General features: G+C 39.8%; 1 protein-coding gene and 2 long non-coding RNA genes across 4 annotated transcripts; 2 read left to right on the forward strand and 1 right to left on the reverse strand.

Annotated features, from left to right (window-relative positions):
* The first annotated feature begins 18,039 nt into the window (after window positions 1–18,039).
* On the forward strand, window positions 18,040–70,182 carry LOC120439386. Its single transcript, XR_005612616.1, has 4 exons — window positions 18,040–18,309; window positions 23,856–23,943; window positions 26,734–26,797; window positions 70,017–70,182. It is a non-coding gene; the product is annotated as an uncharacterized LOC120439386 (long non-coding RNA).
* A 13,412-nt stretch (window positions 70,183–83,594) lies between these two features.
* On the forward strand, window positions 83,595–89,857 carry LOC116327709. The gene is made up of 7 exons (XM_039608352.1): window positions 83,595–83,661; window positions 86,747–86,950; window positions 87,251–88,293; window positions 88,411–88,480; window positions 88,885–89,059; window positions 89,203–89,368; window positions 89,521–89,857. Exons 2-6 carry the CDS (start codon window positions 86,749–86,751, stop codon window positions 89,366–89,368), a joined length of 1,656 nt encoding a protein of 551 aa, XP_039464286.1. The 5' UTR covers window positions 83,595–83,661; window positions 86,747–86,748; the 3' UTR covers window positions 89,521–89,857.
* Window positions 89,858–125,810: 35,953 nt separating this feature from the next.
* LOC120439456 lies at window positions 125,811–141,677 on the reverse strand. Of its 2 annotated transcripts, none has more exons than XR_005612652.1 (5): window positions 141,520–141,677; window positions 127,416–127,550; window positions 127,150–127,281; window positions 126,514–126,706; window positions 125,811–126,259 (listed from the first exon to the last, which is right to left on the reverse strand). It is a non-coding gene; the product is annotated as an uncharacterized LOC120439456 (long non-coding RNA). The 2 variants fall into 2 exon arrangements; XR_005612653.1 differs by lacking the exon at window positions 141,520–141,677 and adding an exon at window positions 129,726–129,829.
* Window positions 141,678–144,179: the final 2,502 nt, after the last annotated feature.

Below are 144,179 nucleotides of genomic sequence, written 5' to 3' on the forward strand. Positions count from 1 at the left end.
CCTAACTTTTAGCGCTATCAACAAGTCCTTATCAAAATCCTGTATCACTATGTGTTCTGGCCACCAGACAACTGATGCCCTGAGTCAACTGATGTGCATCTGTAATTAGAAAAGCTGAAATGGTGTTTACAAGAAAAACACATTTAGTTTATCCTGCACACAAGATAACATGGCAGAGCCAATACTGTATGAACGCAAATAAGCAAAGCTGTCCGTGCATGCAGACACAGACGCACACAGGCAAAGACTGAAAACACATAGATCACCCCATCAATCACCTGCCCAGCAAACAGAGAAGCCAAACACAGACTGTGTTTGCAGCGCTCACCTTTACCACGCAATAAGTGCGGTGAGAGATTTACCATAGTGGGCCGTGGTGGTGCCCTTGACTGCCCCTGCCCTTTCTCCTCCGTAACACAAAGGCAATTATCACCTTGTCTGTTATCAGACAGGGTCCCCCCTCATTCCACCCTGGCCCGCCTTCTCTCCATTACAACCCAGGGTAGATTAATTGCCATAACAACAGGCACAGGGGGTGCCAAGCACCTCCGGCTGGACATAAGCTAAGTAGATGACATCATGCCGCGTTATTAATGCTGACATTAGGGGAAGATGGAGCCCGGACCCTTGCACTACAGGCAGAGATGGGAAATGTCACTTTAACATGTAGAATGCTAATTATGCCACTTAATTAACGTTTTTTTCGTTGTTTAACCGTTTTTGGATGCTGGCCAATGGGAGATGTAGAAGGATGCTCATGCAGGGTTTTGGAATGCCATCCCCAGTGCTTTAATCCGTTGAACAATGCACCTGGGTATGTTTGTGGATGTGCGTTTGTTTGTCGGAGTATGTGTGTGTTAATGGGCTTTAATACCTGCACAGGTGGGCAGCAGAGGTTAGCAGCTGAATGCATCGGCAACCGCACACCGTTCAAGCACACACACAGTTTGGCATCTAAGATGCTAGCGCATGACTCATATGGTGAGCAGGCTTCTTGTAATGCAGTAGGTGACTGGGTGGCAGGAGACGGGATATACTTCATTTTTACCAACACAAGGGGCAAGGTGCAAACTACATTTTTCTCATGTTTGTGCTCATGTACCTGAATTAGAAAGAAGATTAAAAAACATATCTGCTGGGAGAACGAGCGGGCCTGAGTCATGCTTTGCTGAAACCCAGGCTTCTTCATTGAAAACTTTCTATTGTATAAACATAACAACTTTACATGGTTAGACTTCCTCAGATCTCAGGAAAGAAAAAATGAAAATGTGGTAAAAGATTGACACAAGCAGCTGGGGCAAAGATGGGCGCTGTGGATGCTTATGTAACACGTCCTTTCTGTCTGTTTTATTTTTAAATGGGATGTAGTGAAACTTTATGATATTGTGAAATTCATAAAGTACTGTGTAAGAGTCTTGAGCAGCCTCTTGTTTCTTTATATTTTCCTATGAAAATGTGAAATAGGTGCAAATATACAGGCAAATACAGTATGCCAGGATAATAATCTTGAGGTCTGAGCCCTGGGGAGGCCAATCCATGACTGATCATGTTCCATTGTGTGTTCAATGGTGCTGTCTATCTATCTATCTATCTATCTATCTATCTATCTATCTATCTATCTATCTATCTATCTATCTATCTATCTATCTATCTATCTATCTATCTGTCTCTAGAGAGAGAAAGTCCAAAGAAAGACAAACATAATAATTTTGAGTAGCAATGCAAAACCATAAATATAATGTAGATACTCAAATATAAGCTACTATTCTACAAAATTCTGCCATATGCATTAATAAATATTCAGCTGTTTTTCCAAAAGTATTCATCAATTTGTTAACAAGCCCATAATTACAGGTATAGCAGGTTTAATGTTTATGCTCATTAAACATTTACCAAACCTCAGTTTAATGAATGCACAAACTTTTCTATCCGGCTGGTTTCTGTTACATGATGGCAGTCTGAGGCAAGACTCTCATCTCCACAAATCAAACATAATGAAATGCAAGTGTCAGGCCCACAGTCAGCTCCATGAATCACAAATAAAGTATTAATAATAGAGTAATTAACTTACTAATTGGAGCTCTCGCTGGCTTCGAGAGTGTCCTGTGCGACATCTATTCCTTTGTGGAGCCTTATCGTTGCGTCGGATATACATACTCTTCCTGGCCCTGATGTTTTTTGCTTCGTTTCTGAAGGAACAACTGTTTTCTTCTTTAGAAGATTTGATCTTCATGAACCACATCAAATGTTGTTTATTTGAACAAACGCTTTGCAAATGCAAATCTGAGTGCTTACGGTCAACCGCAAGACAAGTGTCAACCTCTGCCAAGATTCTTCAAAATAACATCACAGTACAGTGCCAGCAAAGACCTGCCACAACTGTTTGACATTTTCTGGAAGGGATGCAGTTTTCTGTGCCTCACAGACTCGTGTTTGACAGAATGTAAACCAGCCAACTGAATCGGGCCACATGGGCTCCATCTGAAAGGTCAGGAACTCCTCAAAGCGACCGCCCAATCAGAACTGAGATACAGCTGTCATGATTGGAAGAAATGGAGGCGCGGAATGGTATCGCCATGGGGCAACACTTTCTAGAGCAGTGCAATTACAGCACCAACTCAGTGAGACTGTTTAAAGCTAATTCAGCCCCCTGGCATACACTGGGCTAACCTTTTATGGTTGTACATAAAGAAAACTTGTTGTCTGTGACGAGTAAACTTTGACCACTTGTCTTGATGTGTTTAGTTTCTAAATATAATATATATGGAGAGCTGTTTTTCCACGACAGACAGAACTACTTGTACCGTTGTGACAGTAAACAATCCCACCTGTGGAAATGGAGTTTTCACTTTTTGATAGCCCCGAGTTTACAGGCGTCCAGCGGCAGATTTATTTAGTTATTTTTGATTGGCTTTGTGAATAAGCAGGGAAGCGCCTCCTTCGTTCCGTCTGTCTTCGCTTACCGTGTGCCACCATAACAGAACAACACAATTAAGGGTCTCTTCTCATTAGTCTGTGTCTAAGAGGGGGCATGGAGGCTCACACAGTTTTGTTATTAGAGTCTGCCGTGAACAAACTGCCACTGCGCTATCACTAATAATCCTTGGTCATAATCAAAGGTTGGTTCCTTTAAGTCACAGTTGCTTGTCTGCCGGTGTCACAATAACAAGTAGCATTACACATATTCGGATAGGGATGAAACAAACTGAGTGCAATTTTATGTCTCGAAAAACAATTCACTATGAGAGGGAGCTGGGGTTTTTTTTGTTAAGTTACTGATCAGGATGTTAGAGTACTGAAATTACTTTTTCATTGTAATACAGTGCTTTTGTTTAGCAAGTCAGGTAATTTAGTAACTTCTTTTTTAGTTAGTTACAAATAACCAATATGTTACTATTAAATATGGTACTGTATTTCTTTCGTCACTTGCTATTTCAAAAGAAGAAAAATGTAAGTAAAGCTATTGGATAGCAACGAAAACAACATAGAAAACAACAATTATAATGTCAATATAAGGTAGCTCAGAAATTGCAATGGCTAGCTTTGATTAAAGCTAACCCTTCAGCTTCAGCAACTGGGTGTTGTAGTCCAATTTCATTTGAAAAGGTAAACTTGTATAATGATTTTGCTAGGCCTTCAGCTCATCTGTATGTTCGTCTCTGGTTTTTCTCCTCTTCCCCTTGATACAGTTAAGTAAGCTGGTTGGTCAGTCAAGTACAACATAACATAATCATCAAAATATCTGGTCGTAGTTTTAGCATTTAGCTATCTCCATAGAGCCTGCTAGCAAATAAATCTAGTAAATGCTGTGCTGGCTTAGAACACAGTTGCCTAACCACCACCAACACCAGCAGATGACAGGGCACCCCAAATCATCATAGAGTGCAGAAGGTTGACAGTGGAGTTGTACACGTCCTCTCAGTTCTCCCTCCAGACTTCAGGATCCTGATTTTTAAATAAAGTGCAACATTTACTTTCATCGGTAAAGACAACTTTGGCCCAATGAGCAACTGTCCAGTTCTTTTTCTCTTTAGCCCAGTTAAAATGTATCTGACATGGTCTCTGGTTTAGGATTGGCTTGACATTAGAAATGCAGCAGTTGTAGCCCCATTCCTGAAGACGTCTGTATGGTGACACAAGCCTATGAACAGCTAATCTTTTCATAAGTGATTGTCTGTGACTTGCCCTTATTGTGGAGGGTATCAATGATACGGATGTGATATGGTGTGTACTACATATAATACTGGTATATATCTTGATATATGCAGATATTTCTGGAGTGGAGACTGCATCAACAGTTTACATAATCTAGTTTATTTAAGGAGTAGCCCCCAACTGGGCACGCTGCATTTATTAAGCCTTATTCATAATCCAAAACATGACACAATGATAAATTTAGCACTCTAATGTCACTGCAGAGTCTGAATAGCAATATCCACTCTGCAAAAGCTTAAGTTTCCTGGCTTCCTCTTCCTTCTCCCTGGGGCCAAATTTGCAAAAGCGGGTCACCCCAGACTTCATCTCCTCCCCCTGGTAGAGTAGTCTTATTCATCTATCATAAAGCTTCCCAGAGGATTTCCCTAGGAATGTAAATTGAGGTTCTGAAACAGCCACAGTTTAGGAAAAAATGCATCTGATGGCAAGCGAGCGAGAGCAACTCCTCTTTGCTCTCGTCTCTCCTGCTCATTCCCCAACCCCTTCTTCCTTATCTGTCTGCTATTTTATCTGCTCGCCAAGGTCAGACAGGCTTGAGGCGATCAGTCCTGATAAAGACGGGAGGTTTTGGGGAGGTGGGGGTAAGAGGCAACGGTGGCAGGGTTGAGGCAGGCCTTGGTCAAACGGGTCATGTACAGCTGTTGACGGTCATATCTAAACAGTCCTCCAGACAGCAAAGTAGTTTTGTATTTGAGTCACATTTAGGCAACCTGCCTGATGCTCTGAATATCCCCACAAGAGATTATCGTGTTGTCTAGCTGAGTCACAATGCATCCATTTATCAGGAATTGGTACGATTTGCTGACTTGCTGTGGTTTATCAAATTTCATTTCAACTCTTTCAGAATCTTTAATGCAGTCAGTCGGGGTGAGACAAAAAAAACAGTAAAGGCAGGGAGAAGGTGAGCTGAAGAATGTTGATGTGTAGGAGAGCAGGAGATCTCGTAACACCTGCACATTTCCCACACAAGGCTCTGGGGAGATACTACACCACAGAGACTAACTCATCTCTTTTCATTCTCTCTCTCGCTCTCTTGCAGGAGATAGATCGGGTTTGTGAAAGCCCAAGGCCCACATTCCTTCAATATCCTCCCTGTGCTCTTCATTGTGATTTTGGATTGACTGACTAACCCCTGTATACCTGTTGGGAGAAGGATGAACGCATTCAACGTTTGAGTCATTGCTCATTTAAATTTAAACATCAGAAATATTGCAAGGAATTTTTTTTTAGGTGCTTTGCGGAATCAGTGCCTTGTTTTACTGACTTTTTAGTTACTTTTCTTCAGAAAAAAACTGACATTTGAGTTGTTTGCTAAAACAATAGCCTCACTTGACTTAAGTTGAGCCTGAGAGAATGCCAAAGCAAAGACAATAAAGAGCAAGGCACCGTAGAAACACCCAATAACACAAACACACACACACACACACACACACACACACACACACACGCACAAACACAAACATATTTCTTTTTCTCACTCCACTAAGGGAATGGGAGCTCTATTAAATAATTCAAATGGCTGTCCTAGGATGCCAATCAGAAATACTACAGCCATAAAAGCCACGTCTATACTTGGTGCAGAGTGGAGGCCCTGCAGCAAATGAAGGCATTATTCTTGTTATCCTCCGGAGGATGCAGCAGCGCCTAGTATTTCTTCTTTTTCTGCTTGTCGTCGATTTATTTCTTTATTTATTCTCCGGGTGCAAGGAGGGAGAGATGTTTCAGTTTTGAAGCAGGACATATCTGCAGGGGAAAGCGACTGTCAGCCTACTTTATCCCCATTTGAATAGTGCCTCTTTGCTTGCTCCAAGGTGAAACACACTCTGTTTGAAACTGGGTTAGGAGAAAAACTGCCAAGGCGGACTTCTAACACTGCTGAAGGTATAAGCACCCCAAGCTCTTACCCTCACCCCCTCACCCACTATGGTTTAGGTTATCTATGTGTAAACCAGTGCATGTTTATTACTTATCACTGCTCTGGTCTGTGCTTTGGTATGGTTTGTGTTTTAAACAGCTTTAGATGCTCTTAGATGCTCATATATTGAATTAAAGATAACAGTACGACTATCGTCCCAACTTGCTTGGTAACAGTAATGATTCAATTCAACAATGCCAACAGCCCCCTCAAGGCAAAGACAAGAAAGTGTCATCAGCAAGTTAGAATTCAGGGCTTTCTGGAAAATGTTTTGATTGTCAAGTTTTTACTTGGAAAAATATATAACTTTATGGTTGCTCTAGCCAAAATGAAGCAGCTAGATGGCTCTAACACCTCCAACCATTCTGTTGAACGCTGTAAATAAAATGTAAATTGTAGTTACTCACAAATACCAGTCAAATATTAATGAAAATCAATGGTAGATAAATATCGAGAGCTAAAAGTAACAAAATTAGATAAATAATTGCATCAATAAATAATTACTTACATGTGTCAGTACTTTAATTCACAGGTGTCGAACTCCAGGCCTCGAGGGCCGGTGTCCTGCAGGTTTTAGATGTGTCCTTGATCCAACACAGCTGATTTAAATGGATAAATTACCTCCTCAACATGTCTTGAAGTTTTCCCGAAGCCTGGTAATGAACTACTGTAATGTAATGAACTTGATTCAGGTGTGTTGACCCAGGGTAATATCTAAAACCTACAGGACACCGGCCTTTGAGGCCTGGAGTTCGACACCCCTGCTTTAATTTAATATAAAACATACATATTATCATGTATATAATTAATTAAATAATATTTTAAGAAAACAACCTATGTGATTATTTCATCAGTGCATTACGAATTCATTCGTAAAAATTCATTGGGGGGGGGGGGGTCTGTTTTAGTCACATATGCTTCCGGGTAACAAGAAAGTGACCTCATTCACGTAGATTATTGATTGGCAGAGCTAACTCGAAATTTCGAGTTATTAACTTGAAATTTTGAGAAAAGTAACTCGAAATTTCGAGTTATGGATACTTGTTTTGTCTTTTTTTTTTTAGTGGCGGAAACGGGCGTCCATAAGGGTGAGCATATCTTAAACTTTGTGTATATTTTTTAGCTTGTCTGGCAAGTACACTCAAGAGTGCAGACTTCCAAAGATGTAAGGGGCACTTTTGAAAAAAAGCTCTATCAAACCCATGATGTTTTAAGTTTATGCTACAAAAAAAAATTGTTGGTAGGATGGAGAGTGACTTTATTAATTTCATTTTCTCTCTCTACTTGATATCTGCGAGGATTTTGTCTTTTACATCATTTTTTAATTGTTTATGTAAATCAGCCTACGTTTAAGTATTATGTCTTATGTGTAACTGTCTTATAGTCAGAGGCACAAGTCTCAATTCAGTGTAACATTTTTGAATTAAAAATTAAATAACATTTAAAAAGAAGTATTTCCGGGTCATGCAAAGAAACCCCAAATAATCATGCAGTGATTTTCATCAATATTTTTCCAACTGCATGACAAAAAGACTCTTCCAGATAAAATCATGCTAATTTTATTATACAAATTTAGTATTTTAAAGTTCAAAAACAGTTCTATGTTGAGAATATCACACATTAGTGAAAGCAGGAGTAAACAGCAGATCTGCAGCACTGTGCATTGTCTGTTGTTTGTTGAGGTTTCTAACACAGTTGCTGCACTATAATTACACACAAACTAGAGAAAACCAAACTGATGGTGTAAATTGTCCCCACCATTATTTGCTTCAGTGCTGAACATTATGCCGAGGGCTTTTTTTTATGGTTCTCCAAATTCATCTATTAATTATTTATCTCAAAATTATATTTCCAGTAATAGGGGTATTTTGTTTGTGACCCTCTTTTCAGAGGGACCGAGAAAAAAAATCCAATAGGCTTTTAGGAAAAATATTTTCCCCCACTTTAACAGAGCAAGCAATCTCACTTTCTATACTGAAGCAAGGTTCTCAAAGCCCAGGAGTCCATCTTCAAACTGTGCTAATGGACAATTTAACCACCACTCTCCTTAGGCTCCCACTGCACCTTAAAAATGGAACCAATCCCCTTACCGCTAAACCCACTCCCACTTATCTATTTGGTTACCTAGAGATGATGTCACTCTATATCCGGGGAGCTTGTGCACAGCCATGTTCCTCTGTGTATGTGCATGTGCAAAGGAAGGCAGCCAAGGTCATTACTCATTGATAAGGCACCGATGAAGCACTCATGTTATCTTCTCTGCCTGGGGACTCCCCAGAGCAAGCTCTACAATTAGCCACCTTTCCCTTACTATTTATCCCAGTAACAACCACCCCAGCCCAAATACTGTAGCTGAGATGGCCAGAGAGTGAACGGATGATAGGCAACCCCCCCAGCACTGTTTAAGATGGGTGCTTATGAAATCCTTGGACATATCACTGCTCCCATATCACCTCAGAACACAGCAAATATGAACTGAAAATTGACGCATCCCATTTATGTTAACTGTTTGATAAACGCCGCAAATTGCAGGAACTGAATAAAACATAGGTACATCTGAATGAGTGCATCTTGACAAAATAATTGAAAATTCTGTCTGTTTTAAACACATGGGATGCATTACCTAATACACAAGAGATGTGTATTTCTTTGCATATTGGTTGCTGGCAGTGAGAGAAGCTGGGCCGTCTGTGAGCAAGGAAGTTATTACTTAACTAAATAATCTGTTCAATTTTACTTGTAATTTTAAAACCCCATTACCATTCATTTACCCCCCTGGCCACAGTTTGCTTAAAATTACATTTTCTTCCTCTTTTCAATCAAAAGAATACACCAGAATATCTCCCATGCTCACATCCTAAATGGCAATATTCACGAGTAGGCTAACCCGTGGAAAGAGAACAAGTAATTAGCGTGACTGCAAGATAAACTCACTATAATATAAACCTATAAACAAAATCATCCTTTTGGTCATTCTATCTGTTAACGCCAAGCAAAATTATTACAATTCACTATATTTTTTAAATCAGATTTGTATGAATAATTACTCACATCATAATAAAAACAGGATGGCAAACTTCTTGCAAAAGACTTTTTGTTTTGGTTTTTTTGTTTTTTGTTTTTTTGTTTTCAGCAACCAATTGCAAGTAACAAAACCTTTGGATACCAAACATGTAACACCCTCAACCTCTTTCAATCATGAAGTGATTCAAGCTTGTCACCAAAAATCTGACTTGGATTTACTGCAGTCACTCTCAGACTGGTTGGAGAGGGTTTGTAAATGATTGCCGTCTACTATATTAACAAACACAGGTTGTCAACATGTTGCAGTCTGCGTATTGTTTGATTCAAACATCATAGTATTGATACCAATGCTAGTATTGGTATCAGATTGATATTATCAAAGTAGGTTAGATACTTTATTTCTATCCTCTAAGTTCAGTATGTAGTCCACTGAATTGTGTCAAATGGAAATAAGAAATATACTTCAAACACGGAATATGAAAAATCTCTGAACATTTTTGTGTTGACTGTCATTTCTGCTAAAGCGCATTTAAACAACAGAAGTTTAGATTCCAGGTCTTCAAACAGCCCAGTTTCAAAAAGGTGAGTTTTGTTGTTAACGAATTATTGCGGAAATTATAACTCAGAGTGATTTAGTGGTCTTTAAAATGTCTTCGGAATTAGCAAACTGATGATGATTCTTTAAAGGTTAAAAAAATCGGTATTGGTATCTTCTCAATACTGGGCTTGTATTTACTTTACTGGAATGATACCAAAATTGGAAGTAGTGTACAGTCTACTGTGTAACTCATCTGCAACTCACCTTTTTGTAACAGGAGATAACTCATTTGGTTGGCATAGAGTTTTAAGCTGACTTTACTATACAGAAACAGGCTGCAGAGAGACTGTGTCACATCACTGTCGTGCAGCAACTCTTTGCTGATGAATTTCTGAAGTTCTGCTTCAGATCTATGTTATTAGGTTATTGCTGGACTGACTGCGAGTAGATAATGGGGATTTCTCTGTGTGCTGACAGCAACAAATGGCAACAGACTGTGATTTTCACTTATTTATCACACTCAAATTGCATGTAATTGCCAACTTGACTGACGCCATCTTATTGCCGTTTATCGAGTGGTCGCAGATCCGCTTCACGTCTTTGAAGCAACTATTCGAAACGCAATGAGGTCACAAGTTCATTGCACACGCTTGCAGTAATTGCAGCTACGGTTTCCCCCAGTGTGACTGTAGCATAACATTAAATCACCGATGAATTTGATTGTTGAAGTTTAATTTTGGTGAACTTTGATGAATCTGTGAAGTTGATAGCTGCAGACCAACATGTACTGACCCCGAGGCAATAACAAAAATTAGAAAGAGTCTAAAATCTAATAAGGTCATATTAGCTGTGTAAGAGCACAAGTAACAATGCCGGTAAAACATCCAGCACTACCTATAGTATTTTCATTACTGGGCAAAGGAGTTTTCTTGTGTAGCCACCTTCTGTACTTATTGGGATAGTTTTAAAGGGCAATGCTGGTGTAAAGCACATCATACAAAGAATACAATAAGAGTGGATATTTAAATTTTAATATAGCATTAAGTTAAATAAGAAATCTGTGTTACAGAGAAAGAATATGTGCATGTCATTGAACTACATAAATCAAAGGACAACCCTGAGAGTGTAAAAGCTTTGTCCAAATTAAATATGTTATGTATTATGTAAAGCAAACATCAGCTGTTTGGCAGCAGTAACCATTTTCCTTCTCAGTGCAAAATGTGTGCGTTCTTTTAAGTTCTCTGAAATGTAGAGTTTTACTCGTATCAGTCACCCAGTGGGAGCGATCTCATCCCGACATGCTACAAATTGCTAACATATTGTCAAGGAAATGTAGTAAAATGTCCTGCTTTCTGAGGAGCAAGGCCTCGCGTTGGAAATCTGTGTGCGAATGCATAGCAGGGTAGCTGTGTGTCTGCCTTGACACAGTCTTCAGGTATTCGTTTCCTTCCTGCAGTGCAAAGTATATGCCTCAAAAGTGGAAACAATTCTGGTGCAGGCAGGGAAAGAACTGATATATAATGAAGTGTTTCACTGCATGCTCTGTATGCAGTGAAACTTTAGAGGAAAACAGCAGCAAACACCACCAGTAATTGGCTTTGAAAATTCAGTCTGCAATTTAGAGGCCATGCTTGTGAAAAAGATTCATATGATTTATGTAAATCTGTCTCATAAATGCAAGAATATCATCAAGGATATAACCAGTCTAGACGCATTGGAGGGACATCATTCAGGGTGAAAATGCAGTCTACCCAGTTTTAACAGACCTAATGCTCTTTGACTGAGATCATGCTAATACCAATACAATGGCATACAGCCTCCAGACCACTTTTTTTTCGCTGATGCCTTTTGAGGTTCTTGCAATAACAGTTTTTACATTTGGCTTTTTCAGCCTGATGATTTTCCATCTTTCCATCCATCTTTTTCTGCCTATCCAATTCAGGGTTGTGCGGGGGCTGGAGCATTTCCAGCAGCCATAGGGCGAGAGTGGGGGTACACCCTGGACAGATTGTCAGTCTGTCTTAGCACTAATACAGAGAGACAGACAACCATTCACGCTCACATTCACACCTATGGGCAATTTGGAATCACCAATCAGCCAAACCCCACTAACTGCATGTCTTTGGATTGTGGGAGGAAGCCGAAGTAGCGGGAAAGACTCCGCAAATACACCGGGAGAACATGCAAACTCCACACAGACCGACCTTCTTGCTGTGAGGCAACAATGCTAACCACTGTTAGCATTGTTGCCTCGCTAAGCAGCTGGTTTAATTTCTCTTTGTGATATTTGATTTTTTTTCGTTATGTATAAAGTTTCTGTCTCAAGCTCACTTTCCTTCCTCCTGAAGCCATTCAGCATCCCTGATAGCTATTTAATGATACATCTATTGCTTCCAAATCACTGACTTAAACTTCACAGTGAATTTTTATTATATTTAAATTTTTATAGACTCTGACTTTACACCAGCAAATGTGTTTTGCAGGTCTTGGTGGCCTCGCTCTCTCTCACTTGATCCGCTTTCTTTCCTTAATCAGAGTAAAACGTCTCCTTTCTTTATTATTTCAAGACACGCACTGAGCCAATTACCTAATCATTATGGCAAGGCAGGTGGTGCACTAATACAAGATAATAACACACCTTGGGCATTCAGAGCCATCGTGCAGCTCAGGGCTTTTCGGAAACATTGCACAGTTCTGCGCAGCCCTAATTGGGTTGTGGAACATGGGGAGGAATAGGGAACACAGAAAATGATCATGGAAAGGAAAAGCTGTTAAAACTTTTTCACCTTCATTTTATTGGGGGAATTAAATGGCCATTAGTCGTTAAAAAAAAGGAAAAAGAAAAAATACAGTTGTTGATGAAAGCTTATAATCCCCTGTTTGCAGACACTGTGATAAAAGGGGAGGTGTGAGCGTAATGTTAGATTTACACCTCTTTATTTGTTTTCCTAGATAAAAAAAAACGTAACAATTAACCACCTCTAATCATTTCTAATTGATCTCTGATGGCAAAAAAAGCTATTTCTATCATTTTCTTCAGCGCACACATGTTAAGGCTGATGTTTCACATGGAAGTGGAAGACGCCACAAAGAGCAGAAGACGGAGGTTTTGCAATCTGCATGAGCAAAAATGTGAAGTATATAAACGCATGGGTTTATGGCATATGCAGTAGGATTTATTTCCATTTCTAATCCAAAGGGAGATAGAATGGGGGAAAAGATTGCTACCAAATCAATCAAATGCATTTATTAAATAGTTCCATACATGCAAATTGTAACCTCGGGTCCATCAAGATAGACGGGACTCTTCCACGATAGCTGTGGCGATGAACACAACCCTGGAAATGCGTGTATCTTTCCAGAAACCCCAATGTACCGGCTGCACATGTTTTCCTGTGTCCTATTTTCTGACTGTCAGTCGATAAATACATCCCCTGAATGCAGGATGAGGGAAGAGCGAACGCTGTCTCACACTGCATGCACCTGGAAACCGAATGGAAAAACAGATTTAGAATGGAGAATTTGGCCTGAAAATGGACATTTTCGATCTCCGGAATGAAACGTACGCAGCTTCCCCCGCTGAGCTGGACCAACACCGAGGGCAGCTTCTTTCTTTCTGTAAAAAAAAAATTCATATTCACGAGCAGCTTTGGGATGCTCAGTCCTTGCTATTGTTACTGGAAGGACTTTAAGTTCTGATGATCAGCGCAAGGTGACATTTGAGACTCCGCTATCAAAACACGAATCATGCGTGCTTATCTCAAAAATAACATTTGACAAGTGAGGGATCCAGGGGCGAGCATTCGCTGGCTGCCGGTGGGAGTGCTCGTGTCACGGTGAATGTGCTTTACCATGAAAGCAAACTGCCAGTCAAGAGTGTCAGAAGTAGTTTACTTCCATTAAAGCCTCCCTCTGCCCGAGTCACATATCTGATATTCATAGAAACAACATTTAACACACCCTTTCACCAAGATGTGGCGTCTTTCTTCCCTTCATCGTGATAGCACCTCCGTAGGGCAAGATGCTGTGTTTCTGCCCCTGTTTTTGACTGACATGGTGGTTATGAGCAATGATAGCTGCCAGGGCTCCGGGGGAGCGTCTAAATGAACTGACACTGGCAGCGTGAAGACACCTTGCGCCAAATCCACTGACAACATTATTATACTAAAGGACTTAATACAGGATGATGAGGCCGGAAGAATCAATGTGATTGATGCGCAGCACTCGTAATTTCTCACGTTTTATTTACGACGCTTGCTCAGAGGGCTTGTTGTGAACGTTGCCACTTGGAAGAGGTGGTGTCGCTGAATTATGCTGGCCGCTTATGCACTTTCAGCTTCGCCGTACACAGAGGAAATTAGAGCTATACAGGAAGTAAAGCACAATGCCCGGCACCAGTTTGTAGTCATTTAGGGAAATGTCACTCCTGAGCAGCCTAAAGCCAGCAGCACAAGCAAACATGGCAGTTGGGCTGGTTGTCTGTGCCAGGACAAGCCGGTGTACTCCTAGTGCCAGTCTCAAGCCTGGATAAATGGGAAAGGTTGTCTCAGAAAGGGCATTTGATGCAAAAACCAATTCAGGAGGAGATTTCCATGCAGGGAACGGTGCAAATCTGCTCTTGCATGAAGACAAAGGAGGAGGAAAGAGGGGAAGGTGTGTTCAAGGCCACAGAGAAGATTCATGGATGTAGTGTAGGAGGACATGCAGAGGGTTGGTGTGACAGAAGAAGATGCAAGGGATAGGGTGAGATGGAGGCAGATGATCCTCCGCGCTGACCCCTGAAGGGAGCAGCCGAAAGAAGGAGATTCCAATCCATCCACTGGCTGAAGCCTATGCCTGCTGACACTGGATGACAGGCGGGGGACACCCTGTAAAGGTCGCCAGTTCATCACAGGGCTATAACACAGACAGACAACCACACACCCTCGCATTTACAAGGCCAATTAAGAAACACCAGTTTAGATAACAAGCATGTCTTTAGGCTGTGGGGGGAAACTGGGGGACGCGCAGGAAGTCCTGAGCCGACCAGGAGGTTTGAACCAAGGAGAGACACCACCTTCCAAAAAAACCCCAAAATATTGGATTGGCAGCTTTTCAGCACAGTCTTGCTAACATCAGACAAACAGCAGTGATCACATATCTTAACTTTAGCTTTCACGCTGGGAAACACAAAACTGTTATAAAATGCTTTATTTAAAAAACAAACCTACAAATGCTATAGTGGAATGATGAAACAGTTGTACAACATTTCCCGTTGATGTCAATCTAGGAAGCTGGAAATTTTAATTAATACCAAATTCCTTTTCTGTTATGTTTTCCCCTACTCTAGCCAAACATCTGTGTACAATGAAGCAGGGCCACACAACAGTGCCCACGTTTTTGTCTGCCATATGTGCCGGCCAACTGTTGCTTTGTGTAAAATCTACAGCGAGAGGTAATGAAACATGCTGTTTTTGTAAAACAAAGCTGCGCGCCTCGCCGGTAGTACCCTTGTTGTTTTAAGCGTTATTTTATCAGCGTTATTTTGTTTATCATTCAGCTGCTTTAAGCAAACAAAAGAGTGTAGTCTTGTCTCATTAAAGCAGAAGCAACACATTTAAGAAGTTGCCAAAAACACATGAGCGCAGAATCTTATTTTAAGGGTATTTTAATCTTTGAGGAAGGAAGTAGGAAGTTAAAAAAAAAGGGAAAAAAGGAGGAGAGAATTCTAGCGGGTAATCACAAGATATTTGCTCATTTAAAAGGGTGCTCCAGGGCTACAGCCCATCATCATCCCTGTGGCTACTCATAGGAGATAAAGAAAGAAAGAGCTGAAGGATAGCTGCTTGTAAGGTAAGTGGAAGGGTTGCTGTTTATGGGGTAGAGTGAACACCCCATAAGCAGCTTCATGAGGAAACATTACACCAATGCCTCAGAGAGAAGTCTCCATTCAATGGAACAATCCTGTAAATGCGTGGTAACGAGTTTACTTATTAGCAAACCATGACCTCCCTCTACTCGGTGCACAGAAACGTGCCATGAAATCCATCAACAAAAGTCAGTAATTCGGACTGAGAATTAAGAAATGATCGAGTTGTTCAGGTGCGTCGATTAGACGGTGCCAAGAATAGTTTTGTGCAGGCTTTAATGAGAGAAAACACGATTGATTTATTGACTCGTAATGAATGAGTATACAGGATCATGAAAAGATTCTCTGAAATTCCCAAAGTGTTCTCATACAGGATGAAAAGGGTTCCCCGTACCCATCAGAACACATACATGATGGGTACACATGGAGTCAGATCCGTGAATATTTGTCCAATAGCTGAGCTTTTGTAGTTTTGCCTCTGTACACCATCCCAGTGGATTCTAACTGAAACAAGATGGGACTGAAGTGCACACTTCAAGGGATTTAACAGAGCTGTTTCTCTCCTTCTCCATACTTCTCTCTTCACATCATTTTAGTAAAAGTACACCTTGGTTACATCTGTCCAAAGATTGTTTTTCAGAGCTAAGAGCTCTGTTAGATGTTTTCTGGCAAAGCCTAATCTCGCCTTGTTAGTCTTCGAGTATAACCAGTGGTTTGCATCTTGCAGACCCACTATATTTACTTGAGAGTGTTCTTGACTTGGTTAGATGATGTGAAGGGAGTTTTCTTATCCAAGGAAAGAATTCATGATCATCCATTTTAATGAAGCTTATGCGTAAGTTCAATAAGGAAGATCTGTAATCATTCATCTGCCTGCTTTCATGGGTGTTTGGCTGCTAGTCTGCTCTTTACTTCGCTACCACTTTCCTTACGCTGTTAAAGTGAATATTATAATAATTAAACTAGTTCAGTTATCTTCTTGCCCGCCTTCTTTCAGTCTCCACTCTGCGTGGTTTAAATCTCAGTGCTCCGGCATTCTCCCTTTCAGACTCTCATTCGTGCAGCCCACCTCGTCCCCATCTCCAGTTTTTTTCAGTCTAACGATGGTCTCCTTCACTTGCACCGACATCTCTTTGGACCTCAGATTCAGAGTTCTGCAAAATGCAACGTTCAACTCTTGGAGTCAAGTCCGGATCTTTTATCTGCTTACTCTGTCATGAAATAACAAGGGAACAGGTCTCACCTGGCCATGAAACTGCTTGTCAGTCAATTGTGCGATTCCTTTTGAGGCCCTTGAATTAAAGCTGAAAGTTCACTTCAATCACATAGTTTGATCATTTGATTTAAAATCCACTGTGGTGCTATAACAAGGCAAAAAGTTACTTATACTTATGAACCTAACTTTAATTATAACTAACTGTAACTCTAATAGTGATCACTGTTTGATCAGTTAAGTTCTGTTTACGGGTCCATTTGTTTCTGTCTTTATTTAGTAGTTCAAAAAAATCATCCAGTCTCCCTCTAGATTATTTTTCTCTCACTTTTCTATTTCCCCCTTTTTTCATATACAGAAACCGTCCTGTAAAAAACTGACCACCTGTTCCTCTCAGCCGCCTCAATTTACCACACCATATGTTTAGCTGGAGCTACTGAAGAAAATAAACATATAGCTCATAAATAACGCAGTGAATTAATACTGTCTTTTCCAACCCAAACGCTTTAGTCGTTTGCTCTGCATCCATATCTAATCTGAGACATTAGTCATGGTTAAAGTGATCAAACGGGAAAACAGGCTCCACTTCCTGTGATGGTTTTGGGTGATTTCTGGTTGGGCTTCTTCAGAGCTTCGCTATGCCCCACGACATTATTGGTGTCTTTTTTTTTCTTTTAATCTTGCCACGTTTGTTGGTCATGCCAAATTTACATGAAGACTAGAATCTCCATTAATAATCAGAACATTTTTTTAATGTGGGGAACTTTGAACAGACACTAATACTGATGTAAGTATGCGCAGTCTTTGTGAATAAATGGAGAGTTTCTCTTCTGATGGCTAGAAATTAATCAAATTAAATGGGGGGAAAAGTGCTTTAATATTACTGAACATTCTGGAAAAAAAACTGGCGTCATGGTAAAGACTGGAGTGCGCTCCCCTCTGATAGACACAAGCTGTGCTGTTGTCTTGACTAAAATTAAAAAAATACCACAAGTTTCCAAAGTTTGATAAATTATGCAAGTATCAGTAGGACGTTAATAGTATGCTGATGAGATGCTTTACTTCATTAAGATGTGCATGGTGTTGTAAAAAAAAACCAACATAGATGGTGCCTGTCACGGTCCGTGTGAGCAGCTGGGTGTGGCCTGTGTGAATCCCTGCCTCCTGTACCCACCTTGGGGCGGGCCTACCATCCTCTCACCTGGGCAGCACACCTGGAGTTAATTCTGGGCAATCAATGGAGAGCATTAATGGCCAGCTTCACTGCTGCCTTGCCGCTAGTTTGTCAGCTCCCCTAAGTTGGTAACAGACTCAAACTCTAGCTCAAGAGCCAAGTTCGTTCTATGCTTACCTTGTCATCTTCTCCCGTAGCTCTATTGGCCCGCTACACCATGACATCATCACTAAGGTTCACCTTCTGGACTCTGGACACAAACCCTCTCAGGATTCTCAGCAACACTCCTAGGAGCATCATCAACCTGTTGATGTCGATCTAGGAGGCTGGTTTACTTGGATCTCTGCCTCTCACCTCCGAGTCTCAGCCCCCTCCTACCCAAGTAAGCCACTCCATTCCAGTAATCACTCTAACCCGTGGCCCAACCAGCGCACCCACTAATTCCTTTTCTCTCTCTATCCCTCTAGTGTGCTCTGCGAGTACCACACCACCGGTCTCTGTTTAAGAGAATGTGCCTCCAACTACCATGCTAGGATTCTTTGCCTTGTAGTGTATTGTGTATTAAGCCAAGTTTCTAGGTTTCGTTTTGCCCCCACACTAGCGTTCCCCCCACCCAACACTATGTTGTATATCACGCCATGCTAAGTTCCTAGGTTTTGTGTCTCCTTGTTTTCCCTGAGCCATTGTAAATAAAAGCTATTTTAGCTCAGTTATTCTGCCTCTGCACTTCATCCCGCACTTGAGTCCAGTTCTGGTACAGGCTCCTGGCCCCCTTCAAACACAGGTGCCCATTCAATCTATGCCTGACACTAGCCAGACTTCTGAGCTTAGTTGTTTTTATTTTTTTATATATAAAGAATAAATATATGTAAACTATAAACATATAAGGAAATTTTCCTTAGTATTTACTTTTTGCAAGTTAGATGGTCAGACAAGAAAAGATGAAATTAGGTTGTGAAGAAGCCACGCTGGTGCACAACACCCAGACGCTACAGAGCATATAATATGGTACAGGCTAAGGTTGCTTCACAAATGACCAGAAACTGTACTAAACAAATGGACACTGTGACCTGTAATGTCCCCAAATGAATTTAGACATAAAATAGGTCTCAGAGTAGAAGAAATACACCCTGTGGCAAACGTCCTTTTATATAAACGGTTCATTCAAAGGCTAATATCACCTTGTACTTTTACTGTATTTTGTTGCTTTGTGGCGTCCCGGGGAAATTTTGACCTATAAAGGGGAAAAAAGATGATTAGGATGTGATGTAGGGTAGAAATTGCGAGATCACTACGGATTTCTATCCCAGCCACAGTGTGTTTGACACACGCATTCATTTAAGGATAATGATTAAATGTGAATTTGCATAAAAGCAAAGCGTTTAGAAATCAACACATCAGGACGGTTCCACCAGAAAAAAGTAAAAAGTATTACTAGTCAGATTTAAATTTTTTATACGCATCTCCAGAAAAATAACCCGACTGTGTGAAGAATAAAAACATTTTTAAACTGTATTTAAAAATAAAAACTGCGACTGTATTGTAGCTTTAAACCTACATTCTATCTGATGGCCAGCAGGGGGAGACTCTTCTGGCTGCAAAACAAAAGTCCATCATGGATAACTGTAAAGTCTATGAGAAACCCGCCCTGCTTCTTACTTGACTGAGGACATGATTAAACATTATTTTGATGCGTTTATGGTCTCAGTCGTCAGTCTCAAGTCATGGCGAAATCGACATGAAGGTATTTTTCTAAATTCCACCTACAAAACATGCACATGAGTTGGTGGACCAATTACCTTGTTAGAGATCTGTCTCTGTAGGATCATATTTTGTCTTCATAACATCACAGTTAAAGCCTCTAAATACAACTTAAATTAGAAAAATAACACTTTAATGGAACATTTATAAAAGCAATACTTTTAATAATGCAGATTTTCTAATGTAGGTGTAGCATAAATTATCAACAAAATAACTGCTGTTATTTCCACATAAAGACACTTTTGTTTGTACCCGTATATGCAACACTTTAAGGTTAAAGACTTTCTTCCATAGGGAGTGGTAGTGCACAGGACCACTAAAGGCACAACAATGCACATGGAAACAGTCTTGCCCACGAGAATTTGAATAATGCTCTTGCGTGCATGGCTTTAAAAATTTGTCCATCTGTGAAGAAATAACAAGGTCATCTCGCTCAAGAATATTTGCCCTCCTCGTTGAGACAATCATGACTGCGAGGCACTGTAAAAAGAAAATGTGAATTGCTTACTAGAGCAACTACAGAGAAGAAAAAGGGCTTGACAGCATCAGCACATTTTTTGCACCGTGCTGCTATCTCATATCAGGCGCCCATCAGATGATTTTGATATTGTAGATTTCTTTATTAAATAAACATGGTGTGGAAAAGGCGAGCGGGCCAGGATTTCAGGAACAGGCACAGATTTGATCACACACTCAAGGAAAAGCTAAAAAGGCAAACCAGATTGGAAAACCAAGACAAAATAATTGGACTTGTGTCGGTAACCTGAGCGGACACGGACCCATTTATCTCCCTGTCTGAAGCAAGGGAGCAAAATTTCAAGCTCAGAAAGGTCACGGTAAAGAAGTGACTTTAAAAAAAAAGAAAAGAAGTCCTTTACCAGAACATTTTCTTGTTTTTCTGTGCCTTTTGCTAGAACTGCTATGTTTTTGTTTTATTTATGCTTTCTCTTATAAATTACAGGACGTCCTTCATTTTGATCCCCGCTGTAAGACGTCACACTCTTTAGCTGCAAACTCTATTTGTATATATTCTACATAAAGCACTGCATGAACAGTACTAACATACTCATTACAATACTAACACCACCTCCACTGCCATCTTGCTCAGAATTTGTTTCTGGCCTTTCCTGCTGTATTTAAAAGGCCAAACTTCTCTGCTGCTTTTTGATGTTCCATTAAAACAAATGGCAACACTTCACAGGTGACAATCTGAAAACACTTTATTATTACAAGCATGTTTGATTTGACAGACCATAACAAGTAATCCTTCTTATAAGCTGACTTTAGTCTGTGATCAGTGCAGCTATAGGTGGATTAACCAGAGGACAAAGGGGACACATGTGCCCTGCAGCCAGTGGATCCCTTCGCTTCTTTTAAATTAATGTTTGCAGTACTTGGTTAAATGACCTGAAAATGTAGTTGTTAAAAGTATAGCATGACTATAAAACTGAATGTTTCATGTTAGGTCATTAAATCATGACCCCACCCCACTCTCTGTTATTTTACCATTTATAGAAGTTTCATTTTGTATTGACTAATCGATAATTAACACTTACTCGGTTGTATTTAGCTGCATGTGTGAGTATAATTAAGTAGTAGTTTCACTGCAGATATTTACATGCACAAAATGAACACTGCAAACAGCGGTCATAGGTTAGCGAGATATTCACCATCTATTCATCTCTCCCCATGTTTGGTGTTATGTTGCTATGACAGCCAAGAGGGATTTGATTCTGTTTCAAATGAAGAAGAGAACAAAGAGAATTTGTGTATATCAGGCAAATACAACTGAGTTTGTAACTTGTGTTTATTACACAATTCATGTACGTGAAACTTCAAATCTTGCACTTGGATGTATGTGAGAGAGAGAAAGCTGTATGTTGTTAAATGCAACTTTTCAATTACAGAGCCCTTCTTGCACACACATTAGAGTTATTCTCTCACTTTGCTGCTTCTAAAATCTATCCCAGGCGATGTGAGGAGTCTGCACCCTCTGAAATCTCCTGTGGAAGAAGAAGAACATTTTTACCCATCATATACAGATAAGACTATTTAATGTCTTCTGTTAACCACTGAAAGGCGAACAGTCCACTTTGCAAATGTTTAGGATGGTTGAAATAAGCTGAGGGTAACACAGAGACATCTGAACTTGAAGGTTATTGGATCAGAACAACCGAGTGAGACTTTAGCAAACCGATCAGTGAGTTGAAAGAAGTTTTCTTCAGAACCACGTAAATATTGCACCGTACATGGCAGATAATCCAACTCAAGCAGTAATTTCCAATGTAAAGTGCCTTGTATTATTGAATGGACAAAACCCTTATTGTGTTAGGGGAGTGCTTACTTGTGAATGTTGCATTTGTGTGTGTGTGTACGGTGTAGTAGCATAGCGGTCCCCAACCTTTTATGTCCGACAATATTTTTACGGACCGGGCTTTAAGGTGTCGCGGATAAATACAACAAAATAAAACCAGTACCGGTACCAAAAAAAGAAGATTTATTCATAACACACAGGAAAACACCAAGGGCATAAAATAAATAAAAACGATTAAAAAAATAATGCTAAAAACCAATAAAAACCCTGAAAACCCTAAATTTCACAGCCGAGCCTCAACTCTCGCGGCCCGGCACCAAACGACTCACAGACCGGTACCAGTCTGTGGCCCTGGGGTTGGGGACCGCTGTAGTAGCATACACTAAACAAGAAACGCTCAGGATTCATCAGGATTTAGACATTTCAGACGAAACCACCAATACTAAGAATTCTTCACTCACCCAGTGTTGCCAACTTAGCGACTTTGTCGCTATATTTAGCGAGTTTTCAGACCCCCTAGCGACTTTTTTTCTATAAAAAGTCGCTAAAAAAAGACGTGAAAGCGCGTATCGCTTTTACTCTCAACAAGCAGCGGGTGCTGTAACGCAGTCAGTTCTTCTTTTAATCTTTTACTCTTATGCTGTTTTGTGGATCACAAGGTTTAAAACTACTTATAAACACACACAAACACAAAGTAACTCCACCAGAGTGCCTATTTCGGGTCACTTTTGCCGGTCCAAGCCCGGGTAAAGGAGCAGGGTTGGAATTGTGACATTAAAAAAACAATAATTGCTAAAAGAAATTTAATTTGTAGTTCTAAATAAATTCTAAATGCATGTAGGACGTTTTTACTCACTTTAGGTCTCTTCCACGATGTTATTTCTCTCTCAACAACATAGGTTACAATTACATTAGCGTGACCAATTATGCAAATTAGGTGATGACGTCATTTAGCGACTTCTAGCGACTTTTAGGACAGCCAATAGCGATTTTCCTTACTGAGGAGTTGGCAACACTGCACTCACCCAAACTGTCACGTTCACGGTGCATGACCTGTGTTTCTTTAGCCTGCGCCTCTTGTCGGACATGGAACTATTCATTATTATCATGGCTATGTAATATTCTCTTTCTAATATTGTAGAGTCTTTACTTTAGAATACAAAGTGTCTTGAGATGACTGTTGTTGAGTGGAACTATAAATAAAATTGAGCTGAATTAAATTGTTGGTGGGTTTTCCGCTAAATGCTGTTAAAACGAAAACATCAAGAAACAAATGGAGTGGAGGAGAAAAAACAGTCATTTTTCCTGTTAGTAATCAGGCTATTAGGAGCTAATGTTGACGTTTTGCTTCTGGGATGATATGGAAATATTTTTCTCCCTTTATGGTTATTTTTATTTTTTTGTTGTGCAATGATTAAAACCTGCTCATTTTGTCAACCTTATGTTAGCATTAAGAAAAATTCAGGGCCTTACCAAAATCAATAATCCTCTTCCACTGGGGATTATGAACCAAACGTTAGCCGTGCCCAGTTTTTAAAACCAAGCAACACTTGAAATGAAGAATATAAATGAAGACGAACCTGAAGTGTATAAAGATTATCTTAACATTGTAGGAACATCCTATAAATATGTGGACGGCATTTTAAAAGACTTTCATCAAAAATAAAATGGTTAATAGTGTCCGTTTTAGCATTAGTAGTATAAGATAACAGACCCAAAGACACTGTTTTTCCAGGGGTTTTTTTTTACTGACCTCTTGTTTGCCCACAAGAGGTGGCATTAGAGCTCAGACATCCCTTGGAGCTGGTGTTTTGATGTGGCTCATTCTTTTTTTGTTGCTGTTGTTGTTTCAGAGACCTTGGCGAAATGTTGATTGAGCTTTTGTGGACCAGATAGCCTTGGAGTGGCGGGGAAAAAAAGAAGAAGTGAAGGACTTGTCTGGTAAGTAATGTGATCTACACTCGTCCGCGCACACATTACGTCCTGTACAGCAAGATTACCCCAAACAGCAAGTTACAAGCATCAAAAGAGAGACAGCTTGGAGGGAAAAGGGCTGGGAGGAAAACAGAGACGAGGAAAGAGAGGAGGGACAGAGGGAGACGAGAGGCAGAAAGGGAGAGAGAGTAAGTGGAAGCTGCACACCAAGCTTTGTAAAGCATCGGGGATGAAACATCGCTTCCCTCATAAGATGATTATGTTGTTAAATGAGATATGGCAATACTCTTGTAAGCGCTTAATCCAAGGATCTCCAGCTGCCATGCAAATGTAGCAGATGTCAGCAGGATGACACAAAGCCGAGGAATGAGCAACCAAAATTCAGCTCATCCCCACCACCTCACCCCCTCCCCATCCCCGTCTTCCTCCTCCTCCTCCCCCTCACCCTGCCACTGTATTATTTTACAGGAAGACTTGTGGCTGCTGGAGCGCACCGTAGACTCGTAATTCTGTTCGCATATGCAGGGCGAGCCGTGGCAAAGCACGCAGCTGGTCGTAAAAGCCACCGCATGCAAAACAGTTTTCTGTTCTGCAAGAAAAAAACAAAAGGAAACTCCAAGCAGTAGCCAAGTTTTGGAGGCCTTTTCTGAAGTTGCCTTAACTTGGTAGCTCTCGGATGTTTGGACCAGCTTCTGAGAAGCTCTTTCCTTCTGAAGATTTGAGGCTTTGCTCTACTTTCATGCGGCTCTCTCGGCATTCCCAGGTGGGATGTGAGGGTCGGGTGGTGGACCAAATAAGAATGGAGGATTTCCTCAGGGAACATTAAAGTAAAAATGTTTGACTTGCACTCTTGGGATTCCTGGTGATGACATCATGGCTATGGGAGTGTAAGCTAGCACCAATTCGGGCCCATTAAATCAGACAGCGTGATCATTTAGTCTAATTTGCCATCATTCCCTCTAATTGCATCTGACTGCCGACTCCAGAGAGTATTCTAATTCCCTTGAACTGGTTAAAGTGACTGTGAAGGGCTATGCTTGAACTTGTTAAATGGCAGGAGATATATGATTTGTTTAGCCTATCCTTTATTGTTAACTTTCCCAATATCACCAGCACATATTCCCCTGAATAACTGCACCGTGTAACCATCTAGCTCCTGCTTTAGATTGAGCCGTCCGCTTTAAGAAACCGCAAGCACTCAGTGTATCGTTTAAACCAGGACCACTCCACACAGGATACAACACAAAACGTGAGATCTAAAAAAAAACCGATATGACCACACTGTACATTGAGATCAAGCTTGTCAAATCACAGTCGTCGAAAACATTTACTGTTCAGCCTACCGGGAGGTGCTTTATCTGCGCAGAAATGATGTCTCTAACTGCCCCTTTCTCTTTTCCTTCCCCTTTTCTTTTATCATTCTTTTTTTTCCCTGCTCCCTTCTGCGGCTCTCGGAGCTTTGTGCTCATGTTTGAGTTCTCACTGGCTGACAGGTTGTCACAGATAATAAGTTTTAATTCCCCATATGGGACCAAAACTCACTTGCCTTGTAATTTCCTCATAATTTTATTCCCTTTTGAAGCCCTTGAATGTAGATTGGTGAGATGTCAGTTATGAGCGTGCTAAGCTGAGATAGTAATGTATTCTGCTGCACCGAGACTGGACTCAAATAAAAGGGAGTAAAGAGCATTCTCTTATGTTTTAATTTGGATTTGATATTATGTCACAGCGGCGCCGTCGGCAGTCGTCTTTATTTATTAAGCACGTTCAAACGAGCACTTTGTTTTTGTTTATGATTTTGAGTTTGGCTGATCAGGACAGGAAAGAGGGAAAAACGCGAGCTGGTCCACAGGGCGTCAATTATATGACTTACACCGTCTGTACAGGGAAACACCGTGGTGTTGAATTGGGTGAGTCATATGATCTCAGTCCAACCCCTGATCCCCATTTGTCCCAGCGGTGATGTGTCTAAACGCACCACAGCAGCTCTGACGGACACTTTGCCTTGAGCTCCTGTTCACCCCTTCCATCCCTCAATGCCACTTTCTCTCCAATCCAGAATAATGAGCCTTTCAGAAATTCAACTCAGGGATCTCGGCCCAGTGGTGTGCTCGGCAGCCCAGATTTCTCGCCTCTTCCCCTTGCTAAAGCCTCCACTAGCCCCGGAGCTTCCAGGCCGCTGAAAAATCACAGCTCTGTCGGCCAAGTGTGGCCGCTGTTTCAGCAGGATAAGTTGGCAAAGGGAATAGCGTCTAAGTCGCCCTGAATGTAAACGAAGCACCCTTTTGCTGTCACCGCGGATGCCTGGCCTGTCTTCTGCCGTGGATGGCTGGTTAGGCATTCTCTACCTCATAAAGGATGCAGCTGTGCTGTAAAAAAAAAATGGCTTTTGTAAATTTATGCTCAGGCCTTCTCCATTCCTGCACTGAATTGTCACAGTAAGGTTGAGACTTTCTCCTAACCCTTGGTTGGAAAGTCTGCCTTGTTTTACAACCAGGCAAAGCTAGAAAAATAAGAACTCGTGACATCTTCCAACTGTACCCAGAATAACCTTTTGTGGAAATTCTTGTCAGACAGGTGGATTATTTCATTGAAGACTGATGTGGAAATATTCAGCATTAGTGCTTTTTTTTCCCTATGAGCTCTTTACTTATGTGTCATGGGTGTTCCGTGGTGATTCCCTATGGATCCCATGTGATGGATGCTCTTAATGAAGGGTGTTAATTTAAAGTCACCTGCAGGCTATAGCCGTTCCATCCATAAGGCTGCTTCATCGCCTATCCAATGTTCTCTCAGCACTGACAGAGGAAGGCCCAGGGAGAAGTGAGGAGATGGAATTGGATTTGAAGCTCTGAGGCAGGTAATAAAAAGCAACACTCCCACACACCAAGGAATGTGATTTCCCCAAGTACCCCTGGCAGACATGTTGAATTTCTTGCTGTAATGTATAGGCGACCAAGCTATTCATAACATGGAGGGCCCTGGCGAGTACACCAGCTCAAGCTTGTTTTCTCATTAAAAGAGTCAAGGTGTGCTTTGAACTTCCATCAAACCCGACGTAATATGCTTTCATTTCATGCCGTAACCCCTGCTTAAAAAGGTAATGGCTTACTGCATTGAGCATCCATTTAATTTGTTGACTAACAGAGAAACTGGTTACGCAGGAACTTGAATAAATGATAAGGCAGGGCAGACCTGAAAGGAAAAAAATCTCTGTTTTAGTACAGATTTAATTTCATTTTGCTCCGTGAGAACGTGTGTGCACGCTGAGGGATAGTACACAGTGAGGTAAAAGGTGGTAGAGCACAGAACATTTTTCAGAGATGTTGTTGTAGAGGTCTGAAATATTTCCTGTACATCCGTAGGTGTAATAAGCTACAGTCACTCATTTCCTGCAGAAAATAGATACCAATCAGACTTTGCTATCAATAGGGGTTAACTATAAAATAAACTGCAATGACAGCAGGCTCCTTACACAACAGAGTAGTAAGACGGGGCTTACACAGGCTCTGGATGCCAGGTTAAACATAGCCAGCAGCAGGTGTCAGTCCTGCCTAAGCCTGACCTTGCGGAAAGGCAGCATATTTCAGTTTCCCCTTCAGTAGTTCCAGAGTGGTGTCCAGAGAGGTTTGTGGGGGGAAAAGGGTGTCCATGCAAAAGGGCCCTGAGATGCTTTCTATGCAGGCCACCAGAGCAGTGGGGATAGCCCGAGGCTGGAACTAAGCTTCATATTCGCCTCGCTGACACTGATCCTCTATCCTTGCATCGCTACACAGCCTAAATAAAGCAACCATGGGAACAGAGGTTAAGGAAAATGGAGGTTTTCCCTTTGTGTCATCTCAATGATTCTGTGTTACTTCTGAGAGTCGCATCGCTGCCAAAAATAATCTCGCTGCGAGAATTTTGCATGTAACATAACTGTAACCGCATTACATTTCTGACACAGCACGGAGTTTCTTTTGTACTACTTTTTATGGGGAAAGTGCAGTAAGTACAGAGCAGCCACTCTCTTGACTAATACTCCATAAGACATTTGGTGAAGAAACATCATTAGTTTATTTTAATGTGCCACGGTGGAGGCTGAGTGACACTAATGGGGGGCTGCGTAAAAAATGGTGTCAATCTTGGCACTGTGACGGTTCACTGAACAGCACATTAGTGCTAAAAGTATTTCAGGTCTCTAAGTATGCCTTCCTCTCTTGAGCCTATATGAGAGGGCGGTAGGGGCCACCAAGGCAATTCAAAAATGCAGTTTCAGTATTCATAATAGGTGAAAACTGAGAGCGCACACTGTGAAAAAGACAACCTGAAGTACCGGCAAGCAATGTCTCAATCCGTCTGTTGAGCCTCGATGCTAAAGATGCATTAGCAGGAGTGCTGAATGGATTTTATTTTCTCTATCCAAATATCCACAGTCAGCAAGGACGTTTTGAATCGAAAACAGATGACCGTCTCTCCGTCGATCAAAGGAAATACTTGTAGGATGCCAGCACAGCAGAATGTTGTTGTAGTGTAGAGATGCTGAGCGTTGCACTGATAAATGCACAAATTACGGTGTGATTATTAACAGTTCTAATCATTAAATTAATTGTGATTTAATGGTGGACAGGACTATTAGTACACTGTCTTCAGGAGGTACTGGCTAAAGATTGAGTATTAAAAAGAGAGATTAGGCTTCAGTGGCATCTTTTTTAGCAACAAGAATCAAAACAACAAGTTATTTCACTGTTCACTTCTTGTCCACAAAGTCAACTGTGAGCATACACCTAAGCAGCAACCGTGCACATGTGAGGAGTTCTGTACTTGCTAACTGACTTGGCTTTTGCCAGTGTGGGGGTGTCACAGTCTGGAGATCCCTGAAGCAACTTCCACCATGGACGGCTGTCCGTACAGCAAAAAAGACTCCCTGTCACCCTCCTCGGACATCCAGCTAGCCAACAAATTTAGCATCTGGAATGAGCAGGATTTTCTTCCAAGGGGACGCCTCCAGCTTCCCTCAGCATGGTAATCAGTTGGGTGGACTCTCAGAAGGAAGCCTTTCTTCCCCTAGGCAGTGACTCAGACTGTGTGAAAGTATTCCAGGGTGTCGGTTACTGTGCCGCTTCCGCTCCATATTGCATTTCCTCAGCCCTGCTGTCCTGTGACATAGAAACCAGTTCCAGCTCAGCTCCTAAGCCATACGACTTTATACGAGATTTCATAGAAATGTCAGGAAGAAGTCAGAGAAAATGTTGTGTTTTCCGAGGCCAAGAGTCCAGTAAATTGCCAGCAAAATCCCGAAGATTATACCATCCAAAGTTGGAGCACATTGCATTCTGCTTGGGAACAAATGGCACAAATCAACAGTTTGAACTGCTTAAACGTGACCTTATCCAATTATTAAAGGACCTTGAAGACTCAGAGCTGCTAGGCTTTCAGCGCTGAATCAATCCCCACTGTTGGAAGACATGAGGGTTTGGTTTCATACTGCAGAAAGCTTTCACGTACATACCTTGCTGTTTAAAATGCTGACATGCTCTACTGCTCTCTAGCTCATCAGATACACCCTTTCACTTCATTCAAGCTTGGCTGTCTCAGGTGATTTGGTCCACAGGGTGATCAAGTCCGACTTCCTGTCTGACTGAATGCCCGTAAGTAACAGGCATGAACCGTCCAACACAGCTCCCCCTTCTGGTATGGATTTTAATTGGTTATCTCCCAAGAGTTTTATGCTTTTTCCAAAAAAATTACCCTAGTTATGTATGTGAAACACTGAGGACACAAACTCTACCATTTATTTTTAAACTTTTTAGCATCTAACAAATACAGAATTCAACCTCAAAATTTCAAAAACCCCACAGTCACACCAGATGTCACAGAAATAAGGTACTCATTCACGCTGAGATATTTTCAGAACCATATATTTTTTCTAATCTCACAATGTCTTACGTAAGCATCCCGAGAGTGGACAGTGGACTTACCTCAGGCCAAAAAGCCAGAGAGCTCAGACCTGAACTTCGAGGGTTATGTGTGGGTTTGTCTCAAAATTTGACTTTTATTACCTCAGAAATATTACAAGAGCAGCACCATTTCTCTCCCTTAGTGACAAAGAGAAACTGATATGTTCTTTCATACCAAAAAGGCTACTGAAACGATCTGCTATCTGGTCTGCCTAAACATGTTATAAACCAACTACAGCTGATCCAGAACTCCAAGGCCCGACGTCTGTTTTTAAGTCCTCATGTTGGTTTCCTGCCAGTTTCCATGCTGATTCTAAAAATTCAAGCCTCTAGTGCATGACTAAGACGCTCATCTTTTTTAATATGCTGCAGTGCTGTGTCCATTGTTTTTAAATTGACTCGACTCTGTTGCCATTCTATTCCTCTTCAGCTTTTTAGTTGCACAGTTCTTGAAGCTATTTTTTGATAACTGACAGTGTGTACACTTCAGCCCCCAGGCTCATGGTGTCCTGTGTGTGACACTAATAATAATGCTTGAGAAAAGAATCACTGTCAGGAAAATTAATTTTTCGCTATATAAAATACAACTTTTTGGTAGCACAGTAAGTTCAGCCGTGCTGCAACTAATGTTAGTTATCCTGCCATCCGATGGCACTTGTCTCTCCCCATCAGGGAGCTCACCCTTACCTTGTGCTTTTATTGAAAACAAGTATTATCATTAATTCTTTAAAAGTAACTGCTATCTCTAGACAGCTAGAAACACACCGGATAAACAACGACAAACAGTTTGATTACATTTTCAGTTCACATGAGAGTTTATTCGCTAAGTATCCAAGTCCACTTCGAGGAAAGCTTCACTAACGCTAGCTAACAGCAGCACTGAAAGACAGAAAAGTTAAGGATTTTCCTCAACAGCTCACTTTAGTATCGCTGTCATCTGGCAAAAGTGAGCTTCACTGTTTCTTGGATTTGTATCGGGCTTCTTTCAGAAAGTTTTACAACTTCCTTCAGAGTAAATAGACGTGGACACCCAGCATATTGACAGCTGAGGTAAACAGCAGCTTGAAAACCTACACTCACTAGAGATGAAGGGCGACCAGAGTTGTTTGTCTTACAGCGGCCACCCTAGCTAGGATTACACACTTGGGTAATAAAACATGATTCAGATTACTCCAATCAACTGACATCTAGTGGTGAAAGTTTTCCCACGGTATCTTTTAAATATTATAAAGCTGCTTTTTCTGTGGACAATACACTTGATCGTAACACTTAAAGGAACAGCTACACTCATCACTTTATTGAAGCTGAAAAACATGACAATTTTAACTCTCAATGGTGCCTCGGTGATTATTTGAAAAAATATTTGGATCTGGCTAATTATGTTGGACTTTGAAAGAAAAAAATTTTTTTCCTGTGCATTTTTAAAATAATTTTACATCCCCTTGGAAATAGGTGTCTAAAAATTAGATTTATTTTTCAATTCAAAATACGACTTCAGTATATAGCACTTGCCGAAGCTTTTGAATTTCTAGCAAGGTGAAATGTGGATATTGAATTTAAAAAAATGTGCTCAGAAGAATGAGAGATTCCACATATAATTTCATAAAAGTGACAAGCCATACAAATCGAATGCAGAGAGAGAATTAATAATTCAAACCTGCAGAATCCTCCCTGAGACAGAAAGGAAGAAAACAGACGAATAAGAAATACGATCCCCTGTGTCTGCTCAGCTGCCTTTTCTTTACAGGATTCGTGAAATCTGGGGCATTATATGTTTAAAATTCCTGTATGTGTATCTAAGCGCCCACGTAAAGTCAGTAGGGATAAAACTTGAACGTCTTTCCAGTTCAGATAGGAACGTGAGTCCGCGGAGCCATTATTGGTTACAAATGCTGCGTCAAACGCACCGGGTTCAAATCAAGGTCAAGCAGACGCTGCTCTTCGCTCGTCCGACGTGTTTTCAAGAACAAACAAAAAAACGAGACGCTGTTTGATTTTGCATTGCTGTGATGATCCCGTTGACGCTGTGCTTGTCACTATGCCCACAGGGGTTAATACCCCGATCTCCTGTAATGCTCTCCTCCTAAGTGATTCAGCAGAGGTGGAGTGACATTAACTATCTCCACCTGGAATATGACAGAGTTGACTTGTTTATTGTGTTTCTCCTTCTTCCTGCGTTCTCGCTCTTCGTGTTTGTGTTTGATTTGCTTGGCCTCTAGTATGTTGTACAGAGATGCCCTTTCCATGTATCGCCCTGGGTGCTGGTGCTGGTGTGGGACTTCTTCGGTGCCTGCATCCCGGGTCAGAAAACCCCGTGGCTGTTATTGTCCCCGAACTTGTGATGCCAAATCATCCAGAGGATTAGTTTGTATTTTCCTCTTCCCCTCCCGCTGTCTCCCTCTCTCTCTCTCGCTCTCATTTATTCACCACTCACTGTATGCCAAAGCTCATGCGTACACGTTGTACCCATAAACCCTCAGGACTTGCTGTTGGGGAGGCCCATGTTCCACACTCAGACGCACGCACAAACACGCGCACGCACAACTGTTTTCCCGCCAAGTAGGATTTGTAGTATTTTCCCCCAAGAATCTGGTGGCACACGCCCGATAAGCCTCATCCTGCCAGTTTCTAGCTGCCTGGCACTAAAAATGTGTGTGTGAAGCCTCTGAGACCTCCTCTATCATTATTCATGAACATCATTATTTTTGCAACTGTCTGCGTTCTTTCAATGAATTTTCCCGGCACCAAACTGTAGGCGGCCGCTAGTATCAGCATGTGACATTCAGATTCATTTGGTCTTCGCTCCCAAAAAAAATAAAAAATTAATACATGTGAACCACCGTAAAACGTGCAGCCGTGACGGGATTTGGCTAAATCTTTCTAACATTTAATCGCACCCCCCTTTCCTCCCTCCCCACCCCTTTAATTGGTTTAATGTACAGTGAAATAAGGTTGGCTGTTTTCTTTTAAACTTAAACTGTGGACACGTCCTCCCGCTCTTGCCGAATGGCTGTCAGGTTCAGTTAGGAGCTTAGGTAGATTGAACGAAAAGGATCCCTTAAGCTGAAAATCCAATCTGAAGTGGGCCGGTTGTAAAGTATTCTTTAATAACTAAATGATGCATGAACTTCAACCGTGGCATAAGACAATGGCAGAGGTTAAAGCAAGGACGATGTACTTCTCTTACAGAGTTAGTCTCACATATAATGTTTAATCTGCGCTGAGAGTACACCTCCGGCATACATTTGTTCTTCCTGAATTCTTTTCAAGCAAGACTGGGACGGCATTTTTTCCAGCTTTCTTAATCTTAAAGTTATATTCTGGAAAAAAAAAAAAGCATGGAAAATGGTTTCTAAAATAAAGTCGACCTTGCACATCAGTTAGAGAATCTCAGTAATGAATCACGGTCTTTGTCAAAGAAGTGGGCAGGCTGTGTGTCAGCATGAGGTATCTGTGATCTTATATACAACATGCCAAGGCTGTGCCTGCTAGTACCGCCATGATTTTCCGAAAAGCATAAATCCACCGAGCGAGCATTCAACTTTTTAAGTGTTTGAAACACAAACTGATCATGAACTCTTTCTTTGTTTTTTCAACTGCATGCAAGTTTTTAAAAGTGCGACAAATAGCTTTAATACTCACATCTTTTGAATATAAAAACATATACTGACAGCTACTGAATGCATTATTGTCAGGCTTTAGACATTCTGTGCAACCTTGAGATAAAATGTGTTAATTGCTCAACTTTTAATGTAACACAGTCGGTTTTCTTTTGTGCTTATTTGGTGATCCAGGCATTTCATTTTAAACAGGCAGCCTAGACGAGTTCACTTTTGTCCTGGTTGATGACATCTAGGAGGAAGGAGGATAGTGGAGCTCAAAAACTAAAGTTGTAATCTGGGAACTGCATATACTGGAGAGGAGTATGGGAGCTAAAGACTGGCTTTCCCATTATTGTTTTTTTTACTACAAACCAAATGTAAGGCTGCACTCTGAAAGCAAAATACTCTATTGGAATTTTGGGGTAAAGTTTTTAAGATATGATGGAGCTTGTAAAAAGAACCGAATATATGAGAAATAGTGTATGATATCTCTTTCTACATCCTGTCTGTACTTACTGACTACCTTTGTATTTTAGATGAAATAGCTGAGAACAAACAAATACAGCAAGTTGGCTTCTTTTTGAGGAATATCTCCACAAATAAAAAATGCAGCTATGAGCTACATGTTATCGTTGGTGTCAGTTAAAAAAATGAAACTTGCCAGCATGCTGAAATTAAACACAAATAAAAAAAAATCTCTCTATAAATAGTGCTGTAAGAAATGTTTGTCCCCTTCCTTATTTTGGAATATCACACTTACACGTTAACCTGAGTAAATACAGTTTTTAAATGATGATCATTTCTCGGGTTGGAGGTTTTCTAACTTTACTTTTAAGCCCCTGTGTCGTTGGTGGCAAATAGCATTAAATATTTGCCATATGTAAACCATGAGTGTGTGTTCATATTCACACTATAGTTGTCTTTTGATGACTTACAGATGCGTATTACTCCGGCATCATGCATTCATAACAATGTCAGACACACTGTTCAGTTCTCTTTAGTACATTTTCATTTGGTTTGTAGGTTGCTAACAAAAACTAGCTGTTGCTTGCACATCATCCCTGTTTCTGCTGAATAAGTTTTACTTTCAGACTGTTGTAATTAAGTCTGAGACTATATACTATGTCTATTACAAGTTCCAGCCCTTCCTTTTAAGCTTTATTTTAGAACCATGTTCAAGCATGCATTTGATCAATTGTGACATAATAAGAAAAACACCAATTACTGTTAACCACTCAGGGCTCTGGGCTGAAGGCTGTTGTTTTTCATCAGAGGATAATTTCCTGTCTTGGGGGCAAAGTGCAATCATACAGGATACCGAATTGTAAATAAGGCAGCGTCTAATTCTCCTACAGTACACATTACGAGCGGTCCACTCCTCAGTCGTCGGTAAAGGCCGAGTCAGACTATAAGACGTGCCTCGGGCTATGTTTTTCATCCACACAGCTGAGGGTCAGACTAATTCCTGTCCTGTCCCCTCTGATCGGGAGGGGAGCAAGAGGGACTGAGCGATGCGCTGCCCTACATAACCATAATGAGCCGTTCGCGTAGATAGTGAGTTAACGTGCCGAGACATGTGGCTAACTTAATAAGGAAGCCAGTGTAACCCTGCCGCAAACCTATATATGTGGGAGCGGCATGTGATGCCGTACTGATGGGCATCTTCCTCATCTGCTTTGAGAGCTCTGACAGTGAGTGAACGGGGAGCGATTCGGTGCCCCTGAGGCACATTCAAGGGGTATAATGAGGCTCCACATGGCCTCGTGATTTTGTCTTCCTGTAAAGGTAAGAACATGTAGAAGACGGGAAATAGATGAGTTAAGTAACCATATATGGATATTCTCATTCAAATGAAACCAAACACCGATTTTCCATTATATGTATATGCACAGTACATGTATATACCTTTACAACTAAAGGGGCACAATCTAAAGCTGAATTGAATGTGTGTACAGTCACAGAGAAGCAATAAGCAGTGCCAGTGTTAATCTGGGAAAATGCATGGACCATTAGCTGTTTTGCGGCAGTAATAAAATTCTTGTGCATAATTTATGGCTCTCTGCTCTCAGCGACTGTCTCGGTGTAAAGGTAGAGCAGCTTGAAGTTAACTGCGTATCAAATATAACATAAGTCATTAAAACAACCTTAAAAAAACGACAGAACCTTTGAGCCTGTAGGTTAAATTCTTACAGCTAACTGAACGGCATCGACAAAACAAATGGGTTGCTAATGCTTGCTTCCTCCTAGGAAAGGGTTCCTTGAGTAATTAAATATAATTTTGGCTATCCAATTAACACCATTACACCGCTGAATGGGTTTCTTTTTTCATATTTCCACTCTAATTGTTTGGTTTTGAAGCCCATTGCGCGATTCCCCACCTCCCTTTCCTCCTCTCTCAATCTGTTCGTGTTTAAGGTTGTGCAATTTTATGTAAATTGTACAATGATGAAGACAGAATCTTTCCCTCTGAAATGACAGAAGTACCATGATTGCACCCTTTTGTCTAAGGTTTGGCTTTATTCTCGCGGATGCTGTGCAATCCTCTAAAGGTGGCGTAACACCGCGCGTTAACCAAATTGAACCTGACAACTGCCTCATTCATTTGCAGCCAGTGTTTGTTGCAGAAGTTAGAAATAACAGCCCTTCTTGTATTCTTGCATCTCTGGCAAGAACTGTAAATGCTTGCAAAAAAATAAAGTAACGTGTCTCCCCGAGGCTTCTCTCTCTCTCTCCCTCTCCCCGTCTGATGTACACCACAGACAACACCATACATAAAGAACCCTTCTTATCTTATTTGAGCAGTTGCTTTAGGTATTTCTGCAAACTCCAGAGGCCTAGAATTATAAATCACCGTGAAGCGAGATGGCAATCAGCGAGTATTGTTGCAAAGAAGACTAATGAAACCACCCACCCTGGTAAATGACCTGGAGATCTGGTGTGATACTGACTCCCCACAGTCACCGAGATGTGATACACTGGATCTCTCTCACGCATAGTCTCCCATGACGTGCCGTGAGCTGGCCTTGGTCAGATAAGGCCACAAAGGCAAACCAGCGGGGCTCTTTATGTGTTTGTTCCATTATGTGAACACAAGCTTATTTCAGATTTTCGGAGTTTTGTTTAACTGCCACAGAGGACATTATAATTTTATCTGAGCGAGGGATGGAATTGTGCGTTAGCGAAAGGTGGTATTCCCTGTGGTAATTCACATTTAATTGTAAATACATGCTACAACCTTTTCTTTGGAATAAATTAGCATGTTTACTGTTGTTGCTCTGTACATCCAAGGACCTCGACATGATCAAAGGAGTGGGTTTGTTTGAAGAATGAAGCATTCAGCATATTTTAGGTTAACAAGAGCTGAGTTTCTCTCTACAGCAGTTGGCTAGTGTCATCTCCCCAGCCATCCTCCCCTCATCACATTCGAGACATTGTCTATTTTTGTCCTTTTCATTACTATGTTCGTTTACCATACATAGATATGAACGCAGTGCTTCCCAAATGACATCATTATTATATCTGACTGCCACGCTAAATCACCTCATTTATCTCTCATTGGCATGTCTGCTCTGTTGAACACCCTGAAAACAAGAAGCAAACTTAAAGGAGTTTTAAAATGGAAGATGCATTTCTGTAATTTGCAGAATTGCACTTGTAGCATCCCAGAATCAATGCTAACCAGGGGTTGTGCATCCCGTTTGCTGCACCCACTCTCCGTTTAGCATACATATCCAGCAATTTGCGTTTTTTTTCTTTGTATGCAGATTTGAACAGGCTGTTTGACATAACATTTCTATTCATTTTATATAGAACTGTATCAGCACAGTGTATGAAAGAGATTAAAACCAGATAAGTGGGTTTCAAGACTTTCACAAAAGGGTTTTGTTAGTGGAGGAGCTCGGTGCTGGTTAGCCGGGTCCCTGGGAGGTGGACTATAGCAGAAGTGGGTAAAGAAAGGAAGTAAACCCTAACCTATTCCAGGGATACACTGTCTTTGCACTCATTTTATTCTAGTATTCATCATGGGTTGAGAAATTAAATAAGTCACTGCCTTGTGTGTACTTTCAACTAATCTTAGAGTGATTACAGCATTTAGACTATCAACCCTGAAGGCAGTTTCTCCTTCACTATAATCATACCAAATAAGCAGACAGTGTTTTTGTTTCTCTGCTGTACTTTGTTTTTGTCTTGGAAAAAAAGAATTATCTCGCACTTCCTTGTCTGTGTCTGGTCTATGCATACATTCGGTGTCTCTGTTATAGTTATTTCCTGTTTTTCTTGAGCTACTCCCTTCTTTTATGTATTTTTATTGGTTTTCCTTTCTGGCTTTTTTCCAGGCCCAGTGGTTTTACCTGTGTCTTGTTTCTGAAACAGTTCTCTGTGATTGTGGAGGCTGGCTTATTCTCTAGTTAGAAATGTGTAAAAGCCACGGTGGTGCAGCCAATTAACCTCCTAGGACCTGGTGTCCACATATGTGGACATCACATTTTGGGTTGTCTAGACCAAAATACTAAATTTTGCTCTACAAGGGCCTGATATCCACTTACGAGGACATTATACTGCCACTGTCCTATCGAAATTTAAAGCGAATGTCCTCATATGTGGATCTCATTTTTCTCAGAAAAAAAAAAATCACGTAATTCTTTGTTTTTACAATCATCAGGTCCCAATCAGCCCAAATAGCAAAGAGAAACTAAAAATGCATGCATGGTCTTAGGAGGTTAAAAAGTGCAAGAGGATGTACACTCCAGTGGTGAGTTTATTGAAGAAGGTCGATGTGAACAAACATATGGACGACAAACCGACTTAAACAATGTTTAGTATACACACTAACACAAACATCCACAAACAGATACTTAATACTGGATACTGGTTCTGACGTAGGTCTCTTCCTGTTAAAAGGGAGTTCTTCCTTTCCACTGTCGCCAAATGCTCTTATAGGAGATTGTTTGATTGATGGAGTTTTCTTTCTGTTGTTTACTATAAAAGTGCGCTGAGGTGACTGTTGGGATTTGGCGCTGGATTTACTGCATGCTTTTAGTAGTTCTCATGTGTTACATATTTGTTGTTAGGATGAAGGTTAATAAGGTTAATAAAACCTACATTTTGAAAGCATAAGTATTTATTTTTCTTAGAGGAGTGAGATCAGGAGGTGGATGATAAATACTATTGGCCCAGCAGTGAAAGAGTTTCAGCTCTATAAAACACTTTTTCATTTTTTTTTTTTTTCATTTCTCTGTGACACAGAAGACACACACCGTGATAATTTCGGAATTTTAGTGGTGCTGAGAGGCATAGTTTTGAAAATTGGGCTAAGATGGCTAGTGGTTTATTCTTTTTTTCTTTTGGCATCAATCTTCTCCCGTAGCTCTGAGCAAAAAACAAATAAATCTATTTCCAAAAATGTCTAAATGTTTAACAGAACGCAGCTACAGAAATAAAAGTTCACCTCTGTACCCAAACAGCAATAACTTTTCTCTGTTTTTGCTGAAAACTTGTTTGAATCCAACTGTGACCACAGCTTGACTGTAAAGTTGGTTTACCTATCTGCCAAAATTCACTGCAGCACAGGCTCACTGTCCTGGATACATAACAAGTAACTGGTAAAATACAATAGACAACATTAATTATTAGAATTTCTTGCAGTATGCAAATACTATGCTCTGAGAATATTTTGCCATTCTAGCTGATGAGAAATTTATGCATCACAAATGCAAAGCCAAAGCGTAGGTGTCTTAAACTTGCAACATCTTTATGACCACTAGAGGGCCTCCCAAAAAGACTTCCAGTTTTACAGAAGTCAATGTGAAACAGCCCTAAACTCTCATTTATCTATGACCTTGGTTTGTTTGTTGACGTAGGACCACTATACTGATGCTTTTTGTGGGTGTATCAAATAGAACATATAGACCCTTTTGTAAATTAGGGTCATTCTATGAGAGAAAGAGGGACCATCCAAGTTAAACTCATTGGTTCTTGACTTTTCAGTGATGAATTATTAATGAATGTGCACTTTCATGTAGATTGCAACATCCAGTTTCAAAACACTTAATAAAACACACAACCCAAGGCTTCATAATAGAAATTCACAAACAAATGGATGACCTAACACCAACTGTATTCATCTTTTACAGTGTCGATTAGATGAGAAAGATAATGTTGACCTAACTATAATCATTAGTTAGGTCAGAGGTTCCCAAAGTGTGGGGCCCGCCCCCTAGGGGGGGCGCAGAGCCATTGCAGGGGGGGCGCGGTATGAAAAGAAAAAAAAAAAAAGAGCGCTTGGACACTGCTAGCATAATGGACAGGTTTTTGACGCGGCTCCCACACAAACGCAAAGCAGGAGATGAAGCATCGCCAAATATGTTTCCAAACCAACTTCCTTCCAAGCCAAAGACTAGAAAATATGGTGAAGCATATCTTCCCTTTGGCTTCACCTGCACAAGTGCCAAGGTAGGTCTCCCCTGCAAAATTAGTTTCCCTGCGTCGGGAGCAGCGCTGGGCTCTCCAAATCACGGACAAACAGTATCCAACAATGTTGATTTTTAGTTGACAAACACTTCTTGTAATGACTAACTACTCCTGACATTTTGGACATGTTAGCTCTTTATGCAGTAAAGTTACAGTGGGATACAAATAATATCAGGCTGATCCTTCCGTAATTTGTTCCCCCGGTTCAAATCACGGACAAACAGTATCACACAGCTGTTTATGTGTTTAAACCCATTTTGCACAGAGAGGCATTTTTTGAAAAATGTATTGATAGCAATGTTGAATATTATTACACAGGAAAAAAAAACAACTACACGTAAAATAATTACACCGTGACGCCTCTGCCTTTCTAAATGGAGGGACAGTAACTGCGTGTGTATATGTAAGTGTGTAAAACTTGAAGACAGTCAGATTAACAGTAACAGTATTTTGTCTCTATCTGCCATTCTGCAATTTATCTCATGTAAACATTAACGTGGCGCACAGCGTGACGTGAAAAGAGGCACATACCTTTGTCGTTGCGTGACGAACTCTGTAATCCTCGTCCACACGTAAACGCAAAAGAGGAGTTTTAAATAATCTCCGTTTTCGGTGAATCGCAACACCGTTTACGTGTTGACGAAAAGCCCAAACGCACAGAAACAGCTACGTTTTCAAAAATACCCGTGTAGGTGTGGACGCAGCGTAAAAGAGTTAGTAGTATATTTTATTACTGCCTGTAATTTATTGCCATTTACTTGTATTTGCTTAACCACTGAGTTAGGTCAACTAATGATTATAGGTTAGATATTCCTACTTTCTCACACTAAGTTACCTCACACGAACTGAATGTAGTTTTGGGTCTTTCTGCATGGAGCTTGTATGTTCTTCCCATGTCTGTGTGGGTTCTCTGTGGGTACTCTAGCTTCCCCCCCACAATCCAAGGACACCCATGTTAGTGAATCAAAATTGACCGTAGGCTGGAATATGAGTATGAATGGTTGCCTAGGTGTTACCACTGTGACAGAGTGGCAAGTCAACAAGGGTGTATCATCCTCCACCCTCCAGAAAATGGCCGGATGGAAATACATTTTTGACATAGAGTAAGGTCATAAAGTCAAACTTAGCCCATGGTGGTACTACATCATTTGATTAAAGCTGATCTCAATGCCAGCCCTCTGCAAGCTGCTTTGGAACCCACCTCCACCCTAGCTCATTTTCATTCCATTTCTGACTTCATCAATGTCAATGTTGTTTCTGATGTCTGATCTGTTGTGTACTGGGGCTTTTGGTGCAGGTCTGCCTCCCTATTAATAACTTCAGATGGAACAATAATCTCTTTTTGCCTGCAGTGGCGCTGACTCAACTGTGTGCTGTCTGTGTGCAAACATATCTTCTTTGTTTTGAAGACACAGCTGAAAGAATGAATTTTTTTCAACAGTATATTTTGTGTCATTGTACTTGATGTCTTTACTACACTGTTGTGTAGTTAAACCACATACACATCTGTTAACTCTGGTTTGGTTTGCTGCCAGGCTGTGGTCCCACCTTGGTCCAAGAGCGAATTAACTGTAAAGACTGGCTGTGTAGCAAGCAGGAGTAGGGTCCAAACACAGAACTCAGAAACATGAGAGAAACTAAAAAGGGGTCTTTTATTAAATTCTAACAAAGTACAAAATAACGTGAGTAACAAAACCAGGAAAACCAAACCTTCAAAATAAATGGGAAAACATACTGCAAGGGAGGGTACAACAATGAGGGACAACATGACAAAGAACAAAGGGATCGAACAATACATACACAACAGGTATTTAGGTAGAAGGGAAACACCTGGGAAAACAGCGGAACCGAATCTGACCAACAATCAGATTGCACGTCAGGGAACACAGCCTACATGAGACAGGAGACTATCAAAATAAAACAGGGAGCAACAGACAGACCAAGACTGAGTTGAACTTGGCACAGGGGCTGGAGAATAAACATGGATACATGACTGACTGGGAAGACAACCGGATGAAACACAGAAGATTACGGGAACAGAAAGGGATAAGCGCAGGGGTAGAACTACAAGCGTATTAACTTGATAAGAAAAGGAAACCAGACAGAGCACACTGGTCAGACACAGGAACATGACCAGGGAGAAAGAAAGGATAACAAAACACGCAGACTAGAGAGGCTAGAAGAGACTGGACACGAAAGGGAACTAGCATAATAAAACAAGAACCAGGAAAAAGAAATAACGAGCACTAAAGGATACAAGACTAACTAATATACTTATTAGTTATATAAAATTTAATAACCAAAACTTCAGAATAAATTAAAAATGCTGGGTCGACGACCTAGGACAATGGCTACAACAGGATCATTCTTATAGGAGAGTTTTAAAAATATTTCCTGTGCCTATAATGAGCCTGTAACTGCCCCTTTGAGTTGATGTTTCTGATGTGGCTGAGTGTGCACATGTGTGTAGCCAGAACAATGTCTTAAGACAGAAACGGAGAGGGTGTGATAGAAAAAAAGGCGAGACGATGACTGGGAGAAGGAAAAGGAGAGGGAGAGAGCAACCGACAGACCTGGCGCCCTGCACTCAGCACTTTCACTGACTTAGCAAAAGAGTGTGGATGTCACTGACTCCTAAATCACTCCCAGCCTTCTTCAAGCTCCATTTACATTTCAGGGAACTCCTCATGCCTTGAGCCAGAGAGGTTGTTTTACTTAACTGTCTCAGGATACAAATATCAATTACTGTAATGCAGCTCCTGCTGAAGTGTGTGCGCCTGCTGAATGATAAAGGAGCTATACTGTCAGAACAGGCTGAAAAACACCCACATTTGTTTGAAATAAAAAGAAAAAATCAAGAAGTTGTTCGCCGTTGCCAGAGGACACACAAATGGTGCGCAATTGGGGTTAGGTCAACTTAAAATATGTATCCATTAATTAAAAGTGAAGGCAAAGTTAAAGTGAGAATGCACATGTCGTTCAAGGTAATGGGGGGAGCGCACACAAACACACACTCGGACTCAGAAACAGAGGAAATCCTCTTTATTTGTTTTACTTGAATTGTAAACTGGTATTTTGAAATGTAAAGAAGGAAACAATGTAACAATATATCAGACATATAGACACAGCATGGACCCATCTATGGACAGAGCGAGTTACTTTGAGTGATTCATGACGCATGCACTTTACAAGTCACTAGGGATTATTAGATCGCTCGTTAGCATGATCACGGGGAGAGGATAGATGGTAGGTTAATTACTGATGAAGAGTTTAATAAGGGTGCCTCTTCAGTGCCTCTATAGTGTACTTGTAAATGTACTTAGAAGTGGTTAGGGAGTAGGCCAAAGACAGCTTGCAGTACAAATGTTTGCTCTCGGTACACTAAATAGGCTTAAACGAAAGCTGTCCGCTCCTGAAGAAGACAGAGATGCATGACAGCTTTGCCCTCTGCTTGTCTCAAATAAAACTGTATGTAAACTTTTGGTGAAAGTTTGCTGCTTCTCAGTTTCTCTAAATCCTCTGAGTTGGACCCGAAACCATGGAGGGGAAAGCTGCATAGCCATGGATACAAGTTGCATACAGAGTGTGCCCCAATCCCTTAGTCGGTCCATTGCAACTGTTGGGCTCCTTCTTTTTTATTTTTGAGATTTACATGGCTGTGTCTCTTCATGTACACAGAAATTCCCACTAGAAATTAAACATTTATATGTTTACCTATTTACTTATGAAGATGCGCGTGTCCAACCTTTTAAATTATACTAATTAGAGTACACGGGACGGTCTAAAAGTCTTCCATTAGAACAGTGATTTTAATGATATACTTATATTTTCACCATCCATCCACTTATCCAATTCAGGCTCACGAGTGGGTTGGAGCTGATCCCAGCTGTCACTGGACGAGAGGGAGGTACACGTCCAGCAACTAATCTCCAGAGAGACAAGCAACCATTCACGCTCACATTCACACCTACAGTTTAAGTATTAATTTTAAATTAAGAGTCACCAATTAGCCTAACATGCAGGTCTTTGAACTGAGGGGGCAAGCCAGAGTCAGACACAGGGGAGAACGTGCAAACTCTACACAGGAAGGCCCCGGCCAACAAAGGGATTTGAACCCAGGACCAACATGACTATAAGGCGAACGTGGCTTTGTACTGTTATATTTTCACATCATCTAAAATCCATCTTTTCCCCAAAACAGCCATATTCCTTGTTTTTTTTTTTGTTTTTTGTTTTTTTTTCTGGAATCTTATAGAGCCCCCCCCACCACCACCACCCATCCACCCCCCCCCTTTCATTTTTGTTATTTGCTTATTACAAGTTCCCGAATAAGATTCTGTTTAAGGCCACTGGTGGAAGTTTCTTTTTTACCGTATGCTCTGCCACAAAACTAAAAAGAAAATACATTTTCTACACATTTTCAAGATCTCTAAACCAAAATGCATGAGTAAAAATATGCAGACAATTTGTGTTGCATTCACCACTATTCCTTTGGCACTGGGAATTTATGTTTTCTATTATGATTGCAAGTTAGTTCTGGGGTCAAGAAGTATCTGGTGTTTATTTAAAACAAACACAACCCCCCCCATCGCAGTTCTAAGACACGTAATAGCATATTAAACGTATATATCCGGTGCACTTTGTTCATCGAGACAACCCATTTAAGTTTCCACTCCACTTCCCAGCCTTTTTTTTCCTGATTTTCAGACTGCAGTAAATATATGTAAAACAGCTGCAAACACTTGCCGGTTTGTGTGCTTAGGCAATATCAGAAAACTATGAGGCTGCTGAGGCTGCTGGCTGTGTTATTGCTCTGCATGTGGGCAACATCGTGACATTTTCTGGATGCTAATTTCTGCTGCTGTACAGCTTTCATCCTTCTTCGTGCAGTATTTGTATTGGTACTAATTGTGAACTGTCGTTAATCAATGCTAAAATATTGCACAGGAACAATCTGCTCAAAGTCATGAATTTTTGAGTGTTATGTGCTTAAGTTAATAATTATGCATTGTGGATGATAGAGGTTAGCCTGCTGTTGCATACTGGATGTACTGAGAGCTATTTATTTAACTGAAATGAACTTGTTTTGTTTGTTTTGAATGGCCACAGCTGACATTTTTCTGTGCAAACTGAATGCTATAATACTCTACTATGATCTCTTAATTCATACAGAAATTGTGTTTGGTGACTTTACTATCTAAAAAAAAAAAAAACCTTAGCAGCCTGACAAAAAGTTAAAGATCCCTACATGTTCATAAAATGCGCTCTTCCTATTTATTTTGTGCAGTTTCCTTGCATGCATACTGATGTCCTGAGTAATGCATCCATGCAGGATTTCTCCACTCCTTCTTCTTTACATGCCTACTTAGCACATTTCCAACTTTTCATGCACAGCTTGTTTTCTAGCACATTCTCTGAATAACCCACGGTTCAAATCCCTATATTTTTCATCTCCTGTTCATTTGAAACACAATGCCAAATTCCCCTGTTGATATCGTACATAAATAACCACTCTCCACCTCTCATCTCCCAGAGATGCATCGCCCCCATTAATGCGGTGTGTGCTGCTAAATTATTTAACATGGAAGATGAGTGAAGTGTGTTGGGTTATGAATACAAGCAAAAGGAAGCCCAGATGGAACCTAGTAAGATAATGGCAACAAAGCCGCCTCTTCTCATCTGGGATCAGCGGCGCTGTAGAAAGCAATAGTCTATTACATCAGAAACTCCCCTCAGAGACAGATTTTTTTTTTCTAACTTAATGAAGTTATGTCTTTAAAAAAAGTCTGTGTGGTATGCTCGATATATGCGCCAGCCCGTCCTTGTCGTCTCATTCAAAAGTGAAACTATCAAATTGGAACATCCCAGCATGCTCCCGCGAACACAGAAAGGATGCATCAAAGTTTCTGATGTCTGTGAGCTTCTGAACTCTTGATAACCTTCAGGATTAGTGTTTGGGTGGTGGGGTGGTATTCCAAATTCATGTGGGTTGCGAACAGTGATCTTCAACCCAGCTGTTTTTAACACTACCAGTGTCCTCTAGATGCCAATACTCAGAGGGCAATTTCAAAGATTGTTTAGAATTTTAAAATACCTGCATGAGTTTAATGAATGAGCTTTGTGTTTTGGTGAAGAACACCTTTGATAACCAAAGTAAAACCAAGGTGCCCTGGCTGGATTCATGTTAGAGCACACTGAAAGCTTTTGATAAAGTAGAGAAGGTTATTCCTGTTTTTTTATTATATATAACTCAGTTTTGGGTAGTTTTGATTTAACTTTACTTGAAGCATTGCATACCTTTAGTATGCTTTGTTAAAATTCATAAATCCCAAGTTGTACTGACTGTGAGATGATGTGAATTTCCAGCTGTACAACTGAACTCATTTTTGCAAATAATCTGTAGCTTGTAAGTAACATGTAGGAGGCAAAATATCAGAAATGCAATTAAAAGCAGAATCCCATTAAATGTGCAAACGATGACTGATTTTTAAAGTTTGATGCTTTTGTTTATTTTTTTCTGAAACTATGCTAATAGTGGGTGGATATCTTGTCCTGAGAGACATACAGCACTTGCATTAGGAGGAGTGGGCTCCACATATGGTGACATACTGCTGCATTCATCGGTAGTCAACACTGTATTTCTATGCTAGATATACGAAATGTTGCTTGGAGCTAAAAGGTAACATCAGTGTGATAAGATGCTCATTGTGACACATACTCACTTGGCAGTGTAGCCTATAGCATTCATCATAGTTATCTGGCTATCATTTGCTAATTAGGTGTAATTACAAAGAGCAATTGAGGCTGATTGGAATGCCATTAATGTTGCAGGTAACTAATCATAAGTCAAAGTATTGGACAAATGAAAATTCTGGCATGATGACTGGATCATAAACATATTCATGAGGGAGACGTGACTATCAGTTTCTTCATTAGAAATGTCAACTTAATAGTTTTGCAGAGGAATGATTAAGGGGGTCAAAGTGAGTAGAATTCATTCTCCTGGGATCATAAATGACCATACAAACTGTAGCATGAATCTTTTAAATCAATCATTGGATAATTTTTTTCAGTCTACTCAAACGTGGCTGACAAACTGGACGAAGTTCTGCACCTCTATGTGCCCATAAGTAGTTCATGAAAATGAATGTTAGCCACCGTTAAGACCGTCAAGATCGGGCAATGACCCCGTGGCAACCACCAGTCAAAATATGTATTCCCCAACTGGTTGTTGAATGGTTGCTGGCTGTCACCAGGGGAAATTGGTCACAAAGAGGGTGTCACGCCCAAAACTGCCTTGTGATTGCTTTTGTCACAAGCTGATTGGAATGGTCGTCTGTAGTTTGCATGAAAGATGCCAACTTATCTGCAAACACTTCACAACTGCCACAAGTGCCATGCAAACTGGAGACAGAGAACATTTGCCTAAATGTTGTTTACATCGAATAAAGGGGTGTCTGTTTCACACTCTGTGAGCAGTTGGCAAGTGTTTGCAGACAAGTTGACATCTTCCGTGCAAACTACAGATGACCACAATAACTGGCGAATAATTGTAATGAGGTTTTGCAGCAAAAACCCCCCAAAATGTACCTGCTTAGTCATAGTTGCCAGGAGGTCACTAAGCATTCTCTAGGGCAACTGATTAAAGCAACTTCCAGCAACATTTTTTTATTTAACATTTAAAAGTTAATTCAGATAATTCAGCAGGTCTCTAGACCTGTGTTACTTGGGTCTTCCCGGCCTAGCTTAGACACAAAAGACCAAGAAAGGCTAAAAGTTGCAGTAGACAGTAGTTTTACTTAACTAGCAGTTTTAGACCATTCTGCTGGTTGTTGCACCTCTTAACATAAAGCAACCATATATAGCAATGTAATGTACTTTGCATTAAAGTTTCAATTTGCTGAATATGGAATAAACTGACCATTTGGCTTGGTCAAGCAAGACATCGTGCATGACACTGTGAGTGGCTTTGAAACTGATGAAATCACAACCGGTGGACACTGTTTAAGACCGCAGCACTTAGGAAAAGTTTTCATTAGGGAATCTCATTTTAAAGAATGTAATGACTCTTTGATATTGGTAATTTGTCTAAAACCTGGTCAATTACCCAAGCTTGTAGGACAGCTGACAAGCAGCATTTTACATTGCCAACAACAGTGCTGTGCTGGTTTTATCACACTACCCATGAGCATGCGGTGACCTCACCTTCTCAAACGCAGCTCATCTTAATTGCCTGGAAAATTATCATCTGTGCTGGGAAATGCAAGGCTCAAAGTTTGTCTTAATTCCTTCTGTCCCAGCTATGTGATGACTCTGTACAAGGCATAAACTGCCAAGCAAGAGGAAATGTGTGGTAATTAGCGCCCTGATCTGCAGGGTCCTTAGACTTGCCTGTGGCAGCATTTCCTGTCCTTTAGTTGCTGAAAACAGCTGTCACTATGATCTTTAACTGCACCATTTTTTAAAACAAATCAAACAAATCAGTTTTGAGTAATATCAGGTATGAATATAAATGTGGTTTAAAGGTTCTCACTGAAGTGAGTGACACATAAACCAAACCATCGCACTGGTTGCTTATTCGAAAACATTTTAAGGCAAATGCAATAAATCTCACTGATGTTTGATCAGTCAAATCACATACAGCAGCAGTATGTGCAGAATATTGTACCACACATAATGCTGGGCAGCCTTAGAAAACACCAATCTATTGTTTCTATTGTTCCTTCTATGGTTATTAATGTAATCATTTGGCAAGAACCAGCGAAGCACTATTATGTCCATGACAAATTGGCGTTGACTACATCAATAATATAATCACTCCTGTGACCAGATGTAAAATTATTCATAATATGGAGACATCAAATCATTGGTCACAGATCTCACATGGTTGTATTTTATTAGGCGGAGCTCCTGACATAGTGTATCTTTGTGATTTCAGTGGTTTGTACCACGTGTAATTACAGATCATTGTATCAGTGTATCAGGCCTCTTGTCTTTTCAAGATTGTAGCAACTCCTTTTAGGATCTTTATAAATTTGAAATGAAAAACCTCAGGTTTCATATACATAGACTGGATGGGTACATGGTTCATGGGATTCACCAGTTCAGCTTTCCATCTTCTCAGGCTGACAAAAAAAAGGGAACTTTGAAAAAAATAAAAGTGGCAGAGTTACCAGTTTTCTTTTCCAGTTGACAGTTTTTCACTTGTAACTAGTTTAGTTTTATAGACATCATCTAACAGAGGGAGTAAAAAGTTATAAGCCTGTCTTTAACCTATCAGCTCCTTAGTATGAAGTCAGTATGTGGTTGGATTGTGCAGTTGCGCGAATTTTGGAGCTGCTAGTCCACTGCATTCACCTCCTACACGACTTCCAATAGGGTCGATATGTGTGCAATGGCTCGTGTCGTCCTGTGCGCTGTCGGAAATATCCCTGCCTGATTTTCCCAAAGTTGTCCTATGTGTGAAAATAACTATATGCACTGTATCGTGTTAAAAAAATAAATAAAAATACAAAACTGAAGCATACTAATGTAGGTGCATGACCCAGGCAGCACAGCCAGCCTCCGAGCAGATGGTTATCCATAAAGATGACTGGGAAAGGAAAGGCAAAGGTTAGACTTATAAACTGTACCGGACTAACCAATGTTTTTAGCAGATTAGCAGACAGTCACACTATTTACAGCAGCGAACTGTGCAAAACTTTAATTTAAATGGCTGGAGCTCATGGCAGAGGAGATAAACACACATTTTAAATTAATTCAGTTTTCATACATTTGTCTATTTTTTCTTTATTTTATTTTTTTAAAACCACATCCTACTTACTTAGTGAGGTCCCTCTTGTTAAAAGCCCAATGCATGTACAGTAGTACTGTGCAAAAGTCTTGAACCAACTGTTTTGCCAGCACACCCTAATGTGTCCACATAATTTGTTTTGAGATTAATAAAGCATTTCTGATAATGATTTTTCTTGAGGATTTTTAATCCCCCTGTAGATATCGACAGTTAACCAGATCACACACTTCTCAAGCCATTTGCTGAGCTCATTAACAGCTGTAGGCTTATAGAGATATGTGGTCCTCATAGGACAGCCAGTCCAAAGATATGACTTTATAGAATAGGATGCATTACTGGAGATTAAACAGAATATAAAGTATTTAAAATGAAATCACCCTTAAACATCTTCAGCAGTAACGTCAATCCATATAACACCAATGGGGAACATTCGTCTGCAGAATAATTACTTTTCCTTTTGATGATTTCATCGTCTGTGCTTGCCTTTCTGTAAAAGTCACTGCACACCACTGGTTTGGTCAAATCTAACAAACTTGAAAGTCAGTACTTGGTATGACCAATTTTATTCTTCAACACAGCCTGAAGTCTCTTTGGCAGCTTTCTTGTCATTTCTTTAAGTAGTCTTCAGGAACAGTTCTCGGGGCTTCTTGAAGAACATTCAAAGCTCTTCTCTGGATGTTTCTGCCTTTTGTTCTGTTCTCTGTCAAAATGATCCCACACTGCTTCAATAATGTTGAGGTCCGAGCTCTGAGGAGGCCAATCCATGACTGATAGAGTTCCATTGTGCATAGTGCATTGATGGCAGTATCACATGGTGGATAACAATCTGATGGTAGTTTTCTGTGTTTATAATTTAATAAATTTTGAACATCATATCCATAAGACCTTCAGTTTTGATAACACCATAGACACACTGGTCTTGTCCACATTTTTATTCTTTAATACGAACAATGAACATCTTATTCTTATTTCCAGTGATCTTCAGTCAAATTCTTGTATAATTTAGCATCCCTCAGCATTTACTTCCTGTTTACCGTCCTTAAGAATGGCTTCTTAACAGCCACCCATCCACTGAAGGTCCAGATCTGTCCCAGATATCTCTCAGGTCCTGACTCAGGTCTTTGCTGGATTTTTTCTATTTCTCAATCACATGACATTTGGATACTGTAGACAGTTTTTTGGTGGCCCAATTCTTGTCTAGTTTCCTCAGTTTTTTTAGGGACAACATGTTGAGATATTCCAGGTTTTCTGCTCCCTTGGTTTTCTGTTAACTTCAAATTTTGTAATCTTTTTCATAGACAACAAAAAAATTGAAGAAATATGTGTTTTTGTGAGAGGCTGCAGTAACAAAGTGCCTAAAGACACAATTTAAAATTGGTTCTCTGCTAAGTTGTTTGTTATGTGTAGACACAACAGTGGTTCATCCATGAAGTTAGGAGCCTTTCTATGCTTGAATGATTCATAGGTTTGTGTTAAGTGTCTTAAAAAACAGACAAACACATTCTTCTGAAAATAGTCAGATAAAGTCAGTCAATGTAAAAAGAAACACACTGAAATCCCTTCAGGAATCCTGGAGAACTATTGCTCAAGACTAATTTGAAAAATTACAAAAAAAAAATCAAAAGTCTGGCTGCTTGGAATCAAGATATAAAGAAATGAGGAGTGGCTGCACAGTACTGTATGACTTCAACAGCTTCAAAAACCCAAAGCGTGAGAGGCTGCTGTGTTGAGAGGATCAGCAAATGGTCAGTTGTCATCACTGTTTTCTATCTCTTTAAACTTATGCTGCTTTTGTTTCATGTGCTGCAGCTCATCTGCGTTGGAGAAACTCTTGATCATTTATCAGTGCCTGGACAGAAGAATGAACAGTGTCATTGAATGATTGTGGTGCCTTGCCTGGGGCGAGCATTCATCTGCAACAAGGCTCGACTAATGAAGAGAGAGCTTAAATCTAAACAACCCCTGTTCAGCACGTCTTCACCCACATTCCTTTCAAACGCAAATGCAAATGCGCACAGAGCAGTCATCCAGCGTTCCACTAATCTCTAATTTGTTACTTGAATAGCTGTGTGGTGTAGCCGAGTACTTGCTGTAGAGACGTGTGGTTTACAGTCCACTATTTCATATTTTGTTTGTTTTAATATCTAGTTTGGTGCGATATTAAAGCATGACTGGTCATGTTTGTTTGATGTCTACTGTACAGGGAAATAAACATTGAGTGAAGAGATATGTGTGTGCTGATAGAGGCCAAGGCAGCCAAAAGTAGAAGCTGGTGTATGTTGGGAATCTGACGCCAACCTGAGCAAGATTCACAGAATTCCCACTGGACTGAGATTTCATTTCGTCCTTGGGAACATGAGAAGAAGGAAGATCCACGGCATTAGATGGGATAGGAACAATTTGTATTGTACTGCTGATACATTATCTCCTGAAAATATCACTTCACATAATATACAGGGTAACTATGTGTATAACGTGGATGATTTATTGATGCAGCAATATAGTACGTCAGATTAACAGCAAGAAGAAGGTCTGGTCTTGGGTTCTTTCCATAATTTGTTTTAAGGTGGCAGCCAAGTTGTTTGTACGATTAATTCTTGTGTCATATTTTGTGCTGCCTGATCTGTAATGTTTGTCTGCCATCGTTATGGCCAGGACACTTTGGAAAAAATCTAAAGGCAGCCTTCATAGCTAAACAGTACTGTAGTAAATATATATTTAAAAAGAAGTCCCAAGCCGAATTATCAATATCATCATTTTCAGTCAGATACATTATGTTTTACATTTGAGTCCTTTACAAGTCAGCAAGTCAATGTGAAGGTAAAAAAGTTGGTGACAGATACTGAAATCATCAGATTTAAAAAAAGAAAAGAAAAAAAAAAAGCTCTTTTTTCCGTGTCTCACATACCACATACCCCCATCGCCCGACTGAGGCCGGGGAGCTATCCAGCCGAACCTCACCCACCCCCCACCCCCCCACCTGTTGGTGGGAGAGGGAATCAGCCCTGACCATTGGCTTCACCGGCCCTTGGCCCAGGAATAGGGAGATGTTAGTTCAGTGGGCCACCTGTGTATTCAGCGGCAGCGGTGACGAGGTGGGTGTCCAGGGGCCATCTGCGCGTCCAGCGGTGGCCTCCTCAACCCCTGTCTCCGGCTGTGCAGGTGAGTATGCCAGTGGTGGACACGGCGGCTACACCGCAGCCCTCCTCCGGAGAACTGGAATGGGTGCAGGCGCCTGCCAGGGACAAGCCGCTCCCACCCGAGGAGTGGGTACGCAGCTGTGCCACAGACCACGCCCCGCCACAAGTTCATAGCAGATGCCTGCTCCTCCTTGAGCCTGGTCTTGCTGGAGGTTTCTTCCCTTTAAAAAGGGGATTTTTTTCCCTCCCACTGTCACCAACTGCTTGCTCTAAGGACATTTGACTGTTGAGCTTTTTGTTCTAATACTGTAGCGTCTTTGCTGTTCGAAATAAAGCAGCCAACTATCGAGGATTTAGTGCTTTATTAATATAATATAACTGAATTTAATTGAACTGAACTGAAAACAAGTCCGAAACACAGAGGTCGGAAAAAGATGAACTGTAGTCATGAAACTGTTCAGTCTGTACTGTAATATAATGCATTGTGAACCATACCATATTTCCACCATATTATCTTGATTTGGCAAGTTTGACCAATTAAATCCAAGCACCTGATAGGATGCGGGTAAATGCAAAGCAGGAGTCCCATTTAACTTGGGATAATCTGGCAGCTCTTCCCATTGTTTGTGTTGGTATCTAATTTGGAGATTAATAAATGTTGATTGTCTGCGTTTTATGCGTTTGTGTGTTATCACAATGGTCCCAACTTTAAACTCACTTCCATTTGCCTTTTGTGGAGCCCAGCGCAATAAAGCTTGTAATTTCCCAACTGCCTACTGTCAGAGGTCCCCCTCCCCCATCCAGTCAATGACAATAACAATCCACCAGGGGAGTGATGTTGGGGGACTGATTGCAGGTCTGCTCAATAGGTCTGCCAGCAAATTGCTTTTTAATGTTTCGTACAACAGTCCAAAACAAAGCGGATTGTTGTCCATAAGCCATGTGAGGCCATTTAAGTGAGTGTGATACATGACTCACGGAGGACTCCAGGTGTCAGCGACACTGTGGGAAGAAAGCACAGACAGTTGGGGCAAGGGAAGGTGAGCATGAATTAAGTTTATAGGTTTTGGGATCTTCAGGTTGAATTGGCTTACTGTGGGATAAATGCTCAGGGAGCAGCTGCACTGATAAAAATGTTCTCAGGCACAAGCTTTACTGAGACCTTTACAAAATGTTTAAAGTCAAATGAGACCTTAATCAGTCTCATCAGTGTAGCCGGTGCTACGTGTCTGAGCGTGTGAGTTACTTTATCTGAGACGCAGGTCTTTCCCACAGGTGGTAGATGCGACACCATTTAAAAACAATAATGACAGCATTTCCAAGGAAGATTCAGCCACACACTAACAGATTTTGAAAACAGGGCTAGAAATAGCAGTTCCTCTTAACTAGTCATGGTATGAAGTGGGCGTAGATGCTGGATAGTCGGTTTAATCATTTTAGAAATAATGTATGGCATTAGCTATCAGACTTACAAATAGCGAGAACGTTTTTAAAGCTTTCCAATATGCAGTTTGGATAGAAAAATAAATCCAGCTTAGCCTTGGTGCCTCCAGCAGGTACAAGATTTCACATGATCAACGTCGAATACTTTGCAGTGTCCAAACTGCTCAACAATGATGATTGAGTATTATTGATATTAAGTGATTATAAAACTAATTGTTGCTGTGTTTTGTATGGTTCTAGATAATAACTGTTAGTATTTGTGCCCTTTCACCTCACTCTCTCACAGGGAATGAAAACTACAATAAAATGACAATAAGACAGAGTCTGCTATGAGTTTGTGATTGAATCAGTTCAGCAATTACATAACAAGGGGTCACCACAGCAGGTAACACCACATGTTTAATTAGGTATATTTCATTTTTTTTGCACAGGATACACTTCCTGTTAGGAATCTAAGGGGTCTAAGGGTCAGACCAAACTATCTCCTCCCAGGATTTAACCAGGGATCGTTTGCATGTTGGGCAAATGCGTAAGCCACAACACTTCGAAGCCACTATGACAAAAACCGGTAGCAAATAGGCAAAAATTGCAACTGTGTTGCTTTATGTATTATTGTAGGGTCTACCTTACAATATTAAGCGCCTTGAGGCGACTGTTGTTGCGATTTGGTGCTGTATGAATAAAACTGAGTTGAATTGTCAGCTACAGACAGTTTACATTAAATAGAAGTTCTCACATTTAAAGTCCAGCCAGAACCTCACAGATTTGAACAGACATTCCTCTACAAGCAGTGACGAGGTTGCTGCAGGATGGGAAATTAACTGCGGAAATTCACAGCTGCTCAGCAATCTTTCTTTTGTATAAGAATATGACCAAAATGCAAGCAGTTGACATGAGTCCCCTATTGCAAAGAGAGACATTGCAGGTGAGATGCGCTGTGGATTTTAACTAGGTGCAAGGAGGTTGCCTTTGTATTTTTACTCTGCAGAGAGCCATTAGCTGAAGAGTATGTACTTTAGTGAAATAAAGAGTTTATTAAAGCTTTACTTCACTTCTGGAAAGGAACTAGAGACCTAAAAGAAAATTCAGATTTAGTGCACTGATTATTCTGTGACTTCTTCGGGTTGCAGGTTTCAGATTGCTTTTGATGTCCTTCAGCAATTTAAGGACAGCATCAGTATGTTCTGTTAATGCCGTCCTCTGGGCTCGGTATCCACAGCGATGTCTCCACTCAGCTGCAGCTATTCAAGCCATGCAAAATGCAAAATGCATTAAGACATGCTTTATTGGTGTTAATTAAAGGTGCAAAGTTTGCCACCCAAAAAAAGTTAGCTCATTGCTAACTTGGTGCTGTGCATCTTTCTTAAAACTGCAGTGTTTTTAAAAAAATATATGAAAAGGTCTTTAATAAATGCAGCCCAGGTTTTTTGATTATATACGCTGTGATTCCTGGGGGATTTTATTTTTTTTTTCCACTGAAAAACGGACCCCTGTTGCACATGTCAACCGCTCGCCTAAAGCCCCGCATCTACTGCATCTGTACAGCGGAGAGGAAACGCGCTGCAGGACGCATCTAAACCGAGGACCTTGCCTGAATAATATTAATTAAACCTCCCTAACTAATTGTGTGTTACTTTTTGCTGTCAACCAATTATGTTTTACACTCTTGGGGAGAAGCTGGATCCCCCCGCTCACTGTGAAATTCCAGCTGTCATTGAATTTCAATAAGCACATATTTAATTAACATACTAGGCCACTGGAGCATATCAATATTTATTCCTCTTAGAGACAAGACAGCGTTTGTTCTGCCCGCAGTCGGCTGAAGATGCCTGGTGAGTTGACACAACATGCAAGTGAAAACATTTGATTGAGGACCTGTAATAATGTTTGCCTTGTGGGTGCTGCTGTGAACAGTGTGCTTAATGTATTGGCTGGTTTTAAAGCATCTGACACTGTGACATTATAAATAAGCTGCCCCTTATAAGTGGAAGCGATGCCGTATACTGTAGGCGCCGATTCAATTAGCTTCAGTGCTATGAATTGGGTAAGAGCAGATATTGATGGGAGTTTTACTTTCCCTCTGCCATCCGTTTGTCTTGTGCGTCTGTCCTGTGTTGTTCTTTTATCAAGCACTGGCTTTGACAGCACAACAGAAATCATCCATCATCTAGATTTACCCTCACAACCCTAATATCTAGCAGACAGTCTAATGCTATAACTCCACAGGCGAGGAATGCATTTTAGAGGAAGGGTATGGCTCATATGTGTGTGTGTGTGTGGGGGTGTATATGCACAAATGCACAAATTTTCAAGTGTGAGGTTTTTTTGGTAGCAAGAATCCCAGATTTGAGGGGAGGTAATAGTGACAGAGTGAGCTAAACTCAACTTTAGCTACCATGCCACAGGCAACTGGCCGAATACGTTCCCCCCAATTCCGCTGGGTCAGCAGGAAAAAGTGCACAAAGCAGCATCAATTGATTCGTCCATGATATCAGGAGAAGGAGACGGCCTATCTCCGTACAGCAAGCCTCCTCCCTCCCTTCCTTTCATTCCTGCCTCCACCTGCTTTTTCAGAGCACTGTCACACATAATGAGGCCCAGGCTGGAGATGGAGTGAACCAAGAAACCAAGACAGTCACTGCAGCACAAACAACAGCCGCCTAAGCCCAGCGGACCATGATGGAAATGGTACATATTTTAGCATAATGCTCTGCCACTTCCCCCCTTGCCATCCCCTGTGCTTCACTTAGAAATAGAGGCGGGTATTATTCAATGATGTGTCTCCCGATCCAGGGTTTCCACGCGGCTTGCGGGGTCACGCTTTCAAATGATGTCACCTGTGTCCCAACTAATGATTTCCCCCCGCAGAGAGAAGCTTTAAGAATTGCTTGGGAATTCTTTTTCAGCACAGGCCACTGCAGGACTCAAAATTCAGTGAGTTCTTATATGGAGTTAGGCATATAGCATATCCTCTGTAATGAGAACAAGTGTTATCTTTCTAGAAATATCCTCCAGAGTAAGTGTTTCTCATACGTGGTAAGCACACATGCTTCTACTCGGAGGAGGAAAAAAAGGAAGTAATTTCTTCTACGTTTTGATAACTTGCCTTAATTGGACTTAAAATGTGCATTCCTTTTTTTTGTATCGCTGATCTTGTCTTTTTTCTCCCCTCTTTATAAAACCCACTCTACCTGCAACTATGAAGACTCTCAGAAATATGCGGAAAAGGTCCTTGAATCAATTTTACTGGATAAGATGGGATGAAAACGATTCCTTCTCCCGGCCCTGTGTCCAGGAACCGTGTTTAGCGTCAGCCAGCTGTTTAATAATTTCCCTCTTTAATTTCACATATAACCAGCTCAGTTGGTAGAAGTTCAGGAAGGCAGGCCGATCAACCAAAGCTACCTAAAAGGTGTGCAAACAGATAAGTACAGGCTTGCCAGTGTCAAGACTGTGTAAGTCCACGTAAATACACCAAAACCTCTCAATTTTACGCACTAAAGATGATAAAATGAGAAGACTTTTTTCACATCAGGTTGCCTCGGGGCTTGACGGTGGAGGATTGAAGCAGGTATTTCTTTCCATTTTTACATTCCCTCCATTCCCTGCTTCAGCCAGTAATCTCCAAATACAAGAGGTTCATTTCGGTGACAAGTGTTAACGTGTCAACCTAAGATGAGAGGCGAGATTGTAAAAGCGAAGTAATTACCAGAATCACGTGATTACAATGTCATTTGGCTGACAAGGGCTAATTAGAGACGTCCCTTCTCGTCATCCTTGCTCCAGTGACAGTCCGTAATGGCAGGGGACCAAAACCCTGTTGTGAACTATGCCTACATGGGAACGCGCAGATTAGATGGCCCTCTTACTAATTTGTGTCACTTCAGTCATATTAAGTTTTTAACAGACTTTATATTATGTTCCATTCCCACATCAGCTCGCCTTTCTTTCGACCTCTACTGCTTTTGTCAGATTTGCTTCAGCGAGCAATGAATCTGCGGCTGAGCAACGCCAGTGACAAAGTCACTTTACGTGTCTGCCAAAAAGTGCTTCAGCTTGTGCTCAAAGTTCAGACAAACCACACAGTGCAGTGATGGGTTCTGAAGTGCACTCCAAGAGAGAATAGCACAGAATCGTTTATGTAACGTGAAAAAAACAACAATCTTACATTTTCACCTCAGCTACAAAGTAACTAAATATCAAGTCAGAGTTTCGAAAATGTTTGGTCCCCTTTGTGATGTTATTCAGCCTTAATAGAGCTTATCTTATTTCTCATATATCCCTACTGAGCAAACTGAACTCATATATAGGTGTATTTTAACCTCTTTTTCTAAACCTAAACAGGTGAAGGACAGTCTACCGTTTTGATTTGTGAATTGTATGTCTTTATTAGAAGCAGTTTAGTAACAACTGTAAAAAAAAAAAAAAAAAAACCCTCTAAATTAAAAAAAAAAATAATAAGCTAAAATCGTATTTAATCCATCAAAATCAAAATGAAGCCACAGACTGTGAATATCTTCTGTGAAAAATATTTAGAAACACTAAAACTGTGATGGTTTTTTTATGCTTTATTTTGCAATTACAGTCTATTTTTCCCCTGTTGTCACTTTTACTTCCTGTCTCTATTAAGCTTAGCCCCGTTGTAATTATCAGCCCCGCCTTTATCGGTTTCACCTGGGGTGAATTAGTTTTCAATTAGCCCGTCATCCTGCTGTGGGTTTATACAGTACACACAAACTGCGCAGCTCTTCCAGCTCCTCAGATGGTTCTTACCAAGTCTGATGGGATCCACATTTTGATCTTCTAACCCGCAACAATGTGCAGACTGATTTGTCTTGTAAGGTTGCGATGTTACCACTCAATGATATTTTCAAAATGCCTTTAATAGATTCCTGTTTAAAAACCTTAACCTCTTACTCAGAAACCCGGGTCGCTCGTGCTTTTTTACTATTATGGTTTCATTTGGTGAGTATAACCCTTTCAAAAACTGGGTTGGCAGTTGTTTAGAAGTTATCGCGTGGCTGAAAAGATTTGAAGGCTGTCATTCATTCTCTCTTTTTTCTCCAGACATGAACTTGCGCGGAGTCAAGTGACAAGAATTTGAGTTTTGAAATTAAACAGTCATTTATTTTTTTCTTCAGACATGTATTTTTACTATGTTTGTGAGGAATTAACTAAGAGCCATACAGACATTGTAAATGGACTGGTACTTGTATAGTGCTTTTCTGCTCTACTTGAGTACTCAAACTACTTTCAATTCAAGTCGGTTTTATCACAAAAATTGCACCAAATGATAAAAACAATGGTGCTACATGACAGTTTTGACAGTTTGAGGATCACAGTTTTCTCTTCTCACCGCGGTGTTTTGGACTCTTTTAATTCATTGGAACCAAATCAACAGTCACTTCAAGGCTGCTTTTTATATTAAAGTCAATACAACCCACTATTAGCAAGTGCTTGGCAACAGTGGGAAGGAAAAACTCCCTTTCAACAGGAAGAAACCTTCGGAAGAAGCGGGCTCAGGGCAGCCATCTGATCTGACCGGCTGGGAGTGATGGGAGGGAGGTGGGACAAAACGAATTTCTTGACTTCCAGTGGCAAATAGGGTGGTAAACATATGCCACAAGTCCATCAGTAGGCCACGTCACACCTTGCTGTACCCATTTTTATATGGAGTCTATGGTAAAGACTTGACAATGTGAGATACGTGTCTATTGGCGGGAGTATGAAAAAAAAAACCCCACACAGTTTACCTGGTGTTTTATGTTTTCATGTACTTGAATATAATTGATTGTGTTGATTATTTCCTTTTATAAACATATTTAATTACGAAATTCTTTTACTCGATCAAAGCATATTGTTATCTTGTTCTAAGGATGAAAGTATGCCACCCACACGTGAACACAACAGGTAGCTGAAACTTTTTAGTTTGCTGCTTTCAAAATACAAAACACATCACCCATAACTAAAGGACATGCAATGCGCAGGAAAAGGATTTTGCTGGTAACAGTCCCATTGATTCTAGCACAGATGCAACAAGGACAGGAAGGCTTATGGGGCCTGCTATTGAGCATCCTTCAGCCGATTCCATTAAGAAAACGAATGGTTGTCGGGAATGTTTATCAGCAGGGGGAAATGTATTTCTCTGGCAAAGCAGTGCCAGTCTATAAACTGGCACTGCTTTACTAGGTTTAAGAGGAAGAGACTGGACTAAAGAGGGTTGCAGAGTATGAAGGGCAATGGACTAAGATTCATTATAGCTACAAATTGTGATGTGCTGCCTGCTCCTAGATACTGCAGTCAAGGTGAAGACTCTACCTGCTGACTTAAGCATAGCTTGAAACAAACAGCTTCCACTGCTTCAAATAATTCTGCATCTATGCTATGCATTAGCATGTGGTGTATGCGTAATATTGTATTAAAGAGGTGACAAATGATAAATGAAATTCAGTTACTCGTGAAAACTGCTTTGTAAAATCTAAGTCTGGAGAGCCAATACAAATGTGCTGTGGAAAATGGTAAATCTGGTCATAGCAAATATAAATATAATACATTAACCATCAATACTAATGCCTTAAATATAAGGTTTTTATATTGATGCTTCCTGTTAATCACATGAGTAGCCCTTTCATGACCTGCTACATAACTCAAGCTATGCACATGTGGACATTCTTGCCTCTACTGGCAAAGGCGATGTGGGCTCACCAGATCAATATGTGCATAGCCCGTAGGTAATGCAGAGTATAACAACACCCCTTCAGTATTTGAGTCGACTGATATGAATCTCATATCGTCCAAACAACCAGTAAATATATAACCAGGGGTGCACATAAGTGGTCCCCAGGTGCGCATGCGCTGTCAAAATAAAAGACGTGCACCAGATAAGAAGTTGCAACGCGCGTTTGCGTACATATAAAAGGCACTGTTTTTGTCCGCTAGAGTGGGATTTTCACGGCATATTCTGCACCACATCTCTGTGCGTTCATCATCTGTTTGAAGCCAGCTCACCTCCTGCAACCACTTCTCCGAGAATACGCGCTTCTTTTGCGGTTCGGACTCCTTCTGACATTTCTTTGGAGGTGGAGGAACACCAAAGTAATTGCTTAAAGGAGCTTGCTTCTTCGACATCTTTTGGAGTTCTAAACAAATGTCTGTCCTCCTCCAGAAAATCTTATGTACGCAAACGCGCGTTACAACTTCTTATCTGGTGCACATCTTTTATTTTGACAGGGCATTTGCACTTGCAGACCACTTATGTGCACCCCTGTGCATCATTTCCTCATATAAACTGCACCGGTTTGGAGGATTGTGTGCACGTGTTCTCAGAATTTGCAAGCTTCAATATTCACATGTTTAGTTTAAGTTTATAGACCAAGCTGACAATTACCCACGTGTCCTCAGTGTGTCATTGCTACTCAATCACTGCACAGTGATAAATATGCCTGTCAAATAGCCGGTGAGAGTCACAAACATTTTAGAAGTTGACATGAAAATCTGAAAAGTAAATGCAATCGAGTTTAAGGCTGTGATGTTCGTGCACGGCATAAAGTGATGGAAAAAATGGGGAAGTGAGGAGGGTACAGATGGTGTGCTTTGAGCAACGACTGGTTCACTTTGACTAGTTTTGTGCGAAATAATATGCTATGTTCATTACTTAACATAGAGCAGGGAAGTATATATTCATGTTCATATTATGTGATGATATTAAAGTAAAATAAAAGCAGATTTAGGACTAAAATTCATGTATTTAAAACCAGCGTTTAATGCAATACCGTTTTGTAGCTCACATATCTACCACTGAAGTGATGTTTGCCAAAAACTCGTAGGGTTAAAACATAATATCCACCACCAGGTCAAATGTAATCAGGGAAAATAGTAATTCACTAAGAAGCTTATTGTCAAAAAAGAATGAAATAAATTACAAGAAGCTTTCCGTTGATTAAATCCAGGAATTTGTTGTTTTGCAGTCATCATTGTGGACATGTTCGCTGACGGCAACATCTGTTACCAGTTTTCACCACATATCACGGAACAGTAACGAGCCTGAAGTCACACAAAGGAGTCAGTGAACTATTGTACTCCAACCTGCGGAACAATTAATTACTGCCAGTGTGGTATGATGTGTAAATGAAATAAATTTCCCATCAAATTATCTTGGGAGATATCAAGCAACTGAACTGCAGAGAGGAGTGCTGAGCATCAGCAGGCAAGGGGAAAGAGTTGATGCTTTGAATAATTGCAGCGATGTTGTCGGCGGTAACAAAGAAATATACATAAAAATGGGAGGAGTAACACCTTTTTCGTTAATCTGCTTTCCTATCCTCCTTAACAACATTAACAGCATCACAGCAGCTGTGAGCAGCATTTCAATATGATGAAATGAATATGTGTGGGCTCAAATAGCATTGCCAGCCAAGTCTGCACTTTGGAGCTTTATAGCTTTCTAGACATTGCTTTCATTTGAAGGCCCACTTTACTTTGGTTCACACTTGACTACTTTCACATTTATTGCCGTTTTCAGCCACAATGGGTAGAAATCACTTAAAAGAGCACTATTTGTTCAGTACCAAAAACTAGAGGGGAAAAAATTCTGAATATTTTGTAAAGGTAATGTAGCGTCTAGCTGCTAAAACGTAACATACAAAAGTATTTCCCTCCAGTTTAGGTAGAAACCAAAAGGGGAGTGAGTAATGCTAAAGTAACTTAAGGCCCAAACACTTGGACCTATGTGTAGTTAGGCCTTAGTCACACAGGCTTAGAGACTGGTGGTTTCATAAGAAAAAACTGCATTCCCCAACAGGTTGGTAAGTGATTGCTGACCTGTCAGTTGATGAAATCTGACCCAAAGAGGGTGCTGCAACAAAAACCAAAAACCTCCTTGCAAATGCTGTGGTTGCTTTGATTCTAACAAATTCCTTTAGTAAAACTGACACTTTTCAAAAGACACACCTTTTGCTTTGAAGATAAAGAGTCTCCATCGCACTTTCCACAGTTTCACTACTTACTTAGCAAGTATTAAAGGTTGATTCTGTTCATCTGGACATAGAGTTTTCAATGGGAGAAACATTTCGTCACTCATCCAAGTGACTTCTTTGGTCGGACTTCTTCAATCCAGTGACTGAAGAAGTCACCTGGATGAGTGACGAAATGTTTCTTCCATTGAAAACTCTACGTCCAGATGAACAGAATCAACCTTTGGGATTTACCTACCTGGATGATTGAGCGTGCATCAAGACTACTTAGCAAGTAGTTGCTGAACAAGTTGATGTCTTCCAAGCAAACTAAAGTTAACAGTGACAAGCTGTTAGCAACGAAATCAAACACAAGGAGGTTTAAGTGATTGCGACCAATTTACTCTTGTGACAGCAAGCAACATCCAGCAAGGACTCCCCGACCGGTCGGGGAATATACTTTTTTCCCCAGACACTGAGGCCATGTCCACACTAATACGTTTTCGTTTGAAAACACATCTTTTTCTCTCCGTTTTGGCCTTCCGTCCACACTGAGACGGCGTTTTTGGTCAAGGAAAACTGAGCTTTTTGAAAACGCCGTCCAAAGTGGATAAATTTGAAAACACCATTTTCGCGTCGCAGTGTGGACTTCGAAATCGATGACGCATTTTAGTCATATGACGCAGTCATGTGACCAGTTCAACTAAGGTGGCGGACGGCATGGTACAGCAGATGTTTTTTTTGCTCTCAATTTTGACAGCAACAAAGTTTGTTGTCACACACAAGTTTATACCATTAATAAGTAGCTCAGGAGCTTTTTAGATTAGCATGAAGATGGAAAACACACACACTCACATAAACTTGCCACTAAAAAAAAGATACAATGTGACAATTTGAGCATTAACATACTATAATTGTGTTTGCAGCTTTGAGCACCATTCATCTACCAAAGCGCTGATAGTGTTTATTAAATGGTACAAAACATTACCAAATTAACTTATTTGGTAAAATAAAATTACTTATTTTTCTATTTTCTTTCCACTGATCTTTCAAGCAATGCCATAAACACTCATTTAACACTCCTTCCTAATTATTCTGCCTTCATATAACAAGTGGGAAAAGTATGCCGATACGTTTCAGCTGTGCCTTTAATTCATTTCAGCTCGTTCCTGTTTTCATCTTGGTATTTTATAGTAGCCTCACAGGGCACACGTATCTGTTATCACGTTAGTGATCAGCTTCAGTGGGCCAGCCCGGCAGATGCTGGTCGATGACAGAAAAGGTGAAACTCCACACACTTACAATTTGGACAACTGTTTAATAGAAAAAGCAGAGCATGACCACGTCAAGACAGTATTTGTTCTAAAAGAATGTCATTTCACTATTTATGTTGAATTTAAATGTTTCTATCTCCACAGTTTCCCACTTGGTAGCCAAAGAAATATAGGATAGTCAGTCGAGATAGGAATTTACATGATTGTTATCTTTCAAAATAGGCTAAAAATGAGGTATCCTACAAGAACAATAGCTTGTTGTTTCTCTTCCGTCAAATGCAACCAGGCAAAAAGAAAAGTGGGTGTTTTCTCCTGCAGACAGGGCCCCTTAGCAGCTCATGTCCCAGAGGGCCAGTCTAAGTAGTGTTTTGAGACAAGATGCTCTAGGATTTATCCCCAGGGAGAAGGTAGCTGGCAGCCCAGTGGGCCAACCATATAGCTCTCTCACTGCAGCTGTGGAAAAAAAATGGCTTAGCTTTGCAGGAGATATAAATTGATTTTACTTACAGTATATGTAGAGTATATTTACAGCAAGCTGCTAAAACAGAAAAGATAGCTTCTCATGTATAACTTGGTCATGGCACAACTGATTGGAGCTTACGTGTGTGTATGGATCTATGAAAGTAACTGATTGTTTTTTTGTGGGATATTCACAAATTCACTATACAGCTTGTTTATTAGCACGTGTGTGTATTCAGTCAACACGCTGAAGACTAATTTGGTTATTATTATTGGTCGTGTTATAGTAAGTTTTACTTTTCATCGGGAAAATGTACTCACTCATAGACTGAAAACGGAAATAAGAAGCCAAATGTGTTTTTGTTTTTTTTGCTTTTTTGTTAATACTTCCTTCATAACTTCCTGTTTTATTTTGTGTTTTTAACATACTGTATTTTAATGCATCCTTGTTTTGTGCCTTTGTTGGTTTTTTTCCTGACAGTTTTTTGTTCAGTCATCCAAATAGCAATTTTAGTAGGCCACTTACCGATCAGCCAGATCAATGACAGCATTTCAGTGGTTTTTATTATGGCTGTTTATGGTTCACCCACAGCAGTTCACCTCCCATTTTCCACATTTTCTTTGTACTTCCTGCATTCAGGCTTTCGAGCCATTCCTAATTGTCTTTATCTCGTTTTTCAGTTGTAGATTCGTTGTGTATCACCACTGTTTCCTCAGCCTTATTTTCTCGCCTTGTACAGTTCTTGGTAAAAGTTTGTATTTTCCATGTTTCTTTTTTTTTTTTTGTCATATGTTATTTATTTGTCTCACTGACTGAGCATGAGTCATGGCTATGTTGAAAATGATTTAGATTCAGGTCATGTACTCTATCCAAATCTTTAAAATGCATTATTGCATTGTATTAATTCAGAAGACTGTTTAATTCCAGAAAGCATTTGGCAGATCTGTTGAACAGTTTGGCTTCTTCACTTGCCAAAAATTTAAGGTCACTTTTCATTAGACATCTAAAAGACAAAAGCTAAAACTGATTTGGTGATTTTAAATGTGGTCCCCATTGTTAATTTTTAAATCTAAAAATTTTAGTCTGCAACTCAGATGTGTCATTCTTTTCAAGCCAAAGTTTTAGCTTTTGGGCCTCAGGGTAAACACTAATTGAAAATAGTTTATTACCACATTAAAGAACAGGAATTACTTTCATGTTAAGCTTTTGTAATCTTTGACCTTATCAGCAGCGACAGAAAAGTAAAAACTCTGTGACGAGCTGCTTTTCATCTTTGAAACCACCTTTTTCTGTTGAGATCAAGGACACTAATGTGGCTAAGTAAGCTAAGCAACAACTTCCCTGCAGTGTACTGTGATACAGGAGCATAAAACTCTTGATTAAATGTTAAAGTTCATTCTAACTCATGTCCACATGCAAATACTCTTGACACCACTGTGTAGAATTTTTGAGTTGCCCCTCATTTATTTATATGTTGCCTCCAAGGATTCAGACTTTCTTGTAATCTTTGTTGTCAAGTGGCTCTAGTGGTCTCGACCAATGGCTCTACAGGTTTTCTGAAGGTCTTTAAAGTCTTTCTTTGGATAGTTGTTATAACTGACCAACAAACATCTTTGTTTTAATTAAATAACTAATTAATTTCTGTTATGCCATTTAACATTTCACATGTTGATGAATCATTCAAGCATAAAAAGCCACCCAGTTCATGGCATGAACTAGGTTGGTGTCAACAACTTAGCAATGAAACCTTTTTAAATATTTTTTTTGACAAGGCATGACATAAAAGCAATTTTCCTTTTCTTTTATTTAATCTATGAAAATGTCAAAAATAACACAGTTTGAGGTACATAAAATAGCATTTTTCCAGCAACAAGGTGATCCTAAAACAGCTACTTGCCAAAAACTCGTCTGTGCAATTTGTCCTTAAACAATTGAAGAAAACTAATTGAGTGGAGGACAAAAGAAGAAGGTGCAGGACTGAAAAACTATCTGTAGCAGATGAACAGTATCTTAAAGTCATGACCTTAAGAAATAGGGGGGTGGGGGTCAATGAACTTATGGTTTGGGGCTGCATTTCAGACAGTGGAGTTGGCGATTTTGTGAAAATTGAAACATAGGATACCATCTGGAAGAGTTTGATTGTTAACAGGTTCATTTTTTTTTTTTTTTTTACAAATGATCCCAAACACACTGCCAATGCAGTAAAAACACACCTGGATATAAAAGCACAGAATGGGAAACTATCAGTCATGGACAGGCCTCCCCAGAGCCGCAACCTCAACATTGTTTAAACAGTGTGGGATCATCTCAACACAGAACAGAAGGAAAGACCGAAACATCCAAAGACAAGCTTTGGATGTCCTTCAGGAAGTTTCGAGAAGTATTCCTGAAGACTACTTAAACAAATGACCAGAAAGCTGCCTGAGAGAGTTCAGGCTGTGTTGATGAATAAAGGTGGTCATAACAAACTTAGACTTTAAAGCTCATTAGAATTGTCTTGACCTTAAACACTCAAGCTAAATATAAAGAAATAAAGAGCAACTCGAGACTTTTGCACAGCTCTGCATATTTCTTTCTTTATTTGAACTTTTCTCATCCACTTCATTTCGTTCCTCCAGCATACGTGTTTATTTACATTCAATGACAGTTACATGATTGTCAGTCCCTGTGAGTTTTCCTGGTTGGCATACAGATTTCCTGATTGTCCAAGGGAAGTGATGAGCTGCTTATTCTCTGAGCTCGACAGCACAACGCCCGGAGCTATTCAGTATGCAAACAAACAATTGACATGGCCGCTCGACAAGGTGCCACTGGGGATTCCCCTTCAGCTAGCGCAGCAGGAGCAGGTATAATGTCATGCCTTGCCTGGGCCTTTAAAAATACACTCAGATAGACACGTCCTGCTTCTAAAAAAATGACTTCCCTGCAGGCCTGTCAGAGGGCAACAACACTGAATTAAAAAAAAATAAGGCCAAAAACACATGAAAAAGAAATCAGGAGACCTGTTGTTTGTTTGTTTTGCATAGATATAGAGCGAAGGAGTACATAATACCAAATGATGCTTGCTTGACATACTGTTGTCTGTCTGTCATTGATAAAAGTTGGGAGCACAGATATTTAAATGTGACGCTGGGATGTTTTTCTCCTATCAGGATAACTGTCTGATCGGGATTTGCTGGTTGGAATCACATGAAAACAAATCTGAAGGCTTGGGTTGCTCACAAATTACAGCGGCACATTTCTGCTTTGCCTTTTCTGAGACGCTGCAGATCATACCCTAATCCCTCTGTGCTGTCTATGCAAATCACATGTCGCCGGGTTGATATCCATTATCCTGCTAGGCTCTGGCTGGACATGAAGCTCTCTTGTTGTTTACATCAACTCTGACTCAGAGGACTATCGGGTTTATGCAGCAACGTTGTGTGGGAGTGAAGGAGATACAGTAACAAAGCCATCTGAGTAAACTGGCCTGAATTAAATATACTGTATCTTTGTCCTTCATTGCTCATTGATACTGACATTTCTATTACCCCATGCTCTTTGTGTTGAACTCCAGCCACAATCAAAGCCAGAGAAATTACTCGAGCAATCATCTGCTAAAGGCATAAATACCGACACTCATTTACCTTGTTCTGCACACGAAGGATCTTTATATTTGGAAATTCTCACCATGTTTTCAATTTAGATAACCCAGTCTAACGGCTCAAATGTGTATGTATATGTAAGCTGTGAAGATTTAAAGGATGAAATGAAGGAAGTGATCGAGAAATCATATTTGACAGGTTTTGTTCTTTGGGCAGAGGGAAATGGAAAGGATAAAACAGACATGTTCATTTTCTCTGAAGAACTGAGGTGCCGAACTTTCTTCTTTCAAGTCAAACACAATTTACTTCAACTTTGATTTAATTCACTCCAGTCGCAGAAATTCAGGGTGTAAACCAACCGTCTGCCAGTGTTATTGTATTACTCCAGCGTGTTCTTACTGAATATGAAATGTTGTGAAAGGGAATACTGAGGCAGTAATATGTATATACCTACATTTTCCTCTTGTTTTGCATCCAAATGTCCTTTAGCGTCTGCTGCCAGCGGTAGATTTCCTCCCTTTTTCTACGAGAGGTCTTTCGCTTAGAGAGACAAACACGAATGCCGGTGCCGCAGCAGATGTTTGATCTACAGTTACTGTAAATATGACTCGCACTTTCTGGATGCAGTAATAAATATTATCAGCGTTATTTGCTTGCTGTAATATGACCTCTTGCAAATAGATAAACACAAATAGTTTGCCTCTTCCTCATCGCCGAGCGTCAGCTCTGTAATACCGCTGTCACATACAGTCACTTTGAAAATAAATACAGGCTGATATTGGTTCGTCATAAAGATGTGGCGTTTGCAGAATTACCGAGAGGGATCGGAGGACGTAAATGGGATTTAAAGGCTGCAGTTTGCACATTAATTTTTCAATTAAATTTTAATTACAGTTTCAAGGAAAAGTCTTTGGAATTACGAGGCTTTCGGAATTGATTGCTCATAAGATGTGATCTGATTGTCATCTAAGTCGCAAATCTAGACAAACTCAATTTGACTAAACTAATAATGCACAAACACTCATACTTTTTATGTCTTTACTGAAGACAGCAGCAACCTCTATCAGAAGTTTCCCAAAGCTTCTTGGAGTCTTGCATGGGAAGGTGTTGTTTTGGACTACTCCTCCCACAAAACCCATAAGTTTGTTCAGCAGTATGTGTGGGGTATATCAATGGAACAATCCTATAACACAACTTGAGTTAAGTTTGCTTATTTACTTGTATGCTCGGGCTTATTGTCTTCTAAGCTTCAGGTCATGGACTGCTGCCCTGACACTCCTGTTCTTTATACAATTGTGAATTGATTGCAAGGTGTCCATGCTCCCTCAGCCGTCACAGCTGAGTTGAGATTTTGGTGCAATGCAGTACTCTTTTTCCTCCAAACACAGCCCTTAACTTGTTTTTTTTTTCTTTTCTCCACAGGATATTATCCAGGAAGTGTTGACGAACATACAGGTGTTTTTCTGCAAGTGTGCTGCAGTGTTTCAATGCTTCCTTCTTTGTGTCTGTCCAGTAACACCATTTTTTATTAGTGCTTTTTTATAGTAAACATCAAATAAAGTTACAGATATTTCTCTGGCTGTTTTGTTGAAACACTTGGGTTCTTTTTAACCTCTTTGAGGACCTTGTGCTCATCTCTATAATGTCTGCGGTGAAAATTATTCCGATCGAGGTATGCTTCACGCCGAGCAGAGTCCATCAGTACAGATTTTGTACCTCAGTTTATAAAAACAGAGGGTTGAGGCGCTCCCCTATAGCCTGCACTTCCAATCCAATCTCATTAATTTGTGGACCAGACTACAAGTAGATTTTGTTGTTGTTAGCACAAAGATTCACATAGTGAGTTTTTTTCCCCCTACACTGACTCTGAATCATCGATGTGTTGGTAGCTTGGCCAGATTGTTTGGATGAAGATCAGACCGCATTTTGTGAATAATCAGTTCAGGAAACCTTGTAAATCCAAAAGGTTTGCAAACATTTTTTTCATGCACCTGTGTGCTTGAAGAATTTCTGCCTTTATTTAGTTTTTTATATCAATAAAACATATTTTTCATATCCAGTCTCAGAACATATTTTAATATGCATCACTTTAAAAACTAAGTAGATTTTTTTGAAAGTAGCTCTTAAAATAGTCAGCTGAAACAACAGCGTCTTGTTTTTCCCCAGCCTGAGATGTGGCAGCTCCCTGCAGTGTTTTACAAGTGCTAATGCTTGTGGGTACACTGTGGCCTCACTGTTTCCCTGTACAAGGCCAAGGTATGTGATCGCGCTTTGTAGACATACTGCAGCAATCCAGTCGAAATGTTTACCTGAATAAAGTTATATTTCTTCAATTAATAACAAACAGCAGTTTGTCCAAACAGCAACTAGAACTTTTCTTCCTTATTGTGCAAAACCTTTGATAGCGCAGCAGAGGTTAGCAGATGGCAAAACATTCCTTGCTACCTGTATGATTGCATAATCCTCTTTTACAGTGCAGTGTCAAGACTCTACCCAAGCATAAACAAAACTGTTGTTGTGTGAGAAAGGGTTTCTCAGAGCCACATGGCAACTGTTGATACTGGGCAGACACTGAGCTGCTTCACTGAGCACATTCCGATTCTCACATAGCTGCAAGAAAAAACAACCCCGAAATCAGTCAGATCACCAGAGGGAGAAAGAGGGAGCTATAGGGAGGAATGTAACAGGAACACACAGAAAAGTAGGGACAACAACTTCAAAAGTTTTGACTTACATGTGTTGTGGTCACTTTAAATTTGAAAATGTATGAGGTAAGCTAAAGCTCCAGATAGCAGAAATCTCAAAAAAGCCAAGCGGTTTTCTAGTTCCTTCTTTAATCAAAATATGTACGTGTTAAAATGTCAGGTGACCTCTCCTCCCCTAAACAATATCTATCCTTTATCTTAATCCTAGAAACCCAGTTGGAGTATTTATAACTGCATGAGAATACTGTTGCCGCTCTCATTCTGGGGTAAATATTAATCCACAGTAAACACCTACCTCACCACGAGGACTGCAGACGACAGCTTGAAAACAAAACTGTTTTATTGTTTCCCTAAGTGCCTACTGCCAAGACATAATTTGGCACAAAGCATTTTGTGAACTTCAGGTGCTGCTTCCAGAATATTTCATCATATTTTCAGACAACTAGTAAATAAGTGTGTTTGTTAAAATATTAAACTCTCCTCTTTTAGAAGAGAAATGCTTATTTTTTGCTTCCTGCTAGTTACAGCTTTGAGTTTATTGTGCGAATACGAAAATGTAGAACTTTCTTATTTTAGGTGAAATTCAGGATTTCATTATCTGTGTGTGAGTTGAAGTGACATCAGATTGCTTCACGCAGACAGATAAAATTGATAAAGCTGATAAAACGTTATTAATTACTGTTTAAAATTCAATGCTAATATTTTTTCATGGCATGCTAATAAGTTGTCATTGTCTTCTTATAAAGTTGTTACTCTGTTATAAAAACTTTGTATACAGTTAATAAATAATTTGTAATGCTGCAGTAAAGTTTAATTGGATAGCAATTAGAGAGCTTTAAATGTTTATAATACTTAATATTATTAATAATAATAATAATAGCTTTGCTCAGTTTAGGCACAAAACTACCTGGTTAGGGTTCGGAAAAGACAACCGCTTTGATTAAAGAAAAAAAAAGAACTGCAATAATAAAGTTATATTTTGCAAAAATGACACTTGGGCACCTGCTTTATTAAAATGAACCACACCTGAGTACCGATATGTCCAGTAGCAGTCTAAATTTCACCACTAAAGTTATGTTACAGCACTGAAACCATTATTGACATCATGGGAATGATCAGTAATAAAAAGGCCATGATGCAGATTTGGCCAATATTCAAGTAATAAAATATATCAAATGCTACCTCTGTTAAATGTTGTTCAGACGTAATTGTTTCTCATCAACTATAAAACACCAAATAATGGGACAATGGTTGGAAATTAGCAATAGCTATCAACATATGTGCACTACATCAGTTTCATGTTTTATACTTGGACTATGTTAAACTGCACTGTCCCTTTAAATAAAAAATATTATTATTATCAACTATAAAACACCAAATAATGCAATATGTAATTTATAAACCTTAGATATACTGAAGGCATTATAAATATTATACTACCATAATCATTTAACATGAATAATAAACAATAATAATAAGTCAATAACAATTTGTGAATGATTGGTTTATTTGATTATTATTATTTAGCCAGTCATTAAATCTTGCAGCATAGTTTAGCCTCTCATCCTGGGGAAATGTGGTCCAGGTATTTACACATTAATGCACAAATATACAAAGATAGATTGAGAAATAGATACCTGCAGCAGATTTGCTTGAATATGAATACACATTACAAACCCCAAGGGTCTTTTTTATTGTCACATTCTGAACCTGTCAAGTATACATCACTCATGTAACACCTACCTTATTAATCTTTCATGCGTCACATTATACAGGATTCATATGCTGCTTGTAAATCATTTACATAACAGGGGGAAAACGATGTATTTGTCACTTACAATTTATGATTGTGATCCACTTGAAAACATATGCTTATCTCATGCTCAGAAATAGTGATTTTTATGACTTGATTGCCTTGTGCAACGTCTGAGCTGTTAGGCAATTTGTAGGGAAAAAAGGTTCTTTTTTTCCCCCTTCTGAAGTGAATCTCTGATTTGCTGTAAATGCAATTGATGTTTATTTCTTTAGAAATGAGTTATTGGCATATTCTCAAATCCGAGCTTTCCCAATCCCCCTTCTACAGCTCAGCTCAACAGCTCAGCGATCAATCACTGGCAGCTCTCCTCCTTCCTTTCCTGCTGTATCCCCTATGGTGTGTGAGTCAGCCTAGATTTTCAAGAATTAGAAACTCATATTATCTAGGCTGTGGACACAGAAATGTTTGCTTTGCTTTACTTTTTAAACACCTAGAAAAAAGTGGGCAAAAAAAAGAAGTTGAAGCGTTTCTAAGAAGCTGTGTTTGCAGTTTGAAATATGTGTCTTTAAAGTCGTGAGGGTAGATCTACATGCTGATAGATTAATTTACATTTTGACTGTTTATTATCTCATATGCTTGCCTAGGAAAAAAAATAGCAGCACATGCCTTCTCATAGCAGTAGAAGGTGATGAAAAATGGTGCAAGGGTTGAAATTATTTTCTTTGATTCTCCAGACCATTGGGGGATTTCTCTCAGCAGGCTGATGAAAAGTTAGACTAAAATCTAATAGAAAAGTCTCCAGTCTGATACCCGTATGGTCTGAAGCTGCTGGAAATCATTTGTAAGACTATGTCTCTCTCACCCACTTCCAACTTTTACAACTTCAAAACGCTCAGCATTTTTCTTCAAGTGTGTCAAATTTGAATGAGGACATTATTCGGCTTTCTGAGCCCGTTCGTACTTTTCCAAAGGCAACGGAATCAGCTTTAATGCCTTATTAGGCTTCGCGAGAATTTCCCAAAGGATAACAATCATATCAGCCAGCTGAAATGGGAGGACAGTGCAGATGAGATTTATATCTGCCCACATGGGTTCATTCACCAGCAATGGAGTCGATAATGAAACGTTGCCTTGTCGTTAAGGAAGCCAGAATAAAGTTACGGGGTTTTTTTAGAAACGCTTGTTAAGATACATGGATATACTCATGAAAACGTCCATGTAATCTACTACTATGTACTTGCAAATATTTGTTGAACTATTTTACCAGTTTAAAAAAACCCAAAACATATAAACAAAGTAACAAACAAATCCAACATTGTTTCATGAGCTAATGCTTACTGAAAGTTGAAGAAAATCCCATTCCTTATATTCTTCAATTCAATTTTATTTATATAGCGCCAAATCACAACAACAGTCGCCTCAAGGTGCTTTATATTGTAAGGTAGACCCTACAATAATACATACAGAGAAAAATACCCAACAATCATATGAGCCCCTATGAGCAAGCACTTTGGCGACAGTGGGAAGGAAAAACTCCCTTTTAACAGGAAGAAACCTCCAACAGAACCAGGCTCAGGGAGGGGCGGGGCCATCTGCTGCGACCGGTTGGGGTGAGAGAAGTAAAACAGGATAAAGACATGCTGTGGAAGAGAGCCAGAGATTAATAACAAGTACGATTCAATGCAGAGAGGTCTATTAACACATAGTGAGTGAGAAAGGTTACTGAAAAGGAAAAACTCAATGCATCATGGGAATCCCCCAGCAGCCTACACCTATTGCAGCATAACTAGGGGAGGATTCAGGGTCACCTGATCCAGCCCTAACTATATGCTTTAGCAAAAAGGAACGTTTTAAGTCTAATCTTAAAACTAGAGATAGTGTCTGTCTCCCGAATCCAAACTGGAAGCTGGTTCCACGGAAGAGGGGCCTTGCAGTGTTGAGGATAAACAAATTAGATTTTCAGGTGAGGGGCAGTGTAGGCTTGGGAGAAAAGTTTTTTTAAAGGTAATCCTGAGTGAAGATCTGCCAGTAACATCTTTGAAGGGTATGGCAAGGACAGAGAGGCGGGTGCCAGCAGTCAGGACCATCCTCAAACAAACGCCTTTACCAGAGAGGGGATTAAGCCTTGGGCTTTGAGTGTAGGAGTTGGATTGAACTGTGCAGGAATGTTGAAAATACAGCAGAAGTACCTTTTCCCCCCTGAATGTTACAGATGCCTTAGATTGAATGAGGTGTATGATAGGGGAGGAGAAAAAACAGCCCAGTTTTGCTGAATTTCCTGCATATATTCAAGTGCAAATGTTTCTATCAAGTAGATTACTCTGTAGAATCTCCCTGACCTTTCTCACGGCGTAGTAGGCACAACCTGGAGATTTCCATCAATCTCACAATGGCTGCAGCTCAACAAATAAATCAAGAGTGTCATGCATGCAAAGCTGCAGAAATCATAGCTGTGAGAGTAAAGAGAAAACATTCTATAGCTTTCGCCCAGATTGTCTCTAAAGACGGTAGATATTGGATCACCTTGTTTGCAAGAAATACCTCTCAACGCAGAGACTAGATTAACACAAGCTGTGCTTCTGCACCATCTTATTTTTCACTTTTTGTTCACTTCACACTGAAGGACCTTGCTACAGTGCAATGCTGTGGGGAAAACTGAATGAACAACCTTCCCTGGGAGACTAATAATATCATGGATCCTGAGTGCTTGCTCTCTGTGATGAGCCCTAACAGAAGGCTTGACAGGAGAAAATGATGTGTTGTTCTCTGCTGGGATAACGGTCCAGGTCCCCCTCAGACGATTGCTGCTGAGATATGAAGTGTACATAAACTACAGGTTTTTTAGATCCTCGAGGGTCCACGAGGGAAGAGAAACTTGTAGAGCAGGGGAAATGAGTGACACCGAGGAGTAAATGGGGCTGCTGAGAGACCCTCAAGTACCGTGCGCGCATGTGTGCGCTCTGTCAGTCTCTCAACACATACAAACAGAGACAGCACACACACTTCAAAGCATCTACAAATTCAAGACACACTTGAAGTGAAGTACAGCAAATGACTTGCCGAGTTGAATCCTCAACATTTCTGCGAATCTTTCATCACTGAGACAAACATCTCCTGCATAAAGCACAGGGGCGCACCGCTCAGATGGCCATAATGGTCCGAGGCTCTGACTTATACTTTAAAGGTATGAGTAGTAAATTGAAGCCTTAATGAAAATATGCAGATATGCAGTAACAAATAATCACTGCAACATCAAATGACTAGAATTAATGGTGTTCTTAAGTGTCATTTAATAGCATAGAACATAATAAATTACATTTACTTCTTGGGTTTATGGCATTTCTCACTTATTTAACAGTTTGTACAAATAAGACAATTCATTGATTGATTGAGGAAATAATCAGCAGATTAATCGATACTGAAAATGATTATTATATTCAGCCATTTAAAATGAAATTTCATTTTTAACATTAACACCAGCTGGACAACAAATGTAGCATATGCTGTATTGGTAGTATACACTTACCAGACACTTTATTAGGTACACCCCTTCAGCTGCTCTTTAACAAACATATATAATCAGCCAATCACATGGCAGCAACTCAGTAGACATGGTCAGGGCGACCTGCCAAAGTTTAAACTGAGCATCAGAATGAGGAAGAAAGGTGGTTTAAATGACTTTGAATGCTGGTTGTTGGTGCCAGATGGTTTGGTCCAAGTAACAAGGTTAGTAAAATTAACTAAAACTAGAACTGGCTAAAACTAGATGTGAGGGGAAAAAAAACATTTTCGTAAACTAAAATAAAAATAAAAGCTGAACTACTGAAAAGAAATGTGCTTAACTTAAACAGTTGTGTGAATTTTGAAAACTATGTAAAATAAAATCAAAGGTTTAATATTTGTTACTTTGGTTAAATAAATTAAAAAAAACAAATTATTAAAAGTTGCCTGATAAGTCATTGAAAGACATGACTGCTTTTAAAAACTTGTGCGTTTTTATTGAAATACCTGTATCAAATATTGTAAATCTTGTCTCTTACAGAGGCGGATCTGCTGGGGTGGCATGTGCCACACTAACATCATCTCTTGCCACCCTAGTTGTTTATTAAAATAAAATAGCGTTAACACAAAATTAACATTGAATATGAAATCTGAAATTCTGATGTTTTGCATAACGTCCCCCCACCCCCCTGAAGGTGGCCCTTAAAACTGCTTTATTTCGGGTTGTCAGTAGCAACCAATGCCTATGATTGGTGCCAGAGCACATTTTTTAAACTAACACCACAGGGATTTCAGATTTCAGCACAGCTTGACGATTGTGACACTCTGGAAATGGCATAGAGGTGCTATTAGCCCCATAAATCATGAAAAATTAGGTTTGAATTTTTGGTGAAAAATATATGATTTTGTGACTGCAGATTTCTGAATTTTTTTCTTTAAATTTAAGCATGTAACACATTTTTAAATATATTCATAACAAACATATATGGCACATAACAGAATGATAACTTCTGCAAATAAGTAAAGAAATGCCTTTGATTTTGCCATAAATGACCATATAACTGGTTCCTTGAATACAACAGTGAGTGGACTGTACTCAAATTGCACATTTGTGGTGAACCAGGAGATCCACATCACTGATCTGCAGCAACCGCGTGATGCTAGCATGGAAATATGGATCAAAATCTCTGAGGGACGTTGAATCTATGTTGCAAAGATTGATGCAAACTCTGAACGCAAAAGAGGGTCCAACTTGTTACTAGCAAGGTGTATCTAATAAAATTACCAGTGAGTTTAAAATCTTTTACGAGGCACATAAGAACCGAGGACTCAGTATTACCTTCTCACTGTGCAGTTATTATCATTCTCATTACCATTCTCCTCTACCTCTCGTATTCTACCTGTGCACACTTTAATAACTGTGCAACATGATCAGCTTTGACAGTGCACAGGTGAAGATGAGTGGCACCATCCCTATATGACTGACCTATTTTTTTCCCCTCTCTTGATAAAAAGGAGAGCTCCCTTTCCAAATCCGCCCGAATTACACAGAGAAAGCCTCCCGAGAGGTCTGTTTGACTCCACTCCACCTAGATTCACAAGTAAAAATAAAAAAAAATGAGTTCTGGATATGCAGATGTACAGTTTGTAACTGTGTAGCAGTAATAATAACAATTTCTATATATATATATAGCACGTTTCGAAAAAAAACAGGTTACAAAAAGTATCACGGTTACATAAACAGATGAACCTAACGAGTTTCCCTTCAGCCAGCACTTGGCAACAGTCGGGTGGAAGAAATATTTTAACGGTGAGAAACCTCAGACGGAACCAGGCTCGTTGTGGGCGACCGTCTGGCTCAACTGGATGGATGGATGTACAACAGAGGAGATGAGAGAAAAAAGATGTAGGTGGTTGTAGTTTCAAATTTTACTGTAAATACTGTGAATCTATCATTATATAAGACAATAATGCATCACAGATCAGCGATCCTCAAACAAAACCATATGTTTATTTGCTGCTAATGATGTTTCAAAGCTCTATTTGCTGTTGAAGTTCTATTAGGGCACATTTCAGGACGAGCAAGGGCAAGAAAATCTAAAGTTTGAGCTCTGAGTTATTGGCGTATACAAATCTCCCAACTTGTAAATTGGGCGACATGGGAAAACCCTTGGCAATACATTAGAAGGATGTTCAAAGCCAAAGCATCCCATCGATTTGACCTGTGTGGGCCTCGCAAGCATGAGCTATTAGTATATTCTCAGATGCTGTTTTCAGATTTGTTTGTGTAAACGAGGTCCCACGACATTTCTGTGGTAAACAGCTCCAGCTATCAATCTGCTAGATAGCAGGGACACAATAACCTGTCCTTGGGCATTCACTCTAGTCTTTTTTTATCCTGCGTGCTACTGTAATAGCCCTCATTTTCCTTCAGTTTCTGTTTTTTTTCCCTTCCGAGTAAAATGTTCCAAACATTCACTGGGCTTGTCTTCTACAATTAAATTCTGAACAGACTTGCGGTGAGTGTTTCAAAGGGCCTTTTGTTACACACATAAGAGCTGCTTTACTAACAAGAACCATTACGATGGAGGAGAGCTACATATTTATTTTACAATAGGCCAGTGATGAGTGGAAGGCAGGCAGTTTTTCTTCGAGGATCCATGTGAGGTTTGATGTGTGGATTTATTGGTTAAAAATATCAGCTTTTATATCCATCTCGAGGAGAAAGTAAACATTCCTGGGGGTCTCATTAATAGATTGCTTGATAACTTTATATTTGTTGTACCGTTCACTCCGGGAACATCGCTGCTTACCAATAAATAACGAAGACCGATTCTACACAGATTTTTTTTGGGCCTTGCTTTCTTTTGATTGATAATATTGCTGAGCAACGTGGCTGTGTGTGCAAATCACTGCAATTGCATCAGGACTTTCAGTGCATCTCTAAAAGTGAATTAAAGAGCAAAATCAACCGTCACTGGCAGCAGGCTTGACCTGTCATATTTTAATACTCCAGAGAGGAATCCTATATCCCTGTCCACAGGATATCAGTGTTCCAGACTTTCAGAAGTGGAATAGTAAAGCTTTAGGTATTTATACATAGGTTGAATATTTCCATTTCATGCTATGTTATGCGTCAGAGTGAAATATTGTACTATTGCTTCATTGCTATCCATACATTTGACAATGACAGAGTTAGAAACACTGAAAATGATCAGTTGTTATCAGTTCCAATGGGAAAATGTTGCTTCCTCATATAATACATTACAGCTAGCTCTAGTTACTTTCAGCTGCTCCCCTATTTCCCAAGAGGTCACCGCTGCAGATGGATCCACATGTTTGATTTGGCATGCTTTCCAACACAACCCTCCCATTTCATTTGTGCTTGGGACCAGCACAAAAAGAACACTAGCTTGTGGCCGGCCCCCGAAGCTGGTTTTGGCTCTCCATAGGGTCTCAAACTGGGGATCCTTTAAGTGTAATGCAAATGTGCCCCCCCCCCCATTGAGTCACTATATAATCTTGCATAAATAACACTGATTAGCACTTCTTGTTTATCAGTTATGAGTTGTATGACTTCCAATATGTAAGGACAATTTGCACAAATATATTTCTACCTTTATGTACTCCTACCACATATGTCGTTATTGTTCTACATGCAAGCGTGTTATCGCTCCTGAGCGACACAGGCGTGATGATTTGAAAGCACCGTCGCAAAAAACATATGGCAGAAATGCAAAGAACAAACAATGGCTAAGAAAACGGGTAATGCCAATAATAGAACATAACAATTAGCACAATAATGTAATTACACATATCAGTCATGGACACTTCATTAGCTAATTCAGCATTTTTAAAAGCTTTTTCTGTCATCTTGAATGTATTCAGATCCATGAACAGTATTTTTCTTCAATAGTTTTGGAACAAACTTCACTGTAGAATTTTTTTCCTTCGTTTCCGTCCAAAACATGGCCAAAAAAAGGCAGCCTAGATATTAATCCAGAAACAAACAAACTACCTTTAAGGCTATTTTGACACTCAAGAGTCAAAGCACCCTCTGTTCCTCACCTGAGTACTGGGTCCAAATTGCACACAAAGAGAACTACGGTAACTCGAGGCTTTCAGAATGAGGTTTAGACAGACTAATTTCAATTTGCTTCTACTCTGTTTGCTGCGTAGGAAAAAAGGGGACTGTGTGATCACACTGTTGACAAAGACAGCGACATCAAGCGAGCTACATTAAGCTACATCAAGCAAGCAAGACAGATGGAGTTTACACAGTAAAACAAAAGATTTTGGTCAGAGACCAAGAGACACGGTGGATAACACAAACTGGAAATAAGACCCATGTGCCTGTTCTGATCTTTTGTTATCTTTATCTCATGAATACAGCTCAAAAACACAGCGACGTGCAAAACTACCCAAGCTGATTAGTAACCGCCGGAGTATTTATGAGAAAACTTTAGATTTGATTATACATCTTCTTTTAAATTAGGGTTGCTGAATACAGAAGAACCCTGATAGGTATTGGCTGAAAAAGCAGAGTTATTGGACTTCATATAGGAAATTTGCTGGCTGAGTGTGCACGTCTCTCCACACTCTACTAGGTTCTGAATCTGAACGCTGGATAACAAGCAGAAACAGTACAAAGTGGATAGCCGCCATGCAACAACAAACCTATGTGAATAGAAGTCGAGGGATTAAATTTTAATGTCTATTTGGTTCTCATTATACTTAGATGGTGCATCGCGAAAATACAAACAGACCTGTTACAGAGACGGCTTCAGATGTTTGTCTTAGCCATTTCCAAGCCAATTTCCAAAGCAGTTGGCATTCATCAACATTCTAACAATGTGCCTTGGCACCCAAAAGCCATTTGCAATATTTCAGAGCGGGACAAAAAAAACCAAAAAAAAACACAGCGTCTGCTGTTTTTAGTTTCATTCTGTTCTCAGACTGAGCATCTGGAGTTTCTTTTAGAGGAGATTCAAAAACAAATAAGACTATGAGGGCTCCAGAGTTTCAGCAGGTCTTTGAGAGAGCCGCATCTCTCTTCCTCTATAACTCTCTCCCACCATCCTGTGTGTGGAGATAACACTCCATACATCATACTTTATATTCTACGCATTTATTATTTCTAAAATACCGTATATACGTATAGCGGTGAAATATTAATCATAATCCGTGTAATTTTTTCTCACCCACCACAAAACTACTACAACAGCAGGCATCTTTCTCCCACCACCTTCTTAACACTTTCGCTATTGAATCATTAAGATCTAGAAGGCTCGCACACTCCCTTAAACCATCCCTTATTTGCAATGCTAATGTGACCCCGAGTGAAGTCTGAGTGAAATGGATTCGCTTGAATAATACACCTATGCTTACATCCTCCCACCTACACTGTTAACCTTTGCTGTATTTTTCACAGTAAAATACCACAAAATGCCCAGTAACTTACCTGAAAACATTTCTACAGTTAATTACTGTAATTTGCTATGCATTATGGGTATATTAAGGTTATTTACAGTAACTTACTGTATTTTTTAAAATTGCGGTAGTAGTTATACCTACCGTTAACACATTAGCAGTAGTGCTACTGTATTATGTGATTTGAATGGTTCATCATACTGTTTGTGTATTTTTACTCTTTCAGTGGTTGGTTGCAATAGTGCATTACATTTTAACTCTTGAACCCTGAACAAGATTCACACTTCCTTTTATTAATTTTTGTACTTGCCACTATTCTGTTGTTGGATTTCACTTAGGCTGTTGCTGCTGTCTGTTTTTTTGTGTAATTTTGTACTTGTGACAAGTAGTGAATAAAGTTATTTAAAAAAGACGCAGAAAGGCGAACTTCAGTCAGTGGAGAATATTGTAATAATTTGGCGGAGGCTTCTCAGTCGAGCAGTAACTGAATTGCTCATTTACTGAACGTGCAACATGTACAGAACTCTTCTGGGAACTAGTCAACCCAACTTAGTGAAACACACACTGAATGCATGCTGGCCCCGCCCACGTACCTCTACCAACCACCACTCCATATCCTGACTGACATGACCTGTGATCCAGTGATTGACAGGAGAGGAAAGACAGGCTAACTTTGTTAGCTCTTCGTTAGGATATGCTCGAGAGGACAAAAGATTTTGCACCTCGTTATTGTTGGACCTCTGTGTGGAAACAGCGAACGGGACGTCATAAGGTAATGCAAACGACTCTCCTACCTAACATACTCGTTTATTAATTTTTAGAGCATATATATTTTTGTGTGTGTGTGGGGAGGGGGGCTTAAACTCGGTGTTAGCTTGGTCGAAATAGCACATTAGCTGAATTATTCTGGAAAAATAGGTTGTGTGTGTTTTTTTTTCTTTTCTTATTTAAATATATATTTAGATATATATTTTCCACGGGGAGGGACGAGGAACACAGGCGCAACACAGTCTTTGTCTTTTTCCCGCCGAGTGTGGTGCATTGTCCACCTGCGCTTCTGTTCTATGACTATTGAGAAGCTGGCCACGCTAACAGTGGCACATTTAGCTTCAGCTCTTTGAAAGACAAGACAAAGCAGCAGGTAAAAATACACATTTAATGAGAATAAAGAAAGACAACTCTTTTTTTCGAAATTTAGAGACTGCTAAAACAATCTTATCCAGTTTTGAGCTTGCTCATGTAGGTTAGCCTGCTTTATTTAATTTTGTGTGAGCTGCAGTACACAACATTAAAAAGTTAATATAACATTAGGTTGGTCGCGCAAGGAACTCCAACCTAAGTTTAATATTTATTATTTTTTTAAGTGGGAAGGGGAGCATGTTTTTTTTCTTTTCTTTTTCATAGGAAAACCATGTAACCTCTGTGTTAGGTTAGTCAAAAGAGCAATTAGTTGAATTATTCTGGAAAAGATGGGTTGTGTGCTTTTTTTTTTTTCTTTTATTTACTTATGTAAATATATTTTTCAAGGGTTAAATAAATGCAACATTAAATTAACAATTGTCTCTCTGTCTTTTCCCGCCCAGTGTGGTGCATTGCTGTCCTCCTGCCCTTGCTGGCCAGCTGACAGACAGTGTGATGTAGCCTCAGTTCTTTGAGAGACAAGACAAAACAGCAGGTAAAAAGACATATTTAGTGAGAATAAAGTTAGACAACATTTTTTTGGAAATTTAAAGACTGCTAAAACAATCTAACCCAGTTTTGAAGTTTCTCGTGCAGGTTAGCCTGCTCTAATCTCAACTGTGGTTTATTGTTTCATAGGTTCCATTTAAAAAGCAAGACAGTGTAGTGGTCTGTAAATTAGTCGCAGTTAGTTGCAGTGCCATTGTTAAGGGGTTTAACGTCCTCCAGTGTTTCAGGGTCTGCATGGTTTAAGTTAATAACATTGATCTATAGATAGTTTTTCTTTTAACTTTTTCCCATTTTTTGATACAACCCAAGAAATGTAGATCCCTTCTTTAATAATAGAACAAACAGATAATAGATTGAGATGTTTTTCAGTCACTGTTGTGTTGTTGCCATGCTCTTTGCAAATTAAAAGTTAAGTCAAATTCACACACATGCAGCCATGTACAGGTGTAAATTTTGTGGTGTTTGTAGTTCAGAATTAAGACAATTTTGTTATCATATGAAGAAACATCAGCACACAGCTAATTATCGATTCACATGTGGAATAGAGCAATGTCCTTCTTCCTATCGAACATTTTCTGCATTCAGATCCCATATGCACAGGAGCCACCGCTATCGCAGGGCTCAGACTAAACACACCCATTTTAAAGGAAATCTTGCTTGTGGAGTTGAGGCGTGTTTCTATGTGGCAGAGAATATTTCAGCATTATGCACTCACTTGAGATTTCATATTAAAGATGGCAAGAAAGTTGTCTGTCCTTACGATGACTGCCACAAACATTTCAGAGTGCGCTCATCTTTTGCCACACATTTATCCAGGAAACATAAGCCGGTGATAACAACTCAGGTGTCAACTCTCCCCGAAAATATAGACTGTACTCAGCCTTCTGAGGAGAATCTGACTCAAACTCCATGTGATCATCTAGAGGAGTGTGATAATCAAGAAGAGACATTTTTACATAATTTGGCTCTTTTCTACCTGAAAATGCAAGCCAAGATGCTGTTGCCAGCGAGCACAATACAGTGTATTCTTGATGGATTTCAGCATGTCCATAGCACTTCTATGTCAGATGTTTTTGACAAGTTGAAGGGCAAGCTTTCTGAGCTAGACATACCACAAACTGAGATAGAAACGATTATTCAAAATCTCTCTAAAGAGGATGTCTTCACAATATACAACAAAGGAATACTCAGATCTGACAAAACAAGGAGAACATTTTACAAGCAGTATTTTGACTATGTTGAACCCACCCAGATTTATCTGGGAAGTGATGCTGCTGGAAAGGAATGCTTTTGCCAGTACATTTCCATCAAAGAGACATTAAAATCCCTCCTTAGACAGTCAAGTGTTAAAGAACAATATCACCAATCCAAAAATCATACCTCTTCCAACATGGTTGTAGAGGATGTGGCAGATGGAAGAAACGTAAAAGAAAATGCTCTGTTAAAAGACAATCCTTCTTCATTGTCCATCATCCTTTACCAGGATGGATTTGAGGTTGTGAATCCTCTTGGGTCAGGGAAGAAAAAACATAAAGTTTTGGGGGTTTACATGAGTCTAGGTGAGGTCCAGCCACACAATCGCTCTTCAGTTGATCCCATGCAGTTGGTGATGCTGTGCAGAGAAAGGGACTTCAAGACATTTGGTCAGGAGAAAGTTTTCTCAAGTATTATCACAGACCTTAAAGATCTAGAAGATACAGGGATTGAGACAGATGATGGAAATACCCTCAAAGCGGCCTTGATTTCCATTTGTGGAGATAATCTTGGTTCACACTGCTTAGGTGGTTTCACTGAAAACTTCAGTTGTAGTACGCATTTTTGTAGATACTGCTTGATTGAAAGGAGAGACTTTGAAAAGACACCACTAAAGCTTGGTCCAAAAAGAAGCATCACTGGTCACAAGGAGAGTGTACAACAGCTATCCACCACTGACCAAGACATGGTACAGGGGGTAAAGTTTGACTCACCTTTCAATTCTCTGAAATATTTTCATGTCTGCACTGGGCTTCCCCCATGTTTGGGTCATGATTTATTTGAAGGTGTAGTCTCTGATGACTTGGCATTGTACATCAGTCATTTAGTGAAACAGGAAAAGCATTTCACTTATGCACAACTAAACAGGTCGATCACACAGTTTAAATACTCAGGGAATGATAGTCTCAGTAAACCATGTGAGGTTAAGGAGTGTGGCAAAAAACTTTCTGGTTCTGCAACACAGAACTGGTGTCTGTTGCGACTGTTTCCATTGTTGGTTGGTGACAGGATAAAAAATCCTGAGGACAGTCAGGTCTGGCAACTGTATCTACAGCTCAAGGAAATGGTTGAGCTCATATGTGCTCCCAAGATCCATCATGACCAGATTGCATACCTTAAGATAATAACTGAGGAGTATGTTCATTTAAGACACACAATTTTCCCTAATCACCCACTCAAGCCCAAGCATCACTATTTACTGCACTATAGTGACCTCTTTTTGCACTTTGGGCCTCTTATTCGTTTGTGGACTCTCCGGTTTGAGAGTAAGCATTCGTATTTCAAGGAATGCGCCCGGAAACTGCACAACTTTGTTCACCTTTGTAAAACACTGGCAGAAAGGCACCAGCTGCTTCAGGCGTACCTCAGCAGTGGACCATTGTTTGCTCCAGCAGTTCAAGCAGTTGGTGAAACTAGTGAATATGATGAGCAGTTGTACAATGGTCTAATTCAGGAGTCTGTCAGGTCAGCTGGCTTGATGAAAGAAACTACGTCAGAGGTATCAGCAGTAGTTTACAAAGGAACAAAATATTGCAAAGGGCTTGTTGTTGCGATGGGTCATGATGAATGTGGCCACATCTTTGGAAAAATCTCAGTGATCCTCATCAGTCACAAACAAGTACACTTTGTTTTGGACATCCTTCAATCTGTGATACTGATCAACCTTGGACTTCACTGTCTACACAATTCTGAGAAAAGATTCATATGTGTTCAAGCAGACAGTTTGTTTGATTACTACCCTCTGCCAGTGTATATCGCTTCAGGTTTAACCGTTGTATCTTTGCATCATTCAGTATCATCCTCTTAATTCATTGCAGATATGGACAGTGGCAGCCTACGTCATGAAATTAACCTGGCATTACCTGACCTGCATGAAGAGACAAAGAGGGCAGTTATTGAGCACCTGACAGACATTATTGGTGTCAGAAACAGAGAAGATCTCCTGTTTGTTGAGCCTGATGATATCAAGCCTTTCTTGACACCAATTCAAAGTCGAAGACTTGTTCAAGTATTCAGAAAAGGTGAGAATGCATTAATGTCATAAATGGTTGCAGACCTATCTTGAAAATAGTTGTAAATTAGTTATTTTGAGAGTTATTTTGAAATTGTACTTTATTTTTCAATTCATAGTTCATAAAAAATCTAGCTTTCAAAACTAAAACTAGCTTTCATTGCCATTGGTATTATTTCTCCAACACTCTTGCTTTTGTGTCTCATATAAGAGTATTACTCAATAAATACTCCAAAAAACCCATCTGTACATAGTTAATGTGAAATTGTTCTGCTGTGTTTATGTGTGTGTGTGAATATCGACGACCAAGTGGAGTCTGGCTCTTCAAACAACCCAAAGGAACCTGAAACCACCTGCTCAACAACTGTGCAAGTGCCACTACAGGCTAATTCACTCTGTTCTGCACAAGCATCAGGTCAACTCCCTTCCACACAACCAAATGTAAGCAACACCTCCTGGATCAGCAATTTTTCAGTTCCCTGGGAGAAGATGCCAACAAGACTTTCACAGGCCTTGGCATCTGGTGGAATGGCTCACCCAGAAGACAGGAGAATAATGATTAGGACTGTTGTAGAAGAAATGCGAGTACACTGCCCCAACCCTAACAGAGCTGCTTGTGGGGAGGTAGCTAGAGCTATTGTATCTAAGTATCCCGCTACCTTTGCAGATAAGACTGCAGAAGGTGAGCAATTAGGCTGTGGTTATTATTCCCTACTCAAACAGCTTAAAACAAGAGTTGAACATGTAAATAGAGACAATGTCAGCAGCAGAATCCGGCAGCCAAGGAAAAGGTCTACCAGGGAAAACAATGAGGGTGATGTTGCCATCAAAAGGGCGAGATCTGAACTTGATAGCTATGGTTGCATCAACTGGCAACCCACAACCCTACCAGAAGGAGAAACGACTGAAACTTTGGAGACAAAAAGACAGACTATGTCAACTGTCTTCAGATCAGCAGGTCCTCAAGCAATTGAAACAACAGATGTAAATACTTATATGTCTTTGACTTATATTTACCAGAGGCACATGCTTAATTCTTGGCCTGCCCCCACCTTATGTGAGGTTCAAGAGCACTGGCCATTTCTTTTTACTAAAAGAGGCCTCTGCACTCACTTCCACACACTCACAGATATTGAGGTAGATACACGTCTCAGTGAAGCCCTTCTTACGAAAGGAAGGAGAATTTTGAACTTCTTTCAAAGCCAGAGACTTCAGTGGAACAAGGAGATTGAACATCTGCTACGTGAGTGCGACAGTGCAAAGCTGAACCACAACCAGATCGCCACAGCAGCCATCCTTCTTCTGATGAAGTACTTCCAAGAAAAAGAGGACTCAATCTTCATCTTGGCTGATGTAATTATATTTAAAATTTTACACATGCACTCTCAATACTGTGAACATAAACAAAGGAAAAATATTTCAATGATTTTGGGTATCATCATTCAAATCATTTCCTTTTGTGTTTTAAAGGCTTTTTCCACCAAGATGTCTGTTGAGAGAGAGATGACCTTACCCATCACACCAAGGGTAATAGTGCTTGGTAAGTAAATAGTTTCAATCCTCTTATAATATTTTTGTAAAAAATCTAGGTAATTATTGTGGTATTTGTACCCACAACAACTTACTTAACAGGGGTTTGTCTGTTTTATATTGTATAAAAAATAGAATAGTTTGCTGCTGTTTCTCTTATTATTTATTATACACAATGACCAACAGGAAAAAACAGCCTAACTTTTCAGCACAGGCCAAAATGCCAAAACATTAGGCAGTTTTTTTCCTGTAATTGATCATAATTTTCATTACATAATAAATAATAAGAGAAATAGCAGCAAACCGTGTGGATTCTATTTTTGTACAGTGTGAGGCCTGCTATCCAGCATTCTTGTGGAAACCTTATTTGTAAGGGTGAGCACATTGTCTTATTGGACTCTTGTCTGTTTTTAGGGAATAATTTCATGTCTGCAAGCCGCTGGATGATCAGTTTGGAGGGCAAGGTATTTTATGAGCCTGAGCAGATGCATGACTTTGCCAGCACCCTTGCTGTCTTCTTTGCGTCATACTACGTTTTCAACCTTGAGTATCAGGAGTCAGCGTCCATCACACTGGAGATGATACAGAGGTAAATACTTTACACCATTAAAGCTTAGACCATTTAAGAATGAAATATATGTGATAGCTTGACTACAGTTGCAGAAACATATAGGTGATTGCTGTAATGTATGTTTTAATTTTGAAATTAAAGCAGCCTTTTTCCATTAAAAGGTTCTTTGTGAGGATCAATCCAGACATGGGAACAAAATGCCCTGCAAAACTTGGTACAAGCCGCAAGACAGGTCGTGTCGTAAAGAGGAAGGTTACAAGCGTCAGCCCTCGGATCACCACCTTCCTCCAGCGGCTCTCTGAGTTTGAATGGAGGACTTCCAACTAGGTAAGAATACAGAAATGATAATATCTTTTACATAGCTGATAATTATATACATACTGCACACACATCCATACAACAGTATGAATGATCTCAGACAGATGTGAACAAGTGAATAACCTGAGCAAACATGAATATTGATGATGTGTCTTTGACAGGTGGTGATGAAGACTACGCTGAACCTGACCATCCTGGTAACGGAAATCTAAATCCCATTTCACATTCTATTTCCTGGGACCCACTGATAATTACTACATTTTGTAAATGATTTTTGTTTTATAATTGTAATAGTTTATTTAATGTTCATGCTGGTGGGTTTGTCCTGTTTTTAGTGGAATGAAAAACTGTTTTCCTTAAAAAAAATCAGACACAGAAAGGTGAAGGACTGTGTAGTTTTCATGTACGCTTCTATTTATTTTGGTTATTGACATTGTTTTTATTCAGTTGTAAAATGTTTTTCTTGTTAAAATTTTTTTTATCAACAATAAATGTTGGTTTAATTCACTATTCTGAGACTACTTTATTGAATTATATTGTTTTTTGTAAATGTTCTTATATTGAATATGAATGTTAATATTATTTTATATGCTGTAAAACAATTACAGTCTAAACAAATTATACTGTACACAATTACAGTGTTATACCATAAACCACATTTGCAGTACAGTGATACTATAAAACTTAATCACGGTAAGTCTTTCTAACTGTAAACCACGTTTACAGTAAAGCTGTTATACTGTAATATATGTTTACAGTAAAGTGGTTGAACTGTAAAACATCATAACAGTAAAGATACTGTAGATCAGTAATTACAGTAACTTACTGGCAATAGTGTTGCCAGTAAGTTGCTGTAAAAATACAATAAAATGTCTAACAGTGTAGTTCCACCAAATTTTCACAAAAAGAGTAGTTTTGCATAAATGTGCCCCCCCGTGGGAGTGGCTGCTAACACAGAGACAGCCCTCTGAAGCCTGCTCGTCTTGATCTTTCAGTAGGGTAATCAGGGAGGCGATTGCCACGAAAACTGAGCAAACTTCAGAGCAGAGTTTTTAAAAAGTCGACGTTTCCGCCTGAAAAAAGTTCAACATTGTAAATATATATTTTTTTCTTTTTCTTTTTTTTTTTTTTTTTGCTGTGGTTAAGAAAAATAAATTCCACCTCCTAGAAGACAAAGACAGCATCTGATTGCTTTGCCACACCTTGCCACCTCGCAGTAAGGCTCACGTAACTTTTTAAAATCGACTTCGACTTCCCATTTTACTCCCCCGGTGAGATAACAAAAAAGCAGTTTTCGCCTTCTAATTCTCAACATTACGATTGCTTGTTTTTTCATTCTGACTCCCCGCTTATCACCTAAAACCAATCACAGGGTGGCCTGATAAAAAGGATATAATTAGAAAGTGGAAAAATAACACTTCTGCTCAGAGTGTAAAATGACTGCTGAGGGGACGCTTTGAGACGAGGGCAGCGTGCAGTCTGTTATTGTTCCTGTTGCCAAAGTGGGCCACAAAAACACACCTTGGAGCAATAGCGGTGCTGTGTGGAACCAGATGTACCCTTTTCCCTTTGGTGCCACTTTTACTTGAAATATGTGTCTGTGCGCTGTCTTACTCGTGCTTTAAATAGGAAGTCTTCTAATTTCATTTGTGTGCATTATTGTTATGCATGAAGCCATTTGTATTTGTATTATTTGTGTGTGTGTGTGTGGGTGTGAGTGGGTACATGCCCATGGATAAAAGGTGGTAACATCTGTGGTTACATGTGGTGTCTAATACCACTAGATCCAGGGTTTTAGGGCAGCAGAAATACCACAAAATTGTAACTGGTGTTCCTGTTTACAAGTGAAACTCAGTCGGCAACTGAATGCAGGGCAGGAACTGCAGACACTAACAGTACTTACAAAAAAGCATTTTTATGTTTTTCATTTCATTTTGGAGAAAAATAATATTCACAGTTTCTATAATACTTTCTCTGTAGATTACATGTTTTACTCCACATTTGAGGTGGGCGGATCCATCTAAATATCGGTACTATCGACCCAGCACATTTAAACAACAGACATTTAGACTTCATGTCTCCAAAAAACAAGCTTCAAAATACATGAAAAGCTGAAAAGTGTGTTTTAATGTGTTAACTAATTATTTTGGCTGTACACAGCACTACTCCACACATGCCATGAACTGTACTTACATTTATATCGGTGTATTTATGTAATTTGAATATTTATACTGCATATGAAGGAGTATTGCCTTAATGTTATTATGCATGCATATTAAAAAATAATATATTAATAAAAAGTCCTTGAATATTTGAATCTGGGACATAACAGAGCTGCTACCTGGAGCTGCCTGCTGTAGATCACTTTCTTCCTGTTTTCTTAACCTTTCTCCTTGCTTGGCAATATGCTGCAACTGGCTGTTAATATGCATTACTGATGTACAATATTTATGGTTAAAAAAAGTGCATTTGTACTGTCTCTGCGAATGCTAGTAATATTTCAGTGAGCCGGTGCCAAAATTGTCCAAACTAGATGGGACATCACGCACAAACTGACTCCATCATCTCTCTGCAGCAGCTCAGACTCACACACACACACACACGACATGCTGCCTGTCATGGCTCACGGACTCGTGCAGAAACTTTGACGTATCCTTTCATCTCGCTTGTACTGGTGAACAATCCACTCAGATAGAAGGCTTTTCCTCACCGAGCGCCCACGGTGGCAGACACCTGGTTCACTTTTTGTACACAGCAGGACTGCGCGTGTGCACTTTTTCATCCGACACAGTGAGTGTGAGTTCATAAGAGTCTAAATGATAAAAAGGATTTTTGACTAAACCCATAAGCAATAAAAACAATATTTAAAAATGAATGAGTTTTATGGCAATTTAGTACAAGGTAGATTATACAAAGAGTGATGATCATTTACTTCTTTTTGTAGTCAAACAAAGGGCCTAAAGTTCACATGTACATTATAGCTAGCTATTTATAACCTGATAATGAGCGATTTTGCTTATGTTTGCATGGCTGTAATAGTACAGTGGTCCCTCGTTTATCACGGGAGTTACATTCTAAAAATAACCTGCGATAGTTGAAATCCACGAAGTAGCCAGCTTTAATTTTTTTTTTACAATTATTATAGATGTTTTAAGGCTGTAAAAGCTCTCACTACACACTTTAGACACTTTTCTCAGCCAGGCATGAACATTTTCACACTTTTCTCTTTCAAACCTTCGTAGAAAAATAAGTCCAGTATTACAGAATGAAACCAAAGATCAAACCCTGTTTTCAGGTCCAGAACATGGGAATAGAGCAGCTGCCAGAGAACTCAACATTAATGAATCAATGGTATGGAAGTGGAGGAAGCAAGAAGAATGAGTTGAGTAATGTTTGACTTGTTTCGCTTAATGCGCCTTATGGTCCGAAAAATACGGTAATTTCTACCTTCATTTAGCATGTCCAGAAGTCTAACTTTTTGTGCAATGGTTAGCATCTTCCTCTGCCTTTTGGGTGCTACAGCAGATGCCTTTGCTGGGGAGAAAACTTACAAACATACAGTAGTCAGAATCAGACTGCTAGCGATCAAAGATTTGACAAGCTGAACGCATTCTGTACTGTACAGGAGACACGGCACGAAATTGATTGACGATAGCCTACAGCCAATCAGGACACAGGAAACAATGCTCTGTAAAAAAAAAAAAAAAAGCGTGCAAAATTGCAAAAAAAAAGCGAACCAGCGAGGTCGAGAAAGGTGAACCGCGTTATAGCGAGGGACCACTGTATTTGATTTCACAACAGTGTCGCACTTTGGTGAGGCAGGCAAAAGCTTTGGTTACCTGGCCGTCACCAATAACAGCAGGTCAGAGACGTGACCCTGCTCCTCAGGGCGCTTGAATGGCGTGCGTAGCTGTCTGTGACGATGGGGGAAAGTGAAGGAGTGGATGGGTCATTTGCAGTGTAGCAGAAATATAAAAATACATAAATCGGTAACTGATGCCAAAGGCCAAATTTTATATTAAAATTATAAAACACAAATTGAAAAACAATAGTTTTTCAGAGGAGCACTTATTAAGTAAGAGGTCAAAAGGGTAGACGCTCGAGTCCTACGGGAGGTTTACCTGGAACATGACGTTATGTGTACTATTTAGATGTAGAGCAGTGTGACTTCGACCGATCACGGTATAATTAGTCACAGGGTTATTTTAAGAATTTTGTATTGGCTCTTTAAAGGGCTTGAGTATTTTTTCAATCAATGTAGATGTCCTTGCAAGCCAGTGTGGATGCAAGATAGATTGTCCCACTGCCAAGTTAACATCCCTTTGAGCTGCTAGCCATTTCTCCTAATACATCGACCTTATGAATAAGTCACATCCATAGATTTGAGTATGGAAATAGGTGAACAGAGGGTGACGGTGGCTCACTGCCAAGTGAAATAGGCTATACAGTGCTTAAGCATGATGGATTGGTGGCACTAGCCTGGCATAATAGCCCTGTAGTGGACCAGACCCTTGTGTAAAGAACAAGCTTATATATTATGATACTGCAGGCACCCAGCTAATAACCCCCACACCCCAACCCTTCATGCTACAAAGCTACTGGTTTCTAACTCCACAAACTTGATGGATTAAGACAAACAGGTTATTTATGGACCGAGCAAAGCTTTGGGAGCTTGTTTGTGCCTTGCCCACACATCTGTTTGCTGAAGGGGAAAGAGACTGGACAGTGAGCGCCTCTGAATCTAACATTACACAGAAAGCGGCTGGCATGAAACAAATCCAAATCAAACGGCAAACTGGAGTTATGTAAAGTTGCTATGGAACAAAAGATCGGCTCTTTTTTTAAACTAAAAAGATCTTTTCCTTTAGAGAGAGTGTGTGGGCTAGATGAGAGCAGTTATAGGTGAGCTTGTTTAGACTTGAAAAGCTGAAGGGGAAAGTTATATTTTACTTTCCCCTTACTTTGCCTTTGCAACACATACAGAGCAGAATTAATACTGTGCATGCAGATCTTTGACAGGGAGCTAGCCACTGTTTTTTAGGTCTGTTCAAGTTTCTTCAACGAAGATTATAGAGGAGTACTGACACTAGATGATATGATTGTTGTTGATCTATCAAAGCTACCTGTAATTGTGTGGTCTTGCTAATTCTCCAGGCTTCTTCAAGGTAATTTGAATATTTTTTAACACATTGCTCATTTTAGTAACTGTTTTAAGAGAAATTCCTTTAGTTTGTTTTTTTGAGCCTTCATCAGAACCAATTTTACATTTTGCCACTTTGTTACTACCAATTTGTCCAAAACATGCTCATATTTCTTTCCATTTATTTGGTAAAATCTATGAAATGCTAATACTAACACAGTTTGCGAGATGATTTCAAAAATGCTGTTGGCCATTAGCTGGGCGCATCTTTGCATGGTGTGCAGTGTGTCCTTAAAAAAAATGGAGGAAACTTATATTGTCAGCTTGATAATGATACCAACAACGAACCCAATGTCAAAGCAAAGCTGGATGGGAAAATACAGAATGCCTTCCCAAGAGCCCGGACCTCAACATTATTGAAGCAGTGTGGGATCATCTTGACAGAGAACAGAACAAAGAAGAAATTTGAATGTCCTTGAAGAAGCCCGGAGGACTATTCCTGAAGACTACGAAAAGAAACGACAAGAAAGTTTGACTAAGAGAGTTCAGGCTGTGCTGAAGAATGAAGGCGTTCATACCCAGTACTGACTCTTAAGTGTTCCATGCATGTTTGCACATGTTTTAGTAAATCATTGCACATTTGTAGCAAAATTTAAAGAAATAATAGGTGGCTTGAGACTTTAGCACAGTGCTGTAATTACAGTATCTTAATCACATAAGCCCTCTGGCATATTTTGTTGATTAGAAAATATAATGATGCATGAATCAAAGGCCAGGATGAATTATCTGAGCACTGTGGATAAGACCTACTTATCCTCATCACCGGGTCAGAATGAGGTGTGAAAAAGCAAAGATTTATATTTATGCTTTATCAAAACTGTAAATCAGCCTTAACGCAATGTGTCATGTTATTGAATAGGTGCTAAAAATGAGCCATTTTTAACACAAGAAGGTGAAGAACAACAAATGCTGCCTCCCATTTACTGATAGTGTATGCATCTTCTTCTCTGACCTGTATTACTGCAGGATTGCTTCCTTCACAAACAGCAACCTGTATCTTCTTGCATGCTGGAGCTATGGCTTCATCCTGTTTTGACATGAAATCCCCCCCTTTGCACTTGTGCTGGCCAAAAATGAAAAACCTCAATAAACTCTGGATGGATTGCCATGAAATTTGGTACAGACATTGGCAGCCCCCCAGTGGATAAAGCCTACAGATGTTTGTGATCCTCTGCTTATTTTTCCAGTATTGCCTTGAGGTTGACATTATAGGTTCTTAATGAAATGGCTCAACAACTATTTGGATAGATTGCCAGGACATTTGGTACGGTGATTTATGGTGCCCAGAAGTTGAATCCTAATGGTTGTGGACTTTTCATCTAACAGCAGCAGGCCTAAAATGTCCACGAATACACTCATATATATACACGTGTTCTTGATGGATAGCCACAAAATAAGACATAGACATTCACAATCTCCTGAGAATGAAGCTTTAGAGCTTAAACAATATCCTTACATTCTCTTTTAGCACCACCATGAGGTTAGCATTAGTGATTTTAGGTGAAATGTCACTGCAACAAATGAATGGACTGCCATACATAAACTTGAATTACTTGGATGATTCTTTTTTATTTCCTCCAGTGCCATCATCGGGTGAACTTTTTACATTTCTCCACATTTAAGTGCAGAGCCATAATCACATATCCTGGAGGGGGAACACTCAACCACCCCCTAATGATCTCTTTGTATCATTTCATTAAAATGTCTGTGAGACTTCTCTGAAGTTCTTGTCACCTGACAATCAGCCAGTCAATGTTAGCTATCATAGCTCACTTTAAAGAGAGAGAGGAGGAGGTTGATTGAAGGTTACTCCCTAAATCTCTAAGAGGAGAAAGAAAGACAAAGAAAATTAAATATATAAAGTTAATTCTCTTCGTTTGCATGTGTGTTTTGTATGTGTGGGGGTTCTTTATATGCAGTATAATAACAAAGGAAAATTTATAAAATTAAAATTATTATCAACATTAGTATTTATATTAATTATTTCATTGGTGGAGGGATTACTGCACTCAAACATAGCCACACCTACACCTGGTCTCCCTCAGTATGTGCTTAGGTAGTTTAAAATATAACAAATCTAAATATCAGCTTGTCAACATTGTCAGGATGATCATACAGTTTGCTCAAAGCACAGCTGTACAATATGGATGCTTAGCTATGCACCAGCTAACCATGCTATGTTGGACCCATCCCAGTCAGGCAGTCAACTGGATCGTAAATGACAGAAAATGAGGGCATAATTTGGGACTTTCACCCTTTTTTGCTACTGCTGTTAATAGTGGTTGTCAGAAATATTAATTTTAATAGGGGCATTGTCTATGGCCTGCTACAACAAAATAAGGTTACATAAAAGAGCCATTCTGACAATAAATGTGGAAAAAATGCAACATACTGTTGAAACAGTTTATTTTCCAAAGGCTACTCAAGATATTCATCATGTGACTTGTATCTGGACAGCTTAATATGTGAAAAAAAATTTCCACAGTCATTTTATACTTTTTATTTTAATGCCATAGCTGATATTGCAATATGTTTCCTAACCTAGCCCACTTGAGGTCAGATTGGACACAATGTGTCCCACAAACTAAAACGATGTGCAGTGTTAAAACTTGTTGTTACTCAAATGACGGAGTTCCTGGTTTTATTGATTTTCAGAAACCGTGCGCTTATTCACATGGTCCACTGCCAACGCTGTGCACATATCTATTAATTATTTGTAACTCTTTTTACATGTGAACACATGGCTACACAAAGACATGTCGTTACCAAGCACAGGTACATCTCTGACTGATTTGTTAAGCAAATGGGAGAATATTAATATGTCAGAGGAAGCCTGATTAAAATTAAAATTGATGGGCGAGTCCGTATTCCTCTGTGCCGCGGCTGTGTATTCACAGGGTGTAATCTTTGATCATAGATCATGCATTATTGGTGTCATATTTAGGGCGCATTAACTTCTAATGCTTCACTTTGAAATTGGGGTTGCCTCACTAAGCATCCTAAACACTTTACGATTATATCCTCATTATTGATTGTTTTTGACAAATTATCCCGGGTTCAAAATCGCATATAACCGTAACACTGGAGCGTCGAGCTTATGGGGGAAGACTTAACCTGGAATATTTTTGGAGGTGTGTTCCTTTTCCCCGAGTCTCACATTTGATTAAAAGTGAGACTGCATTACTAATTTGCGGCACACACATTTCAATGGCATTACGTTTGAAGTGAGGAGGAAAATCTTCAGTTCAGTTTAAATCTCCTCGCTTGGTAAACCTTTTGTTTTCTAATAATTTCCACACCAGAGAAGGTGGGTTGAATACTCTAATCTCATAAGCGGCTTAATTCAGATACTGTGACTTCATTACATTCTCTGCTGTTTATAAACTATTCTCCTGAAAACTGCAAGTTGCTAGGGTTGACTGGAAGACAGGGTATATAAAACTTGAGAGAAAGCCTTTGTTTCTTAGACAATGCAAGGTGTGTGGGAACACCATACTCTAGAGGCCCAAGGTATATTAAAAGTTTGACCAGGGCTGGTAATAAAAAACCTTTGGCTCCCAATGTGCAATTAAGCAGTGGCTGAAACTATTGATTTGATCTTTTGCTTTGTCCATCCGCCCACCTGTTACATTACTCGCGTGGGAATCATCACCAACCACAAACACAGATGCCCAGAGAGAGAGGAAGAGAAAAATATGGTTGTGCACTACACACACACACACACACACACACAAATCAGCCTTCTGTACATATGCAGTGTTGGGACTAACGCGTTATTAAGTAACGCGTTACAGTAACTACGTTATTATTGTGGTAACGAGCACGGTAACTAGTTATTATGCCAAAACCAGGAACGCGTTACTCGTTACTGGGATTTAGATAGGCTCGTTACTCGTTACTTCGTGTGGTGGATATCGCGGAGCTTCCACAGATTCAATAACATTAGCAAGTGGTGGAAGCCAGCAGGTGGATGAAGGAAAAGGGAGGCAAGAGGAGAGACCCGAAGCGGCCGCCGGTCCGCGTGTCAGGTGAACTGAACTTCAGGTAAGAAGTTATGACCTGCAGTCTATCTGGGTCAGATATAAACCAAGTTTAGGTGGAGTTTATTTTCGGTATGCTGACATTTTCGTACTGCGTGCTAGCTAGCATGACGGAGTTTCTATACAGCTGGGTGGGTGCTATGTTACTGATGTTGAACTTTATTTTGTTCATACGGTTAATTATTAGAATCGTCTGGTATTCAGAGAAAATATTACTCGTTTCGTACTGAGGTGAAAAGGAACACAGTTTGTCCCGGACTTCAGCTACAATGAAAAAGACACAAAGCTGAAGCTGCACAGCTGCCTCTTCTTCTCTCATTCTCTCCCGTTTCTACTTCAATCACGAAACTGATCAATGATCAGCTGATCGGCTTTTCTCTCTTGTTTATTTATCGCCCACTTTGCGCCAGAAAGAGGAAACCAGCGGATGTCGCGTTAAACAACAGCAGCACGTTTAAGCTTGATCAGCTGTTGTTAGAATTTATTTAATATTAATTTCTAGTATCAGCTGATGTTTGCTGGAGCCACAGCTGTAAAGCTGCTGGTCATGATATCGGTTTGGTTATCTGGTGAGAGGGAAACATGAAGATGAAACCAGGAGATGTCCTTACTGAATCATCAGAGTTGAACAGGTGATGGAGAAACAGGTTTACCTTTTAGGTGACATGAATGAGTTGAAGTTATGAACTGTTTCTGAGAGACAAATAACACCAGGATCCTTCTCTAAGTAGCTGACAGCTGGTAACTGCAGGGGCGGGTCTAGCAAAGTGTTGCCAGGGGGCCAGGTAGGGCATTAACAGGGAAAGGGGGGCACAAGGAAATACTTTTCTTTATTATTCTCATTTAAAATGTCTCGCTTTTAAAAAAATAATTATCTGAGTCTTACAACAAACAATTGATAGATTGATCCATATATACCATCAGAACAGTGTACATCACTGTCACAACAGTGTTTATTTTCATTCAAAGGCTTTATGATTTTTCCTATAATGGCGGGCCGGTCTCTAGTCAAAATGCCCGGGATGATTTTTTTGTCCCAGTCCAGCTCTGTATGCAGCTCATCTGCAGTCTGGTGTTACCTACATCTTCCTATTCAGAAGGCAGAATTTCCAAGTTCTGAGTACAATCAAAAGCACCACGACTGCAGTTTTTGTGTTGGATGTAAAAAGCAGGCTAGAATCATGGCGGCGGTCAACGACGGTCCAGGCGTGGGATTTCTCTTGTGGAAATGTGCACATTATTTTTTCCTTTCTATTGGTAGGTGGCACAGTGCACTTGTGGCAAGTAAGCAAGCTAGAAGACTGGCAATCTGGCTGGGTATCCAGTTAGGGAAGCAACACATTAACAAGAGAATTCTGAGTAAAACCAAAGTTACTTTCCCTAGTAACTAGTTACTCTGAAAGTAACGAGTAACTTGAAGTAACTGAGTTACTTTTTTAGAGAAGTAACTAGTAATGTAACTAAGTTACTAATTTAAAGTAACTTACCCAACACTGTACATATGTAACTTCATATCTTGTCAAAACCACATTATCTTGGGGATAAACTAAATATAAGAGACGCCACAGAAGAATTATAGCAGAGTAATCCGACAGCATCACAGCACAGCGTGCCTATGACCACTCAGTTGAGCCAACATCTTTAAAACATCGCCAACAAAAACTGAACATTAGAAATGTGATGTTTTAATGGAATGCACGAGTTACTGATATACCGAGTTCATGAAATGCCATGGTATGAAAAGTGATGTTTATCTTGCAAAACACAAGTATCTATGGTAATGAAAGAAAATGCAGTAAAGAATCTCATCTCCTTTCTTCTGCCGCTGTCTATCACATTATTAGCTGGGTTTCAAATTTAAATAGCAATTAAATTTTATTCTCTTGAACCAAAAAATGTTTCCAGTATCTATAATTTTAACCTGTTTAATCTGTTCTGTACTTATGGCCTACTTATAAAAATAGGAGCTGCTTGTAACAAGCTAAGGTAGGACATTAGGGGTTCGGAGCCAGTTGGGGGCATTACCTCCCTAAGCTTGCTCCACCTGACTCCACTCGCTCCTGCTGCAAGTGGCATGGATGATTCTGGTTAAGGAAGCCAAATAAAAACAATAAAAGCCAATCTTTTACTTGTTGTTTTGTAGGACTGTTGTGTGATTGTTGGACTTGAGATAGTTTATAACACAACGGTGACAAACGCTGTTTGAAGGGTCTCCCTGAAAGACTCACAAACCTACACTGCTTAAGAAGTCAACAAAAACCACACATGATTTACTGACATCAGCAGTTGTTATGCTTTTCAAAACAATGGATCCTTTTCAGGTCAGTCTTTTTCCCATAGACCCATTTACCTAATTACATGACCACACACCTTTGGCGGCAGAGCTGCTATGTAAGGTACTGGCCTGCTAACATCAGGAACTCACAGTTGAGTGTCGTGCCCAAAGAGGACCAAAGCATCAACCCTGGGATTGTTGGGCAACCCACTCTAGCATTGCCCAGAGTAGCTGACAAAGCCCTGCCTTTAATTACTCATGTGTGCATTTACTATGGGATTTTATGACAGCGTCTGCGTGTGATTTATTACCATTGATTCTGTAGGTACAGAAATATATACTGATCATGACAGTAAAGCTTTTAGCCACCAATACCACAAATATTACAATTAGAGATATTCACAAATAAAAGAATTGCTAATGCAACGCTGTTTTGTAATAACAAGAGCAATAATTAAAATCTTCCACTGGTGCTGCCACACCCCTCCGTGAATTGATACCCTGCGATGGTGGAGGGGTTTGTGCATCCCAGGGATCCCAGGGGCTATAGGGTCTCCATAGCATTGACCCTGGGTGAGAGACCAGACAAAGAAAGATTCAAAAACCACTATGAGTGTGAAATTCAGGAAATAGGGTTCCTGGAGCCAGGCCCGTGGAGGGAGGGTGTCCAAGGGCGAGTGCCTGGTGGCGGGGCCTTAGTCCATCGGGCCAGGCCAGTCGCAGCCCAAAGAGAGGACATGGGCCCACCTTCCTCAGGTGCAGTGTGTGCTGGGCAGTGGCCAGAGGCAGAGACAATCCTGAGTCTACCGAGACGTTGAACGTTACCTCTCTGGTGGGGAAGGAGCCTGAGCTACTGCGTGAGGCTAGATATAGTTGGGCTCACTTCAGCACACAGCTTGGGCTCTGGAACCAGTTTTCTGGAGAGGGGTTGGACTCTGTCTCAGTCTGGAATTGCCCTTAGTGAGAGGCAGCAGGCTGGGGTGGGTATCTTAGTATCCGCTTGGCTTTCTGCCTGTACATTGGAGTTCTTCCCTGTCGACGTAAGGGTTTGTTCCCTGCGCCTTCAGGTCGGGGAACTGGTCCTGACTGTCATCTGCACTTATGCACCAAACAAGAGTACCCAGGCTTCTTGGAGTCACCTAAGGGTGTCCATATGTGCACGTGGCACCAGGGCAACCTAGGCCACAGGTTGATGATCGATTTTGAAATTGTATCATTAGATCTGTGGCTGTATGTTCTGGATACTTGGGTGCAGAGAGGTGCTGACCTGTCAACTGATCACCAGCTGGTGGTGAGTTGGAACAGGTGCTGAGGGTGGATGCTGGACAGACATGGTACACCTAAACATATAGTGGGAATGCCTGGCAGAGGCCCTGGTCTGCAAGATCTTCAACTCCCACCTCCAGCAGAACCACCTGAGCTACTCCTCCACATCGAAAGGAGCCAGTTGAGGTGTTTTGGGCATCTGACAAGGATGCCTCCTGGGTGAGGTGTTCCAGGCATGTCCCACCAGGAGGACATGCTCCTTACCCTCATGACATACAACTTTACTTCTAGTCTATTATTGTAACAGTTTGGCCAGAAAGTACGTGACATTTCATCTCAGCAGATTTCACCATCATATATGACAGAACCAGGATCTAAGTCTGAGAACATAAAACACGATATTTTGTACTACACATGTTTGTTTTCTTTGATGTTTAAATTGAGAATATTGTTTGGCAGTATTGAATAAGAGTTTGAAATCCTAGTGTTTACAAGGAGTACAAGAATCTTAACTTTCACCTGCTGAGATGAGAATGTTTTGTTTCTCAAAGCCCACCAGCACAGCACCCAAGGCTTTTTATCTGCCAAGAATTATATCAGCTAAAGAGACTGCTGTATAACAAAATGCGTACTCCAGTATAAAATATGAAAGTGGCACAAGTGTCTGCAAAAGCAACCAAACAATCATAAGGCAGTCTCAGAGCAGCTGTGCCTGATGAGGACAGATGCCTGCGTCAGGTTGTAAACGGCTTCTTTAGTGTTTACAGCATGAGCCTGCTGCCTCCTCGCCTGCCCCTGTCATGCATTTTGATTAACTCTGAATGTGAATTGAGTCCTGCCAGGATTACTGCAACAACCCTAGCAAAGACCCCATGAAAAGAATAAACTGACAGTACTCCACCAATCACTCCACTTTAATTTGTCTCAATGGCAGAGGTCATCACTTAGACAAAAATACAGTAGCTCATGCTACTGTGGCTTGTCTCTGGCTGGGCCTCCCACACAGTTTGGCCCCACTGAGCTAGCAAAGCTACTAAAACATGATATAAGGAAATTCCAAGATGCATAATTGAACAGTTTGCACCCAGCTTGATAGCTCGAAATCTGCTTCATTAATCAACTCCCACAGAGTTATGAAGCCATGAGGAGGAAAGCTTTATGCTGGCACAGAATAAATATAATGGGATGGCACTGGATTGCTTTATGTCCACAGACTGCACCCAAACCAGAGTGGCAGAAGCTCCATTATGAAGAAGGTCAAAAGTGCTATCTGTGTTAAACACAGCCTCTGTACGTATACCTATGCATTATGCACAAGACGACCTGTTTTGCATCTCTTACATCGTGTCTAAGAATGTGATGTTTTCATTTTTAGCATCAACCTGAACTGTTCCAAAATATTCCCCACACTTTGTAATTGCTCTGCCGTTTGGCATTCGAATACACGTTTCAATATGGAGTGATTCCTGCGGTTGTCCTGTAATTAAATATGTTTCCAGCTCCCTTGGATCAAAAATTAAATACTAAATCACTCATGTTTAAGTGTGTAGAAAAAAAAAAGAGGGGAAAAAAATCTGTGCTCTGTCCAACGAAGCCAATTAAGCTAGGTCATCTGTTACACTGCTGCTGTTCTGCCAGGAAAGGAGTTTTACAGGAAAGAAAGTATTGCATGCACTCATGCTCTGTGAGGATTTTTGATACCACTACTACAACCTGTTTTGCTTCTTGGCACTTGTTTACTGATGTGAAGTCAGGGAAGGATGTGACCTGGCTGCTGAAGCAAGAGCATATATTTCATCTAGCCACTTGCAGTCAGTGACTATCTGAACGAGGCATTATGAAAAGTGAAGGTGTTCTTGTTGCCAAATGTTAATAGAGGTCAGGAAGGAAACAAACAAGCATAAACAGATTTAAATTTGAGGAGTGACAGTATGAAGGAAAAATAAAACAGCTGGGATTCCTAGCTAAAGCTGAATTGCATCAGCAATTCACTATAAGAGGGTTGGGCAAACAAACATGAGCTAAAGTGCTTTATCTCCATTCTTTAAAGTTTCTGATACTAAGATATTCCGAGAACTTTTGCCTTAAATTTTTGGCTTGCATTTTTTACTTGGAGGAAATTGGAACTGACATATATGTGTACATGTCTTGATTTGCAGTCAGCTTCATAGGCTGCTGACAGAAAGCAGTTTTTGCAGGACCCATGAGGTTTTAAGGAGCACACTAACTCAAAGCTTAGTTTAGGAGTTTTAGGCTGGTTTATCATAAAAACTGAAGTCTTTGGTGGTGAATGCTGAGCTAGATATGGGTTGGAGAGCCTGTGAGCTGGTAAGGCTGTTTGAGCAGGTGGATAACAGCAGGGAGAGAGCAACACAGAAGCTGAGCAGGTGTGGTGAAAACCTCCGAATGGCAGTGGAGAGTGAGCTGGCAGGCGGAGGTTTGGTAAAGATGGTGAATGGTGAGGGGAGTGGTGAGGATTTGGGGTGAAAGCATAGCTGGAGATGGGTTTGGCACAGAGAGTTATGCTTTAAGAACAGTGAAAACACAAAGAGTGAAATAAACCAGAATATTAGCCTTGGTGTGTAGCTACCCCCGAGGGTGACAGATAGCTCTGACGAAGAGTTGAGGACTAGAAGGTGCGGTTGATATGATGAGGGCATGACTAGCAGGTGTGCAAGCTGCAGGTTGTGGAAGTGGCCATTCCCAATCAGCTAGACCTATTTTCTTAGCAAAATGTGAAACAAATACAACACTTCAGTTCAGGAAAAGTTCATGATTAACAGGGTAAGTTTGTATCGGACATTTGTGGTAAAGAGTGAGTTGACCTGGAAGGCGAAACTTTCACTTACTAGGCAATCAAACCCTAACTCCAAATTTGATGACTAGTCCTTATCCTTTTCAATGATCACATGACGGTTATAGCCGCTATACCTATGTCCAACACTAAAACTGAGTTTTTTTTAAATTTGGACCAAACGTAGTAGGCACATGCATCCTGCTACCTGCTTCCTGGATAGACATGTACACTATGGATCAGTAAGCAACTTTCATGCTGACAGAGCCGCCTATTTGACAGCAGTATCAAGTTACATATTAACGAAAAGTGTGGCTGGAGACAGCTAAAATTATTTCAACCACAAACAATGAACTTGCGGTCTCGTTGCCTTTGAAATGGCTGCTTCAAAGATGGGGACCTGGTCTGCAATGAGTCGCAATCTGGACACATCAAACCAACTTTGGGACACCCATGTGGTGATGACACGGCAAAAAGACAAATCAAGTCAATTCAATCTATGATTTTAATGGGGTCAGGGTGGAAACTGTACGCAAAATGTTTTTGATTAAAAAGTCAAGTCTGTTGCCTTCTACATATGTAGAAATCCAAAATTAAACAAAAATTCACATTAACTACTCAAGTTTGAAACTCCTCCATAATAGTGACATAGTTGTTCCAGGGGGGCAATTTAACTGCAAAATGACAGAAGCTCAGCGGCCTTGCTTCTATGTAAGCATACAACCAGAATACAACCAGCTGGCAACCAGTTGAGTCAAGTCCCATATTGCAAAGAAACACCTTGCAGGTGGGTTGTGGGCACTGGCACATACTGACCCAGACTGATTGTAACGCAGTCTGTCTGGATTTAGAAATTAGATGGCAGTTTTTGCAAGTTGCAGAAGTTGCTCTCCTTTGAATGACCAGTTGGTCGTCACAGTTTTTTCCAGGTCACAAGGAGGTTGCTATCCTGTTTTTATTCTAATGCAATTGATCCATAATATACCATCTGTAATCTGTGCTAACATTAACAAGATATCACTACATGCTTTATACAGGACATGAGTCCACACTGCCACCTGCTAACTTCTGCTTTTTAAATGCATACACTCAAAATACATACTCAACACATGATGCTCCATTCAAATACTGTGTGTTATAGTGTGGCAGACAGTTAGAATAGCTCACACTTGATGGTCAACAATGCTGCTAAAAATACAAGTGAAAGCAAGTAATAGAAAAAAAGGAAGTGTCTTTTGCAGTAGAAAAAAATGTCATGCGGTGAGCAAAGCATAAGTGTGGAGATCATGTGGCTGTAGCAATGTGTTTCCTTGTCAGGTGCAGCGTTGAGGTTAACAAGGCCAGACTTTGGTGCATGTGAATCTATGCCTGTTGCCATGGAAGCCAATGTATGCCTGTTGTGAAATGTTCCCCTGAAATGCTACCATTAGGAGCATCCAATAATAGGTAGAGTTGGTGCGGTTTCGGAGTTTGTGAAGTATCTATTTTTCATGAGTAAAGAAACCTTCTCATTTTGGAAGTGGGTCACTATTCACCAGGAAGAGTACTATTTTAAAGATGGGAAACATCATGAGGTGTATCAGAATAATATTTTTGGTTCTAAGGACATTTTGATGATGTCAGATTGTTGTTTATTGGCTAGAAACCGCAGGATGTATTGCAGGTTTCACAATTTTTAAGAAAGTGGTAACCTTTACATCCCTTGTTGTCCCTTGAAGCATCTGTATCTTTGCAACTTTGCAAAGATAAACACACACACCAAAAAGAAAAAATGCAATTTAGCAAATTTTTACACAGTTGCCATGGCAATAAAGGTGAGACATAACTAATTAACTGCATTTCTAGATACTATATGTGTGTGAAACTGTATGCTATTTTGGTATTTAGAGTCAGCTTGTGTGCCTCTCCATATTGTATCTATAACCACATTCAGTTCATTACTTTACATGAAAGCCATTTTCCTGTGGGAACTTTTATCTTCCACCCTCCAGTTGAGATTTATAATTTGGATCACAGAACAGGAGATGTCGAGAAGTGAAGAAAGAAATAGAGGAAGGAGTGTGGGTGTTTAAAGACAGATAATCCATTTCAAGGCTTCCCCATAGGGAGGTTGTGTTGTGTTGTGCTGCTTATTTGTTTTTGAGAAAGAAGTTGCACTGCACCCCTTGTGGTTCCAGCTATAGGCTTGTAGTGAAAATGACACTAACACAGTCGGCTTTTGATTTGGGAGAGGATGGAGGATATAAATTCTGCGGGAGAACTGAGGGGGTTTTCTAAGTGGATGTCCCTGTCTTCAAATGGGCTCGCTTGCTCCACAAAGCAGGCTATCTATCATTTGGGACACTCTCATTGACAGCTGTTCTTGTTGGCTCCTAGCAAGGTGAAAATGACCACTGCATCTCACACTGTTACAAACACACATGCAATAGTGAAGGCGTACGTGCTGCTGTTTATAAGTGCACTTGATTAGTTGAAAATAACGTTCAAGAATGTACAATAGATTCCAGCATGAATAATTAGATCCCACACGAGTGTGCTTTAATTGCTATGATATTATGTTTCAGAGTGATTTATTTCTGCACAAAACACCCCAATCCTGCATTATACCATCCTCTGCTCTTCTAAAACTCTTAAATGGTCTTGCTTTTAACCCATAACATTAAAGCAATAATCACGAGAGAGAAGGAGGAATTGATATTCATGAGATCAATCAAGCCCTGTGGGGTCCCTTCATGCTAGTTTCTTGACCACTCAAATTATATTAAAGATCATATTATAGATACAAATGTATCTATTATTAAGTCAAATTCTACCTCTGAAATATGCTCTTTCATCTGCTGCAGTGAAGTGTTATGGTTTTAGAGGGATCATTAAAGAAAAAAATAACTGGACTGAAAGACTAATACAGATTTTCAGTACATCATCCCAATTTTAATATTGTATTGTACAAATTGCTGTACTGTAGTGAATATTAACATATATTAGTTATGTTTCTGTATAGCCATTTGCTGCTGGTGGGATGACACAAGAGTTAATGATGAAATGATGACTACATTATATTTAGAATGTATTTACATTATGGGTCTTTTGTATATGCTCATATTTAATAGCATGAACCATCTAAATAAAACCACCTGTGCTGGACCTCAATCTTATTATTATCACTAGACTAATCAACTGACTTCCAGTTGGATCGCAGAAAAAATAAATACTACTTTTGTTTGCTCCTTTGTCACATGCGGCTGCCACAGCAGATAGCTCAGCATGTTTGATTTGGCGGAGCTGTGTCTAGAATCAAACCAGTGACATTTTGCTTGTTAAGCAAGTGTTCAAACCCATGCAGTATGAACTGGCTGCAACAATTTGATCATTTTCCTTCTCATATATTGGACATATGTGGCTAGATTACACTTACATGTCACATTCATGATCTGTCTGAAGCTTTTGACACGATGGATCATACATAGATAGATACGAGCTTTGCTTGCCCATAAAGCAAAGATTTGCTCATAAATGGTTGTCTAAAAAAAATCAGTTGATTGGCTTGGTTAGTTGGTGGGTTGATTATCTTTGAGACATATCTACTCCATCTCAAACGTATGGGAGGTTAGTGTTTTCATTTTCAGGCTCCAAATCCACTAAATCTTAATGAACTGGTCACACTAAATAAATTTAGGGTAATCTGTGCCAATCAAGCTTCAAACTCTTAAATTAAGGTAATTATTGATTTTAGTAACTGCTTTTAAATGATGTGCATTTTGCTGCATGTATGTTATATGTTTGTCTCATGGACGTTGTTACTAAAACCTGTAGCTACTACAACCAAATCAAATAAATCTCTCATTGTGCTAAAACTGAGGACCAATAGCTCTGCGGGCTTAACAACATGACAAACAGCAACAACACTATTACCAACACTGCAATACACAAGTAATTAGGCTTGATGATCTTCTCCATGCTCTGATCATCCCATCATCCCCCACTGAGACTGCCAATGACCAATAACTTCACAGACGTAATTTGGTAGAGGGCAGAGTTGTGAGCAAGTTGTTTTTATTTGCAGAAGATGCCAACGTGTAACTATAGCGAGGCAGATTAAATTTAATACAAAACGAACAACAGTTATAGGATTGATTTGATGCATCAGCTGGAAAACAAACTAAAGAGATTGCCACAAAATTATCGTCCATTGGTGCAACCCTACATTATACAAACAAATAGATGAGGCCAGTCAGTTCTGTGTGAGTGCATGTAGTTGTGTGATTGTATATAACATTGTATATAATATTTATTGCAAAGAACATTATCACTTATTAGAAAAATCTGAAAATGCTTCCACATTGTACAGTTAGACTTGTGCAAATGCCTGTAAATCATCCTACAGTTAATTTAAATACATTCCAAATGTAATGACGATTATTTCATCATCTGCGTGTGAAAAACCTTATTTTTTATCATTGTTTATTTCTTTATGTTTTCCCAATATCAGGAGAGGATTCTGAAAGTCCAGTTAAAGGCAATCAATAATCATTGAAAGTCAATGAGGCAGCCAGTTTATCTCAGTTATCAGTCACTTTATAGAAGCAATTACACAACCCCATAGTATTCGAGTTTTTCACAATTTTCCCATTTCATGTACCACTGGAACCCTCTGAATTGCTGCATACGAGTCAAGAGCAGATTGATTACATAGCTGTCACTTTATTTGGATTTGTAAATTGTCTCCCCACACCTGTCATTTCAGGTTCAGTTGCTTGTTAAAAACCCAATCAACAGTTTCGCTATACCGTAATTTGTCAACAATAAGGACACAGGCCAGGGTTGACACCAGAAGCCATTCTCATACTTGAGTTTAGCCAAAACCTGCAATTTTCTAAACAAATACTTACATAGTGTGTGCTCCTCGGGGCGATGTTTTTCTTGTGTGAATGGTATTTGTTGTGCCTGTCGCCTGCGTTTTCATGAAAATACGCCATGCTTTGAAACAACACGAATAAAGAACTAATGACCAGAAAGGCTCCTCTATTCAACAGCTTTTCCAGTTGTGCTGGTTTGCATATGCTGAATGAGAAGAATAAGGTGAACCTTCAGCTTGCTAAACTGACAGTACCCTGAGAAAGTTTGAACAACTCTTAAGACAAAGTTGTTTCAGCAGTTTAACAGCCTTTACAGCCAGTCATTTGTTGTCAAGTGTTCACTTTTCTCACCTTTAATGTTTCGGTCCAGTCTCCACCAAACCAGGAGAATTTTCCCTTCAAACTGTTATCTGCTAACATGTTTCACAAATTTGAGAGGCTGTGATAGATTTTTTTTTAAGGTGAGTAAAAGCAAAAACAGTGCCGTTAAATCAGTGGTTTGCCATTATTTTCATCACGAGGACTACATCTACACCTTCAGTGAGGCAGGCTGGTAGTCATTGTAAAGGCAAGTGAAGCCACTTTAGAACAAAAACTACTTAAAATAAGACGAATATCCTCTTAAGATTTCTCCGGTGACATTGTTCAAACTGAAAAGTGGTTGAAAACTTTTCTCCATCCCTTATCTTCCCAGGAGAGATTTGCACTCAGACACTGAGAAAGGCTGCTGTGGCCCTCCAGGCACACACTACCTGGTAACTAATGAAAATGAAACATTTGTTCTTCAGGGCACTTTACAGGCACACAGCCCAGCCTGCTGTTAGACTCACACTGAAGACTGCACACCCTTTGATAGATTGGCGGGAGGGGGGCGAGAGCTAACTTTAGCCCTTAATGGTTTGAAATATGCTTGCGCTACAGTTTTTTCGCTGTGAGGCCAAATGATATCCCCTCTCTTGATGATTTATTAAGCTCATTCAGAGGCTTCTTGTCAGGGATAAATTGGCTCCTGCCTCATGTAATGCTCTTGATGGATAATTGTCTCATTTTTCTTGATTATTCTATCTATATGGCTGTTGCTTAAAATCAAAATGAATATCACAAACATAATGCCATGGCCATTCTTGCCTCATACATCTTAAATTATTGGATGGAGTTAATAATAGTCAGTGATTATGACACTTCAGATTCCAAACTAAGTGACAGCTTACAGTGGCTGTGTTTGCAGCTTCACCTTTGACAGCACAAGCTCCGCTCTGATCAATTTCAGCTTTGAGGTATAGGCCTGCCCTAAAGGCCACGAATGTGATCAATAATCACACTTTATTCTTTTCCTGCTCAGTTCTGAATTGAGCTGCACTATCACTGCAATTCAGTGACATGTCTCGCTGGCTGACTGGCCGAGGGTCCCCGCAAAGCCGTGAGGTTTGCCGGAAAAGGACCCACAGCAAAATAGCTTCTTTTTTTCACATTTATCCATCAGATTCTGTTCGATAAACAACTTTTTTCAGACATAGTTTTGAGAGATATTGCAGACGCTGAAGTTAAAATAACAAACACTGAAAATATTGGAAAGTCTGATTATGCTTGATTGTCTCATTACTGGGCTGTTTTTGTGCACAGCCATGGTTTTCAGTCTGCTTCCTTGGCCAGTTTTTCCTGTGCGGTGTCACGAATTTAATAAGTGATGTTAATATTGTTCCTTATCCACATACACCAAGCACCAATATTGCATTATTTTAGTATTTTTTGTCATTTTAAAATACAGAAAATTACACAAGACAATATCAGTTAAATTGCTGCTAATACTTAAATTTGTTATTCTTTCCAACTTATTCCACATATATGTTGTATTTCTAATTTTAGTGAAAGAATGATTTTGTGGAATTCAAAACTGTGGTTCACTGTAATTATCACTAAGATGAGTCTGGAGCTTTACATAAATCCAAACTGAATTAACTGGACATAGTTTAGAAAGCCTGTGAGTCTGTACAGAGTCCCACAAATCACACCGACTGTGAGGACCAAAACCGTGACACAAAGTTTAAGGAACTCTATGGAAACTGGTACAATAAAATTGTGGCATGGCATAGATCAGAGCAAAGGTAATAATCACATTTGGAAAGCTTTGAGTGTTCCCAGGAGCACAGTGGCCTCAATAATTGGGAAAAAGAAGAGATTTAAAATGACTAGAATTTTCCATAAAGGGCACCATAATGAGAAACCAAGCAGCAAGAATATTGTTCAGGAAGGGATCCAATGTTCATGCAAGCAGAGCTTCAGAAGTCTTCTGCATTAATGTGAGAACATGTCAAAGCAATAACCCTATCAGCATTACAAATCCATTAGACCTGAGCGCTTGAGTAAAAAACACATTGCAGCCTTCTCGTTGTTTGTAAAATACAGAGCCCCGCAAGGGACCAGGGAGAAAAAAATTAAGATGAACTTTTGCGAAATCTCGCAAAAGTTTTGCGAGATCCCGCAAAATAGACTGCATCCTTCGCAGGTCGCATTTGAAGGCCGAGTCGGTGTATCCTTCGTGACCCAACCTATCCCAGAATTCATAGTGTGGAGCAAGTTTTAATATTACTCTTTCTGGGTCACAAAATAAACTTTTACGATATTTTCAGGTGTGAATGTAGCTGTGTAAACTTCAAATATCTGCTCGGTTTATCAAGACATCACATATTTGCCAAAGTGCTCCGACGTTTTTATCTCAAAGCTAACAGGAGGTCGAGGCCCACTACAGCCGGGGAGAACACCGCACTTCCGACACATCGTGCCTCAACCTCCTGGTCGGCTTTGAGCTGGCGGCCTCCGAAGGATGCGGCCAAAACATTTGCGAGATCTCGCAAAAGTTCATCTTAATCTTGCGAGGCTCCGTAGTAAAACATAATTTAAAGGAAAGAGAATTTCTTGCTTAAAGGGACAGCCTTTAGCCTAATACTGGCTAATATCATCCTCACAGGGAAACGTATTAGTGGCAGCATCATCCTATGAGGGATTCTCAAGGAAAATAGACAGCTCAGAGTTGTGGGAATGATAAAGACAGTCGAATACAGAAATGTCCTTGCAGGAAACTTGTTCCTGCTCTAGGCTACCTAAAAGGGCGGCAAGGTTCACTTTTCAGCATGTCAATGACCCAAAGCTCAAAGCAGTACTGGTGTGGCTTTGAGACATGTGTCTGATTGTCCTTGAGTTACCCAAGGTCCACACTCAACATCTGTAGAGAGACTTTCTATTCAGTCTGTTGGTGCTTGAAAGGCTCTAAAGACTTGAAGCTGTAATCAAAGGGGCATCTCCAAAGTACTAATTTAGGGGTTTAAAATTAAAGGTTTTTCTCTTCATTTTTTAAAAAACAAACTACAAAAATTTTCTAAATACATGTTTTAACTTTATCATTATGTGTTACTGAGTGCAGTTTGGTGGGCAAAAATTTCTTTTTTTCTCCTTAAAATAAAAATCTACAACACAAAGACCAAATGGTCAAAATGTTTTCTGACTGAAGACCCTACAATCAGACGATCCCCTGTCAGAAAGTGTTTGGTGATAGGAACAGGAAACGTGCTTTGGAAGAACATGACTCAATGAGTCTTAACTCTTTGAAACGAAGGAAACCGGTATTAATTTTGGTTCTTGAAGAAGTTTCACTTCTCATCCAAGAGGCTTCTTCAGTTCTACAAACTGATGGAGTGTCCCAGGTATTCAACTCCAAGAGGGGTTATTCCCCTGAAGATGGTTCAGCGAGCCTATGACCCACCACATAATCATGTCATTAAGGGTCACATGAGCCCAGAAGGGAATCACAGTGTGTCATTACCTACAGACATTGTCCCACTATCATGTGAGCTGTTAAGGTCACACGGGTCAAGTGTGACTCACATGGGAAGGGAACTCAAGACTGCGTATGTTAGGTAACTGACAGCTAGTGTCATAGGTCAACACCTCTGATAGTCGAACATTGCCTCCTTTGCTCCTACATCAAACTATCTGTCTTCTTGGTACAAAATGTCAACATTCGCATCCTCGAAAGAGTGTCATGTTTTCTTGTTGAGGTGACTCTCCTGTCCATGTGTTTGTGGAGTGATTGCTTGATCTCTCTTATGTAAAAGCCTGAGCATTCGTCACTGCACTGCACAGCGTACACTATATTGTTTGGGTGCTTTGTTTTTTTGATGAACCAGGTATTGTCTTACTGGTGTTACTGGGTCTGAACTTAGCTGTGATGTAATGCTTGGAGAACATTCTTCTGAGTTTCTCTAACAAACCTGTAGACCTAAAGGATGACAATGAGAAACAATGTTGACAGTGTTGTCATTCTGTTTCTCCCTGGTTAACGTTTGAGGTGCTTTCCTATGCGGTTTCGCTGAGCTGCATGTTTTCAGTCACATGATTTAATCATTATAGAGTGGGTCGACTCTCAGGATCAGGGTATAATCCTAGTAGGGGTTAAATACCTCAGACTATACATCAGTTTTTAGAACTGAAGAAGCTTCTTGGATGAGAGGTGAAATATCTTCACAACCCAAAAGAAATCCAGTTTCTTTCATTTAGAGCACTTAATGCTCTCAATTACCATGACCCGGATGACTGAGAACCTGCACAGGCCGGCTCAGTGAGGGGCAGCTACCTGCCGTGACTGGTTAGGGGTTGAAGAGAACGAGAAGAGAAAAAGGAGAGCACTCGTAGGTCACAATCAGCAAACAAGGCAAAGTTGGAAGACAAAAATTATAGGATGCAGATAAAAAATACATTTGTTTTTTTCATGATAAAGGCCTCGGACTTTTATAGAGATTTTGCGGGACATCCATAATAACAAACACGGTGATCTTGTGACTGGAAAATATTGCTAACATCCTTTATGTGGAAACTAATGCTCAATAATGCCTACCTCGCTTTTTGAAAAGGCCAGCTTCCCATTGACCTCTATCAAAACATCGCAGTGAACTCACTGAATGAAGAACATCATTACGCTGCTCGGTGGGAGGTATGCAGGATGAAAATATCAAAATAATAACATTTATATTGAAAAACTGATGAAAGTGACATGAGTTTACTTTATTTTCAAAGTCATAACGCACTGTCTTTCAATTTAGAACACATTAATATCTTATTTCATGCTTTCTCTATCTGTTCCAGTGGGCCGCTTTGTCCTTTCATATATTTGTGTTTTTGTCCCAGGAATATCCTTATTCAAAATAGGCAATTTTATTTTGACAGCTATTTGTATGTAAAGTGTGAAAGGGGGGGTGCCTTGTCATTGCTCCTGTACTTTGCTATTTGCTGAAGCAGCTTTTTTTTCTCCCAGAATAGTCCAAGACATCCTCTCAGTGGATTAGATGCTATTCTTCGCAATAAATTCTCAGCAAGGTAGAGTCAGGAAATACAAAATAAGAGCGGAGAGCACTTTGTGGCAGCTGACTCGATTTCAGATAACTTTTTCCTCTCTTGCATTATGTCATGTGAACTTTTCTTTATTCTGTGCATGCACCTGTAAACACAAACCAACTCACTATTAGCTCACTCTTTTAGGATCATCGCTTTCATCTTTTACAATAGTGTAAAACTGAAGACAACCTCACTAGTGCTTAGCATGCATTGCATTCAATAGCTGTGTGCTTTTATTCTGAATAAACCAGTTCTGGGAATCGTTTAGTGCTGTGCTTCCATTACATGTCTATTAGCAGGTCAGAGTCAATCAACCATTTAATGAAAGGAATTTTATTAGTAAGCTGTCGGCAGATATGAAGATGGAAAACAAGGAATGGGGGAGAGGAGTAGGGATAACTTGTTCTCACCTGCATGTTCAAGGACAAGGGGGTTAGATGCTTTTCAGTGTTATTTTTCAGTAAGTATAAGTATGTGGGTTAGGCATGTGATTGATAGGCAGTGTGTCCGAGATATCTGGAGTGGTTCCAGCCCACACAACCATGAACAGAACCAGCAGTTTAGAAAATAGATGGGATCATAATGGATTGCACTGTTTTGCAGGAGTATTTGTTATGGTTCTTTTAGGTACTGTGTGTACATTTAGACTTGGCATATTTTTCCATTTCATCTCCTGCCTGCACTACTTGATTTTGAACCAGCCAGGGGTGGTCCAGCATGCCAGAAACAACACTGACATACTGTATCACCACAGTGTTGAAGTGAAGTTGTTTAGCATTCACATGGAGTCAGGATTCTGTCCCCCAGTGGGTATAAATCCAATATTTACTAAAACGGTAAGCTAAAAGATGATAAAATATTCCATAAAGCTGAAGTAGACTGCAGGTTTGGGTGCTAATTAGATGTGGCTTCAACAACTGTTACCTTTCACATTACTTGCGGTGGATTGTTTGATGGTGAAATGAATAAGCAAACTTTTAGCGCACTTGTAAATGCCAACTTACTTAGTTATGAGCTGATAAGATTTAAACATAGAGCAGTGCTATAATCAACAGTTTCACTGATAAGTAACAAATAACTGTCAGAAATGTACCAAACGATGTGAAAATATGCTTAAAATAGGTCTTAACACATTGTTGGCAAGAGCAAAGTTGACTCTTTTAAGATGTAAGGTTTTACATATCCGGACTTAACAAGAGGCATTTAATCCTTAGCAAGTCTTAAAATTAGATAAATTCAACCTCGGATGAACTACAAAACACAACATGTCACATTACCTCATTATTAGTTTAAATGAAATTAAAAATTAAGCCAAATGCAGCAGCAGTGTGTGAAAAGTTAAGTACAGCCTAACTGCTTACTGAGAAATTAAGAGGTTAAGTAGCAGCCAGGTGCTGCTAATCAAAAACAGTTGATTAACTGATCACCAGTAAGTGTGAGCACCTCTATAAAAATCTAACGTTTTGCATTCAGGTGTGTGTTAGCATACGGAGGAAACACATCATCAAGGAGCTTAGAGAAGCAATTGTTGCTGCCCATCAATCTGGGAAGGTTTATAAGGCCATTTCCAAACAACCTGAAGTCCATCATACTACAGTGAGAAAGGTTATCAGAGTTAAGAAACTTTAAAATACTCCACACAGTTGCCAGTCTTCCCAGGAGTGGATGTCCGAGCAAATTCAACCCAAGGTCAGACCGTGCAATTAGAAAAATTAAACACAATTAGAAAAATTACTTTTTTGGAAGCGATGCCAGGAGAAAGTCTCTTCCTTCTAGAAAAAACAAGGCAGCACAGCTTAGGTTTGCAGACTTCTAGACAGATGAGAACAAAGAGGAGACGTTTGTCACAGGAGTTGATTTAGAGGAAAAAATTACAGACTATGTCAGCATTTCAACTTTCAAGCACGGTGGAGGAAGGGTTATTATTTGGGCTTGTAGTAGAGCCAGAGGAGCTGGGCACCTTGCAGTCACTGAGTTAACCATGAACTCGTCTATACCAAAGAATTCTAGAGTCAAATGTGAGGCCATGTGTTATAAATGTCAGTCCATCTTCGTACAACAGGACAATGATCCCAAGAGCAGCAGCAAATCTCCAACAGAATGGCTGAAAAAAGAAAAGATATAAGGTGTTGGACCAGTCAAAGTCCAGACCTCAACCTAAATGAACCTTAGGAGAGCTGTACATAAACAAATATCCACAAACCTCAATGAACTTACATAAACAAATATCCACAAACCTCAATGAACTTAAACAGTGTTGTAAAGAATAGTGGGTCAAAATTCCTCCTTCATGATGTGAGACACTGACAAAATCATACAGGTCAATCATGCAATCATACAAAGCTTTACTTTAAATCAAGGGTCCTAAAGATGATTTTATGAGCCACTAAATATTTGACTCATTTTTTTAAACACTGTTTTTACATTTTAGCGTAATTTTTGTTACATAAAAACAATACAATGTAAACTTTTAAGACATGGTAAGTACTAGATCATTTCTAATTATCTTCTGATCTGTGAAATCTCAGAACTGACAGAGGGTGTGTTTCTTTTTTTTCTTTTTTTTACCATGGCTGGATTTTCTAATCATGTAATTCATCATTATAGCCTGTCAGCTATGCTGGTGATCAGGATATCCTAAGTGTTAGCTGAACAGATGGCAGGCATCTTAAGGTGCAAACAACCTGCCACTGAGGACGGATGAATTCACAGAAGCAGCAGAAGAAGAAAAAGGAAGCAGTTCCCAATATTGAGGGATTATACAGTAAAAAATGCTTGTATTTTCTCAGGAGTATACAGGTTTACTGATATTCCAGAAGTACAATGATACTGTCAGAGCAGATTAAAGACAAACTGAAATTCTATAAGTGTATTTATATGATTTAGTTTATTTTTTATTAGATCAATACTATGAGAGAGCTAATACTAATTGTTTGAGTCACTGGTAATCACAAGATCTGCAACAACAATAGTAAAGAACGTAATTTTGACAGATCTCTATTTACTTTGATGAGAAAATCGGTGTCAAGTAGACTTTTTTCGAGTTAGCTTAGCCTAGAGTAAAATGTGGAAATAAGGAAATAACTAGCTACTGCTAATACGAAAGTAACAAAAACTGAATATCAACACATCTACAGCTTACTAATTAACATGTTATACATGTAATGAGATGCAAAAAAAACTAAGCCGTGGAGGCAGTCCTAAGGCAAACCGATAAGGCTAGAGGCTATCATACATGGCTAGACATAAGTCCTCCACATAACTTGAGATAACACTTTCTTGTACTTGTGTTTTGCTTTTCCTAGCATATCAAGTTGAGTTTTTTAAGGTGTAGACTGATTTTACCTTTAAACAGAGCCAAGTTAGCAGTGCCTCTACTTTCTAGTATTTATGATAAGCTATGCTAACCCAGTTCCCAAAAGTAGCGATTCTAAGCTAATATAGCCAAACATGTGCTTTTGATGACCCAACAGAGAGTCATCAGTTGGCTTTATGGTGATTCAGAGTGAGCTTCTACTCACTGTTTAGCCACCCAGCCCTCAACTCAAATGTAGTCACAGCTGGCCACTTGCTTTCACCAAAAAACAAGAAGAAAACCTGCCTGTTTAACATTAAATAGCATGCAGAGACAGAAACGACTCAAATGAATAACAATGTTGTTTGATAACTGCTGAACCAACAACTGTTCCCAACATGTGTGCAGTATTAACTTTAAAACATGTTAGTGTTGGGTTCACAGCTTGTTGCTGTAGCTTCCAAGCTGCCAAAGAGTGTTTTTTAATAGATTGAAATGAAACATGAACCACAATGCAGTGGAAAAGTTTGACTATCTTTGTGTGTGATAGATAAGCTCAGCTTTCATACGTGTCAGTTCTGGCAATTTGCAAATAATTTGTTCGGCTGACAGTTCAGATAGTGTCAGTGTAATATGGAGAGTAAGAAGCACAGAAAGGCAACTCTGACTTTGAAACGCATGCATTTTTATTGGAATGCTGTCTGAAAGTTTGTGATATAAGCATCTGTAAAAGGTCTCTGAAACACAACCTTTGCGATAGTCGTCTTCCCCATGTCGGCTATTTCACATTGACCTGTCTGAATTATATTTCTGTTCGGATTTCACCAGACAGTTGACTTTTTGCTCTCTGTCTTACTTCTGTAGTTCATCACCATTACAGAATTTGAGTCTCGGGCAGATTTCTGCAGCGGAAAACCCTTCAGTCAGTCAGTCTCAGCCCACATGCCACGAAGCAGTCCTCAGCTGAAGCAAAAGATAAAAACTTTTTGTGTAACTTTGCAACAGCCATTAGACCAGGAAGAGCTGAATAACATCCAAACCCTTAATTTTTATGGCACTTTTCTGTTCCTGTATTTTCTTGTTTATTTCTGTGGCAGAAAAAAAGGTGCCCAGATAAAGATTTTTTTTAATTATTTTATTCTTGTAGGTCATGCCTTTCACTGTTTGGCTTGAATTATGCATGTGGTTCTTATCTATGAATGTATGATGTTTGACTGTGCAGAAAGCACTCAGCAAGCACTTGTATGAAAAAAAAGAAAGCTTTGGAGTCTGAGAGCATGCTACTGCAAGACTCATGTGCTGCACAGTCATGTGTATACAATAGGGACCAGCAGTAGCACTCCAGGATTCCACTTAACCTTTTTGGTAATCGACTCATGTCACCTGAGTTTTTATTAATACTTGCAGATGCACATTTGTGATTTGTTCCCTGCATCAGAAGCAGTATCGTGTTTAAGTGCCAGCTGACAGGCCCCCCTTCTGGTTGAGGAGCACTATTGGTAATGAGTGGAGTCCATGAATATGGCACAAGAGACCAAACAGACGCCGTAGCGATGGAAGGATTTAACGTCTTTAAGACTGAAGAAGGCATGTGTATCAGGAACGTGACCAGCAACCTGCTCATATCTTTGACATTCACAGGGTTGTGCACTATCCATTCCTTACCTTGGATCAGACAGATAGAAATCAGATCAAGAAAGCAGGTTCTTACACAAGCTTTTGGCCATGCTGCTCCATTGTGCTCCATACATGGTGAAGGTATTGGTAACAAAAAGGGCTTTCAAGGAGGAGGATTCTAAGTGATGCTGTAGTGTGTTAACGCAGAAAGTGACTACTTTGCAGTAGTCAATTGAGCTGCAGCTTTTGCTTTTTGTAGGCACAGTTACTGACCTTTTTGATTGGTGTTTTGCATCGAGTAGCCTGCTGACTAAAGGGACCTACGCACAGCTGCGCCAACATGTTGTACTTATGTAGTGTCACCAGAGGGCAGTGTGTAAAATATGAGCAACAGCTGGTCCGTGGGCTACTCCTATTCCTGTTGTAGTTTGCCCTTCTATAGCCTGCCGCAGAGACGACCAAAATAATAACATACAAAGACTTTCCCTGCAGTTAAATGAAAGTGAGCATTAACACTGATTTTAAAAAATGCTGTTCATTGTAGCCACTGTTGTGCTCCCCTTTACTCTAAGCTTTGCTATCATTTCCTTTCCTGCATAGGCAAACTTTTCAACCAATCGACATTCAGTGGTAGTGTCTTCATTGGGCTGTAAACTGGACATCTGCACAGACAAATACAAACTGACCAAAATGTGGCACCTCTAATTTAGCCCCTTGTTAAAAAGGGGAAATACTTCATGGTTTTCCTTTCTGTTATGTGTGCTGGTCATTGTGCAGATAAAAAATGTAAAAAGCCAATAAAAAGCTACCATCATTAGATCAAAACCATTGTTTTCCAGATTGCACATCAAAGAACGTAATCCCTCATTTGCTCTCCACACGAACTGTTTACCTGCATACAACCAAAGCATACTGCTTGGTCAGTAGATGTTGGATTAACAAAAAGCTTGTTTCTTCCTTTCATATGAAGACATCTGCTCACAGCAAACTTTAGGAATAGTGATGTTTTTGTCCCTGAGTTAGGAAGTAGCACAGTATCTCCTGTTTGTTCCCCCACCCCTACCAGTTACTGCAGATGGCAGCCCTCGCTGAGCCTGGATATGGTTTCTTCCTGTTGTATAGGAGTTTTTTTCCACACCACTGTCATCAGCTGCTTACTTGAGTTGAATGATTGGTGTTCTCTTCAGTAGTCGAAACTCAGAGATAAGCGTTGTTGTGAATTGAAGCTGCATAAGTTAAACTGAATTGTGTTATTCATATGTTTTTTTTTAGTGCGAGCCAGACATTTATTGATATTACTCAGAGGAAAAAAAATAATAAGTTTGAAGGAATTCAGACATTAAAGTGAGGGACTAATAAAGCTGAATTGTCCATGTTTTCTGTGCCTGTGTTTTTCCTGTGCGTAGCCATCTGTAGCATGCACGTGAACGGCGACTACGGCACTCTGTGATAAGATCACAAGCGAGCGTTCCAGAAAAAGCATGAGTATTTTTGGCATGAATATGGGGTTACGTGAATGCGGAATGGTAAAGAGCTAGCGAGTGCAGACGTGTGAAAAGCACTGAGTGTTTGTGGTGTCAGGTTGAGACACAGTGTCCACAGTGTATTCGGGGAAAGTCTGATGCAGGCAGGGAGGCAGACCCCGTTCTCCTGAAGCACTTCTATGTTTTATTTATCAGGGGCGGCAAAGCAAGCGGTGTGTTTAACTCAACAACAACCGCACCAGCAGCAGAAGTCTCAGCATACTCCCTTTTTTTTCAGCCTTCAATTATTGGTGAACTTTAGTTTTACAAAGTAACTTGCTTGAAAATGTCTGTCCTATGATTTATTTCCCACAATGAGCAGTTTAGCGGCAGCTCCGGCGTAACCTCTTCCACAGCACCCACAAAGAAAAAGGGATGAATGGCAAATGTCCTGTTTTCTTAAAGAAATAACACAAGAAATCAGAGTCATATATGATGAATTTGGGTTTGATAGTTTAGGTTTTATAGTTGTATAGTATAGCATGAAGATTGCAGAAAATGTGACACGAAACGCAATCGTGTGCTCATGGACTAATTCCATTTCTATATGTTTGCTAAGATCTAATGACAATTACACCACCGGCTGTGATTATTAACCCTACCATCCAGGTTATTAACTTGTTCTTTGATAGCCGCCGAAACAGATATCCCAACTAGCGTGGAAGAAAGAAGTCATTTACTTTATAATTAAAGGCAATTAGTGAATCAATTAAAGCTCCATCAAACCTGATGGAAAAGAAAACAAAATGGCACGAGCTGGGATGGGCAGTATTTGCAGATAGGCATCATTATTGTCCCATCAAACGTGAACCTCAATAACTGAACCCAGGGTTAAAGAAAAAAAAATCAATTTCCTATCATGGATTGTCATATCCCACCCCCTCATATACCCATGCCAGCATAGCATCTATTTAAAAAAAAAAAAAAATTCCCTGCCGAGGAGCGCATCATGCTGTCTTAGAATAAACTTGTCGATATTTGTCACTTTCAGTCCTTCAAATGTCAGAGACAATGCAGCCAGGAGAGATGTATGGCATGCAATAGATATGAGCCAGTTTCTTCAAGATCCGTGATAAATAATTCCAGTCACTGAAAAAAAATAGTTCTTGAGTTTTTGGTTTGCTAATAAAATGTATCCCTCATCTCATTCTCCTCAGATCCCAGTTTCCCCCTTTTAAAATGTGCTGGTTAATAACCCTAATTTATTAGCATCTTTAAAAAAAAGTCGCTTTTGATATTAGTGAGATTAAAGCTGAAATGCAGTCAGTCCAGTTTTCCCCGATGGCAGCAACTTTAAAACTGTCCTTATCTGTTAAATCTGATACACTGCAGTGATGTGACAAGGAAAACGGAATGAAGGAAAAATGCACTTTTTTGATAACCCAAACTCTACAGTGAATGCAAGTAATAGTGCCTGTTGGTCTTTGTGTTGTTTTGTGGGGTTTTTTGCTCAAATCAGCCCTCGTGCAGCCTCGGGCAGTGACGCCGTTTGCTGAAAAAAAAAAAAAAAAAGAATAAACCTTGAGCTTCTTCGGCGACGTCAAACTTTAACTCTGAAAAATGCCTAAAAAAATACAAGGTTTCACAACAGAAGAGTGAACAATCTATCTTTCACAGCTGTGGAAATATTTACATTTTTACACTTGGAGTTAGGTAAAAGGTGGCAAAAATGTATAGAAAATGCCTGTGCTGATGAAAATTGCCTCTATGTATATATATAGTGTTCATGATTGCTCTTGTTCTTTGTGCTTTTCTCTCAGTCTATCATGGCTCACGTTGATGCAGTTGTTAGAGATGTGGCGTCACAGGAAGAAAGCTTGTCGGCTGGGGCCTTTCTGTTTTTCCTCTTGGTGCTCCAGCTTCCTCACGCAGTTGGTAAAAACACAAAAACAGTAAAGAGATGCTTGTTTTCTTAGCAGGTGATGCGTAATTTGGCCGAAGGTGTGAACAAGAGTGTTAGCACTGTGATGGACCGGCGGCTTCTCCATGGTGTACCTCACTCCTCACCCCTATGAAAACCCTGCGATTGCTGGGAATCATCTGTTTCTTTATCATAAACATCAATAAATTGTAATAAAATTATCACTAATTACTATCTGTGTGTCAACGGTTAACTAAAGCATCATTTCTCTGTGTCTAACACGATGTGTTATCAATCTATGGGGCTATAGGGTTATTCCAGGAAACAAGGGGAAATAAGGGTGTGCTCATGTTTTCATTTCATATTGGATAACCTCACCTCTAAGGACCTCAAGCTGTTATTTAAGTGAAATAATGCATGGTTCCAACCACAGATGAAAAGGGGAATTCATTAAAAATGAAAAGCCATATTTTTCATCGTAATGCACTGGCTATTTAGAGCATGCCAAGGCGTGTATTGACACATTTTAATAATGTCGGTTACCCCGTGATATCTGAGTCACTTTGCCAGAATGGTGACTCCTGTCTGCCGGCGCTACTATTAGACTAAAGGTTGGGAGTTAATCTTTAGTAAAGTATCGTTTTATATGTTTTTGATGTGCAAAAAACAAGTACAGATTTGAGGTAGATGGTCGAATGCTTACACATAAGTGTGTTTCCTTTATTGCAGTGGGTGGGTATTCCTCTGTCTCTGTTTCATAGTGCTCAGGACATGGGATTTCATTCATTGTTAGACTAAAAAAAAAGACTGAATGTAATTTTTCATGCTTGAGCAACGATGCTTTATTATTTGCTGTTTATGCTGGCGGAGTGTCCTTGTGCACAAGGAAACTCCGCAGCCCTAACTGCGCTGTGCTGATATGGTTTCTTAACTTAGAGTACGGAAACTGAAATATCAAGTGCTGCAAGCGATAAAGTGATAAAATAATATGTTTTTGAAGGTGCTTGTGAAGTGCATAGGCTTACATCATCAACAGACGGTCTCATGCTAGGCAACAAGCTGCTCAAAGTTGCCTGGGTGGGAGTTAATGATTATTTGCTTTTCCAACAGCTTTTGCTGACATGCCAAAAGCTCTTCATAGAGTTTCAAGTAACAAATACGAGAGAACATGAACACTGTGGCTACTGGCCACCATATGCTGCCGTACTGAATGTGACTGTTCAGTTCACCTGCCATTTTTGCTCTTGTTCTTTGTGCTTTTCTCTCAGTTTATGATGGCTCATGTTGCTAAAGAGATACATGCAAAAGTCTTAGATGATTTCTTCAAGTTTTTTCCCCTCGCTTCAAATCTGAGCTTTGCAGCGGAGGGTCAGGCTGTGTTCATACTTTCCACTTAATGCTCGTCTTTTCCGGCAGGAGCAACATACTGGATGAATTGGATTGAGGTAATACTGACATTGAGGTCAGAAAAGAGCTAAAGACCTCTTCTTTGGGTTTGCTCATTATTATTTTTTTCACCTTGTTAGCCTTAACACATGGCCAAAGCTCTGTTAGCGAGACCACGCTACTCTGATCAGTCCCTGCGGATAGTCTAAGAAGAAGCCATGCGTGGCAGCCAAACAAGGAACAGGAGGAGTGAAGCACCAACTTTTTTCGGGTGGGAAGTTGGCGCTTTCAGGCATTTTACCCATCACAGGAATGTGAAATAATTGGCGCGGGGTACGACGATTGTTACACTGTTTCAGCTCCTCATCACTCGGCCTTGTTAGATCCCTCACACCAGTGGCGGGTGCACAGAAATGTAAGAATTCTTCAACACCGAGCTAGAGAAATGTAATAAGGGCTCTCATTCACTCTCAGCGTTGGGTGTTTAGAGTCACTTGGTGTGACACAAGTGAATTTTACATTTGGACCAGACAGAAAAATGTGGATTGAGACTGGTTATGGATGGAAACAGACAAGATTTATATAAAAAACATCAAGGTCTGTTTGTTGCTGGTGTTCTTGATGATGAATAGAGGCCTCTTCTAACAATGCTCTGCATGTAGGCAGGAAACTGCACTGTAGTTCATTGATATAAATGGGAGATATTTACATAGCATCGCAGTCTCTGATGTACTGTGATGTAATTCAATGTGCTGATACATGCTTTTTTGCATCGCTACTATTACAACATTACTAACAATATTAGTTTTAGGGCATTCAAGTTTCATGTCAGACGTTAACGTGGTATTAAAAGAGAAAGGTCATATTTCCACTGCACTACCTACACATTTATTGTTTGCATAATCCATGTTTGCATGATATTTTGTGTGAAAGCCACTCGAACATTAAAACACAAGCTTTAATCAACTGCATGTTTGGCTAAGAGTATAGCAAGAAAGCACAGGGGGAAAAAAATCAATAAAACAAGATGATCTCTGTGTAAAATCATTCATAAAGATTGTGTGTTTACTGAACTATTGATTGCCTGAGTGATTCTATACTTCTCTTGCTTGGGTTATTTTGAATTTGGGCGTTATCTCTGTGTGGGATGTTTGAGTCACGTAACATTATACAGTAGAATGTGTGGATTAAATCTAGTCATGTTCATACATAGAGATGTGTGAGGTTGAGTAACTTTTGTTGCCACTAATAGCCCATCCATCCGTTTTCTTCCACTTCTTCAATTCAGGATCACAGAGGAAGCTCTGGAGGCCATCCCAGCTGCCATAGGGTGAGAGGTGGGGTACATCTCAGAAAAGTCACAGGGCTATCACATAGAGACGGATGCTCACATTTGCACCTACAAAGAGTTTAGAGTCACCATTTAAGCTAACCCCATCTTTAAACTGTGTACAAAACACTGCACCGCCGCGCGTCCAAAACTAACTGTGGCAAATTAATTTTAAAAAAGATCTACAAAGATACGATGAAATAGGAGGCATTAAAAACAGTTAAGACATGACGTGAAAATCGATGAGGTCATCTGTTGACCAATTTGGGCGATAGGCGAACTACAGTGGGCCCAGTGTGGGTGGCAGAAGAGTCTTAATGTACCTCATGACGAGCCTCTCGAAGAACTTCATCATGATGGGTGTGAGTGCAATGGGGCGGTAGTGATTGAGGAAGGACACTGAGGACTTCTTTGGCACAGGAAGGACGGTGGTGGCCTTGAGGCCCATTGGGATGACAGCAGTGCTCAGGGAGAGGTTGAAGATGTCAGTGAGGACATGTGTCAGCTGGTCATCATCTTAGGATCAGAATTAATAATCATAGTATCAATATATGGACTCACAAATTTCAGCAAAATCATTGTTTCATTGTAGACTCTACAGGATTCCCTGCAAAAGTCTAAATCAGGCCTTAGTGTAACCTGAAAATATAGTGAGAATGACTTGCTTTTTTCATTTCATTCAGCCTGACATTTTTCTTTTATGACATATCAATTCCCAGAAACATACATACTCTCAACTACAATGCAGTCTGTGTAAAAGAAGTGCTGATAGAGCAGTCTAGAGGAAAGAGAATGTAGAACAGCCACTGCAACTATCAGCTTTCTGATAGAAATGTTACCAAGAGCTCCGGCTAGATATCAGGTGCAGCAGTAATTCTGGCAGACCAACTGATCTAAATAACATCCCACAATATTTAAGGCTCAGCTGCACTGTATCTGCAAGCCAATTTGCAACCCACCTCCACCCCAGGTCTTCCTTTTATCCTGTCGAACTTGATCAGCATCACGTCTGTTGTTATTAAGGTGTGTTCTGTGCTGTAGTCTTGCTACTGAGCCTCAGAACAGAGCCAAAACACCAATCCGTAAGGACTCTGAAAAAAGCAATGCATAGTACATAGAGAGTTAAATGCAAGCAAAGCAGATAATCTCACATTTAATTTGAGAAACAGAGACAAATCTGGATAATAATGAGGTCTGTACGATGGTTTAAGAGAAGAGCGCCTACCCGCTGTCAGGATTTTCAGTTATGTGAGGTTTTGACTGCATGCATAACTGTGTTACTTTTCTGTAATGGTTCCCAACTGAGCGGCTGGTAAAACACATCAGATCCACCCAGCACATCGTCTCCCTGGGTGCTCGTCTAAAAAAAAAGAAAAGAAAATGCAATAAATCTGTGGGGTAAAGGCCATGGTTCATCAGATGCCTCCCCACATGCTTTATGTCTCGTCCAAGTTTGTGTCCCTCCTCTAGTTACACCTCATTAAAGTAACAAGTTTACCCCTGGTGATCACGCGCACCGTCACACACCTAACCTTTAAGTTGAAACAAAAGAAATCATCTCACAACTTGTTTTGGCTGTGGACCCTCCTTAATTAACTACAATCACATGAATGTGGCATTTCAATGTGACTTAGATCATGTCTGCCTCTATTTTTCCCCCCATTGTGAATCGGGGCCTGAGGTGTGGAGGGAGCCATGATAATTATGATAAGTGATTTGTGCCCACTCATGCAACTCCTCGAGGTAAGCCTCTTTGATGTCCTTTGCTTAGCCGCCTCACTTATTTTCCTCTGCTAAGCTTGCATTCTCATAAAGACACCACTTACTGCTCTAATAGTGCTACTTTTAATCTCAGAGGATTGGCCCTTTTTCTTTTCTTTCTTTTTAACCTGATTGGTGTTTTACTGTGAATTGGATTGTTTTAGGGGAAAAGCCACTTGTTCCAAACTCTGCAATTGAAGTTCAGTGTTTCAGTTTGTTTGACTGAAAGACGTGGAGGGTTTTTGGGGGGACAATGAGAGTAGCAGCAGCATCAGCCACCAGGTGTCCATTCTAATGGCTACACTCTGCCACCCAGCCCTTCACTTCTCCTCCTCAGTGTTAAAAAGAGGCTGGCGGGCATGCATTTGATATGTTAAAGGTAGATGGCTGAAGAGTGCTGACTTTGCATAGTACTCTAAAGATAGAGGAGGATATATGGAGGTAGAGGGAAAGGGAGGGGGAGGTGGTAAAGAGATGCTGAACTCTCCCTCTCGTCTCCTGGAAGCAGGCCAAGTGTGGGCCTTCAGAAGGCTTGTTAATGATGCAGTGTTGCCAAGTGGCAGATTTTTAAAAGCTGCTTGCCATAAATCTTGCTCTCCATCTGAGCGTACATGTCAGCACAGGCACTGACAGGTGCCATGTGGCGACAAGTGCCATCGTCAACACCCATCTCCCTCATATAGCCCTCCCCCCCATCATCCCCTCCTCCCGGAGTATCACACAGTCCGGTGGCAAAGTATAAATAACACCTTGAGATACTGTGAGAGCGCTGGAACAGTGCAGAATTTGTCTCCAGGTCTTCTAATAATGAAAAGTTTTCGAAGTGTCCCTCAAATTTGGCAGCAATTTCCTTCTCTGCTCAGGTGTCAGCGATGAGGTGTGTGCTGGAATGTAGTGAGCATGTTTGTCCGTACGAGCGCATGAATAATCCATCCGTGTTGTGTGCATGTGTATCCGAAAAAGAGCCTGAGGTACAACCAGTTCCTGCCCTCCTGGGAAAAACGATCAGGTTTGGGAGAGCCATCAAGTTTTGCAGTGCACTGAGCAGCTCAGTCAATATTTCCACTGTTAGCGGGAGTGACTCACACAGGTTTACTTTCTGGAGCGTTATATTTTAAGCTGGCAGGAAAGCTGATGTACCTTCTCGCCACAATACGCTTATTTTCTTGCCATTGTAATTTTGCAAGCACTATAACGACAGCTCATTTTATGTGGAAGAAAGTGAGCGTGTGATTCTCTCTACCACGTTTTCATTTTCAGCTCATTGCTGGGGATGTTTGGTCAGTCTTCAATAATAGATATATTTAAGGCAAAAACAGTCTTTAAATTTTCATGAATATAGAATGTTTTCAGATGAAATCACAATCAAATACAGGAATCAAATACATGGGAATTCAAATCAGTGGAGTGATGTTGCTTTATGTGATGCTTGTAATGCCTAATGTTAGCCAGTGTTAATTGGTATTGTTGTGTCACCGATGCTGCTAATCCCACTTCTTCACAGAAGCAACTTTGTGCTTCCTGTCATACAAATGCTGTACTTACAAAGGAATTATTTTTTAGTTCTGCTTACCATTTAGTCAAGTCCATTTAATCTATTATACACATTTAAAACAACTGCATAAGCTACCGCAGCATTTTAGCTAGGTAAAAGGAGCGCTAATTTTAGCTCTGACTAGCTCAAAATAGCTCACTTACCCATGATGTCTTAAAATACAGCCATCAGAATGGTTTATAACAGTCAAACGGTTTTTGTGGAACAATAAATTCTCACCTGTTCAAGAACCGAGACCAAGAGGACACCTGGTGTAACTCAGTGCTATTGAGTTGCTATTAGCGCTAGCTAGCTAATAGCAACAAATGCTTGACAGTCATGGTTATATGTTACTGTTTTATGGTATCCTTGATTTGAGAACAGATGCTGTCAAAATTCAAACACAAGACAAGTGAATCCAGATATTTAGCAGTTTAGTGTACCTTATGAAAGCTATTAGCAGCAATAGTTCAGAAATAATTATATCCTCCCTCCTGCTCAATTTAGTTAAACTGTGGAGGAAAAATAAAGAATGAATGATCTCATTTTTATCGAAGTATCTGGCTGTCTATGAATTTCTTTCCTTTTTTTAAAAACAAAACTTCTTTCCAAAGACAGTCAGAGGAATACTTCCTGAATAAGTGTTATATTTTTTTCAGTACCAGTTTTCTGTTGCATATGGTACCCTCTGGGATTTGACCGTCTGTCTGCCATTACTGCCAAAATGCACTCAAAAATAGATTTAGGACTTAATCTGGTCATTGGTCAAGAAGTAAATGTAGAGCAGGTCTGTCTGTAAAATCACACTTTAATAGTTTTATATTTATATTCTGTATGGATAAAACAAATCTAATATGCAGAGGCACCTTTAAATCTGCCTTTGCTCTGAGCTAAACCAGCTGTGTTCTGCTACTCGCAGGCTTATGCTAAGCTAAAGTTACTGCCTCCTGGTTTCCCAAACATGAGAGTGCATACTGTTGTACTTTCAAGAAAGAATATAAGAAAATTTACCAAAATTTTCACATAATGCAGTTTTGCTTGCAGTTAAGCTGTATTATTGACTACAGGCAACTAAAGCTTCATTGCTAAGAAGTATTTGCTGTAATATTATATGCTCTGGCTCTAATTCTAATAGCAGGGTTTATATATGCAGTTCTTCCAAACTGCATGCACTCTACACATTTAGTCTGGGGCATTAAAAGTATGTTAAAAGGGCATTTAACCATGCAACCAACCGCTTCCTCTGTAAATGAGAATGTAAACCCGTGATAAGTGTTGGACAGTGTGGAGTTTTTGATAGAAAGGCAGCTGAGAAATGGCTCCTTTACCTCTTCCTCTCTCTCTCTCTCTCTCTCTCTCTCTCTCTCTCACTTTTGCTCTGACTCTCTCTTCAATCTCTGTAATGCAGAGAAGAGCCCTGAGATCTTTTTTTTGTGCAGACACAAGCAAAAAGCTGCATTAAGACGACAGAGGACATTGGAGAAGTAAGCTGATGAGGAAAATCAGGGAAGAAAAATGGGAAAGGATGTCTCCGCTTCACCTTTAGAAAGAGAGTTCTGTAAATGCAGGCATAGGCTGCTCCCCTAATATAACACAGTCTTAAACAGGCTATTAGAAACAGTAGTGAAACGCACTTCACTACTCGTTTTTTTAAGATTATAAATCCAGCCAATCTGATTCCCAGGGAATCAAATAATGCTGCTTTGTCGTGCTTTGGCATTTCCCAGATATGTGCATCCTTAGATGTCTTGGATTGGGAGCCTGGATGCTCTTGTTTACGTCAAACTCGGAACGCTTAAAGTCTAATTTGAAAAACCAGCATCGTCTGCGTATGAAATTTGGATCCAAAGACCATTAATTAGGAGGCAATGGCATTGTTCCTGATTGGGACTCATGTGTAGCAGTTAGTTTGTGCTTTTCTTTTCAATTTAGGTGCCAAAATTACATGGTTAGGTTGAAGAGTCCATCTTGTTTTGGATTAAAAATATTAGTAATATTAACCCTGCACATAGCAAAATTATGCTTATGGCTACACAGTGACAGAGACTTGTACAGCATCATTAATGTGGCTGCATTAAGGCATCAGCACAAAAGTAAGTATTTGCCGACCTGAGAAGAAGGACGGCCTCCTCTTTTGATTTTCTCCCATATCTGGAGGCTAGAAACTCTGGCATAAGAAAGCAATGCAATGCATATGGTAATAACACTATAAGGATGGTGGGTGTTTGTCTGTCAGTGTGTGTGCATGAGTGTGGGTGCACATACTGTATGTACAAGTAGGCATATAGGTGAATCAGTATTTCTGAGTCACCCGCCCTGCCTTGTATTGTTGGGGGACGCGTGGGAGTGATTCACCATTGTGCCTCCGTATCTCTGTTGCCAGCTTGGCTGTCCCTTCACTGCTGATCTGTGAGATTTAGAATTGCTCCCAGAGTGCTTTTCTAATCTTTTCTCGTTCTCTTTTCAGGAGAAATGTAACCTGCAGTCAGAGTATTTCCCTTTGGTGGCTTCATACATGTTTATTGGCTGTTTTTATTTTATTCTTTTCTTTTTAAGTTCAAGAGTAATGGATTGAGATGTTCGTCCGGAGTATAAAAAGTGTTACGTTGTTTCTCTTTTTATTTCTGTTAAGCTCGCCACGAACTTCCTCCTATTCCTTCCGAACTTGATTTAAGAAACGCAGTGAGGTGCTGTGTCAGATGTCAGTGCAGCAGATTTTTTTAATAAGCTTGTTAATTTCATTAAAACAGAGCTTGAGGGATTTCTGGGAAGAGGTGCTTGACATCTCACAAGCATCACAACCCTGGGCTTCAGTCTGCTCTGTAAGTGGTCTGCCAGCTCATAAAAAATACATTGGACAGTGGGCAGTCTGCTGATGAGAGGCACTTTCTTCTGTCTCTGTTTGCCTGACGTCCAATTAGCTTTGAGAAACAAGCTAACCCGTAGCTGCCATTTAGCCCAAACCACCAACAGCGCCTCCAAGATATCGAGACATGACATAATGAATGCAATCAACAATAATTAGGGGGAATGATGGGCTCTCACTTTGAGGCGTCATTAAGAAGGAAAGGCTGGTGCTGCACTGCCAGTGACCTCTACCTCCTTAAACACTCCCCGCCATCAGGAAAACGGACCTCCCGCTGTGTCATAATCTTTCATGTAAGACATTTCACAAAACTAGGAGAGTCTTAAAGGGACGTAACACCACAATAAAAATACTACTAATGAAGCTGTTTTGCTAAAGTTGTTTGGATTAATTTCTTAAGCTTAATTAGAATTATTTAAGAAGCACAGAGTTATTTAAGCTTGTAAGTCTACTTCAGCTTAGATAAGGTACAAAAAAACGGAAACACTGAAACATACAGTATAAATGACAACATCTTATGAATTCCCTGTTATTGTGTTCTGAATCTGAATGCATAGTAAGCTTGATTTTGGGGAACATGTGGACTAAAAGTGGGTTTAAAGATGCTCGTTGTGACTTCTCAACTGTGCACAGTACGTCACAGATTTTTAATAGTGTGTGAAAGTTTATTCTTCACAATACACTCAGTGGCCACTATGTTAGTTACACTTTTTCCAGTTTCAAAAGAAATATTTAGTCAGCCAATCAAAGTCCAGCAACTCAATTTACTAATGTTATCATGGTCAAGATGACTTAAACCAAGCATCAGAGTGACTTTGAATGTGACATGGTTGTTGGTAGTGGCGGGCGGATCAATCCAAATATCGATTGTATCGATACCAAGTGGGCATCGGTATCGGATCGATACTAGCCTGGTGAGATCGATTCTTTACTTTAAGTTAGGCTCTTGTTTGCAATGCTGTGGTTTCAGCAAAGACGAAAGAGCCAGGTCACCGGACTCGCCGCTCCTGTGTCAGCGCAGTGCAGGCACACTTTGCTCACCCTCCCCCCTCTTGTGTTTAGATGTAGCGCCATCACGTGACGTGACTTAGACGCTTTGGGGGGGTTTACTGGTTTGCGTGCACTTTTATTTAAGATTTTCTAAAATAAAAAAATTATAATATTAATTTCCTATAAGCATTTTCTATTTAATTATAAACTTCGTCCTAATTATGTCCTGGCTTTTAACTATTTAATAATAAAACAGGAAACATCATAAAAAAAACACTTAAGGTCATGAAAATTAATTGAGATTTAGCAATTCAATGACGCATCCACCTTATTTATTGAAAAGTATCGGTATCAGCGATACTGGCCCATATTTACTTGGTATTGGATCGATACCAAAATATGCAGTATTGCACACCACTAGTTGTTGGTGCCAGACGGTCAACTATTTGAGAGACTGTTGGGATTTTCCCCATGCAACCATCTCTTGGTTCTTAGAGAATGGTGGAAAAGTGAAAATATCCATTGATCGTCAGTTATCTTATAGTAAATGTCTTGTTGGTGCCAAGATCAGATGTCAGAGGAGAATGGGAAAATTGCTTTGAGCTAATAGAAAAGAGCCATAACTCAAAAAGCCACTCATTACAACCAAGGTATGCAGAAGAGCATCTCTACAGCAGCAGAAGACCACACTGGTTGCCACTCCTGTCAGCTAAGAATAGGAAACTGAGGCTACGATTCACACAGGCTCACCTAAACAATAAGAGACTGGAAAAACTGGTCTGGACTATCATGTCAACATGGACAAAAAAAGGAAATATTTCCTGCAGCTTGTTTAATCTATGGCGCAAAGAATCAGACGGCCAACTGGGGTCCAAATCGGTACTAGCAAGTGTGCACTCCTACAGTTATTGGAGTGAAAGAAGAAAGTTTCATTTTGGTAGATTTTACTTATGATATTTGATCTCATGGCTCTTGTGGTGAAAGAATCCTTCAAATACTCCTTTGTATTGCCAAGATGGTTATCTATTAGAAAACATTCTGAGATGGTTAAAATCCATATTAGGTAACAAATAGAAAATAATTTATTTTAAGTTGAATCTCTGCTTCACTTCCAAAATATTTTGGGCGAATCTAGTAATGAGAAAAAGCTGAATGTGAATCACGCAGACTGTCCACTTCTCTGGACTGACCTTAACAGAGACTGTTAGTTTAGAAAAGCAGAACAAGGGGGTAGCCAGGTGAGGAAGGCCAGGACACAACCACACTCCACCAGAATACCAAACAGACGGTGTAACCTGTGGGTGAAAAGGAGAGAGCATGTCTGTGAAAGGTGGTGCTTGATGCTCCGCTACAAAGGGTTTCAGGTTGATGGAGATCAATAAAAAGAGGTGCAAAGAGACACTACAGGCATGAACCATCTCAGACGTGTCTTGAGACTTTCAGTATACTAGATTATTGTTATTTATATTTTTAGAGCATTCATAAGGATCTGCTTTAAATTTCACAGATAATCTTTTAGATGGAAAACGTAATTGATCTTTAACCAACCTCAACCTGTATTGAGACGGGTGACATTTGGAAAAACACACGTATGAGTGAAAGATGTGAAGAACGAGCTCTGATTAGAAGGCCGTGGGTGTATTCTCATGAGCCCTGAATATGAAAGATGTGAGACTGCAACTGTTGTGAAAGAGGGAAAAGTTATTACTTGCTGTCTGAAGCAATTTGTATTAAAAGCAGTTTGCATCTGAATATCTGGCTATGTGAATGCAATTAATGTGAGCAGTTGTGCCATGAAATATGAACCGGGTGGCAGAAAACATTTCCACTGAGATTCACTTCCCACAGTTTCTGTCTTATTTATGCTGAGTTTTTAAAGTCAGGGGTTTGGTGACACACGCACGGATTAGTAAATGTTAAGCAACGAATTTACTGTGGAATACCATCAGTCTGTTCATACTAATGAGATTAAATCACATAATAACTGAAGATTTATGCTGAAACTTCAGTTTTCTTATTTAATCACATGAAAAATACATTTTCATGTGTTTAGTTGGGGCTTTGACTTGGCGTGTCAAACGGTACATGTTTAGGTGGTGACAGAGCATCCTGTATTTTAAATGATTTTTAACCCCTGTTTCTCTATACACAAAAAGAGAAAAAGACATGATTTATTCATGTGTTTTTGTACTTAAGCATTCAGTTTAGGTTTTAGGCACATGAAACCTAATGCAATTTTTAAAAAAGCACTTCTTCCAGGCACCTGCTGAAACTCAGATTAAAAAAATGACCACAAGTATAAAGGCCTAGCCTTTTCTTTGCATTCAAGCGCATATGTTTAATTCAATTTTGACTGTATTTAATATTAACATATTGGTGGGAGAGGTTCTTTTCTGCTGCTGCAGACAGCCTTTTAATCAGTTTAATTTTCTCTCCTTCACTAAGTATTTTCCATTCACAGCACAGCTTTTGGAACATGTGGCTCATGCAGCAGAATTAGAGGTTATTTAATTTAATCTGTGCTACATGCCCTCTCCCTCCCCTTTCCTGCTTAAATTACCCAAAATGCAACACAAACACCAAAAGTTGGTCTGATTTTTTTCATTATCCTATTACCAGCTAAGCAGCAACCTCCATAGCTAAATAAATAAATAATGCATAAGAAAAATGCCAAGGAGGAAGTACCAAAAGCTGAAGTTCTTGAAGTGACCACTTGAGGTTGGCTCCAAATCCCAACTGAGGTGTTGCAATCGCATGACCATTAATCGCATGACCATTAATCACGTGACGTTAACTTGTCAACCATTTTGGACATGTGACAATTATGGTGAAAATTTAGGAACAAGTACTAAATAAGGTCCCAGGTACAGAGGCTGGGAGATAAGTCCATGACCATCTGGCAACTGTGTATTACCCAAAAATGTCTTTGCGGTTGTTTTCATTGCTAGCAGACTGCAGCAGCTACCAGGTGTTTGCATGGAACATGCTGACTTGAGTAGGGAAACTCGGAAAAGTGCAGCCAAAAATTGGCATAGTTCACTTTCAAAGTGGAAGTTGCCCATTTTGAAACGCGTTGGCAGAAGAACTGAGGCATTTGTTTTACTTTAAAAGTGAGTGTGACATGTTTCTTTTTTCAGTTATAGTTATAGTTTTTTAAGCTGCACCACCGCTCAGTGAGTACTTGCAAATGTCTGCAAGTGTTTGCAAACAAGTAGCCTTCTTCTTTGCAAACTGCAGGCAACCATTACAATCTGCTAGTGATCAAACCAATCATGGGGAAGTTTTTGATGTGACGGTGTCTTTTCTTTCGCCTCGTGACAGCCAGCAATCAACAAAAACCAAGAACCAGTTGAAGAATATACATGTTTTCCTCATGATCATTGCTGTCATTGTTATATCATGGCAGACAACTCACTCAAGTGCACATGACTTTACATGAGTCAAAGTTACCATACAAATAAGCAAATAAAGGAACATTTTACTCTACAGGTAATTTTACCCTTCACTACAATATTGCTAGGTGATCTCCTTATAGGTCACCAGATTAAACCTCCCTAAGGAAATACTAGTAATGTATTCAGTAGTTAGCACTTAGTAGTTATTTCTTTGTCATATAAAGTATCACAGATGGATATGGGTATCGTGACATCATCAAGTCTCACTGTGAAGCCTTTAAGATGAGAATTTCTCCGTCACCATCTCAATCGCAAAAAGCTGTATGTGACAAGGTTGGTTAGAAAAATAGTATGCGATTCCATACCACAGATAACCTTTAATTTTTAAACATAGTATGACCAAGAGTTAAAATATAGACTTAATTTTTTATTCAATTTGTCCCAAGTAGGTAACTGAGCCCATTATCTCAGTATCAAAGTGTTTAAAAAGGTCAAGCAATGAAGACTTTTTCCCAAAGATTTCCATAGGACCAAAAATCCTTTTGCAACCACAGATATCTGATGGCCTTCAGATGCATTTCAGGTTTAAGGCACTTCTTAATTAGCTTCATTTTTCCAGCATGGAGGCAACGTCCATGATAATACGTCCGTATTCACTGCTCCCTCAGAAGGACACTAAAAATGTTCTACATTTTTGAACTGATTTACTAGCACTCTTCCACACCTGCAAGCAGATTTTTCCACGTGAAATCAGCAGTGTTACCCTTTAAATAAAGGTTAGATTAATTGGGTTTCTTTCTTTCTTTTTTTTAAAAGAAACTTCAGCTGACTAACACAACTCCTTTCATACTGTGCTGCACAGATTTTCATTCAAGCTGAATTCTAATTTTTCCCTTTTTTATTAGTCCAAAACCATATGTCTCTCCTGCCATCTGTGTGATGGTGTAAAGCAAGGATGGAGCATATTATTGAACGCTAAAGACATCAAATAAAATGATGAATCTCAAAGAAAAAAAAAACTTCAAGGAGATTAATTAGGCAGTGCAATGCTGTTGATTGGTCTATAAAAAAAATTGAATGGTATTTAAGGGAATGTGCAGACTCTCAAGCAATCAAAACATGTCCTGCCATTTATGTGCTCAAGTTTTAAAGGATAATCAAAGAAGCCAGCACTGCCAGGGTGCACAGAGTGTGCCAAGAAATCACTGTAATGTACCGGGTTTAACATTCAATCATATTTTGCACGAATTGGGTCTTGATCAGTGAGTAGCTCTGTTTTTTGAACACTGGTTTAAAGAGCCAAGGCTGAAATCAATCGGCATGCTATCGAATTATGCAGAAAATCATATAAAACAATGGACAACCGTGTACAACTAACCTTAATGTATGTTTCCAAGTCTAAATAAGGCTTAGGTTTAGACAATCAAGTCACAAGAGAAAAATATACTTGATTTTGCTAACTGATGTTTCTTTGCCAAACTTGTTTTTTTTTTTAAATAAGTACTACATAGTTTGGTTAGCACACTTCAGTCTAGCTGGATTGTGAAACTTTTGTCTAGGAAGAATGATGCAAAGGTGAGAAAAGAATTAGGATAACCGTCACAGCCATCCTGTCAGTGCGCTGATAATCAAACTGAATTGCTAATGGTTTCACATTTGTCATTTACTCAGACATCACTTTCAGCTCATATGAAAGACATATTAAGAGTGGTTGAAGTGGCACCTCTTGAAGCTGAACAAAAAACAAAAAAACAATTAAAATGTTTGTATCTACTGGTGAACGTAGCTCACGTAGCTCAATAATCAGAGCTTGAGTACATATAAAGGACACTGTAGCACCTTGTTCAGCCTCTCATGACTTTGGTGGTTGCAGGTATGTGCATCAGTATGCATGTACAGACTAATTGTTCACAAGTTCACTGTTTAGTGACTTCCTTCTTACTCAAGCTTGATCCCGGTGTTTGTGGGCCAAGTACGCCTCATCCCTTGGTGACCTTGTGTTTTGCTGCGTAGTGCTCGAGTAGGGTGGGAAGGGCTGCAGCAATTAAGTTTGGTATTTTGGACTGTGGTAGGGTGGGCCCCAGATAACATTTGTTTTTCTTTATAGATTTCCCTGCTATTTGGCCTTAGGCCTGTTATTGTATTTTTATTTTGGCTTTTATCTGCTGTATCGTTAGCAGTACAAGTATCTTGCATTTTATTGCAGTGTTTTGCTTTGCTGTACCTCTGTTCATTTGATTACCTTGAAAAATTAATCATGTTTGTCTGAGTTATAACTCTCAGTTTTTTATTTAGTTTCTCTCCTTGGTGAGCTGATGTGCTGACTTGCTGGGGGGCTAGGTAGCTCTGGTGAGGTCCCCTCCCCACACTTATGCATATGAGCGAAGGCACTGGGACACAAGTATAAAAGGCATTGTTTGCACTGAAGTGGAGCGCACACGGTGAATTGTTGGCAGCACCCCTGAGCACCCCTTCGCATAGACTGCCTCCCAAAGTGGAATCTGCCTAGTTGCATTAATTTTTAAGTCGGGTTGCTTTTTGTAATGATTTTAGATTTTTGCATGTGTGTGTTCTAATAAAGTAACACTATCTGAATTTTTTTAACCAGTTTACTTTTTCTTAGTAGCTCTAGCCTTGTCCTTGGCTTATCACTGTTAAATAAACCTTTATAACACACAATATGTGGATGTGTTTCCTTTGACTTCTTAGTACCTCTTAGTTCCTTTAAAGTTCTTATAGCAGACAGCATGATGCCATGTTGCCTAGCAATGAGCTACAGTGACTTTTTTTGTATTTATGCACCAATATCACTTATTTTGTATGTTTTTTTGTGGCCAACAGCACAAACAGACCAAACTGTACTGTAGCATCAACACGTAGTAGTTTGAATTAACTTGTCAAGTCTCTCCTTCACCACTGTGTGTGTGTGTGTGTGTGTGTGTGTGTGTGTGTGTGTGTGTGTACGTGTTTTGCTAACAATTTAAAATCTACATGGTTTGTTAAACTAATATTTCCTGGGGTGCAGTTTCCGCAGGTGGCATTGTCGGTCTCTTCTCTGTCCTCTCACCACACACTCTAAATCCTGTTGCATACAATTGGTTTCACAGTTTTGATTAAATTGTTCCCATATTTTGATTGATCCATTCTTCATGTTTTTATTCATATTGAAAGAATATGAGCCTAAAGAGCGCTGTGCCTGCTACTTTACTGGAAAAATTTCAGAGTTGAGAAATTGTTTTCTCTATCTAATCAGAGTAAGTCAGAAAAGCTCCAACATTTATCAATGTGAGTTGACTGTACAGTGATCAGATGTACTTTAAATGGGACTGCATAGCATTTTAACCCCTTGGCCAAAAAGGCTGATGGGGTATTGTCGTCACTCTGGCGAGCGGTAAGCGGACACCGAAGTTTGTGAATGGGATAACTCAAGAAGTCACTTAGGACTTGAAAATTGATACCATAGGTGCATCTACTAAAAATGTGGGTGGCCTCAACCTCAGGGCCAAGTTTTCTGAAAATCTTGTGAAGATTCAGAATGAAGCGGCATAGGATTTTTATATTAATACCATAAAATGGTAGGCCCATTTGTGAAAACTACATCAAAGAAAATGAAGCGCAAGAGAAATTATGACGGCTGAAATTGTCTGATATGGCTCAAAAAAGTTATGCTAATCTCTGAATGTATCATTATTGAAACTAAAATTTGTTTACCAGTTCGTTTTATTTTTGTAAGAAGTTAGGAGTTATTTCTGTCTTAAACAGCCCCTGTGGCTGTTTTTTGAAGCTCCTGTTATGGTATGTTTCAAGTTAAATGACCTAGCAAGTGCAGGAAATGTAAATTTCCTAACATGTTTAAAAGGTATTGCTCAAACTATTTTACCTAAACCTAGCTAAGCAGTTTGTGTGTGGGTGTGCTTGTATACTCAGAGTGTGAGCAAGTGACTTTTTCACATCACTCAGTCACTTAACAGTCCACAATAAGAGATCGCTAACATTAGCTTATAACAGATGGTACCTAGCAAAGATAGCATTAGCAAGGTTGTCATCTTTGTTTATTTAAATCATAAGTTTTGTATATACATAGCTGTACTTGCCATAAAATCACAGAAAAACACATTAGTTTATTTAATTGTGGGGGCTTCTCCATGTTTGGCTTTTAAATTTGAACTTTCTGCCCAGTTATCGATAAATATGATTTAGTTAATAAAATTTACACTGAGCCGTTACTTCAGCCACAACTCTCTCCTGCCCACTTCACTTGAACTAAGAAATGAACAGTTGGCATCAGGAACAAATCCATTTCACTCAATTTACCCAAAATGAATATTTGTGTCATTAAAATGTTCATGACTCAGACAACTCTTGAAGCTGCTTTCATTTTTAAATGAAGCCTTTCCTGCCCATTTTTAGGTGAGTGACACCATAATTCACGTTACATCAACCATGACAATTCTGATTAGATCCTTCATTTATAAATTACTTCTAGGTCTCATATCTGGGGATTTGATTTTCTACCATTTATGCTGAGCCTAATCTTGAATTACATCTTTATTCCATGAGGAAGGGTAGAAATGTCAGCCTAGCTATTTTTGCGTACTTTCATCAGCAGTGTGAACACCTATTAGTTTCTCATGTCTCTCTTGGCCTTCTGATCTACATTCATTCTATACTAAATGCCAAAGACATATGTCAGCCTTCTTATTTGTGTGTTTGGTGGTTAGTAGACTTTACCTGGATGAGCCCACCACCCTTTCCCACAGAAATCAATTAAGTCTGTCAATACCTGATTGATCTGCAAGCCAAGGATCGACCCAGTTGTTGGAGGATTAGAGGCGTCGAGGGGAAGGTTACTGTCTTAGCTTTAGCATCTTCATGAACCTTGACATAAATGCACACCATCTCCTCCCAGCTTCCCGGAATAGGGTCTTGTTGGCCTTTGCAGTCTCCAGGAAGCCAACTGTGCTGTAATTGAATAACAGTAAGGCAGCTACATGAGTGGGGCTCAGGAGATGTGTTCCCTCCCCTGTCAATCCACTTAGATGATAAATGGTTCTCACAAAAGGTTTTTAGAGGGTAAAGCTGAAAGGTTTTGCTCAGTGTGACCAGTGAGAACAAACACTCAGCTTGTAAGATGAGGATTAGCATGAAATGACAACTGATAAAGCAATATGAAAAAGTATATATATTATCTATCCTTGTGAGGAAGTTTTTTATATGATTGCATATTATTTCTTGTATAAAACATAAAATACAAGTAATAAAAAAAGAGCTTATACAGTTGGTGGAAAAGTGAATTCAAGGTGAAATGGGAATTTTGGTCTTGGTTGCTGATTGATTGATATTTCATATCTATGACAGGAAAAAGTATGTAAACTGCTGCTTTCAGTATATAGAGTGACACCAATGTGCAACAGAAACTCCATCTAAATGTATGTAGTAACTATCAATCAGGGCAACATATCAACTTGGAGAAATTTTAGTTCATTCCTTAACTCAGCGATGTTGGTGGGTTTCTGCACATCGGCTGCTGTTATGGAAGATGGTAGATGTTTCTATGCAAAAAGAAAAAAAAACAATATGTCGTTTTAGTTCATTACTAAGGGGCTGAAAAAAGTTTCATATACATAAAGGCTAAGAACACCTCATTTTAGCCCAATGTCTTCTGGTTACCATGCACCATAATGAAAAAGAAGTCTCAGTACTTTAGTAAGATGTTATAGGCAGCTAAATGCTAAAAAAATGGTCATTTTAGCCTAGTGCTAGGTGGTTGTGAGGCAATATAATGAGATCAAGTGATTTAGGTAATAACTTTTCAGCGCCTAGCATATGCCTGTGGACCAAGTCTGGTTCTCAGTATCTGATGGTCTAGGAAGAACTCAGAGAAAACCACATAAACTGACATTTTTTGTGTTGCGATTCCCCTTAACATCATGTTCTTCTGCTGAAAGCCATTTTACTATATCATGTACTTTCTTAAGAGTCACTTCACGGACAGGTCATGACAATATCTTTAATAATTTGCTATTGTTATTCAGATTTCATGGTACCATAAAAAAATGAAACTATCTGTCCCAGATGCATCAAGACAGGCTCAAATGGTCATACTCCCACCACTATTTTTTCACAGATGGGATAAAGTTTCAATATTCATGTGGTGTCCTTTAAACCAAACAGTTCTATTTTGGTCTCATTCATCACAAGCCTTGTGATTGTTAGCAAACTGTAGACTTGGAGTGGTATGAATTAATGAAAAAAAGTATCTTTCTCTTTGCAAACCACGCGCAGTAGTGTTATTCAGTGTTCAGACGCTGAACTCGTAAACATTAATATTACCCAATGAGACGGCACTCTAGCAGAAGTTGTTAACATCAGTTTTTACATTGATTCCATAGGTTTACATACTTTTGCTACTGACATTTAGTTGCATTAACGAAATTCGATTCCTTTTAAAAATGTTTAGAATTCAGATCACATTTTTTTCTTTTCTCGTATTGATGTAAAAACACAGTGCTTAACAAATTTAATACAAATACACATGAGGTAAGTTATATATAACGTTTACTGCCCTAAATTAACAGTATTTAAATTAACAGTAATTATTGGTAATTGCCAAATAAAAATTTTTATTTTCTGTAATGTTAACCCACCAATATGCATAAGATCTTTAACCAAAGAGATGTTTTTAATACTAAAGTATAATTACAGCTGTTGTTCATGAATGTTCGAATGTACAATTTCACAAAAAAGCAGAACAAATTGTAACTCATAGTATTATTTTTTGATTTTTGATTTGCATTCCTGAAGAGAAAAATTAACGGTTGAATGGTACTCCTGATTAATTTCTGACTTCTTAAAGAAATCCAGTAAAAACACGAATTCAGTTTATTTGCATGATACATAAAAATATATGTTTTTTAGGTTTAACAAGTTGCTGAATGATTTCTAGATTTTTTGTTGTTGTTTTTATGACTTCACTGTATGAAACAAGAAATACTGCATAATAGGATCTCATATTAATATACGGCATCACAAACTTTCTCCCGCACAGAAATATATCATGCGTGCATCACTGCACCACCCAAGCACAACCGAGTCCTTCTGCTAAGAGGAAATTTAGCTTTATGTGTGATTACAATGAACTAAACAACTATGAAAATATATCAATTCCTGTGGCGGGCCCTGTAATTGCAGGCGGTCAGTGCTTGTGACAAAGTAACACTATACCTAAATAAATGACCGTGCGCTCATGCGTGTCGAAGTATAATGCTTTTGGTTCACTGACTGATGAGATCCATTACTCTTAAAATTAAGTTTAATGTTCTTGTAGGCAGCAGGTGATTTTGTCCGTCAGGGTGTATGCACATGCCCGGCTCTGCAACGATAAGCATAATCAAGAAATGATAGACATGAGCACAGATGAACACGTGCATGAATGTACACAAC

Source organism: Oreochromis aureus, linkage group 3 (genome assembly GCF_013358895.1).
Source record: "Oreochromis aureus strain Israel breed Guangdong linkage group 3, ZZ_aureus, whole genome shotgun sequence".
Lineage (NCBI taxonomy): Eukaryota > Metazoa > Chordata > Actinopteri > Cichliformes > Cichlidae > Oreochromis > Oreochromis aureus.

Coding starts and splice junctions, on each gene's coding strand:
- LOC116327709 (XM_039608352.1), top strand. CDS start 86,749: ATGGACAGTGGCAGCCTACGTCATGAAATTAACCTGGCATTACCTGAC. Junction 86,951..87,250: donor TGTTCAAGTATTCAGAAAAG/GTGAGAATGCAT, acceptor TCGACGACCAAG/TGGAGTCTGGCTCTTCAAAC. Junction 88,294..88,410: donor CAATCTTCATCTTGGCTGAT/GTAATTATATTT, acceptor TGTGTTTTAAAG/GCTTTTTCCACCAAGATGTC.